At 50.0% G+C, this 143,196-nt stretch overlaps 2 protein-coding genes and 2 pseudogenes across 7 annotated transcripts in view; all 4 read right to left on the reverse strand.

Moving 5' to 3' along the window:
- Positions 1 to 5,490: 5,490 nt before the first annotated feature.
- On the reverse strand, positions 5,491 to 6,104 carry LOC134389152 (ras-related protein Rab-2A-like; annotated as a pseudogene).
- A 5,223-nt stretch (positions 6,105 to 11,327) lies between these two features.
- Positions 11,328 to 85,335, reverse strand: ARHGAP23 (Rho GTPase activating protein 23). Of its 5 annotated transcripts, XM_063110832.1 has the most exons (25): positions 85,273 to 85,335; positions 61,220 to 61,327; positions 58,482 to 58,509; positions 57,177 to 57,272; positions 56,901 to 56,979; positions 56,692 to 56,746; positions 52,585 to 53,749; positions 50,787 to 50,942; positions 50,451 to 50,562; positions 50,204 to 50,261; positions 48,816 to 48,959; positions 43,852 to 44,169; positions 42,522 to 42,583; positions 42,121 to 42,251; positions 41,266 to 41,387; positions 40,730 to 40,885; positions 36,896 to 36,974; positions 34,184 to 34,257; positions 33,811 to 33,900; positions 32,995 to 33,120; positions 23,741 to 23,782; positions 23,124 to 23,220; positions 22,696 to 22,718; positions 21,015 to 21,046; positions 13,766 to 13,819 (listed from the first exon to the last, which is right to left on the reverse strand). In XM_063110832.1, exons 1-23 carry the CDS (start codon positions 85,333 to 85,335, stop codon positions 22,699 to 22,701), a joined length of 3,381 nt encoding a protein of 1,126 aa, XP_062966902.1. In that variant the 3' UTR covers positions 13,766 to 13,819; positions 21,015 to 21,046; positions 22,696 to 22,698. The 5 variants fall into 5 exon arrangements, with proteins under 5 accessions (XP_062966899.1, XP_062966904.1, XP_062966900.1 ...); XM_063110829.1 differs by lacking the exon at positions 22,696 to 22,718 and having other exon boundaries at positions 11,328 to 13,819; XM_063110834.1 differs by lacking the exon at positions 22,696 to 22,718 and having other exon boundaries at positions 11,328 to 13,819; positions 61,220 to 61,381.
- Positions 85,336 to 100,373: 15,038 nt separating this feature from the next.
- On the reverse strand, positions 100,374 to 100,863 carry LOC134387077 (ATP synthase F(0) complex subunit C1, mitochondrial-like; annotated as a pseudogene).
- A 743-nt stretch (positions 100,864 to 101,606) lies between these two features.
- Positions 101,607 to 143,196, reverse strand: part of SOCS7 (suppressor of cytokine signaling 7) — a 45,149-nt gene continuing 3,559 nt past the window's right edge. The window contains exons 2-10 of one of the 2 annotated variants that reach the window (XM_063109332.1): positions 138,948 to 139,012; positions 136,258 to 136,362; positions 135,710 to 135,811; positions 134,704 to 134,834; positions 134,018 to 134,186; positions 131,223 to 131,351; positions 111,862 to 111,997; positions 111,143 to 111,292; positions 101,607 to 108,222 (exon numbers count right to left, since the gene is read on the reverse strand). In XM_063109332.1, the coding sequence (XP_062965402.1) occupies positions 111,172 to 111,292; positions 111,862 to 111,997; positions 131,223 to 131,351; positions 134,018 to 134,186; positions 134,704 to 134,834; positions 135,710 to 135,811; positions 136,258 to 136,362; positions 138,948 to 139,012 (958 nt within the window). In that variant the 3' untranslated portion in view covers positions 101,607 to 108,222; positions 111,143 to 111,171. The remainder of the gene's footprint in view (positions 108,223 to 111,142; positions 111,293 to 111,861; positions 111,998 to 131,222; positions 131,352 to 134,017; positions 134,187 to 134,703; positions 134,835 to 135,709; positions 135,812 to 136,257; positions 136,363 to 138,947; positions 139,013 to 143,196) is intronic. The other variant, XM_063109333.1, reaches the window with a different exon arrangement.

Below are 143,196 nucleotides of genomic sequence, written 5' to 3' on the forward strand. Positions count from 1 at the left end.
CTTCCTGCACCCTACCCCCTTCCCGCCTTCCCCCTCACTTCCCAAGAGTACTCCAAACAAACTTTGAGCCACGGAGTCTTGGAGCGGCGGGAGACCCCTCTCCCCTCCCTCGGTACCTTCCTGGAGGAATACGTGGACATTGGACCAACCCCAATATCAGGCTGGAAAATGGGACACAGGGAGACTTTGCCCTGGAGACGCCCCACTCCCTGTTGGACCTCGGTCAAGACTGTGAAGTCTGCTGCTACCTGCTCTCCCTCTTACGCCCCGGTGGGCCTGGTGTCAAGATGGATGGGCTGGAGATGGAGGCCGGAGTTTGAAAGGCCTTGGGTCGGGTGTGAGGCTGAGGAATCGTGTCCCTGGGGAGGAGCTGGCTGACCGGGACTCTGCCCTGTGGTGAGGAGTTGCCTGGCCTGTGTTGAGCAGAGGAAGGAAGGCCTGTGGCCCGTCAGCTGTGGAGGGCGGGCTGTGCAGACAGCCTGACACTGAGGACACTGCCTTGGGAGAGGGTGGCCCCAGGGAGGGGTATTTGGTACTTTTAGTTTCCTAATTTAGCACTTTAAATGATATTAACTTATTTAATAGGGGTGGGGTGAGTAAGAATGAGGGGCCTAGAAAATTAGGTTCTGAGGCCTGGAGGGTGGGAAGGGTCTGGTTGTGAAGAAATGGGGAGAAGGGGAGAGAGGGGGGTGATGGGAGGCAGTGGGGACAGGTCTGACCCCACAGGCGGGAGTGACTTGACCTTGAGCCATCCTTTTTTGCCATTTGAGGGTTTTCTGGGAAGAGGTGAGATGTGACTTTTCAATGGGGATCTGGTGACCCTGGTGGGATGTTTGAGGGTCCCCAAGGCCTGACCGGCCAGCCAGTGTCCCCATCCTGTGGACATCCTGCCTTGCAGAGGCTGTTGGCAGTGGGCACTGGCTTTTGGCTGGGTCCTGGAGAGGGTGAGGGAGACACCAATTTGGGTTCTCAGTCTTGGCCCCCCAGAGGGCACAGTGGGGGCCAGGAGGGAGAGGAGGAGGGGGATGGAGTGGGGGATCCTGGGGAGCAGGATTCCGATTTGGAGCACAGAGTAGAGTAAGCACAGGGGAGGGGGAGCTGGGATTAGTCCCCCATAGTAAGCACAGAAAGAAGGAGCTATCGAAGGAGGCAGAACCCCCAAGACCCTGGGGCCTGGCCGGGGAGAGCCGGAGGGAGCTGTTGAGGGTTTGGGGAGGGAGGGGAAACTGGGTTGTGTTTATTTCTTTTCTGTTTTGTTTTTGTTGGTTCATCCTTGTTTTTTAGCTTTGGATCATTTTTGTACCAAGGCAAGCAAGCCTTTTTGAAAAATAACAAAGAGGAAAAAAAAATCCCTCCTGGAAAAAAAAGAAACCCTGGAAAATAGGAAAAAAAAAAAAGGACCTCATAAATGATGCAATTACTTTTAATTGCAGGCAACTCTTTACATTTAAGTGAAGTGTCTTAACATTTTATATTGTTTTAAAAATATATTTACATATTATATATATATAATATACGTAATATAAATATATATAAATATTTAAAAAAGAAAAAAAAAAAGAAAGCCACGGCACTCTCTCCCTGGCCACTGTCTTGGCAGGGGAGGGGGGCTGGGGACGGGCACACGGCCTGGCTTCTGTGGTCCAGTGAAATGGATTGGTTTGATTTGGCTGTACAGAGACCCCCTGACTTGGGAGGGGAGGGGGGAGTGGTGCCCCCTCCTCCCTCCACTCCATTACTCTTCGCTTGCTACTCTTCACTTGCCGCCACCTCCCACCCTCAGCCCTGTGACCTGAATGTGTGCCCCAACATCATTGTCCTGAGTTGAATGTCCACTGCAGGGAGGAGAGAGCTGGGGGAAGGAGTTCAGCCATGAAGTGGTAGATGGAGGGAGCCATGTGCCCCTCTCCACCTGCTCACATAGAATCCAATGGGATTTGCATCTTTTACTTTGGTTCCTGCACATTTATGGGCTGGGAGGCATTCGCGTGGAATTGTGTACACCCTGTGTGTGTGTGTGTGTGTGTGTGCGCGTGTGCATGCTGGCACAAGCCTACTTACTCGTGGGCAGATGCATGGGAGGTGTGCACAGGCATGGCCTATCACATGTGTGGGAGGAGGCATATGCATGTAGGTGCATGTAACCTGCTTGGGCATCGGCACATGCCTACCTGAATGTTAGTATGAGAGGAGCTTTGCATGTGAGAACACGTGTAATGTGTGAAGACATGCCTAGCTGCGAGAGACTCGTCTGTGTGGGGGCCACGTATGTGTGGACAGAGGCGTGTACATGCAGGTGCATGTGAGCTGTGTCTGTGGGTGTGTGTGCACATGTGTGTGCTGCTGGAGACCCAGTGGTGTGGGGGTGCATGTGTGTGTTTACTCCATCATCCATGCACCACTGCTCCGGCTCCCTTCCAAGCTCCCATCCCCCTGGCTCTCTCAAAGCCCGCAGCACGTCAATACCCCCCCAGCTGCATGCACCTCGCTGCTCTGTCCATCAGTATGTGCTTGACCAAGAGAAAACTAAAACATCTGGGGGGACCCCTGTACCTGGCGCCCCCAGACCCCGCCCACTGTGCTGTGTTACTCGCGTGGGGGGGTTCTCTCCCTCCCCTTCCACAATATGCTGTTTCCCCAGGAGCCTCTGATCCGAGGCTCTGAGCAGGGTCCCTGATGGGGTTCCCCAGGGTGACCCCAGGCTCCACACTCCACCCCGTCCACCCTGTAGGGCCTGTGTTGGTGTAGCAGTGATGGCTTCTGTGGATATTCTGTGACCTCTGTCAGTGTAACTTGACAATTTCTAAATGGAAAAGGGTTGCTGTGTTTTCTCTGTCTTTCTCTTTTTTAATGTCCTTTTTTCTTCTCCCCATCCCCTGCTCTCTTTCCTTTTCGGCTTTTCTAGCCGAGTGTTTGGGGCTTTAATAAAACATGTTTTTTTTTCTCCTCTCCTGGATCTCCTTCCTCCCCTTGGCTGCTGTCTCGTTATTTCTCATCTTTACCCCAGAGTGCCTGGAAAGTGCTGGGGTGGATGGGGCAGAGGGCAGGGAATCCCTGACAGCCAACTGCCCCCACAGTTGAGCAGGCAGGGCATGAAGCAGGAGGGGTAGCTTAGGCTGGGGCTGCTCCAAAGGGCCCATGAGGACCAACACCATCCAGGACGCTGAAGAGGAACACCAAATCTATGCCGCCAGCTCTCGGCGTGGCACTCCGAGATGTCCTGTTTAATTCTCACGACCATCAGTGAGGTAGCTATGGGCACTGCCTGCACCTGCGAGTGACAAAGCCAGGGCTCAGAGATGTTGGGCATCTTGCCCAAAGTCATACAACTAGGATGTTGTAGACTCGGGATCTGAATCCAGCTCTGCCTGACCCCAAAGTCAATGCTTTCCCCGCAAAACCAAGTAGGGTCTGATGATTTCCAGCAATCCCCTGGGTTGGGTCTCAGCCTCCTGCCCTTTGGGTGGGATGACGCTTTATGGTGTCCATCCATCCTTTCTAGAGCAGCAGCTGTTAAGCTTTTAAAACTGTAAGAAATATATTTTACATGTCAACACTTTAGATATGTGCTCGTGCATAAACACGCACCCATAATGAAATGAAATGGCACCTACTACATACAATGCGCCACTGAGTGGGCCAGATGTCTTGATTGGGTCTTCTAGGATTTCCTGGAATTCTGAAGGCTGTGCCACTGTTCCAGCATGTTCTCAGGGTCCTTAGGGCTGCCCTTCCAGGTGGTCTGCTTGGCTAAGGTCTAGAGTGTTATTGGATCTCTTCTACCCCCCCCCACACACACACACCATCACTCTATCCCATAAGGTGAGGACAGTATCCTGGAGCCACAATCTTCCAGCCATCACTGGAGCCCTAACTGCACTTTTGTCTCCTAATGGCCTCTTTGGAGACAAAGGCTGGGAATCTGCTCACTGCAGGGAATGCTCACTCCATGAGTCATACCCCTGCCAGGGCCCCCAGCAGCCCTTCAGATTGGCAGACAGCCAGACCTCATCCTACCATAGACTATCCCATATGTCCTTTTTAGAGTATCAGCAGATCTTGCCTTCTCTCTCCCATCCTATTCCCAGGAAACTGGGAGAGTAGCCAAAAACCCCTCACCTCCCAGAATCACCCCATTCACTGACAGTTTGAGATCAAGTAACAAATGTAACCATCAGCTGCACGCCAGGAATTACACTGGGCACTTCATTCATCCTTCAGGTACCCACCAAGTGTCCACTCCTTGCTGGGTTCTGCTCATCTACTCCCCAGGACTGTGGCTCAACAGTGAGCCACATGCCCACACTCGTGGCCATGAGCACACTCGTGGCAGGCAGTAAGCAGTGGCACAAGGAAACAGGCCTGCGGTAGTTGTGGCAGTGAGTGATGTGGACCACCCAGAGAAGATGGCCAGACCATGAGGTCACATCAGAGTGGAGACCTTAAGAATGAGGCTTTGTGGGAGCTGGCTGTTGAGCGTCCCAAGCAGGGGGCTCTGGGGTCAGAAGTAATCCACAGGTTCTGGAAAATGAGCAAAACCTAAGTAGAGTGAGAAAGGGAAAGGTCAGAATGGTGGGCAGAAGCCCCATCATCTGAGGTCTTACGCGCTGCGGTAAGGAAGGTGGATTTCTTCTCAGGGTCATGGAAAACAATTGGAGGATTTTAAGTAAGAAAGCATCATGATCTGATGCATTGTTTCAGAAGTTATCTTGGTGGATGGAGAAGAGATGGTGGGAGCAGGGGTGGTGGGCTGCAGTGAGTATGGAGCCATCATTTAGGGCCAGTTATGGATGACAGCTGCCTGGATTCAAACCTAACAGCCCAATGGCTGAGGGAAGGGGAAACAGTCTCAGAGACTTTCAAGCTGTGAAGTGATGGAGACAGAAATGAAACCCAGGACTTATCCTTCCCAATAGCCATGCTTTATTGATGTTTTTATAATACTAATTGCTACCATTTATGGAGTGTTCATTTAATCTTCTAATGACCTGGGTGGTAGATATTATTACCTCCATTTTACCAGCGGGGAAGGCTGACGCCAGCAACCTGAGCAAAGCAAAGATTTGAGCATGATCAGGCTGGCTTCAGAGCTCGGCACCTGAAGGTGGACTAGAGGCAAAACACCCACCACACTGAGAAGGTATCTTTGTTGATTTTCGTTTGTTTTGTTTGGTGGCTGGCTGGTGCAGAAATCTGGAGAAGGTATCTGGAGAAGTAGGCAATTCCATGCAGTAAAGCAAAGAATTTTATTAGGGTAACTTACATACAAGATGATGGATCAGTTGGGTGACTACCCAGATGCACAGACAAGGTTTCTCTTTTTTAAGTGAACATTAACCATTTATTCAAAGTTATACAAGAATTTGAAGGATTGAAGTCTTCTGTGACATAAAGCCATTTCAAACAGTTTCATGTCTCAGCTGAGCAGGAGGAGAAGGGGGAAAGAATAAATGAGTAGCCCCGTGTGGGCACTAGACAGTAAAAACAGACTCAGCAGCAGCCACCCCCGGGCCTCTCTGATTGCCTGCGTGTGTAGCATTGGTAGCAGCATGCTGAGGGCCAATTTTAATGCCATTTGCCTCATTATTAATGTCAAAGACTCCTTCCTGGATTTTTTCATAAATTTCTTTTGCTGTATTAATAAATGCCTCTTCTACACTGGAAGCAGTCTTAGCAGAAGTTTCCATGAAGATAATAAGTCCATGTTCTCGTGCAAAAGCTTCACAGCTTCACCTTCTTTTTTACTTCTAGATTCTAAATCGCTTTTATTTCCAATAAGCAGAATGACCATGTTGGAATTAGAACGTTGGCGGGCATCTTCTAACCAGGTTGTCAAGTGTTGAATGTGTCTCTCCTTGCAATATCATACACTAGTAAAGCTCCTGCTGCACCTCTGTCATGGGACCTCGGGAGGGAACGAAAGGACTCTTGCCCTGCTGAAGTTTTACCTGTTTCCCATCAATAGTTATCATGCGAGCACCGAACTCTCCACCAATAGTAAGGCCACTGGCTGAAACCTCTTGTCTGCACTGCAGCAATAAGCATGATTTACCAACGCCTGTGTCGCCGATGGCGATGCACCTGAAGAGACAGGCGAACGCCATGGCCGCGGCCGCTCGGTGCCAGGGCGCACGGCTCCTGCGGCTGCTGCTGCTGCTCCGCGCCCCTCACCGCGGCGCCGCTCAGCCTCCAAACGCCACGCCCTGCCCGCCGCCGCCGTCAGCCACCGGGAGTGAGGGCAGAGAGGAAGCCGGACAAACCGACACTCGCGCGGCTGAGGGAGACGGCGCCCCGCCCAGCCCAACCGAACAGTAACGGAACAATAACGGCCGCGCCGCGCCGCGCCCCGCCCCGCCCCGGAAGTAAGTGCCGCAGCCCCGGGGCCGCCGGAGGAAAGGGCCGTTTCTACCTATTGTTTGAACTACCTTAGCCCCAGTCGCTGTATAATCTTTGTGGGCAGGTTTCACACAAAGGACTTAGCAAGTGGTAAGGGCTTCAAGATGGAGGAAGCTTTGCTCACAGTCACAAGGGTTCCTAATGGACAGGAGAAAAGAGGCTGCTTGGCAAACAGTAACCTGGGGAAGCCCTCACCGTTTCTCCCTTGCTGTCTGCACTTCTGCTCTGGGTCCCCCTGGGCATTTTCTTCCTCTTTTATCTTTGAGAGGCTAAGCCACAGGGTTGGAGCCTTGGGCCAGTGGCCTCTACGTCCCTTAACTGCTGCCAGGCTCTTTTGAAGCTCGCTGATGCTGACCGATACCGCTCATGGTGATGCTCCTGGTAGGAGGCTCCATCCCCTACGGTCACTGTCCCAGAAATCTTCACTCAAAATCCTCAGGCTCTCTGCTTTAGCTTAGGTTGACAACCATGGCTCCTCTCCATGCCTGTGCCAGCGTGGCAGGAAAAAATCCCTATTTCTTTTGCTTTAACCCTAATAGGTTTAGAGTTTTCCAAAAGAAATATTTCCTATGAAACAGCAGACGGGCAGAGCGAATTTTAGAGTACGGAGCTTGTTTCTGTTTTTATGGCTTTCTTGAGATATATTTCACATACCATAAAATTCACCCATTTAGAACCACAGTTCAGTGAACGTTAGCATATTCACAGATAGGTGCAACCGTCACCACAATCTAATTTTAGAACATTTTCAACATCACACAAAGAAACTGTGACCTACTAAAAGTCATTTCCCACTCCTGCTCCCTCCTCACTGCCACCTCCTCACCCCTACCTCCAGCCCTAGGTAATTACTAATATACTTTCTGTGTGTACGGATGTGCCCATTCTGGACATTTCATATGAAGGGAATTATACAACATGTGGTCTTTTGTGAAACTGGCTTCTTTGTAGCATAATGTTTTCAACGTTCGACTATATTGTACCAGCACTTCCTTCCTTTTTGTGGCTGAATAAATTTCCACTGTATGGATATACCACATTATACTTATCCATTCATCGGTTGATGGACATTTAGGTTGTTAGTACTTGAACATTCACCTACAAGTTTTTCGTGTGTGAACATAAGTTTTAATTCTCCTGGGTATACACCTAGGAGTAGAATTGCTAGATTTTGTGGTAACTCTATGTTTACCATTTTGAGGAACTGCCAAACTGTTTTCTAAAGCTGCCCCATTTTACATTCCCACTGGCCATGTATGAAGGTTCCAATTTCTCCACATCCTTGCCAACACTTGTTATTGTCTGTCTTTTTTACCTTAGCTATCTTCATGTGTGTGTTTGCTTATAGTGTTACTTCTTCCTTTCTAATGTGGATGGCTTTTATTTCTTTTTCTTGCCTGATTACCTGGGCTAGAGCCTGCAGTGCAATGTTCAATAGAAGTGGTGAGAGTGGACATTTTATCTTGTTTCCGATCTTAGAAGGAAAGCTCTTAGTCCACTAATTCATACCTTCACATATGATGCCAGCAATGGGGCTTTGTAGAGGGTTATCAGGTTGTGGAAGTTCCCGCTATTTCTAGTTTGTTTGCCTTTTAATCTTGAAAGTGTGTTGGATTGTGTCAGCTTCTCTTTCAGCATCTATTGATATGACCATGTAATTTTTATCCTTTATTCTCTTAATATGATGTGTTACATTGATTTTCAAATGTTAAACCAACCTTACATTCCTGGGATAAATCCCACTTGGTCATGGCATATACTCCTTTTTATATGTTTCTGGATTTGGGTTGCTAGTATCTTGTTAAGGGTGTCCGCATCTATATTTATAAGGGATGTTGGTCTACAGATTTCTTTTTTTGTGATGTCTTTGTCTAGTTTTGGTATCAGGGTAATATTGGCCTGATAGAATGAGTTGGGAAGTGTTCCCTCCTCTTCTATTTTTTTTGAAAGATTTTGTGAATGCTTGGTATTAATTTTTCTTTAATGTTTGGTAGAAATCACTAGTGAAGCCATCTGGACCCAGGCCTTTCTTTGTTGAAAGTTTTAAATTGCCAGTTAAATCACGTTGCTTATTGTAGGTCTGTTCAGATTATCTATCAGTTCTCCTTGAGTCAGTTTTGGTAATTTGTGTCTTTCTAGGAATTTGTCCATTTCATCTAATTAGCTAACTCTGGCAAGAAGTTGTTCATAGTATTCTCTATTACCTCCTTTATTTTTGTAAGATCAGTAGTAATGTCTCCTGTTCCATACCTGATTTAGTAGTTTGAATCTTTTCTCTTTTTTTCTTGGTCAATCTAGCTAAATATTTGTCAATTCATTGATCTTTTCCAGGAACCAACTTTTCGTTTTAGTAATTTTCTCTATTTTTTCCTATTTTCTATTTCATTTATTTTCACTGTTATCCTTATTATTTCCTTCCTTGGGCTTGCTTTGGGTTTAGTTTGCTCTTCTTTTTCTAGTTTCTTAAGGTGGAAGTTTAGTCTATTGATTTTAAATCTTTCTTCTTTTCCAATACAAACATTTACGTCTACAAATTTCTCTCCAAGCACTGCTTTCGTTGCAACCCATAAGTTTTGGTATGTTGTGTTTCAGTTTTCATCCCAAGGTATTTTCTAATTTTCCCTGTGGTTCCTTCTTTGACCCAGTGGTTATTTAGAAGTGTGTGTTTTTAAATTTCTGCATATTTGTGAATTTCCCAAAATGTCTTCTGTTGTTAATTTCTAATTTAATTACATTGTTGGAGAACAAATTTTGTATTATTTGAATCTTTTGAAATGTATTGAGGCTTGTTTTATGACCTAGCATATGTTCTACCCTGGAGAATATTCCATGTGCACATTACAAGAATGTGCATTCTGCTGTTGTTGGGTGGAGTGTTCTTTAGATATATGTTAGGTCTAGTTGGCTTATAGTGTTGTTGAAGTTTTCTGCTTCCTTGTTGATCTTTTGCACACTTGTTCCATCTGTTATTGAAAGCAGGGTATTGGAATCTCCTGCTATTATACTGAACTGTCTAGTGTCCCTTCAATTGTTAGTTTTGGGCTCTGTTGTTAGGAGTATACATGTTTGTAATCATCTTAATCTTCCTGATATATTGACTCTTTTATCATGATAACACGTTCTTCTGGTCTCTAGTAACAAATTTTGTCTTAAAGTCTATTTTCTCTCATACGTGTATAGCCACCCTAGCTCTCTTTTAGTAACTGCTCACATGGTTTCTTTTTTCATCCTTCTACTTTCAACTCTTTCGCGTTTTTGAATCTAAAGTAAATCTCTTGTAAACAGCTTAGAGTCAGATCGTGTCTTTTAAATCCACTCTGCCAATTTCTGTCTTTTCATTGGGGTATTGAATCCATTTATATTTAATGTAATTATTGATACGGTAGGATTTATGTCTGCCATTTTGCATTCTTTCATGTGTCTTATGTCTTTTTTGTTCCTCTATTCCTTGATTCCTGCCTTCTTTTGTGTAAAGTATTTTCTAATGTATCTTTTCAATATCCTTTTTGTATCATTTACAATATTTTTTTAGTTATTTTCTTAGTGGTTGCCCTGGAGAATACAATTAGCATCTTAACTGAAAACAATTTAATTCAGATTAATATTAACTTAATTTTAATAGTGTATAAAAACCTTGTTCCAACATAGCTTCACTCCTTCTCCACTCCTTCATGCTATTACTGTCATACAAATTACACCTTTATACATCAACACAGTTTTGTGTTTATTGCTTTATGCAGTTGTATTTTAAAGACAGAGTTAAAAACAAAAAAGAAAAGAATTACAACAAAAATGTTTATACTGTCTTTCATTATGCCCAGATAGTTACCTTTACTGATGTTCTTTATTTCTTCATGTGAATTCAATTTACCATCTATCATACTTTCATTTCAGCTTGAAGGCTCCCTTTGGTATTTATTATATGGCAGATCTGCTAGAGATGAATTCTCAGTTTTTCTTTATTCAGGGATGTCTTCCTTTCTCTTTTATTTTTGAAAGTGAGCACAGGGTTTTGATCCATTCTCATCGAAAGTCTACTATAGTCAAAAGAAGGTAGCCCAGTCGACAGGTAACCTCATCCCTGTGTCCTTTCTTGGAACTTAGACTTGTCCTGGCTCCACCACTTAGTAGCTATGCGACCTTGAGCAAGTTATGTCACTGCTCTGTACCTCAGTTTCCTCATACATAAAGTGGAGACAACAATGGTACTGTGCCCAAAGGAGTGTTGGAGGATGGATTTAAGTCATGTAAAGCCCTTGGGGCTGGTGCTGGGCCCACACTAATACTAGCTCTTAGCTCATTTACCGAACCAAAACCACCTGGGGTGAAGACAGTGGGGATTCAGTGAGCAGTGGAGCTCTTCTCAGTTCCAGGGCTCCTCCCTAGATTCTTTGATGAATGTCACCTGCCTTTCCTACAGATGCATACTAGGCTCGTCAGAGGCAGCCTGGAAGCTGGCAGGGGCATCTGCAGAGCCACAACATAGAAGGAAGCCCACCCCATGTTGTAAGCTTCCACATGCTAATAAGACAATGGGCAAAATGCTTACTGTTCGTTTGCCAATTTATCTGGGCCTGGAGTGCCTATGATGACAGCTGGCCCAAGCCTCCTGTCTGCTGGACAGCACCTCTGGGACCATTCTGAAGATCCTGGTAGGACTGAGAAGGAAGGTGCCTGGGCTCTGCAAGAACACAGACAGCAGGTGCCTAGAAACCCCCTGTAGCAATGAGGGTAACCCACCCTTCCAACCTGCATGTCATGCCCATGCCAGTCTTCAGGATACTTACAAAAAGGGAATAAGTTTGCCTCCACCCTACCACCACCTGGTCCATCCCCTGTGGCCCTCCTTCCCTGGGCGAAGTACCTCATCTGTCTCCCATCCCAGACCCACTCTGGCCCCCTCCTCCCTCCAAATCAAGCGAGACAGCTGATTCATGCCTCGAGGAAGGCCATTTATTTCCAAGATATAGACTGTACTTTTAAGACAGGACTTTTCAGAAGCAGGAAATCTTAGTTGTTGCCAGAGAGGTGTGTCAAGGACACAGTGAAGGGAGCCATGCGGATGTGGAGCAGGGAGGTTTTATCCAACACTGTGACAACACGTTTTTAAATGAGCAAAACAGCTTTAAAAATCCTTATAAATTCTTTATAATATGTTACACATTTAGAGACAATATTTACAATAAGAGGATGGGGGAGGGAGAAGAGAGAAATCTACTTTACAGCAAACCTTTGCATAAAACCAGAGGACTGACAGATGTGGCAGTGGGCTTCACATCTCCACCTGGGCTTCCCTGGAATGAGTGAGTGTCAGGGGTCCTGGTGATCTGAGGTCTATTTACAAGGTGTGGGGAGAAGGGGCTGGGTCCTGCCCATCCTGCAGGAACAGCCCAGCTCTGACCCCAGAAATCAGTGTGTGTGTGCGCGAGAGACAGACACACCGGGGGTGTTTTTCACTATCCCCCTTCTAAGGGGAAGAGGTGGGGGTCCGTGTGCCTGAGTTGTGGAAGGGGCAGGCACGGCTGGAAGAACAAAAAGAGGGGTGAGGGAAATACCAGCAGGGGGAACCCTGGACCCCCACAAAACTGGGCAACAGGCAGCTTCCCATGGTCGGAGCTTGGGGAGGGGAGTGATTCAGAGGTTGGCAAAAGGATGGGGGGACATAACCCTGGTGAGGGTTTCAGTCCTGCCTCGGTGGAGTGGCCCAACCCCATTCTCTGGCTCTTCTCTGACAAGGGGGGTGGGCAGGATCCCTGTGTGCACCAAAGGCAGGGAGCCCTGGGAGTTGGGGAGTGGGTGAAGAATGGGGCAGGGGTGGCAGATGCTACTGGAAACACCTTTGGACAGCAACTACACATACTCGCACACATAAGCCCCCCTCCTCCATGGACACAACCACCTTACACCTCCTCTCCCTAGACATACATACACCTTCCCCCACATAGCTAGTTGCGAGGAGCTAATGGGGGGGCGGGCAGAGGAAAGAAACAAAAACCCAGCCTTGCCCAGTATCTTTCCTTTCGTTCGAAACTTGGGGGTTCCCTATCCACACCCCATGGTCAGCAAGGGTCCCTAAGTTCATCCACAGGAAGGTCCTGAAGGGCACACTCGGACACATATCCAGGGGCCACAGACCCCAGAAGCTCATCCCCTCTCCTCCCCGTTACCTCCAGAACCTCCCTTTCCATTCGCACCCTCTTTGTCCAGCTCCAGTCTTCTCCTCTGCCCACCCCTACCAATTCCAGCAGGCGAACTAGAGAACGACGGGCACCCTCTTGCCCCCGCCTGATGTGCCCAGGGGCAACAGAAGATGTGGTGCAAGCCAGAGGAGACTCCTGTTTCCCAAGGGGCGGGGGGGGGCAGGTCACAGACACTGATGGAGGCGGGAGGTGGCCGAGCGGCGTGGGGGCTGGCTCTGCAGGGACCCCGGGTCCCCTGGCGCAGGTGGCAGCGAGGCCGCGGTCGACGGGGCCCGCGCTTTGGTGGACTCCAGGCTGCTGAGGCCGGAGTCCTTGTTGTCACTGTGTGCCTGCGAGTGGGCGGGCTCCATGGGGCCCCCTCCGCCCAGCTCCTTCCACTCGTTGAAGTTGAGGTCGGTCAGCGGACTCTGCACCACCACCGTGTGGCGACGCCAGCTGCTCCGGCGCCGCCGCGTCTCGGGCGACAGCGGCCGCCGCAGCCGCACGGCCAGCATGTCGTCGGCGGTGCCGCGAAGGCGCAGCCGCAGCGCCTCGATGCGCGAGGGCCGCGAGCCCAGCGCCGCCACCGCCGCCGCCGCCGCGGGGGCTCGCAGAGACTCCTGGCTGCTGGACGAGGCCGAGCCCGGCAGCTCCGGGGCGCGCGGGCTCCCCCGGGCCGCGCCCGCGCCCTCGCCGTCCGGGCGGCCTCGGGACAGGCGGCGCCGCGCCAGGGTGTCGCAGGGTATGAGGTGGTGCGAGCTGAAGGAGGGCCGGCGCGCCAGGCGTCCCCCCGGCCCCGCGCCCGCCGCGCCGCCCTCGGTGTCCGTCTCCACGTGGCTCAGCTCGCTGCGCTCGTCGTCCGCCTCGTCCCCCGCGCCCGCCCGCCGGCCCCCGGCCCCCGAGCACACGCTGCGGTCCATGGTGGACAGGGTGGAGTAGCCCGAGACGATGGAGCGCGTGTCCGCGGCCGGCTGCTCCTCGGGCGTCGCCGGGGGGCTGAGGTGCCCGGGGGGCTGGGGGACAGCGGCACCCGGCAGCTGCCCCTCCGGCCGCTCCTGGGCCCCCGGCGCCGGCGCCTCCGCCCCGGGCTTGTGCGCCTCCTGCTCCGAGTCGTCGTCGGTGCTGCTGCCCAGCCCCCGCGCCTCCCGCCGCTTCTTCCGCTTGCGGTTGACGGCCGAGATGAAGGAGATCGCCAGCATCTCCCGGGCGTACGGCTCCTTCTTGGGGGCCCACGAGCCCGAGCCCTGTGCGGGGATGAGGTCAGGATGCAGGAGGCGCCCAGACTTGCGCCAGCGCCGCCCTCTCCCCGGCCCTCCACATTCCCACCCGAACACCCCCACACCGCGGCCCCCAATCGCAACAGGTCCGAACCGAGCCCAGCACCCACGTCAGCATCGTAACATCCTCCTCCACCGTGTGCCAGCCGGAGTGTCACCCTGTGCCTAGAGACTACCCCAGCCCCCCTCCCAGCACCCACGCTGAAGCCTGCTCAGCACCCCTCTGCCCTAATCCAGGCTCAGCTCTTTCCTGTGAGCTGGGGCTGGTCTCCTCCCCAATCCCTCCCCTTGCATTCCATTATCAATATCCAGCACTAGATAAATCCTCTTAGACACAGCTCTGGTATCAATAGTCTCTCAACGGTGAATAGCACTTGACAGTTTGAACCCATTTCACATATACCACCTGGGGTTGTGATCTCTAGAGCCCTGGCAGGGACCTTTCTCTGGCCACAAGCTCCTACCCTCCTCCCTTTCCACCCTGCACTCCCTGCCACCTGGGAAACCTGCCTTTCCACCTACTCAGTATGTACAGGCCTCTCCAGGGCAACCAGCCCAGGTTCACTTCCTCCCCTTTCCCACCGCACCCCACCAGCACCCCACCCCACCAATCCCCAACCTCAAATCAATCTAACCACTTGCTCTGCTGCCAAAAGTGGCTGAAGAATCCCATCCTATCTGATGGTTTGGTTTGGAGTCACTCCCAAGTTGTGATTTCCAACTCCAAGCTGGGCAACTTCCTGCCAATGTTCTCATCTGAACCAGCTCTCACTGCGACACCCTGTGGGTGTTTTTTGGTCTTGGCCTTTTATGATCTCCCAGCAGAAGCTACACTGCCCTTCCTGGCCTCCACCCTCCCTTTCTGGCCTCTCCCTGCCTCTTGAGGAGCTCTTCTTTTCCCTCGTACCCCTTAAGAATCAGTGTTTCCAGGACTGTCTTCTTGGCCCCTTTCTCTTCTCTGTTCACGTTCCCTGGAAAATACCATCCCCAACAACACTGCTACCCAGGCCTCCCTGTCCAACACCAGACTCTCTTTTAAGCTCCAGAACTCTTCTTCCAACTGCAAATACAACTCTACCTGGGTGTCTGCAGGCAACTAAGACTCACCTATCTAGAACCATATTATCCTATGTACCCCTGTCCCAAACTACCCCCATTCATGTCCCTACCTTAAGGTGATCCTGTGACTCATCCATCTCCCTTTCACCCACAGCCAAGTCCTCTCCATTCCTCTGAAATGGCTCCCCAAACCAGCTCGTCCTCATCATCTTCTGGCAGGCTCTCACTCTGCCTTTTCTGGGCCTTTCTGCCCCCTCCTAATAGGGCTCCCTGGCTCCACCTTGCTGTGCCCTGGTACCTCCTCTTCCAGAGCAGTCATTCTAAAGCAGGCACCTGATCATTTCCTAATACTGCTCCAAAACTCGCATGACCCCTCGCCGACCAGAATAAAGCACAAGTCCCCAGCACAGCACACAGGACCCTTCACAACCTGGCCCCAGTGTTCCCAGCCAAGTGCCCTGCCCTGACCAACCCCAACACAGCCTTCATTCTGGAGATACTGCCCTACCAACCCTTCCTTTGACTTACACTTTTACACTTCTGGCACCCTGTTTGGTGGACAAGCTCCCACTCACCCTACAAAGTCCAATTCAAACATGGCCTCCCTTATAAACTGCTTTGGCTGAGCTGGGAGATCCCTTCTCTATGTTCCTATAGTCCTTTGAAAATACAGCTACACCAGCTCTTCTCGCATCATCTACATCACTCTGAGTTCCTTGAGAGCAAGGTCTGTGGCTTATTCGTTTCTGCCTCCATGACATAACAGGTGCTCAGTAAATGTTAAATGAAGGAACAAACAGGTGAATGCGATCCCCTCAACACAGGGAGCCTTACAGAAGCAGATACTGGGACAGGTTCCCCTCCTGGGCTGGAATGGCCTGTCAGAGGCCACGCTGCCCTCTGACGCCTCCTCATAGGCCACTTCGTGTCTCAGCCACAGTGCAATAAAAATGGAGATGCCTCCATGGCCACTACAGCCACAACACTCCTTCTCACACTAGTTCTGAGAAAGCCAGAGCATGTCAGGGATTCAGAATTCATAGGCATGTGGCTCTTGGCCATGGCTGCCCACACCACAATTCCAGAAGGTGCCCTCTGGAGTTGTGCAACGTGGCAGCACTGCTAGGGTCAGCCCAGCATAACGGGCATATGGTGGCCAGTACTGCTTTCTTTTCCAGTCAGGGCTCTCTGAGAGACTTTAGAGGCCACTAGGATCATCTGTCTGATCAAACTATCCTCTCATCCTAGCTGGTTCTAGAAGCAATGAGGTCAGAGTGGTTCCTTCCAGGGAATGCAGAAGTCAGAAGATTCACATAAAAATCAAGGAGTCAATCCACAAGAGGCTACAGGGAACCAGGGGCCAGCAGGAGCAACTAGATTCAAAGCACTATAAAGAAGTTTCTCCCAGCTACAGCGATCTTCTGATGGAGTGAGCTCCCTGTCACCAGAGGCGTGCAGACAGAGAGGCTACATAGAGAGGTTATAGGGGACCCTTGTGCCTTTTTTCTAGAGCAGCCTTTTTTCTTTGGTCCACTGCAATCATCTGACACACACTGAGTGCCTGCTAGGAGTCAGGCACAAGTGTTTGGAGGAGGTTACTGGATCCTGGCCAGTGCTTCTAAGCCAGACATAAGTGAACCTGGTTCCACCAGCCAGCAATTATCGGGTTCCACCCACTGCTGTGAACTGAATTGTGTCCCTTCAAAACACATACATTGAAGCCCTAACTCCCAATGTGATGGTATTCAGAGATGGAGTCTTTCTTTGGCAGACAATTAGGCGTAGATGAGGTCATGAGGGAGGGGCCCTCATGATGGGGTTAGTACCCTTATAAGAAGAGACACCAGATATCTCTCTCTCTTGCTTGCTCGCTTGCTCTCTCTCCCTCTTTCCCTCTGCCTAGAAGGTGGCCATCAACAAGGCAGGAAGGGAGCCCTCACCAGAAACTGACCATGCTGGCACCTTGATCTTGGACTTCAAGCCCTTAGAACTGTGAGAAATAAATATCTGTTGTTTAAGCTACCATCTATGGTATTTTGTTATAGCAGCCTGAGCTGACTAATACACCCATCCTGGCTATCAAGTTCTAATCTAACAGTTGGGCAGGGTCACCCAGGGCAGGGGTCACCTCATAATAGACTGTCTCAGAGGGCAGGCTCTGGTGCAGGCAACTAACTGGCTGGGAGACCCGGGGCCAGTTACAGAAGCTCTTCCAGTCTCTGTTTCCTCAACTGCAAAATAAGGACAATGCTATCTCTAGCTCATAGGCATTTGTGAAGATTAACAATTCTGAGTACAGTAACATTGCAAATGATCAATACATGGTAGCAATTAATATTGTTGGATATTTTAAACTCAGAAATCAGTGATGACCAAAGCATTATTGATGATGACTGAAATGACACCTCCCACTAAACAAGCTAATTTTCAGCCTCAATCCCTCTGGAGAAGGGGCTCTTAACTGGAGTCCTTGGGGGGTTTTGTGGGTCCACAAACTCCTTGAATTTGCTACAGGATTTTTGTATGTAGGTGTCTTTCTGAAGTGAGGGTGCATAGCTCTCCTCTAATTCTCGAAGGGACCTAAGACCCAAAGTAGATGGGGAATCTCCGCTTCCAGTGTCTGTGGTCAATGAACATATTTTCATGTGGCCAGCTAGTTCTCCTTCAGGGTCAGAGTCATGGAGAGGTTACTTCTGGGGCTAGGGATGGGGTGAGAGAATGTGAGGAACTTGTAAAATGGAATAAGGCAGGGCTGGGGAAATCAGAGCCCAGCCAGAAGCCGGGCCTCTCCCTGCAGGCAGTACAGAAGACTGAGCAGGGGTGAGGGACCACCAGAAAAGAGCAAAGGGGACCCTTCCCCAAGAACTCGGGATTAATATGATAAAGGAGCCTTCTGAGCATTAAGCTGGTGCACTCCACCCACAGCGGGGCTAGGAGATGTATGTGATGTGCGCCTGCCCACGCTCCCATCAGGAACAGCCAAAACCATCCTCACAAGGAGGCAGGATTGGAATATGACTGTGATTTAGGGTGCTGACATCATCTAGGTATCCTGCAGAAAGACTGCAGATAGGAGGTTATGTCTAGAACGATGGTTTTTGATCAGCCTGCGAACCCTTTGTTCAAATAGAATCCTCTGGAGAAACCCAGTGGTGTGAGAAAGAACAAAGAGTGGCTCGGACTAACAGGTGAGGGTATGGAGCCTGCCCCTTTGGTCCCCACATGCCCTTGTTGGTGGTCATGACCCCAAGGAAGCTCCAAGGAACAAAGTTTGACGATCATTAGCCTGGATTTTAGAATCAGGCAACAGCCAGGGGCTGGCAGCGACGAGTTTCCAGCACTGGGCAAGATTCGTCCCCACCCTCGAAAGCTCACAGCCTGGGGAGGGGCCAGGCCCTGGTGGCCAAGGCAGCCCCTTTCCTATAGCCAAGGTGGGATGCCACGGGCTCTCAGACGCCTCGAGCCCCCTCCCCTGGCTCTGACTCCCGGCATCCCCAGTGGATCAGACCACCAAGGCCACCTGCTGCACACACGACTCACTGTCCCAGTCCCTATGACAGTTATTCATTCCTCTCTATGGCTTAATGAGCTGGCAGCCTGGTCTATACCTCAATTTCTCAGAGGCTTGGCTGGCTGGTTTAGGTTCATGCTGAGGACAGATCCAGTCCTTGTGCCAGTAAATCAAAAAACACTCCGAGCCTGAAAGTGGAGGTTCAGAACTGAGACCCCAGAGCATTCACCAAAGAAGGAGGCCACCTAACCAGCTCCCCACCCCTTGGTGCCAGAGAACACACCTAGTCAAAGTCAAACTTCTACTTACTTAAATCTTTGAGCCTTGATCTGTAAAATGGGAATGGTACAAAACTCAAGGGTCTTTTGTAAGGATGAAATGAAATAGATGTTTGTGCGAAGTTCTCTGCATAGTTGCTGGCATCTAGCAGGTGCTCAATAAGTGTTAATTCATTTCTCTTTTGTCTCTCGCTAGTGATTCTGAGTAACTCACTGGGGTCACGGTAAAGTCTCTGAGTCTGTCTGCAGTACAGACGGACTTAATGAAAAAGCCTATTCCAGGTTCAAGGTCCTTTGCCTAAGAAGAGAGTCGGGCTAATGCGGGAGTCAGGCAGGCCCAGACTGGGAAGCAGAGCCCGCAGTGCCCCGGGAGGAAGGAATTAATTCCACCACCAGCAGGCTTCGGGGAGGCGGCCTGGGGGCTGTGCGAGGTCGGGGCCGAGTCCACGCAGACAGGGCGAAGTCACAGGAGGCAACTGCGGAGGACTCCCGGCCAGTGGGGTCTCTCCTGGGAGTGTGGCGGTGCCAGACCCAACGGGGCAGCGCGGCCTGGCAAACAGCCGGCTCCCAAGCCGGGCACCCAGGCTTCAGAGGCCTCCACCCTGCCAACAACGCTCCCCGGCTCTTCTTCCTGCGCCCCGTTTCAGACGTCCCTGCTCAAACTCTCCTGCCTCCTTCTCTGGCAGCTGAGGCCTCTCCTGCTTCACTGAGGGAAGAGCCCTCAGCTCTGTGTCCTGCCCCCAGGAAGGGTCTCCTGCCTCGTGGGCTCGGGTCCCAGCTCCTCCCCCCACTTTCTCTCTCTCTCCTGGTCATTCCTGTCGGCAAGTAAATAGGTGCCAGACGAGCCCTCCTTGAACGGAAGCTCCCCGGCCGCACACTCCTCCTCACAGTCAGGCTGCTTCTGCGCATGCTCGCCCCTCCCCCCAGGCGCCGCGCGGCTCCTTCCGGCGTCCGCCTCCAGCGCGCCCCAGACCCGCCCACGGGTGCTCCGGCTCGTCACCAGCTTCCCGCCAGTCTCCCGTTAGAAGCTAAGCTTCCAGAGGGCAGGGCCCTACTGATCGGCTCATTACGATGCCTTCAGTGCCCAGCACAGCACTGATAGACAGTGGGTGTCCGGTAAGTACCTGTGGCACGACCGAACGAATGAACCCTAACTCTTCCGGAGACACTGCCAGGTTCATTTTATGAGGCCAGGTAACGCTGGCCTCATAGAATGAGTTGGAAAGTGTTCCTTCCTCTTCTGTTTTCTGGGAGAGACTGTGGAAAATTGGTATCACTTCTTAATAATTATTTAAAAGATATTTAAATAATTTAAGATAAATATATTAACATGTAAAAAATGAATTAAAATGTAAATTACATTAACATGTACAAATTAAATAAAAATGAATTAAAATGTATTTTTACATTTTTAAAATGTAAGTTATTTAAAATAAAAGATATCCCTTAAATATTTGATAGAATTCATCAGTGAAACCATCTGGACTTAGAAATTTCTTCGTTGGAAGGTTTCGAGTTACAAATTCAATTTCTTTAGTAGGTATAGGACTATTAAGGAAACCTATTTCTTAAGTGAGTTTTGGTAGTTTGAATTTTTCAAAGAATTGATCTCTTTCATCTAAGGTATTGAATTTATGGGCATAGGGTTGCTCATAGTATTGTCTGATTATCCTTTTAATGCCTGTGGAGTCCGTAGTGATGTTCCTATTTCATCCCCGACACTGGTAATTTGCGTCGTCTCTCTTTTTATTCTGTCAGTCTGGCTAGAGGTTTATTGACTTTATTGATTTTTTTTCAAAGAATCAGATTTTGGTTTCACTGACCATCTCAATTGTTTTTAGTTTCATTGATTTCTGCTCTTATCTTTATTATTTCCTTTCTTTTGCTTCCTTTGGGCTCTCCAAAAGCCTAAAAAAATATTTACTATATCAGTTATATTTCTTGTTATCTTATTTTAACAGATAAGGAAGCTACGGAACAGAAAGAGGTTAAATAATTTGCCCAGTGTCCCAAAACTACTAAGTGGTGGAGCCAAACCTACGCCTGTCTGACTCCAGAGCCTGTGCTTCTAACCACTGAGAAACACCTGATTCCCAGGCCATATCCTTCTAGCACATCAGACGCCTCGCCAAGCACTGCCAAGGTGAGCAAACTTCTCAGTTTACTTTGGACACTCAGTATTTCCCACTTTCCTTCCCAGGGACCATCAACTTTCCTCATGGTCCAGTTGTCATTCTCCCATTTCCCTTGACCAAAAAACAAAGTGGGCTGGCTCGTATAGGGATAAAACCTTCAGAATTGCTTTGGTACTTACCTTGGACTTGGCTGAACTACAAGTGGTGGAATCTGTTAGTGAGAGACAGAAAGAAAAATGTAAGTTAAATCGGGGCAAGGGAAGGCTGAGTCTTGTGAACACAATTCCCTCTCCTGAAAGGCTTCAGAAACCAGGGAGTTCAGAAACCTGAGATGTCCCCATGCCCTAGGAGTATGATGGACTTCTGATGTCATTTTCTATGGGATAAGGATAGAGCAGAAAATGATGTCAATCACCACTCCCTCTAGAGGCAGGAAGTGACATCAGGCTGCCAGTGACACGGGACCCCCATTTGCCCAGTATTAAGGTCAAGGGGGGGCTTTTCTTTGAGCCTGGTTCTCAACCCTCCCGTCCCTGTTACTCTGAAGCACTAGAGAGAAAATGTCAAATATCAGATGCAGTCCACAGAAACCACAACAGTGAAACACAGCAAATCACAGATGCTCTGGAGAAACGGAGAGAACGCAGTGCATAGAGAGGTGGGTGCCCTGCATCCACCCTTACTCACACCCCCTCCCAGTGCCCTAGAACATGAGAAGGAAGAGGGACAATGTGAATGGCCTAGTAAAGGGGCAGAAATGAAGTGGGGGGACACAGGAGGGAGAGTAGGCTGGTGATTAGAGCCTTGATAGGGTCCACCTCCAGACCTAGGTCAACAGCCCTTATGGGGCAAGCTCCCCATTTATAACCAAAGTTATGAAGAAGTATAAAATCATTACATCCATGGGACTTGCATCCCACTCCCTTAATATCACTGGGGTGCAGAAATAAACAAGTCCTGGCAGTGTCCTCTCCAGCTGAGGTGGGAGCAGGTTGATCCAAGGACTTCCCAGGGCCCGATGGGGTAGTGGGCAGGTGCGGTTAATCCACACTCTCTGGCAGGCAAGTTAGATGCCCCCCCAGCCCCAACCCCCGCACATGGTGAGAAGAGCAAGATGGGCTGACCACGCACAACACACACGGGGCAAGGGGGCAGCAGGTGATTAGAAGAGACAGGGGGCTCCTCTCTGCCATCCCATCCCCCGTGTCCTCTGGCCCCCTCCCCCAGCCTGCCTCTTGCAACTAGAGGTGTTGTGATGTACCTCACCAGAGACAGGAAGGTGGAAACACTAAAGGGCAGGACTGAGCGGCTGGAGCCAAGAAGAAAGTAGCCATTCATCTGTCTCTGCGCATGTAAATCATCTTTTCTCCACCATGAGAGGGCCAAAGGCCCCTGAAACAGCACTTAGGGGCTGAGTGACTAGAGACCCTAGTTTCTAAAGCAGGAAGAGCTAGCCCTTTGGGGCTTCTGAGGCAGAAACCACAGATATAGAGAGGCTTCTGGGGTGGCATCACGGGTGTCCAAGTCCCCCACCCCCAGCCTAGATAACCAGAAATTATTGGCACAGAGAGAAGGCCACAGAGCTTAGGGCACAGTGGGAGGGCAGCCGCCCAATGCCCAGACTTCCAGGCAAAGGAGAAAAGCTCAGGCTCCAGCGAGTGTCTCCTTCCTCCTGGAAGGGGCTCTAGGATGGGAGGGGGTTGGGGGTGGAGGGGTAAGTTGCTAACAAGCATGGGTAACTAGTACACCAGGGTGGGGTCCTCACAGCCCAGGACATCTCTGCCTGCCCCTCATGCCTGCCCAGCCTTCTTATAATCACCCGCCACTGTTAGTGACCGAGGCCGCGACACCACACTGTACCCTTTAAATCTCCAACAGGTCCGCTGGAGGAGCGAGGTGGGGAGGAGAAGAGAGGAGGCAGGACGGAGGGGACGGAAGGAGAGCACAGGGACACGAGGAGGGAAGGGTAGGGGTGCGAGGAGAAAAGGAAGAAAAATTAAAAAGAGGAACGTGACCCGAAGCACACAGCCAGCCCACAGGAAATTAAAGGCTCAGGAGAGAAACCGGTGGAGGAGGGTGAGCAAAAGCTCCCACCCAGCCCGGGGCAGGGCAGCCGCACAGAGAGGAGGCTGGCACCCAGGGCAAGCTGAACTGCCCAGGGAGGGAGAAGGCCCCGCCACAGCCCGGTCTCGGCGGGTGGCAGGAGCAGGGAAACTGGGCATCAGCCAGGCTTCTGGGACCCTCAGGAATGCAGAGTCCACCCCCACCCTCCCAGGCCCTGCACTTACCTGAACCTGGGTCGCTAGGGGGCACTGTCCTGCCGATGTTGGGCAGGAGGTACTCAATGTTGGGCACTGACTGAGGCTCCTTGTCATCCACAGGGGTCTGCAAACAGGAGGAGGGGTCAGCCAGCACGCCCTCAGATGGCTGGGCTGCAGACCCCTCAGAATGGGGGGCCCTGATGACAGAGCCCATGTCTCCTCCATCAGACCGTGGCTCGCCAGAGCAGGGACTGTCTCCTTCATCAGCCAGGCACTCTCCAGGGCAGGTCCTACATGTCCCCCATTAGACTGTCTTGTGTCTTCCCCAACACCCTGACGGAACGCTGGAGGCAGAGCTGCTCCCTGAGCCAAGGGCGTCAGCTGTGTCTCCCCGATCAGACCGGAGCTTCCTGAGACTGGAGGGCAGGGACCGCCTTTGCTACTGGACTGGGTCTCCTCAGAGCAAGGCCTGTATCTCCCCCATCAGACTGGAGGCTCCTGAGGAGAAGGTCTGTGTTTCCTCCATCAGACAGAGGTTGCCCAAGGGCAGGGACCTTGCCCTGCTTGAGTCTTGCTGTTCACCCCCAGACTAGAGCCCACCTCAGAGCAGACCCCAGCCCACCCCAGGCCTCTGCGTCACTTACTCTCTCTCCCTTGTCCTCATCGTCACTGAAGAACCAGTCTGACTGCAGAGGAGACAAAAGGAAAGGCTGAAATCAGCTGAGAAGAGGCCAAGGGAAGACAGGAGCCTTGGCTCCTCTACCTGCTCTCTCCAGAGCACCTGCCCAGGTGCATGGGGGTCCCCTCCTGTCAACAAATGCCAGCTGGCCAGGTTCCTTGAGAGGGCCCAGAATGGGGGCGATGGATCCTGGAGCCCAGTGCCACAAAGGCAAGAAATCCTTGGGGACAGAAAAGTTCCCAGTGTGAGAGGGAAACGCAGCCTGGAGTGGGAGTGGCCTGCCACAAGGGGTGACAGGCTCAGGGAGAGTGTCTCTTACTGCCTGTTTTCATTGACACGCCCTGCACACATCACTGGGACACACTCCCTACAGCCGGGGGCAGCAGCGCCCTCTGGTGCTGGGAGAGTGCCAGACATGGCTGGAGCAGGGTGTACCCAACTCCACGCGCCACCACATGCTCCATGCTGACAACTTGGGTGGCACACCCCCAGCCCAGAAAAGGAAAATTTGGAGGGAGTTGTTAGGAGGCTTCCTGAGGGGCAGGCAGGCAAAAGCTTTCTCATAAATGCCAAACACGATAGAAAAGAAAGTAAAAAGCCCTTACTTCAATATATTTTGTGAAATTTGAGAATCTTGAAAATAAGATTCTGAAAGTTTTCTGAAAGAAAAACCCAGATTGCTTGCAAATGAACACGTATGACATGTAATTAGAACTTTCAGCAGGAACAGACACAAGAAGCCAAGGAAGTAATATTTTCAAGGTGTTGAAGGAATACCATTTCGAACCTCGGGTTTTACACCTTGCTAAACTCTCATTTAAATTTGAGTGTGAAAGAAAGCTATTCTAAGACATCAGAAAGTTTACAACACAAAGATTCTCTTAACTGAATACTTGAGCAAGTAAAGAAATGAATCCAGGATGCAGCAACAAGTTCTGAGAAGTAAGGGTAAATAAATAGTGTAGAAAAGGCCATTGTTATCAAAATAAGCAATGATACACACATATATAAACACACAGAATATAACCATGACAATCTGGAATTCATATTCAGAGGGGAAACCAGTGGTAGGTGAAAGTAACTAAGGTACTTGGCTTTTAGACGTGGTGGAAGAAAGACATAGACTGATGAGACTTAAAAATTGACAGTGACAAATGTGAGCATGGGTTTTTATAAGTGGACGGTAACTTCCAGGAAAATAAAAATAGAATGTATAATTTTCATATCAGGAAAATAAAAATTAATCTATCCAAAGCAAGGTATGGCAGACAATAAAAGGAAATAAAATGAAAATATGATAAACAAAAAATTTAAGATGGCAGAAATAAGTCCTAACAGTACAGAAATTACAGTAAAATAAATGAGCTAAACTCACTGCTGTGGACTGGATGTCCCCCCAAGCTCATTGAGACTTAACCCCCACTATGATAGTGCTAAGAGGGTGGGAAATCCTATTATGGTAATTGAAAGGTGGGGCCTTGAAAAGGTGATTAGATTGTGAGGACCATGCCCCAGTAAATGGATTAATCCATTGACGATTTAATAGAGATCATTGGCGTGGTTCTGATGGCTTTAAAAGGAGAGCATGTGAAGAGTGCCTCCCTTTCTCTCTCTCTCTGCTTCTGCCATTTTGCCACGTGGCACCCTTCATTGCTGTCACCACCCACCAACAAGGTCCTCACCAGATGTGTTCCCTGGACTTTGGACTTCCTGGCCTCTAAAGCTGCAAGCAATAAATATTGTTCCTTTATAAATTGCCCAGTTTCGGGTATTTCTGTTATAAGCAACAGAAATGGATTGATGATCCACTGATCAAAAGTTAGAGACTCAGATTACATTTTTTACGTTAAAAAATATGTGGTCCACAAGAGGCATTTAAACAAAACAACATAGAAAGTATGAAAAGTCATAAGTCGAAGAGGGATATTGTATACTAGTAAAAGGACACAGATCAAGAAGTATAATAAATCATAGCATGCGTGCATCAAACACATCGTAAAATATATTAAGCAACAATTGATACAACTACAGAGAGACTAGAAAAATTAAATATTTTAGCTAATCAAGCAGAAAAATAAGCAAAGATACAGACACTCTGAGTGACACAACTGACAAGTTTGTTTTAATGCATATACCTAGAACCATGCGCTCAATCATTAGAGAAAATATGTTCTTTTAGAACATGCATAAATCATTCAGAAACCAACCATAACCTAGACCGTAGAGAAACTCTCAATAGATCTGCAGGAGTTAGCATCATACGGACTATGTTCTCTGCTGATAATGGAATAAAATTGGAAATAACAAAATGACGAAAGAGCTTAAAACCCCCCAAATCTTCACATGTCTGGAAACATATCAATGATACTGCTAAATAACCTTTGTATTAAAGAGGAAATCATAAAGTACTTACTAAATACCTAGAGCTAAATTACAATAAAAGCACTACATGTAAAAATCTGTGAAGGAGAAAATCTAGGTGACCTTGGGTGTGAAATGACTGTTTAGATACAACACCAAAGGCACAATCCATGAAAGAAATAATTGATAAGCTGGACTTCATTAAAATTAAAAATTTCTGCTCTGTGAAAGACAATGTCAAGAGAATGAGAAGACAAGTCACAGATTAGGAGAAAATATTTGCAAAAGACATATTTGATAAAGGACTGTTATCCCAAATATGCAAAGAACTCTTAAAACTCCACAATAAGAAAATAAGCAACCCAATTAAAAATTAGGCCAAAGACACCTCACCAAACAAGATATACAGATGGCAAATAAACATATGAAAGGATGTTCCACATCATATGTCATCAGGGAAATGCTAATTAAAACAACAATGACATACCACAGCACACCAATTAGAATGGCCAAAATCCAGAACACTGACACCACGCGATGCTGATGAGGACGTGGAGCAAAGGGAACTTTCATTCATTGCTGGTGAGAATGCAAAACGGTGCGGCCACCCCAGAAGGCAATCTGGCAGTTTCTTACAAAACTAAGCATACCCTGACCATACAATTCAGCAATCATGACCCCCGGTATTTACCCAAAGGAGTTGAAAACTTAAGTCCACACAACCTGTACGTGGATATTTACAGCAGCTTTATTCATAATTGCCACAACTTAGAAGTCACCAAGATGTCCTTCAGTAGGTGAATGGACAAATAAACTGTGGTATATCAAGACAATGGAATATTATTTCATGCCAAAAATAAATGAGCTATCAAGCCATGAAAAGACATTGAGGAAACTTAGATGTATATTACTAATTGAAAGAAGCCAATCTGAAAAGGTTACGTACTGTACGATTCCAACAATGTGACATTCTGGAAAAGACAAAATTATGGAGACAGGAAATGGATCAGTGGTTGTCAAGGGTTGTATGTTGGGGGAGGGATGAATAGGCAGATCACAGAGGATTTTCAGGCAGAGGAAATACTCTGTATGATACTACAGTGATGGATATATGTCATTATACATTTGTCCAAACCCACAGAGCGTACACAACCAAGAGCAAACCCTAATGTAAACTGTGGACTTTGGATGATGATGTGTCAGTGCAGGTTCATCAGTTGTACAAAGGTACTGCTCTGGTGGGGAATGTTGGTAATGGGGCAGGCTGTTGGTATGTGTCAGGACAGAAGATATAAGGGAAATCTCTGTTCCTTCTGCTCAATTTTGCTGTAAACCTAAAACTCCTCTAAGAAAATTGTCTTAAAAAATTGTAAGATAAAGGTAAAGTGAACTTAAAGAAAAATTTGTAGCTTAGGATAAATTTATTAGAAAACAAGAGCAACTGAAAACAAATAATTAAGCATTCTACTTATAAAGCTAAGGGACTAAAAGCAACAGAAAAAAACCCAAAGAAACAAAAAGACAGAAAAATCTTAAAGGGGGCAAAAACCAATAAGGGAGAAAGTAAAAAGACATTTCAAATGATCAAAAATTAAAAATACTTGTGCTTTGAAAAAAATAAGAGACAAATCTCTGACAAATCTGATTAAGAAAAATAAAGAGAAGACAGAAATAAAACACAGAAGGAAAAAAGGAGAAATAACTATAGAAAAAAGACATTTAAGATATAATAAAAATATTAAAATATCAATAAATGTGAACATTCATATAAAGTATATATATTTCTAGAAAGATGCCAAAATCAACATAAGGAAAAACAAAAAAATAGGCTAATAGCCATTAAATTAATTGAAATAACCCTTGAAACTCTTACCCCCAAAGCATCTGTCTTTACAAGTTGCTTTAAAATGTGGAGAAAGAGAGAAAGTTGCCAAACTCAATTTTTGAGTCTAGCAATCAAAACCAGGTAAAGACAAATAAGTATAAGAAAATAAAATTAGAGGTCAGTTTTCTACTTAACATAAAATGCTAAAATCTTTAAAAAATAAAATAGCTGGCTAAATCTTAAAGCATATTAAAAATAATAACTACATCACAATTAAGCCAGTTTTATTTCAGTAAAACAAGGAGTGTTCAAACTGAAAACCCATAAATGGAAACAAATGTGAAAAATTATATGATCATCTCATTAGGTGCAGGAAAAACATTTAATGTTCAGCACCTGAATATGATTAGAAAAAAACTTTTAAAAACTAGGAATAAATAGGAACTTCTTTAACTTTATAAACAGTACACTTAAAGGAGAAATTTTAGACACAGTCTCTGAAATCAGTAATAACTATTACTATGCAAAACAGGACTAGAAGTTCTGGCCAACATAATAAGACAAGAAAAAGAAAATAAATAATAAGAGGAACAAAAATTAGAAGAAACAAAATTGAAGTCATTTAAAACTATAATGTAATTATTTGCAGATGACATCTACATAATAAACTCAAGAGAATCAATACAGCTAATGAGAGAGTTCAGCAAGGTTGTCAAATAAAAGATGAACACACAAAAGTCAGTGTGCCTCACAATTCTGTGAATTTACTAAAAACCACTGAATCATACAACTTAAATGGGTGAATTTTATGGTATGTGAATTATATCTCAAAAAAGCTGTTATGTAAAAAAGAGTCTGTGTGCCTCTATGCCAAGCATAACCAAGTAGCAGATGTAAGTAACAGAAAATAAGACACCATTCATAACAGCAACAAAACACATAATGCATCTAGAAATTAATCTTGTAAAGAATTTACAAAATACAAATAACAAAAATATAAAATATGTGGGTGTAGAAAAACAAACTAATGGATTATAGACTAAATATGGGGGAGAAAAAGCTAAAGCTAATATAGGAAAATATCTTTGTGACCCTTAGGGGTGAATTATTCTCCAAGGCCCTAAAGCACAAGTCCTGTGGGGGGAAGTGAATGGAAGGATGGGAACCCAAGAATTCACAAGAGGAGAAGGTGGCCCAAAGCTCCCTGGAAGAATTCACGGGGAACAACGTTCTAGACGCAGGTAACAGACAGGTGGCAGACTGGAGAAACATATCCGGAACCAATAAGAGGTTATTAAACAGTAGTCTATATAAGCAGAACTCTAAAAAACAGCATTCAAATTAAGAAAATCATCCCTCCTCACCCCCACTCCTTGCAAAAAAATAGGAATAAGCAATTCACAATCCCATTTATGTAGATTTAAAACACAGAGAATATTATATACATTTAAGGATATCCAATACTTAAAATAAGCAGAATGTGGATTGGAAGGACACACATTGACTCATTAGAGTGGGGACTTAGGGGAGGAGGAGGGCAGAGTGGGGTCAGGAACAAAAGGAGAACACAGGGGACTTACATGACCACGCACCATGAACCTCAGTTGCTATTAATCAGAAACAGGCGTATGATTAACTCAAGTAAGCGGCACAGGAAGTCCAGAAGAGAAACAAGAAAGAGACAGAAGAGAAGAGAGCAAGACAGGACGAGAAAGAAATGCAAGATCTGGAGGCAGCTGTCTCGGTCCAAGTTCACCTTGGGCAAGTTACTTTACCTCTCTGAGTCTATTTACTTATCTGTAAAATGGGCAGAATATGAGTTCCTACTTCTAGAATTGTAGTGAGGGTTAAAATGAAATACTCTGTGTACAAGTAAAGAATTGAGTACAACACACCGTCAGTGTGTAATAAACGTGAGCTGTCGTTATTCAAAGATGTGGTCCTCAGAGACAAGGCTGACCAAAGGGAGCCTGAGGATTGGCCCAAAGAAGCCAGCCTCTAACTCAGGTTGGAGGGTCCCCCAAAGTGCTCTGGGAACCAGGGAGTCTACAGGAAGGTTGCGGGTGGCACGGGCTCTCTGGAGGATCTCACAGTAGTTCAGGCCGCCCTGCCTCTGCACACGCCCTTTCCTCTGCCTGCGGTGGTCTTCCTCCCTTCTCTGCCTGGCTCAGTTCCTCACCGTCTTCTAAGACAGCTCAAGAACCCCTTGACTACAGCCCCCGCCCTGTACCCAGGGCTGCAGTAGATCCTTCTAGGGGGCTCCCCTGGGCATAGCCCAGAGCAGGAATAAATGGGGGCCGGGTTCCATTCATTGCTGTTTCTAGCACCTGGATCTGTCTCTGGAGTGGAATAATGGCAACGATGACAATGATGATGACAGCTAACTCTTTCACAACAACTACTAACTGCCAGGCACCACTGTGAGTGCCTTACAGATTTTGACTCATGTAGCTCTCACAATAACCCTGTGAGGTAAGTACTGTTACTATCTCCACTTTACAGATGAGGAAACTGAGGCACACAGAGGGTAAGTAACTTGTCCAAGGCCACACAGTACATAAGGAGCAGGCTGGCTCCAGAGCCAGTGCCCAAAACCTCTACACCAGGGCATGAAGGGCATTTGGCAATGTATGGAGACACTTTCAGTTGTCACAACTGGAAGGATATTCCTGGCATCTAGTGGATAGAAGCCAGGGGTGCTGCTAAACATCCTATAATATACAACACAGCCCACCACAGTAAAGAATTATCTGGCCCCAGAGGTCACTAGTGCCAAGGTGGAGAGACACCTGATCCTGGGCATCACCAGGATCTTGAGTGAGTAACTGAACAAATGCCTTGGGGTGGTCTCTGTTTGGGTCCCAATTAACCTAGCAAACATAGGTGTGAGCTGGCTGGTGACACCTGGGTTTGTGTTCATCCCTGCTCTGTCATTATCTTGCTGTGTGACCCTAGGCAAGTCACTCTTCCTCTTTACACCTCGCTTTCCACCCTCTTTACATGAGGTATGGTCTAAATGCCTGAAGGACCCTTCCAGCTCTGCTGCCCAAGGGTTCCAGGGATGACAGGAGCCCCAGGCAGAAGCCACGTGATGGCTGCAGCTGAAACTCCAGCAGGAGTTCCTGTTACCCACTAACTCCAACAGCCCACCGACTGGCCAAGAGCTCAGAGGCAGAGCCCAAGCAGCCTTGGCCACAAGTGCGATCCCTCCCTTGGTCATGACAACACTGTTCTACCCAGGCCACAGACAGACAGGGCACACTTGGCGGGCTCAAGGGTCCTGGGAGGGTGTGGCTCATTCCCTCAACAATCAGCAAGGCTGATTATGTTCAGATGCCAAGGAGTTGGAGAATGAAAGGTCATACACTCAGTTCTCAGGAATGAATGCCTAAGTGGAAAAGCCCAGCCTGACATAACCTCAATTAGCAATTCACTCATTCATTCATTCACTCCACAAACACTGAGTGTTCACTATGTGCCAGGCGTCAGGCTTGGTGCTAAATGAGACAGATGTGTTCCACCTCCCCAACTCTGCCCAGAGAAAGGACTCCTTTCTCTCCTTCCTCCTTTCTGCTATTATTGACATCTCAGCTGACCACAGGCTTCCAGTGGCTTCTCCAGGAGCCACAGTGCCAGATGCCCTCTCTTCCCACTGCTGCCCCCCAAAGCACACACTCATGGGAGGCTCCAGGGGCTCCCTGTTGTGCCGGGCAGCTAAACTTTCCCAAGGCCTCATCAGGATCCTCGACACTGTCCGGTGGCCCTGGCCTCCCCGACAGCTCTGAAATGGGTGTCCAGCCTGGTGGTCCCAGCACTGGAATAAGAATAGGCCGCGATGCTCCCTCCTGTGGCTCAGAGCCCTGGCCATGCAGCGAAGGAAGGAAACAAGCAGACAAGGCCAGTCAGAGGGACCAAAGTCTACCCACTGCCCCCCTTCCCTGACCCTGGCCAGCCTCTCTCCCTCCCGAACCAACTCTAGGAAGGACCCAGATGTTTGCCCCCTCGATGGGGGGTGGGGGGAAGAAAGCACAGGCTGTGGTCAGACAAACCTAGGTTAAAATCCTGGGGCTGCCACTCATTAGCTGTGTGACCTCACACAGCTAATAAGTCACTTTGCCTGTCTGAGCCCTGGTTTTCTCATCTGTATATTAACCTGGTTTTCCTTCCCTTAAGTGTCTGTGAGGTGCGGTTGGGCTGAGGCCCCCCTTACTCTGGCCAGCTGCCAATCTCATTTCTCTTGACAGGAGAGGGTTTGGTTCCATCCTTGGTGGGCCATGACAAGATTTGGAAATGGAAATCATAAAAACATCTCTGAGCACCCCCAGAAGGGGGCAGTGCTGCCTTTGGGTTTGGCTCTGGACGACTGAGACCTCCTGCGCCCTCTGCTGGCCACTCTGGGTACTCTTCCCGTCGTGTATAACAAGATTCCGCAGGAACACAGGGCTGTTGGAGTCTCCAAGCAGTTCTGAGAAGGGAGGTGACCAGCCCAAGCCACACCCAGCACCAGTGCAGGATCCCACCACAGAACTATGCACTGTGCCCCACCCCATCAGTCTCCACCTTACTCCAGGCATCACTGTTACCTCCCCTAACCCTCGGTGGGGCTGGCAGGGAAAGTGTCCAGAGTCCAGGCCACCTGATTCCCAGGCCAGAGCTCTGCGCCTGCCTCTGCTTGTGTCTGCAGGATGCCTCTCCTGGGGCCACGCTCTGAAGGCACTCCTGCATTCACCCTTTCTGCCTTCCAACCCAACAGCTCCTTCCCTGCCCTTCCTCCTCCCTCTGACTCTTACAACGCATCTTGGAAGCTCAGGGGCCTCCTGATTCTCCTGCTGGAGACCTGACATCCCAGAAGAACAGGGATTCTAGGATCCATTCCTATTTTGCCTTGAAATGCAGCCTACTGCTTCTGGAAGGCATTCACCCTTAAACAGCATTTCCTTAAGCTGCCATGTCCTTCTCCAAGCACACCCAGGCTGAGCAGAAGCGTGGGGCCCAGGGGCTGGCAGGGTACACCCACAGAACAGGCTGCTTACGTGCTGGATCAGCGTCTCCACGATCTTGTAGCGGTCGGGCATGTGGGTCACCATATCCGTCATGTTGTCCTCAGATGTCCTCACCAGTGTCGGCCCGAAGACCAGCGCCAGGTTCCGGGGCTCCATCTAGGCATGGCAGGGAAGTTAGTCAGGGATAACACTCTGAGCTCTGACCTCTAGCTCCTCCGAGTCTTCCCTCACTCCAGGCCCCCGAGGCCTCAGTCCCTGATGACATCCTGAGCTGTCTTCAGCTTAGGGGCTAAACACCCCCTTGCATGGGCATGGAGGTGCTTGGCAAGTAGAGCACAAGCCAGATTTCAGCCCCACTCATCCCCAGGCCCAACAGCCATGAGCAGTGCCCAACCTGCACACCCAAACAGGGCAGCCCTAAGCTGTCAGTGCTAGCACTGGGAGATCCTGGAATGGGAGACATGTTGGCAGTCCCAAGGGTTTTTAGACCTGGGAAAAATTCTATCATTCCCTTCATTTTCCCCACTGCAGAACCAGAAGACATAAGGGTTTGACTGGGAAAATGCAATACAAGAGATCTGAGCTACATCAGAGGATAGATTTCCATCAGACACAGGAAGACAGTGGCTCTCTTTCTCTGGAAGACCCTCAGACATTCAGGAGACAGCTCTCTGGGGGAAGAGCATTGGCCAGCATGTGGTGGGAGGGGACAGAATGGCATTAAGGAGGGCACACCTAGAGGGACATGAGCTACCTGCCCTGGAGGAGCTTGGAACATGCTGAGACCCCCACCCCCGTAAATCCTATGCTTCCCTCCCCCACACTCCATGCTAGGGCCCCACCCACCTTGTTTTTCTCCGAGTGGTCAGCAATGGTTTTGAGATGGCCCACAAGGAATTTGAGCGTTTCATAGTAGTGTCCTGGGAGGTCCCGGATCTGGTGGGAGAGAGGAGGAGCATGGGACCAGGCTGTCATGGTTACCCCCACCCCCTGCTTCCACCGTGCCCCAAAGGGGCTCCCGTTCTCATACCTCAGAGAGTCTGGAATCCACCCTCTAACCTCCCCCCTTCACTTGTATAGATGGAGAAACTGAGGCCCTGTGTGGGGAAGGGCTTCTCCAAGGTCACAGGGGGAATTGGTGGCACCGGACTCTGGGCCTCTGGGGACAGGGGTGCTCTGCCGTCCACTCCACACTTTGCCTGACAGCATCTCTCCTCACCAACTTCCTCAGCGTCTTCATCCGCTCCCTCGAGTCCTCGATGCGATTGGCCTCGATGAAGTCGTTGTATTTGTCTAGAACACAGTGAAGACTCTTTAGAGGGGTGGGAGGCAGCCCCTTCTCCCACTCCTGGGGAGGCCCTGCTGGGAGGTCAGTGTTTTGTGCTCATGCTGTTCTGGTTTTGGAAAAGAGGGAGGGGGGTCTGTGGCCTTGTATTTATGCGACCAAACCCACCACCTGCACTCAGGTGTGTACCCAACCTGAGATAGCCCAGGTGTGTTCATTTGGGAAGAAATTGGACTTAAGCTGCATGTTGATCCTAGAAAAGAGGCCCCTGCCCCAGTCTCCTGGACAAGGACACCAAGGTTCAGTAGGTCAGAAGAGAAGGTACCTACAAAGTGGGGGGGGCTGAGACTACTTCCTCCTTGTTAGGGTTCCCCCAGCTCCCTTCAGAAGAAGTCCACTGGGAACTTTAAAAAATGGAACGCGATAAGCCTGTTCTAAAATTCATCTGGAGGAGTAAATGCACAAGGATAGCCAAGAATATTTTTTAGAGGAGGAATGACAAGGGAGGATTCGTCCTACCAGATACCAAAATATACTAAAAAGATAGCACAGCTAAAGCAGTCTGTTGTTGGCAGAGGAAGCAGAGCAATGACAAGGACAGAGAGGAGGGGAAGGGGCCGTGTAGATGTTTCTGCTATGATAAAGGCAGCACTTCCGATCGGTGGGGAAAGATGGATGTGTCAATAAATATCCCTCGGACAAATGGCTGTCATGGGGGGGGATCCATTTCTATCTCACATGATACACAAACAAATTTAATTGCATGAGAGCAAAGTATAGAAATTATAGAAATTATAAAGCATTGGGGAAAAAAAATATATATATTTTTACAGTCAGAAGGCCTTCCTAAATATGGGATGCAGAATCCACTAAAGAAAGATGAACAGTTTTGACTACATTTAAAAAAATTGTTTTCAGTTTCTATACTGAAAAATTAAAGGGCAAATGGCAAAGCAGAGCAAATATTTGCAAAATCTAACAAAGAATTAATATCTGTGATGTACAAAGAGCTTGTCTCCTACAAATCAATACGAAAAGATAAGCAACCCAACAGAAAAATGTGCACATAGTTTGAACAAGCAATGACAGAGGAAATAGAAAAATAAAATAAATGAATGAAAAGAGATTTAATCTACCTAGTAATGAGGGAAATGAGAATGAAAATAATGAGATACTATTTCCCCTATCTGATTAACAAAAGTTTAAAACATTAATAACATCCAGTGCTGATGGGGATGTAGGGAGACAGATTCTCTCTTATGCTGTTAGTGGGAGTGTGAACTAGCATCTCCTTATCAGAGTGCAGTTTTTTGCGGTATTTTTTGTGGATTGCTGGTACGGGGCATCTGAACCTTTGACCTTGGTGTCATAACACGGTGCTCTAACTCACTGAACACCAGCCAGCCTCAGACTGCAATTTGACATTAGCTTTCAAAAATGTTTCCTGGGACTCTGACCTAGCAATTCTACATCTAAGAATCTAATCTATGCAGACAGCACAGATCCAGACCTGCAAGGACATATTTAAGGAAAGTCATTGCAACGGGTTTTGTAATAGCAAATATTTGAAGGCGACCTGAATATCCATCAATCGAGGAGTGAGTAAAGAAATTATAGTCTATTCAGACTATGAAATATGATGTGGTTGGTTTAAAAGAATGAGATAAAGCTCTCTGTACTGACGCAAATGAATCTCAGAATTACAATCCTGCTTTTGTGAAGAACAGCTCAGCCAGCAGTAGGCTGGGGCCCGTCATGCTGGCTCCCGAGGGCAGATTGTGTGCATCTCTTCCCAATACCAGGTTGGTGACATCATGTCAGTGATGAAATAAACCATGGTGGGAGTATTTACACCATGGAAATTGGAAAACTACAGATCAGGGCTTTTACCCCCTTGAGAGCGTGATGTTAAACATTTACCAGCATACCACTAAACTCACCCACCTCCAAACCCTATGCATGCATATGTGTGTCTTTGTCATATGTATAAGAGGGTGGAGAAGGAAACATAATCAATTGTTAATAAGCAGCTCAACCGATGGCCAAGAGCTGAACTCTGGAGCCAGATGCCTGGGGCGGAATCCTGGCTCTGCAACTTACAACCTGCATGATCTTGGGCAAGTCACTGAAACTCTCTGAGCTTCAGTTTCTCATCTGTAAAGGGGAGATTATAGGACCTACCTCATGGAGGTGTTGTGGGAAGTAGTGCTTGGTGACAGTAAATGCTCCGAAAGTGTCAACTGTAACCTCTGGGGAAAGGGATGGGAGGATGACAGGGCTTCTGCTGTATGCTTTTTTTTTTTTTTTCCTTTTTCTTTTTAAAAGATGACCAGTAAGGGGATCTCAAACCTTGACCTGGTGTCAGCACCATGCTCAGCCAGTGAGCTAACCAGCCATCCCTATATAGGATCCGAACCCGTGGCCTTGGTGTTATCAGCACCGCTCTCTCCCGAGTGAGACACAGGCTGGCCCCTGCTGTTTGTTTTATTCACACCTGTACCATCCTACTGTTTTACCAGCACATTTCTTTTGTGTTTAAAAGAAAACCCAAAAAGTAAAACCAATAAACCAAATAAAAAAGTGGTCAAGGTGTAGCCTAGACTGCTGTCCCTCCCTACCCAGCCCCTACTCCCTGCTCCTACTCACCATCAGTGAAAAGAGGCTCAGGCAGCTTTCGAAAGAAGGACTTGAGAAGGCTGCTGATGACATTGAGGTCTTGCCAGCGCTGGAGAGGAGGCAAAAACATTAGGACACAGGCTGGCCCAGCCCAGGTGCCCAGACCCCCATGCCCCCAGGTCCAGAACTGGACAGCCCTGGCCTGGGTGCCCATGTCTCCACACCAGTCCATCCCAGAGTCTAATCTAGCCTAGCACAGGGCCTCCCTGGGATCCACTCACACCAAGCTCTGCCCAGACCAGGGATCCCAGACCAGGGATCTCTAGGCTAAGAAGACCCCACTCATCAGGGCTGTGGCAGCAGAACAGAGTTTCCAGCTAGGTCCTGCCCGGCCCCCCACACACACACCTGGCCCCAGCCCGTCCCACTCCAGCCCAGTGGACTCCAACACTTGCCCATCCACAGAAAGTACCTGGCACTTTCTTTGTGCCAGGCACCTTGGGGGACAGAAGTAAGTGAGAGCCACCCCCACGTGAACGTGCTCACTGTACCTCCAGTGGCCCTACAAGTGCCAGGCTCAGCTCCTGCCTCTCATGCCCCCATTCAGTGGAGAATCATCTTCAGACACCCTCTCCTTACCCCCCAAAGTCTAAGTATCCACGACAGTCATTCAGCCCGGCTCCTTCCTGCCTCAGGCCCTTTGCACTTGCTGGTTGCCTCAACTAGAACTCTCCTCCCCCTGCCCTGTGCGAGATTGGCTGCTCACCCTGCTGAGTGTTATGGCTAAAGCAGCCACCATCACTAGCATCCTGTCATCTGCATCAGGGCCCTGATGTTGTTTTTTCCATGGTGCTCACCCCAAAATGTCATTATGTTATGCTTTAGTTTCATGCCTATCTCCCCATCGGAATGTAAGCTCCACGAGGAGCAAGGGTCCTGTCTGTCTTATTCCCCACTGTATTCTTATCACCTAGCTGGGATAGTCAGCCCGGCACTTAAACGGTCTAAATCAGTAGTTCTCAACAGGGGGTGATTTTGCCCCCCAGAGGATATTTGGCAATATCTAGAGCCATTTTGGTTGTCACAACTCGGGGGTGCCACTCGCATCTACTGGATAAGGGCCAGAGATGCTGCTAAATTTCCTCCAATGCACAGGACAACCTCCCATAACAAATAATTACCCTGCCCCAAACGTCAATTGTGCCAGGGTTGAGAAACTCTGGTCTAAATAAATGGTCATCAAATAAAAGAATTGGAATGAACAGCCAGGTCGTTGTCCCTTCTGTCCACCAGGGGGTACCATCCCTCTGCACTGCAGCAAAGTCAGGCACGACCACCTTGCTGAGAACCTTTCAGAATAACTCAAGCCCAGAAAGCAACATAATACCCTCAACAACGAGATACAACTTGGCAATATACTTACTCATTCCAATGAATGTACAGCTTAAGGCAGACAATTCCACAAACAATACACTCCACAGGCTCAACACACAACACTTACTTCCAGCTCTCCCCACAACAAATGACACTATTGATGCCTAAGACAAAACGACACTCCCAATACACTCGGCAAGCCCCCATCTTGCCCTGGCTGAGCCTGCTGCCCCTCCAGCTCGGGTTCCTCTGCTCCCCCAGCTGAGGCTGAGCTGATGGGCTTCGTTGCATACCAGCCCCCTACCCAGTGCAGTCCCAGTCCACCTCACTCCACACGTCCTGGCCCTGCTGGGGGGCTCTTCTCATCTCCCAGCAGCCAAACCCAAGACCTCAACCAAACCCTCTGGATTCCTCCCTCAGCCGCACCTGAGTGTCCCTCCTCCTGTCCCACTCTGAGCTTGCCCTTGCTTTCCTGTGCCCACCCTTTCTGCAGACAACAGCTCCCTCCCTCATCCCCCCTAAGCCCCAGCTTGACGCAGGCCACTGTCTAGTCCACTCAGTTCAGTGCCTGATTATGCTGTCACTCCATGCAGTGACCTACCATCATCTCAAACCCAAGGAAGCTACCACCTGACTCGTCCCCTCTCTTCAGACTCTCCAGTGGTCCTACTCCCCAGTTTCTCCCAAGGACAGCTGTCAACCACCCCCAGCTCAAACTTTTGGCTCTTCCCTGCCTCCCCTTCCTCCCTCTGATGCAGCTCACTCCTGGAGACGCTCCCACCCGCCTCATTCCCCTGGGACCACCGAGTCCTCCTGACCCTCAGTGCTTCCGATGTATCAGTAACTTCCCCAGACCCCCTGCTCCAGGCCTCCCTGGTGCATATGCATTAGGCATAAGCTGCAGCCTTCCTCTTTCTCAAACCCTACTCTCATTTATGCCTCTCCAGCTTTAGAACCATCAGAAGCTCCCTATTGTCCATTAGATCAGGTCAAAGACTGCAGTAAAGCCATCAAAAAAGCCCACTGTCCCCTGGGCTCCTCCTCCCCACTGCCAAGCCCAGGAGGTGGGTCCACTCTCTGTCCCAGCCCTCAAAACCTTCTCTAGGATTTTAGAAAATGCCATCACCCCCCACCCGGACTGCCTTCCTGACCACCTGCCCCCTTCTGTTCCTCCTTCAAAGACAAACACTCAAGCCCACCACCGGCTCCAGCCCCCAGCACCCTTTCCTCCCTCATGCACAACGTGGTCCTTGATGAGAGACCATCCTTCTCTGTCACCCACAGTCTCACACGTACTTGTCCTGTCTTCCCAGTTCCCACGGACAGGGAGACTCTTATGTATCCCATGAGGCTTCACGGCGTGTGACTCACGGGACTTCACAGCCCACATTCGTGGTTTTCCAAAAATCTTTATCATCAGAGCCCCTTTTGTCAAATACAATTGTACATGAAAACCCAATATGACAGACAGAACAAAGCAGGGTTGCTGTAGTGCAAGCAAGGACGGGGGTCCTGACCTGCCCTTGGCCTCCCACGCCCCTCTAGGGAACTCTGGGACTCTGGGGAATACAGTTTGAGAACCACCGGCCCTGCTGCAAACTCTTAAGTGTGGTTGCAGATCCCTTCACAAGCTGGTCTCATCTCATCTGATCAGCCTCTTCTCTTTCCAGGTTGCAGCCACCCAAACTGCTGGCTCTTCTAGAACACATCATATATTCCCCTTCTTCTAAACCAGGGGTCCACAAACCACAGTCCGAAGGTGAAATCCAGCCAGCAGCCTGTTTCTATACAGCCCATGAGCTAAGTATGGCTTTTACATTGTTAAAGGGTTGTGAAGAAGCAAAGGAGGAGCAGGAGGAGCAAGAGGATGAGGAGGAGGAGGAGGAACAGGAGGAGGAGCAAGAGGAGGAGGAGGAGGAGCAAGAGGAGGAGGAGGAACAGGAGGAGGAGGAAGAGGAGGAGGAGGAGGAGGAGGAGGAGCAAGAGGAGCAGGAGGAGGAGGAGGAGTAGGAGGCAGAGGAGCAGGAGGAGGAGGAGAAGCAGGAGGAGGAGGAGGAAGAGGAGGAGGAACAGGAGGAGGAGGAGGGAAGGAGGAGGAGGAGGAGATGGGTGTGCAGCAGAGCACACCGAAGCCTGTTTCGCAGGCCACCCCTCTGCCTGGCATGCCCTTACCTGGCTTCCACTGGGTTTTAGTGAACTCTACGCATCCTAAAAGCTCAGACAAAACCACCGTCCGTGAGCCCCTGCCTCAGAGCTCCCCAGGCCATGACTGTATTTATCCCTTAAGCTTCAGCCTTGGGGTGACACCATCCCCAGGCCTGGCCTGCAAGTATAGGTCCCATCTTGCCCATCTTGGTGCTCTGGCCCAAAGCTGGGCACATCCCAGGATACAATGAACACGACACAATGGACCACGGAACTCTCCCAGCACAGCATCCCACACTCCACCCCATACTTGGCCCTTGTTCCGCACACCCACCCTGCACCCACCTCATCCTGCAGGTTGATGTCACCGGGCCCGCGGTTGAGCTGCTCCTGCAGGCTGGACACAACTGCGTTGTTGCCAGGCACTCGGTAAATGCCCGTGGACTCCAGCCCCCGTGCCTCCACAATGCGACAGCATGCAGCCACGATCAGGGGGACACGCTGGGGACACAGGCAGGGCGGGGGTGTTAGGGGGCACGGAAGTCAGAGGAGGCGGGGGAGGCCATAATGGGGGCAGTGCAAAGCCCAGAGCTACTGCCAGAAACCCCATGGGGGACAAAAGGCCCTCGCTGCCTCCAGTCTGGGAGCTAGAAATGACACCAGTGCCTCATCGTGGTCTGTGAAGGAGCAGGCTGAACCTCAGCTCTGCTGCTCCCTCCCTGGGACAGCGGGGCAGCGTGGGGGGCCTTCCCCTCTCTGAGCTGTTTCCCCAGCTGTCTGTACAATGAGGTAGAGAGCAGGTTCCATGTCCCTGGCAGCTCAGACCCTCAGTTCCTCAGTCTCCCCCTGGCCTGCCTGTATGGAGCATGGTGGGGACCCACCTGGTTCTCTGTGGCTGGCTGGCACTCCTCCAGCCGGACCCCAAATGCCCTCGGGGCTGCCTTCTTGTTCTTCTTGATGATGTTGATGCCCCAGGGGGTTCTGGGGGCAGCAGCACTGTCATCTGGGGTGGGAGAGGCAAAGACAGCCAGGGTGAGCTGGGGGAGCCCAGGAGGGTCAAGACACTCACTGCCACATTCACATGTGTTTGGACACATGGGGACTCTAACAGAGAAGCAGCCAGGATGCTGAGACTCCCAAGAGAAGGCCACAGGGATGAGGGCGTGTACCCTGGAGGAGAGAGGCCCCTGAGTGATGTAAGAGTTTCTGTGTGGCCTCAAGGGCTAAAACTATCGGGTGGGAGTCATAGATTCTGGTACAGCCAAAAGAAGAGCTTTCTTTTTTGGGTTTGCTTGTTGCTTTTCACAGCTGGCCAGTACGGGGATCACGAACCCTTGACCTTGGGGTTATCAGAACCACGCTCTAACCTAGTGAGCTAACTGGCCAGCCCCCACCAAAGGAAGAACTTTCTAACAGCCAAGTGTGCAAAGATGGAAAAGACTGCCTCCAGAGCAGAGACTGGAAGACCATGCAGCAGGGATGGCATGGAGGGAGTCAGGCCCCACACCCTTCCAGCCCTGAGACCCTGAGACCCTGAGAGCCCTCAGACCCTCACAGTCACACACACTAGGTAACACTGGCACACACTCACAGGCAGACATAGGCAGACACACAGTCCAATGCACATATGCACGCACATGCTCTCCCCTCTCTGTGCAGACCCATAGGGCTGACCCCAGCCCCCAATTCACACACAGACAACACACCACACCCCATCTCAGCAGCCACCTTCCTACCCTTGCTTCCGGCAGGCTGGTCCTGAGTCCTGAGGCCACGTGCCGTGCTCTGCTTGAGGAACTCAGACTTGAGACCCCCCAGGCCGCGAGAGCCTTTTGGGGAGGAATCAGCTTTGAGACCAGAGCTATGGCTGTATAGGAAAAGGGGGAAAGGAGGGGTCTTCATTTGAGGTGGCCCAGCATGCTACCTGCCCTGGCTTCCTGCCACTGGTACCTCCCCTCCATCTGGAGGCAATTCCTCCATGCCTGTGGGGGACTGGCGACCCTTGATACCCCTGCCCCCAGAAGTCAGTGACCTGGGGGATTGTCTCAGGCCTGGAGGTGGGTGGAGGACAACCTCTGCCTGGAGTCTCCCCACCACCCCCAACGGTGAGGACTGCTCCATGAGGACTAGGCCTCACCTCACTTTGCGGTAATCATTAAGCTTCTTGCTGATCAGAGCTTGGTTGGCACAGCCGGGGTCCTGGAGCAGGAGGGAAGAGAGAGCAGCCCACATCAGTGCCCACAGCCAGCACGCCCCAGGGTGCATCCCTGGCCCCTGCCCCAACTCCCCTCCCTAGTCCATCTGTACAGACCCTGGAGTGAGAATGACCAGGGCTGGACTCCCAGGCACTGGCTCACCAGCTGTGTGACCTGAGGTAAGCCACCGAGCCTCTCTGAGCCTCACTCGCCTCAGCCATAAACATGGGGAGCTAATAAGGCAACCTCAGGGCTGGGGTGCAGAACTGTGAACGCAGCACTCATCACAGTCCTGGCAAGACTGTGTGTCTCCTTGTGTCTGCCTGTTAGTGTGCACCAGGGTTACCTAGTATAGGGGAGATGCCGCAATAATGAAAGTGACTCAGGACCCTCTGACCATGCCCTATTGGGGACAGCCCAGCCAGGCCCCCAGAGCAAGGGGCCCAGACTCCAGGTACTTTCCTTCCTGCAGTGAGGACAGATGATGTCCCAGGAAGGGCAGAGCTGGTCAGTGAGAGGATGTGTTGTCCTGGGCTATGGCCCAGGAGCTGTGCACTAGCTCCTCTCCCATGGCCAGAGGGACCAGGTCCCAGGCCCACAACTGCCCCCGTCACAGACCGGCGCCCCCGTCACAGGACTCCCACATGACTTTGTGCAGGTGTGGCAAGGCACCTTTGTGCAGGCACCTGGCTGAAGGGACAAGCGGGGGCGGAAACCCAGCCCAGGTCCCCTTCGAGTGCAGCTAGTTACAGCTGCCCAGGAGGGGGCGCCTTTTTTTTTAATTCTCCCAAAACTCCTGCCCAAGCCTTTGGCTCAGCCCTTGCCTGCCCACTGCCAAAGGCCAAGCCTTTTGGCCTCCTCCTGAGGTCAATGTATTCATCCCCCTGCAGCAGCCAGAGGCACCTGGTTCTGTAAGGCTCCATAGGAGATTCCCCATCCCTCACCTCTGCGAGAAGTTGAGATTGGCCTGGAGCTGGCCCCTCTGTGCCAGAGCCTGCCCAAAGCAGTCCTAACAATAACAATAATCACTATCATTACTATGGTTATGGCTGTCACAGCCAGGCCAGTGGCTGAGCCTTGAGGATGCCAGCACTAGGTGAGCCACTATCCCTGCATCTCCCTCATACACGCCCTGGGTGGACACAGCCGCAAGGTGTGCTCTTGCTAGCCCCGTTCTCTAGCAGAGGGAGTGAAGCCCAGAGCGGTCATCCAGGTGCACAGTAGGTGCCAGGCAGCTCCCGCCCTGGCCGGGGGGCTGGACCCAGCCCTCACCTCGCCCTCGGCCCTGCTGTTCTCTCGGATCGCTCTGATCCAGCCCAGCATGTCATCCCGGTCCTCAGCCTGAAAGAGATATTCACAGAAGTCAGCGGTGGTCAGCCGGAACACGTGCCTCCTCTTGGTCTCGCTGTAGGAGATGTCCACCAGGCAGGAGCCGATGCAGACGGGCGCCGCCTCGTCCTCACCTGCGCCGGCCGCCGCAGCCCCCGCCGCCGCCGGCCCGGGCTCCCGCCGCTCCTTGCTCAGCGAGAGCGAGCGCGCCCGCAGCACGGCGTACACCCGCTTCCACTGGCGCAGGCCGCTGCCCGCTTTCTGCAGGGAGACACGGGGGAGGGGGAGACAGGTGAGCGGTGAGAGGGCAGGCCTGCCCACCTGCCCCCAGAGCTGGAGGGGGCCTGAGAAGCAGTGCACAGCAGTGGGGTCAGATCCCCACCCACTGCCCACCAGGAGCCCCCTGCTCCACAGTCCACCAGCTCTCAGCCCCTCACGTGCCTGGACCCCCCTACCCATCTTTGTCAATCACCCCAGAGGACCCCGACCTTCTCCCACTCTAAATACCAGCATCTTGGGCTGGATGGTTAGCTCAGTTGGATAAACTTTGGTGCTGATAACAACAAGGTCCAGGGTTCAATCCCTGTACCAGCCAGCTGCCCAAAATAAATAAGTAAATAACCACCAGCATCAGCACCCATCGGGTGTTGCCAATGCCCCTACCCAGCATGACCCACCTTAAATAAAACTTGTGTAAAGGCATTCCTAGTCCACACCCCCTCCACACACTGCCCCTCCTCACAACAAGAGGGTCAGGAGCTGTCCCAACTCACGGGGGGGTTGCCTCCCACTCAAGACTCCATTCAGAGTCCCCTGCCCAGAATCTGCTCTCAGGGCCACCCAGGGCCACCATGTTGTCAAAGCCAGTGGCTGCATCCCCACCCTTGTCTTAACCTCCTGGCATCACTGACACAGCCAGCCTCCTTCTCTTTCCAAACCCACTCTTGGCATCTGAGACCCCCTCATTCCCTGGTTTTCTTCCTAATTCCACTGGGTCCTTCTTAGTCTCCTCCACTGTCCCTCCCCATCCTCTACACCTGTAGTTGTCAAGTGGGGCGAATTGCCCCCAGGGGACATTTGTCTGGAGATACCTGGAGGGGTGCTATGGCATTTAGCAGGCAGAGGCTGGGGGTGCTGCTAAACATCGCACAATGTGCTGGACAGCCCCCTCACAACAAAAAATCATCTGGCCCAAAATGTCGACAGAGCTGAGGATAAGAGGCCCTGCCCTAAAGGAGGCGGAGCACCAGAACGTGGTCCTGGGCTCTCCTCTCCCTGCCTGCTCGCCTCAGGGATGTCATCTATGCCCGCAGCTTTAGACCTGGTCCATCTGCTAATGACTATCCCCAAATGTATATCCCTGGCCCCGGCCCCCCATCACCCAGCCAGTCCTGGACCCCCATGGGCTGCTCAGCATCTCCACCCGCCTGCCCCACAGACACGTGACATGCCACTCACTCGCTCCAGGGCACACGGTTTCTCGCCATCAAACCCATTCTCCCTGCCACCCCATCTTTCCCAGCACAGTCCATCCACCCACTGCTCAGAAGCGTGGGAGCTGCCCTTGACTCCTCCCTTTTCCTCACCCTTGACATCCAACCCATCTGGAAGTCACAACTGCTCTGCTTCCAAAGCATCACCTGCCTCCAATGTTTCTGCTACCGCCCTCTCCAGGCCATTACCACCTCTTGCCTGGACAATGGCACAGACCACCCCAGTCTCCATTCTCGCCTCCTGCAACCCATTCTCCAGCCAGCAGCTGCAGCCACCATTCTAGAGTGAAGGAGATCACGTCTGTCCCCCGCTCAGCATCCTCTCACAGAATCCCATCGCCCTTGGAGTCAAGCCTAAGGTCTTCTGTGGTCTGGCCACTGCCTCTGTCCAAACTTCCTTCTCCCTCCCTCTTTCTCATGATGTCAAGCCACAGGGCCTTTGCCAGCGAACAGCTGAGCCCCGTCCCAGGGGCTGTGCACTTGCTCTTCCTTCTTCTCCCTGGAGCCCCTCCCCCCACTTCTTTATATGGCTGCCTCCTCTCCAGGTCTGAGTGCCAACATCACCTCCTCAGTGAGGCATTCTCTGGCCAGGGCAGGTGCTCACAAACAGGTACTGAAGAAATAAAGTTATGGTCCCTGGGGCACTCTGAGGGCAGGGGCTCCATCTCCCCATCAGACAGAGGGTTCCTTCCTGCTGGCTGGTGGCCCACCTACTACACACCCAGCACAAACTTCTGCCCTCAGAGCAAACCAGACCAGACAGGATGAGTACAACCCGCGTGTGGCCTCCCACCAAGCCGATCGAGCTGAGAGCCCTGCCCACTGCCACAGAACCACTGGACCCGGACAAAGCAGGGGACAGCAGGGCTCTCCAGGGAGAATTTTAGTGCTACAGTGAGGTGGTGACAAGGGCACCTTTCTGAGCCTAAACCAGCTGGATGACCTGGGATAAGCCAAGCCCTCTCCTGGCATCAGTGTCCCCCGCTGATAAAAAGAGAGGTAAACTAGCCAGTCTCCAAGGTCACGTCCAGCTCAAATGCTGGGTCTGCAGCTGCAGACAGGGATGTGTCACACACACTCTCTCCCCTGCTCTGCCTGATAATAGTGAGTGGTCTCTGAAAGAGGCTGGGGGCTGGGAGGGGACAAGGAGAGGCTTGAACTGCTGTCTGGCTGGCAGTCAGGACCCTGGACAGACTAAGGGCCTGAAGCTGAGTCAAGGACCCCTCCTCTACCGCGCAGACCACGGCACCAAGGGGATGAATGACATCGGGCTTTAGCAGCAAGGGAGTGGAAGCCCCTGTCCTCCAGAACCCATCAGTAAGCAGCAAGGGGCCAGCTCCTATCCCTGCCCAGCACGGAGGCCGGGCTGCCAGGGGCCACCCAGAGCTGGGGGTCAGGCTACCCAGCAGGAGGAGCCAGCAGCTGTCACGAGAACCCTCCAAGTAGCTCAGCACAGACAGAGTGTGCCGTCTTGCCGGCTCTTTTCTGGTCTCCATGGCAGCCTCACCTCCCCCAGCCCCCACTTCCTCTCCAGCTCAGCTGGGTGCTCTGCCTTCTCCCTTCCTGCTCCTACACCCCAGGCCGCAGGTGCCAGGAACACACTGAGTGCCACACTCTCAGAGCCGCTGTCCCCAGGATACCTCCACCGGGCCCTCAGATGTCACACAGCCCCAACAGAACCCCTCGGCTTCCTCTCCCCAAACCTGCTCCTCGAGTGCCCTGGACCCAGGGAGGGTACCACCACCCACCCCCCTTCCCACAGCCCTAGCCAGGAACCCAGGAAGCATGTCACCTCCTCCTCCTTCCTGCTGCACCACCCAGCCATCAGCAGCCCAGCCATCCCTCCTCTAGAACCTCTCCCTAAATGGTCCCCCCCCCCCACGACAGCAATGGCGTTGTCTCCTCCTGCCACAGACACAACACCTGTCTGCTGACGTCACACACACACCCCTCCGCCTTTCCCCCAGACCCTCCATGAGGGCATCTCCCATGTCAGACCACTCCCCTCCCTCTCTGCTTTGTGCATTCTCACACTCTCCAGGTCTCAGCCTTCTGGACACCTCCCCACCCCACTGAGGCCCCCTGAGCTCCTCCATCACAGTGTGAGGATCAATCGTGAGGATCTGTGCATGCACAATGACCGTGCAACATGCACTTTCTCTGCTTGTCTTAGACCCCAGGAGGGCAGGACCTGCCTGGCCCCCTCACCTCTGAATCCCCAGAACCTCAACAGAGTCTCCTGAGCAGGGGGGCCTTAGTATCACCAGCAGATGAGTGCCGGTCCCACCTAGATACTTGTCTTACTTCATCCACAACGCGTGGAGAAGAATAAGTGTCCCCATCTTACAGATCAGGAAAACGAGGCTTGGGGAAGTTAAGAGATGTCGAAAGCCATATGCTGGATGTGTGGCTGGGCAGGAACTCAAAGCTTATGTTCTTTCCAGGTAGCACAAGACCCCCAGAAGGCAGGGTGGAAAATTCAAATAGTCACAGTAAGCCAAAGAGCAGTGACTGCCAAGTGCCAGGCACATTACTTAGATCATCTCATTTAATCCCCAGCAATAGACTTAGGAGCAAGGGATTATTGTTAACTCCATTTTCAGACAGGGACACTGAGTCATAGGTAGGGGAGTGGCCCAAGCTCTCAGCAACGCGTGGTGCTGTCAAGAGTCAGACCCAGACTATTCGTGGCCACTCCGCTCGTTCTGTGCAGGCTGCAGAGGGCTGCTGTCTCCCTCTTCCCCAGACAAGGCACCATGGAGCCAGGGCCCCGCCATTCCTCTCTTCAGGATCTTGCCTGTCTTCCCTCCCCTTTCCCATCCACTCCCCCAGGCCCCGGGCCAGGCCCCCTTCAGCTCTCACCTGGATCTCTGTGGTCTTCTTGCCTTCAGTCTGGCCCCTCTCATTTGCTCCCAGCATGCCAAAAGGGTAATTTAAAGCTCTAACTCTCTCCTGGAAGAGCTCCCAGGGACTTTCAGTTGCCCTTAGGATGAAGACCAAACCCTTTGCTGGCCCTGCAAGGCCCTGACCAGGCTGGCCTCTGCTTTCTTCTTGGGCTTCAGCTCCCTGAAGAGAATTACCCTGGCCTTGCTCCCTCATTTTCCATGAGTCCCAGTAGCCATTTTTGCAGTGATCTGCCAACCAAGGATCACCGTGGAATGGTTTTGTCAGAATTCCAAACACAACTTGATCATCCCTAGCACAGCAAAGACTACCTCTCTTGTTAACCTCCTTTTCTTGAGTTAAGTGCCCCCCAACCAGAAGTTCTTCCTAGCATCTAACCTCTATCCCTCATGCTACAGCCTAAGTGGATTATCTGTCTCCATAGGCCACGGGGTCGGTGCAGGAGAAGCTGGAGAGTTCTGCCGGAGCCAGCTTCCATCCACCCCCACCTCATTCCTCTGCCCATCTTACCTTCCCCTTCTTGGTGAGGATCTGTTTATAATACAACCAGCCTTCTCTCCTGATATCACTGAAGGTCGCATCAGAGAGGTCAGAGGTTGAGTGTCGCTTAGAAGGAGCATCAGCATCTTCAGAGGTGCCCCAGCTATCTAAGGACTGCAGGGAGACAAAAGAGGGCAATTTAGGGTGGCTTCTGCAGTGCCAGCATCTCAGAAATCCATGGCCCATTCGCTGCCGCACAGGCCTGGTGTGTGCGTGCTATGCCCTGACTTGCACAAGACCTCCTGGGCTGTGCTTGCCCTCTGTTGACCACTTGTGTTGGGGTCATGAGACATACATAATGGAGAAGCCGGAAAGGAGGAAGGGCCATGATCTGCCAGCAGATCACATGCCTCACCACGCAAGAAAAGCCAATCTGGAGCCCCCTTTAACTTTATAGACTTGAAGGAATTAAGGAAACAGAGGAAGCAATTATGTCAACAAAGAGTTGAATAAACAGGGGAAGTGGGAACATCAACAAAGACTGAGTTGGTGGAACAGGTAGTCATGTTCACAAGGAGTTAAACAGAGGAAGCGATAGTGTCAACAAGACTCCACAACAGAGGTGACACGTCAAGGGAGAGTTAAGGAAGCTCAGGAAGTGATAAGGAAAAAACCAGGTGACAAATACTGTCAGGTGTTAAGCAAAGATCTGGAGGGCTGGAAATCAAGATGGCTTTTACAGTCCGTCCATCCCAGGCCTGAGCCTGTCTCCCATGTCTTGAGGCCAGAAACGCCAGCCTCTATCAGTCTCAAGGCTGTGTCCCCGCCTTCCTTCCAGTGTGCCCCCCTCCCAGTGCCCTGAAGACACCATGAAAATACTGATGGTGCAGGCACACTTGTAGGTACTAGGGATCCGGCCGTGAACAAGGAAACCCTTGCCCTCAGGGAGCTTATATTGTAGCTGGGAGGCAGGCAAGAGGGAAGACAAACACACAAGATGTGTAACAGGAGAAGTGCGAAAGAGCAGAACAAAGTAGCGAAGGGAGACATGAAATGTCAAGAGTGGAGATGAAAAGCTCAGTGAAAGCCTAAAAAAAAGCCTGAAAAAAGTGAAGTGAGTCATGTGGCTATGGAGGTGGGGAGGCCGCCAGAGAGGGACATTCCAGACAGGGGTGATGACAAGTGCAGAGTCTCTGGGTGGAAGGCCATGGTGTTTTTAAGTGACAACAGAGCCACACAAGAGGAGTGGGTCATGTGACTGACATGAGGGTGTGTGGGCACAGGGAGGAAGGAGGAGACAGTACCCAGAGTAGCTCATTTCGGGTCACAGGAGTCATGGGCTGGAACCCCACGCCGAGGCTGAGCTCCCCAGCCCTCCCGGCCACCCTCGCCCTTGCACGCACACGCTGGCCGCTCACCCCATCAGTGAAGAAGCTTCGAAGCATCCGCAGGCTGGGTACTCGGTTTGGCAAGCGCCTGTGGAGCAAGGACCAAGGGTGAAGGATGTGGGAGGCATGGCTGGGACCTCACTCTCTTGTCACCCACCACTCCCAGGGCCCAGAGGCCTTTTAGGGAGGCAGCACACTCCCCAGTGTGCCAAGAGCCCCACCTCAGGCCAGCCAAGGTGGCTGTGGCCACCCACCCCATGTCCAGACAAGGCCTCACCGCAGAGCCCGGCCCTCGTCCCGGAAGGTGTTAAGCCCATCATCGCAGGACTTGGAGCGCTCCGTGGTGATGGCCAGCAGGTAGGAGGAGCGGCGGCCAGGCTTGATGCTGCCTGCAAAGCCGCCCATGTGGGCCTCAGGGTCAGTGGCGCCAGGTCAGGGGCTTCCCTGGAGACCTCCCTTGAGGGCAGGGCCAGGAGGTGACTCTCCCCATGGGGCCCCAGGAGGAGCAGAAACCAGGGGGAAAAGAACAGACATCAGGCAGCAGGCCCAACAGGGACCCCTGGGGACCAGGCGACCAGGGAGAGGCCAGGGCTGGGGCGTGGGGAGCACTCACTGCAGTCCTGCGAATAATGGCGGCTGAGGGCAAAGGTGAAGGTTGGGGAGGACGGGCTGGTGCCCAGGACGGGGGCCGAGTTCATGGCACTGGAGACCACAGCGGAGGCAGGGACGTGCTTGGCTTGGAGGTCAATGCTGGGGCTGGTGGGCTCGTCTGTGTGAGCGGAGGGAGTGAGGCTTGAGGGCAGCAGGAAGCTGAACCTGCCCGACCCCCAGCCTTGCAGCCCCACTGCCCCGCACCCCCAGCCTCAGACCACAACCTGCAGGCTCCTCACGCCCTCCAGGCCCTGCTCATGACACACCACTGCCAAGCGTGACCAGCGCACCAGACTCTGCTCATGGAATCTCGCCCATCAGCGGGGACTGAGCCTCCCCCACACCAAGGGCACCAGAAGTGGGGCCATCCTCCTTAGACCAGGTCCTGAGAGCAGAGCCAACATCCCCCTCATCAGACTGAGAGCTTCCTGAGGGCAGGGACTGTGTCTTCCCATAAGACTGGGAGCTCCCTGAGGGGAAAGACTGTCTCCCCCACCAGTTGGGGGTTCCTTGAGGGCAGGGATGACATCTCCCCCGAGAATGAAAGCACTCTGCAGGTAGGGACTTTACGTCCCACTTAGTCTGGGGCTTAGGAAAGGAAGGGGCTGTGTCACCTCTCCAGCTGAAGGCTGGCCAGGCTGGGTCTCCCGCTGCCCCGGCCTCTTCCCCTCCCTACCTAGGCTGCCCTGGGTGAGCTCACCTCTCAGCTCCAGTTACCGTCTCTCGGGCCCTGGCTGCCAGCTTCGTTATCCTGTATTCTGGTCTTTCTTCAGAGCCCCTAGGCTCAGCCCAGCCCACCCCGCTCCCTCATGGGCGCTTCATATTCAACAAGCCCTAAACCTTTTCCTGCTCTTCCTGCCCCCTGTCATTCCCAATATGGGGGTGAGACACCACCCTCTAGGAAGGGCAGAAACCTGGGAATCACCCCAGCCTCCTACTCCTTGCCTCTACCTTATCCAACAGCTAAAGGCCAGCCTTCGAAAGTTCCCCTGCTCTCAGGATAAAGTCCAAACCCCTCGCGACTCCTGCCCTGGAAGGACATCCTGCCTCTCTCACTTCAGTGTCTTTGCGTATTCTATTCTCTCTCGCTGAACATTCCCCCCAAGTCAGCAGAAGGTCCTTTCTCCAAGATTCTCTCCATGGCCACCATGCCCCATCTAGGTCACACAGCCTTTCTCTGTCCTCCTAGAGCTCCGTGTATTATCACACACTCATCCCACTGGACTGTTCCTGTCTGGCTGTCTGTCCCCTCTGCTGGACCATACATTCCAGGAGAGCACAGAGCCAAGCACAATGCCTGACGCAAATACTTGTTGGATGGAGGGTGGGTGGAAGGAACAAAGAGTGAAAGATATAAAGGAAGAATGGAAGAAAGAAAGAATGGAAGGATAGAAGGAGGGTCAAAGAAAAGAATGATGGATGGGTGGACGGAAGGAAGGAACAAAGGAATGAATGAAGAAAGGAAGGAGGGAGGGAGGAAGGGGATGAATGGATGGATGGATGGAAGAAAAAGTAGATGGGAAGATGGCTGGAAGGATAAATGAATGGGAGCTAGGACGGAAGAAGGATGACAGAAGATGAAAAGAAAAATGGAAGGATGGGTGGATAAATGGATGGATGATGGATGGACAGATGAGTAGATGGATAGAGAAACAAGATCAACAGCCAGCCCAGAGTTTGGCCCATGGTAGACAGGTGGGTGGGGTACAATGGGAGCAGACAACCAAGTTTCCCAAGACAGCCACCTGCACATCACTCACCGATGAAGGGAATGGAAGCCAGAGAGTCTTCGGTAGCAGCCAAAGGGGCCACCTTCCTGCCCAGGCGTTCCCCTCGCCCACTGGCCTCTGGCTCTGGGGACTCATCACCAAATCCAAGGTTCATCTGCCTTGCAGGGGTCAGCTGGGCCTTGCGACCTGTCGGAGGCTTCTGCCTCAGGACCACCTCATCACGGCGATCCTCAGCTGGAGGATCCAGGGACCGGGTGCTGGGTTCCAGCCGGGCAACCCTGGGTGGTTCGGAGGCCTCTGGTGGGAATGGTGCAGGGGACTGGGCCAAGTTGAAGGTGGGCAGCCCCCCAAAGGGTGAGTCCCGGAAGGAGAGTGCATGCAAGAGGCCAGTCCGGCGCTGGAATGATGGACTGTAGCTCCGGTACCCAATGTACCCACTGTCATCCAGACCCTGCAGGCCAGGTGGGGGTGGGGCCTGGGGGCCCAGCAGGTCCCGAGGAGGGCAGGCAGGGGTGCGGGTGGATGGACGCTGGGGAGCCCAGCCACAGCGTTCAAAGTGGGGCGACACCAGTGTCCCTGGCCCCAGTGCCTCAGCTGAGCGGGTGGCCCGGCTCAGGTAGTTGTCTGAGCGAGCTCGGTGCCAGCCCTCCTGGCCCAGCGGACTCAAGGCATCCTGGGAAGTGGAGCAGGGCCACGGGCGATGGGCAGTCATGTCTTCCAACCGGTCCTGGGAGGCGCTGCGGGCCCGAGGAGGCATGGCTGGGCACCGTCTCTCCCCTGCCCTGCGGGGTACCTGGTTTGACAGCCAGTGTGACAAAGCCTGCTGGCACTCCAGTCTGCTGGGGGGCACCCTGCTGCCAGGCTCCGGGAAGGCACGGGGAGTCCGGGGCTCCGACGGGAGGTGGGGGAAGGCACCAGGGCTGGGGCGGGGCTGGCTCATTCCCAAGGAAGAGTTGTTCGGATGGGCACGGGTGGTAGACGGGATGCGGGGCCCTGGGTCACTCCAGGCAGCAGGACTCCGAGGGTTACTAGGTAGTGCTGAGATGGGCTCAGGCACCATAGTGGCCCAGGTGGAGACCCGGGCTGGCGGGGCGTAGGTCTTGCGTGGGTAGCAGATCGGCGGCGGCTCTGGGATGCTGCGGGCCTCTCCAGAATACGGCTCGTTCCCCTTCAGGTAGGCGTCCTGGGAGTAGGCCTGGCCAGAGACACAGAGGCAGGTGAGCAGGGCTGACAGGTCCTGTGGGGAAGGGCTAGGGGAGCCCTAGGAGGCCAAGGCCCCCAGAAGGGGACTGAAGGGACAGGGCCAAGCAGGGGGAGTCTTGAGTGGGTGGGAGTTGACGAGCATGCTCCAGGGGGAGAACAAAGAAGAAGTAAGAGGCCTTTGAGACACACACACACACACACACACACACACACTCTCACTCACTCACTCCAGAAAGAGCTGGGATTTCTTTCAGACTTATGACAAGGACTGCCTTTAGCCACAAACATTCCAACATCTGTTTTCTGAGGTCCTCCCCCCATCCTGGCCTCCACTGCCTGCTGCCTTATGTCCAGCGATGCCCACAGCCCCTCGGGTGGGGCTGGGAAACCCCAAAGGACACCAGTCAAGGGACTACAGAGAAGAAAGCCAGTGAAGGGGTGTGTCCGGGGCGGGCTGGGGGTGAGTGGGGACTGGGAGAGCCCAGCTGTCCCTCCATCCCCTGGCTGGGGAGCTGGGGTGAGGAGGAATTGCCCACCTCCTGCTCCCTCGGGGTCAGGCTTGGAGGAGGGGCCAGACTGGCTGAGGGTCCTTAGGCCACCTTCTGCCACTTCTCAGCCTGGAATTTGGCACTGAGAGCTGAGGCTGACACTGCATTGCTGAGGAGTGACAGGGCCAGCGCCCAGGCCCAGCCAAAAAAGGAGGCGCCCCCAGAGACAGTGGCCTGTGGCCCTGGCCCAGCCTGGCCCTTGACGAGCTGCCTGGGGGCCCAGCTCAGGACGAAATGTCGAAGGGTGGGAGGGTGCAACTAAACACACACCCCACACCACAAGGAGACACAGGAAGATACACACCCAGAGACACACACACACACAGCGAAACACAATGAGAAACACACAAATACCTACGCCTCCAGTCCCAGGCCCAAACATCATGTGATGAGAATGACCTAAACCACACCCCACACACTCGGCCCCCTCCAGACCGGCACACAGGCCGGGGACAGACATACCTCTCCCTCCTGCCATCCTGCCGGCTCCCCGGGCTCCCTGCATCATGTTGGTGGCGGTAGCATCCCGGCCCGCCTCCGCCCTCCCCCCACCCCTGGCTAACACCCCACTGACCACTGTGGCCGGCCCTGGCCAGAACCTTCGGGCCCCCTCAGTCTGCCCTCCCTGCAGCTCCCCCTCGGCCCCCACCCGGTTCTCTCTCGGCTGGCTGGCTGGCGGGAGAAGGGAGGGGAGGATGGGTGTGGAGGGGCCTCGCCGCGTCGGTGGTGGCGTCAGCAGCTGCCGCCGCCCGATTGGCCTCCAGCCTTGGCTCCCAACCACAGGAATGCCTGAGCCCCACCCTCTGGTCTGCTGGAGATGGGGGGGCCAGTGGAGGCCCCCAGATGCTGACATCTGGGGCTGCCAGTCCACCCGAGCCTGGGGAGCAGAGCTCCAGGATGCTGCCCTTCTCACCCTTTGCCCCTGCTGGCTGGGGAGAGTGGGGGACACCCTGGCTTCCCCCACTCCAGTCACCACCCTCTTAGCTGGCCTTGCCTCAGCCTGGGGGGAGCTACACGGCAGGGCCTTTGAGACTCAGGGTGAGCCACCCACTGGGCCCCCATTCTTTCTTCCCCCTCCCCGGGAAAAGCAAAGGGACAATTGAGGTCAGGGGGTGGAGGTTCCCAGAGGGGCATTGTGCCAAGCATGGCACTGTGATTACAGTGATTACAAGAGCGTGTCCAGGGCAGAAGCCAGCATGGCGGCTTCCAGGGCCTCCTGGGCTTGGCCCTCAGCCCTTACTGGAGGGCAGCAACCTCAGGGCCAAGCAAGCTGGCGTCTGGCTGGGACCCATGAGACCAGGGAACTGGGCACTGGGCAGAGAGGACTGCCCTGGGCTCTGGGCAGAGAGAGAGAGAGAGAGAGACAGAGCGTGAGTGTGTGTGTGCATGTGTAAATGGTCACACTTGTGAGTTCGGGTATGTCTGTGTGATGTCTATGGACACCCTTTGTGTGGTGGGCTATGTGTTGTATCCTAGGTGTGCTGCAGTGTCCAGAGGGGAGACGGTTCAGAACACACATCACAACTGTGCAAATTTTGGATCCTGGGGTATTGGCAGGCACAGGCCCTGAGGTGGACTGCAGCGTGCTGTGATGTTGTGGGCATACGTGCTGCAATGACACATCAGTGGGTGTTTATGTCATAGTAGTGAGAAGTCCAAGCATATGCATGGTGATATACTGTGGCATTTGTGCTGTGGGAGTGGAGACGAAGAGTGTATTGTGATGTTCTTGGTGTTTGTGGGCACATGTGGTGTTGCGGTGTCCTGTCGTGTTAGGGAGAATTGTGGTAGTGGGTGCCTGTGTGTAGAACTGGGGCTTGTCTGGTGCGCTGTGTGTGTATTACAGCATACTATGCCACATGGTATACTATATGAAGGCTGGTGCCATGGGGTTGTGTCGTATGTTTGTGTATCTGGTGTGTCCCGCGCGTGTACTGAGTGGTGCATGTGACAGTGGGGGGGGGTGAGATGTGCCGGGGGGTATCTGGTGTGTGCTCTGTACGTGTGTGTGCGCATACCTACCAGAGATACACTCACTCAGAGCCAGGCAGGGAGGGGGTGTGGGGAATAGGCATCTCTTACAGGAGCTGACAAGAACGTGCCAGTCTGGCAGGGCCTGCCAGGCCACCCTCTTTCCAGATACCCTGGCAGGAATCCTGCCTGCCTACCAAGGCCAGCGCCTCCCCTCTTCCCTTCACAGAGTAGCCCAGAATGAAGCAACAACCAGCCTCAGCCCAGGGATGGGCCTGGCACCCCAGATTGGGCAATGCCAGGCTGTGCTGCCCCCTACACTGCCTCCTCTGCCTCTCAGAGGGGCCACCACAGGAGGAGGGCCCAAGGAGAAAAGCTCAGGGGTCCTCCACTCAGACAGTAGGGCAGGACTCACCAGCTGGAGGATGTCCTCATCCTTGGGCATGATGGAGAGCTCCAGAGTGTCATCACTATGGAGACAGGACAGAGGGTCAGGTGGGCTGAGGCTGGGGCCTGGGAGAACAGGGATCCTACTCGCCACGGCATCCCCAGGGCCAAGTGCGGGGTGTGCACAGAGGCAGTGGGCTGGGAGCTACCACAGGAGAGGCAGGCAGGGGGGCTCACCTGTTTTGGATCAGAGCTATGACCTGGGAGTAGGTCTTCCCAATGACGCTCTCTCCATTCACCTTCACCAGCCGGTCTCCTGGGGACAAGGGCAGGGCCACGTGTGAGCAAGCCAAGGGGTGTCAATGGCCACACCTGAGAATCCCTGTATCAGGTATGGATGACAGTGGGGGGACAGGAGCCTCCCCCACACCTGGATCCAAGAATCCTGTCCTAACCAGAAGGAGGGAGCCGAGCCCCAGGGGGTGCAGCGAGCCAGCAACTGGGACAGCTCACCTGTGCGAAGCCCCGCTCTGTGGGCAGGGCCATCATCCTTCACATTCTTGACGAAGATGGTGTCCATGGGCTCCAGGCGGTGCCGGGGGGAGGGTCCTGGTGGGCATCAACCAGGTTAGCGGGGGGGTGACCGCTGAAGTCACACCATGCACAGCTACACAGGGGACACACGCTCAGAATGATCACACTCACCCAGACACAGACATGCACAGACCCACACATCCACAGGGACACTATGCAGAACCAGACAAGAGGACACATATCTGGGACAATAAAAACCCACATGGACACACACAGAGTTGCTCCATAATGCCTATTGTGTTCCCACTGTGGGCTGGAAACTAGACTACAAAGGACAAATAGATGTAGTCCTTGCCCTTCCAGGGCTCACCTTCTAGTGGGGGAGATGGATTCACGCACACACATACACACCCAAGTCACAGGACAAAGGAAAGGGTGCCGTAAGAGGCCCGCATCAAGTCCTGAAGATACACGACAGGGAGAGACACACCCCACACAGAGATGTCCACACCACAGACCCAGGGAGACATCCAGCACTCATATCTCCAACCCATTCCCTTCTCTAGGGTCCAGGGGCTTCAAGTAGAGGCCTGAGAACCCCAAGATAGGCACAAATTACATTCCACCCAACAATACTCCTCTACTCTTAGCTGTGTCCATTAGGGAAATGGGCCTATTTTAGGTCAGCTGGCTCCTACCCAACCACGGCCTCTGGGATGGGGACTCAGGATGACAGTGTTCCCAAGTCCGCCCAGCAGAAGCCCAGTGGCACGGCAGGAGGCTGCCTGTTTAAGGAGTTTTGCCTTGAATGCCCCAGGCAGCCTGGGTGCCAGCAAGGGGAGGTAGGCTCCCCTTCTTGAGAGAGAAAGCCCTTGGGGCCCCACCAGGCCCCCACTGTCTCTATCCCCAAGGCGAACCCTTGCTTAGTGCACCCCACCAGCAGCCCCCTGCACCCCTGCCTGTGCCTTGGTCTAGGCCTGGAGAAGTTGAGGGCAGGGGCCCCCAGAGTGCCGCCTGGAGTATGCTGTGCCCAGCAAATGACTGTGGTATGGACAGCCCCAGGGGGAGACAAACTTAGGAAAGAAAGAGGGAGGACAAAGAGACAGGGAGGAAGAGATGCCCAGAGGGGGCTGAGCCAGGAACACAGAGAAGAACAACGATAAGCACAGGAGTCAAGGGTGGAGGGCACAGGAAAACACAGGCAGACTTGGGGAGGGGAAAGGAGCAGGCTGGAGGGTGAGTCCCAGCTCCCGCCAGTGCCCACCACCGCCCATCACTCCTTACCTCCTCCTCGGCCTCCATTCTCTTCCTCCTGCAGGGAACAGAGCGGGTGTGGACCCTCAGTCCAGTGCTCAGCAGCTAGGTGGGCCCCTTCAAGCTCCCCCATCCCTTATCTCCTCCCAACTAGCCCCGGGCAGCAGCAGAGGGGGTGGAGGGGTCAGCTGGGGCAACAAGTCCCAGGCAAAGTTCCCCAGTCACATGCACTCCCTCTGTCACACCTGCGAATCCCACCAGCCCAGCGCCCGTCCAGCTGGAAATCCCCAGTCCAACGGGGACCCACGACCCCTTCCCCTGGGGAGCTCCCAGCCCGATGCCAATGCAGAGGCACCACACACACACACAGGGAAGACTCAGGCAGACACAGATAAGCAAGACAAGCGCAGGCAAGGCTATCAGCTCTCAGAGAACAGCAGGGCAGGCCTGATTAGCAGGCCTCTGGGGTGCAGGCGGTTGGTGGTTGGGGGCCGGAATAAGGGAGCAGGAGCAGGGATCAGCTGAGTTAATGGAGAAAGTCCACACCAGCAAGTGACAGAAGTCAAATATCCAGTCTTGAAAGAAGAGAAAGAGGGAGCCAAAGAAGGTTCTTTCGTGGGAGAGAGTGGATGTGAAAACACCAGTTAGGGGAGAGGATTCTGGCAGTGAGGTGCACGGGTCAAGGAGACCCACTGGCAGGCTCTGGGATCATCCTGGTGTGGGGGGAAGGGCACTGGATTTGGGGAAGAACTAGGAATGAGGGAAAGGAGAAGTTTGGAGAGACAGGCCCAGCCAGCAGCATGTGGCATTTTATGGCTGGACCGGACTTTTGGCACCGTTTTGTCTAACCCTCTCCACAGATACACCCGTTTCCCAGATGACAGGGCACGACGAATCCAAGGCCACTTGGTTGCTCAGTGGCAGAGCCAGGGCTGGAACCTACGACTCTGTGGCACTCCAGCCAGGAGAAGGTGGACCACAGGAAGGCCGTTGGGCACTGCTGGAGAGCGGCCCTCTGCCCCCACTGATGCAAGCTGACAGCGCGGGGAGCAGGTGGCAGAGGCGGATGGATGCATTTAGATGGCTGAGCTCCCTGTGGGCTCCCAGGCTGGCATGGAAGGAGGGAAGAATGCAGCCTCCTCCCGCCTTTAAGCCAAGGGCCCCTTCCAGCCTTGGGCAGGTTCTGGAAAGGGGATGGAGCTTGTCCCTGGCTTGCCCTGCTCCAGGGTCTTCCAGCACCCCCTGTGAGCTAAGGCTCACCACCCAGCCTAGATCACTGCATGCTGCTTCTGTGCCCATCACCTCTCAGCAGGGTTCCCCGAGAGAAGGTGACAGGAGCCAGGAAGAGGAACATTCTGGGGAAGGACGGAAGGAGGAACTGGGGGTTTCAGGGAACTAGGGGGCTGGTGTCCTTGGGCATCAAGGTGTGGGGCAGTGCCCCTCCAACATGCCATCAGCCCCCACTTAGATTCTTAAGGATAGCTGCAGCCAATGAGAATGGTTGTGCAGGTACCCTCATTTTCAGACATGTATGTGAGAGCTGCACAGTTACAGGTACACACAACATACATGTATTTAGACACTCTGTGCACACATATATTATAACACCCTGGCCAAGGGGTCAGATACCCTCACTGGCCAGCCGCCAAAACCAAAACCAAACCAAACAAAACAAAAAGAGACGTACACTTGCATGTCCATGCCCAACATACTGTGCATACACTTGTGCTCACAGGGACCCTGACATGCAAGCACACAGACACAGACAGTGAAATCCAATGTCTTGGTGCTCTGGCAGGTGGGACCAAGGTCCCCAAGGGATAGTCCCCCAACAGCTGTGCTGGCTGATCATAACTCTGGAGGAAAGGGAGTGTGGGGTTCATTGACTCCAAAATAAATCTGTCACCTCCCTGCTGGAAGAGAGGTGGGGAAAGAGAGCAGGGCCCTGATGGGGAGCTCCAGTTGCTGCCTGGGCCCCTACTGTCTCCTTCTGCACTCCTGCTTCACTGTCAGAGACCCTTCCCCTTAGCCCACAGCCTTCAGCTGGGCTCAGGACCCTTGGTTCCTGGCCTCAGAGAATCTGACATTTATATTAGGACTGGAAGGGCTCTTAGGGATCAAGTCAGTAAATGCCCTCAGGTTACAACAGGAGAATTGGAGCCCAGAGAGGGTAAGATGACCCCAAATCCACAGTGAATTATTTGTTCCAGCACCCAGTGCTCCTCGTCCCAGCCCAGGGCTCTTGCCAGCACACAGAGCTGTGGCCAGCACGGGCCTGGGGCACTCTGGAAGGGGCCCCAGAGGTGTGTTAGGATAGGTTCCTTAGAGCTCAGGCTGGGGAGGGGGACAGCAGACCCAGTTCAAAACAGCCAGGGGACAAGGGGGTCCCAGGAACTCCATCTTTTCCAAGATGGCTGTTCACCTTCCAGAGACCAAGCGTCAGGGGCGTGAGGTGATCATCCTGGCTCCCCACCTCTAGGCCCCATGCCCTGGACCAGCCACCCCTCCCCTTCTCCTGAGAAGGCCCAGTCCAGGTGGTTAGGGGGGTTGTCCATGGTCATGCAGCACAGCAACCCAGCCAGGGCTGGCCCTGCCTCCCTGTAGCCCTCCTCCCCAGGCCACAGCAGAAGGGAGTCAGGCAGGACCCCAGAAAGGACTGCTTCCCTGAGAAGGTCAAAGGACCATGGAGGGGACGATCACAAAAGAGTCTTCCTGCCCCGCACCAAAGCTTGGAGGGGCAGGCCAGCGCAGAGGCGAGTTGGACATACCTTCAGGCTGCAGTGCACGGCTGACTCGGGTGGGTACACGATGAAGTGGCGCAGAGTGAAGCCAAAGCCATCCTGCAGACTTTTGTGCAGCAGCAGCGTCCTCGGCCCCTGCCAGGGGAGGGGGTGCACAGGAGAACACCCATCTTGTGGGCCCAGCAGCAGCTGTGTTAGCACAGGGACACAGGAGGATTGACTGCCCATGTGGTCGGCACTCCCAGCTCCACACCTGCCTCTTGCAGCCCAGAGGACTGGAGGGGCACTGGAGGGGATCCAGGCACCCTACCTGCCCCTACCCTCATCCTCACCCCTTCCTTCCTCTCCCATCCTCAACAGCCCAACAGCTTCTTCCCTCTTTCTTTGCCCCTCAGTCCTCTCATGACACTTCTGCCTCCAGGGAAATAACTCACTGCAGCAAGTTTATTCAGTTCAGTTCAGCAAATGTTCACTGAGCACCTATTATTTGCTGGACACTGGACACAAAGGCTTCCTGCTTGGGAAGTGCCTGTTGCTGTCTCAGCTCATGCACAATCTCACACACACACATATACACACGCACAAACCCACAGACACACAGACATGCATGCACTCACACAGATACACACACACACTTATACAGACACAGACACATCTACATGCACCCATGCAGACAACACACCACAGACAACACACCACAGACAAGCACACGTGCAAATGTGCACAGACACACAGATGCACACACACAAATGAGTACACACATGCACACTTATAGACACAGGCATATGCACATGCAGTTATACAGATGCACATACAGACATGCGCACACACACACATCACAGACCTACAAACACATACAGCCTTCAGGAGCAGCAGCAGAAAGACATGAGGGACCAAGAGTCTTGAGGGAGCGGACTGGACATCAGACAGCTGAAGGGGCTTCCCGAGGCTCTGGAGCCCAGCCCAGAGGTCTGGCTGGTTGACCGGAAAGGGCGGGGATGGGGGGGACACTCCACCCTCGGTCTGACCTGTCAGAATACTTGGGATTCCCCAAGATGACATGGCGGAGGGTATGTGAAGACAAAGGTTTGGGAGGGCACACAGGTTTTTTTTCTGGGGCAAGAGGGAGAAAAAGACAGACAGGCCTGAGATGGCTCCCTTCAGGTCTCCTTCTCAGACACAGAGAGGGAACATGGGTAACAGGAAGGTGTCAGGTAGATTGTGCCCAGGGAGGCCAACTGGAGAAGATGGGAGCCAAGGGGAAGCTGCCAAGTTTTGAAAAGCCAGGAGGCCTCCCTCAGGGCCTCTTTAACCCCTAACATTGTTGCCCCTAATCCAAACCGCTCAGAGGGCAAGGAGCTCCCCATCCACACCCTCAACAGTCTCAGCCCCCTCACTCCTCTTTGGTACCAGGCAGGAGTCTTCGGCTGAGGGCTGGGGGCAGAGGGAAGAAGCCCACCCACTTGGGTGAGGAGCTCCCACCTCGCTATTAAATCCCCCTTTTCATTTCTACTAGCTGGAGAAAGCTCAAAAGCACTTGCCACTCAAATGTACTGATGCTACGATATTCTCCCACGTGTCAATCTGCCCTCCTGCTCACACACTCGGCAGAGGGCAGCTGGCACGTGTGCCTAGCCCTACGCTAGGGATTTCTGCAGGGGGTGGGAGCCTGGGCTGAGGTCGATATCATAAGATGAAAGAAAAATGTGATACAGGAAATAGGCTTCATACAGTCCCAGAAGACAGAGCCAGGTAGAATATATAGGAGGCTGAGGGACGCTCCAGGCAAAGGAGACCATTCTAATCCTATACAGTCTGGAAAACTACCCAGATAAAGGGCGCAAGCAAAAGCTGGACAGCCCCAGTTAGGGAAGCCTTAGCAGGGATTCTGGCATCAGGGGAGGCCAGTGATTTCCCCTCAGCTCCTTCCACTTGTAGCTACAGCCTGGCCTCTCCCACTGAGCCCTATACCACCGTGGGGGTCTGAGAGCCCAGAGGAGAAAATTCTCTGGGAATTCTGCTGAGGTCTGAAATCCCCTGGATTTTCTATCTCTGATGACCTGGCAAGGAACTAATCAGGGAGAGAAGAGGGTCTGGGAGATCCCCCAACACTCTCTCCTATCAGAAGCCCCTGCTCCTCTCTAGTGTGGGCTGCCCCCCAGCACACCCCCCACCCAGGCTCAAGCTGAGGCTGTTCGAAGGGCCCATTGTTTTGCTGGTGTCCTGGATTAAGATTTAAGCCACCAGCTGCCCCAGTGATGAGAAGTGGTTGGGACAGGTCCCTGCACGCCCCCCTCCTCCCCCTGTACACATCCTGCCTAGAGCTGCCAGCTGCCTGGGGGTATCACTCCCTGGGGGGCCCTGCATGTAATCCAGGGCAGTAGGCATGCCTTCCTCTCACAGGTCCCCTCCTTACCCAAGCACTACTGAGGCCCCTTCCTTATCTCTGCCTCTGCCTTTCCTCTGTTCCTTCCTTCCAGTCCCCCTTCCCCCACCCCTTCCAACCAGGATCCTGAGAATGTCAGCAACCCCCCTGCTGCAGCTACCACAACCCTGCTTAAAAAGGAGATACCAAAGCCCCCATCAACAGCCAGAGCTGGCATCTCCGCTGTGGTAAGTCCTTCTTGAGGTTTAACATGAATCTTTCATGCTATTATACATGCATGCTTCCTCTCCTCCCCTCTGACTTGGGACAACACTGGGTCTTGCTCTCATCTTGATGGGGAAGGAGGTGATAGGTGCAGAAACAGAGAAGGAGCCATCAGTAAGAACTAGAAAGGTGATGAGAATGGGAAGGGGTACAGCTCCCCCTCCCAGCTCTGCCTCTCTGACATAGGTACAGAGACAAGGGGATGGAGAGGGTGATGCTCAGGGGACACAGGGACGTTACTGACTAAACTCTCCTGGCCCAGATCTATTTCCAAACACTCCCACCCTCATGTCAGGAAAGAAGAAAACATCCAGAAATACCAGCTGATGGTGGGTGGAGGGCAGAGGGCCCCAGGCCACCAATTAAGCAGAAGTGGACACGTGGTGGGTTGGCAACACCAGGAACTAGAACCTAGGAGTGCTGCTCCTCCCCCCCGGGAGCATAAAAAGGTCATCGCAGGGAGCACAGCATTCAGGCCGGGCATGGCGCCCACTCTGACTCACACCCTACCAGCCTGGTAGATCCCGGACATCAGAAACACTGCAACCCCCCCACCCCCGGCCCCCAGCTCTGTCGGTCCTCACCCTGAGATCACTCACTACCTGCTGGGGGCCCATTCTGCCACCTCAGCCTCCTAGAAAACCCTCATGTGCCCCTGTGTCCAGGTCCCCTACCCGGGGTAAGGTGGGGTGGTGCCCACCGCTCCATTTAGTGGTACCCCGCCTGGCTCTGACTCAGGTCCCTGCCAGCCCAAACTCTCCAGAACTCCTATATGCCCGGCAGAGTCTCTTTAATTTGGTCCCTTCCCTCCTTCCACCTCCTGTAAAGCAACAGAGCTGAGCCCAGTGGAAGACACAACCCAGACTGGGGGCTGTCATCCAGCACCCCTGGAACAGCTCCAAGGCCCAAATCCCGTCGCCCTCACCCCACCTCTCAAACTCCTCACGCACTCCGTACTCCAGAGACGGCGGTCCCGGAATGCAGGGCGAACACGGCTCAACGGTCGCGAGGAGTTGGTGACCCCATTCCACCCAGCCCCGGACAAGGCCTGCCCCGGCCCGGCCCGGCCCCGCGGCGCTCACCCTGGCCCGGCGCGGCCCGGACGCGCGGCGGTCGCTGTGGCCGAGGTAGGGCAGCCAGAGGCAGCGCGGCTCCGGGGCGCTGCAGTCCACGCCGACGGCGCGCTCCCAGCGCCAGCCCCCGGCCCCCGCGCGCTCCACGCGCCACACGGCGCTGCCCACGAGCGCCGCGGCCGGCGGGGGCCCCGGGGTTCGGCCGCCGCCCCGGCCCCGGCGCGCCCCGGGCCCGGCTTCCGGAGCGGGGCGCGCCGCTCGGGGGCCCGCGGCCGCTGCTCGGCGCCCGGCGGGCGGCGTCCTCGGCCCCCCAGGCGGCAGGCGGGCTCCGGGGGTCCCCGCCCGCCCCCCAGAGCCGCGGGCCCGGGGCCCGGGGACCCCGAGGGGACGGACGGCCCGCGCGGACGGCGGCAGGACGGCTGGAGCGGCAACGCGCCTCCCGCGCCTCCCGGCTGAAGGCGCCAGAGCCGGGACACGCCGGCGAGTCGCGCAGGGCAGACGCCTCCCCCTCCGGGGCGGCCCCTGTCCGCGGCCGCCCAGATCCCACGCTCGCACACACCCCACACACCAAAGGCACCGTACAGCCCCCCGGCAGCCACACATTCACACCTGTACAGGCGCACACATACACACACAGACCACCCTCCACTCACACAAAAACTTACACACTGCACCCCTTCCAGGGCGCACACACACATCAGCTCCACACACTCCAGAGAAACAGGTCTCCACACGTGCGCTTCATGTCCCTCACATGGCTGCACACACATATGCACACACCCTACCCACACTGTACAGACACACCACACACACACATTATACATCACACACCCTCTGTCCACATACCCCACAGAAACACACTATCCTCACATGCACACACATTGTGTGTGCACATCCTTCTGTGTTCTGCATGCACTGTGTCCCTGAAAGCACCCCAGACCCCCATATTGCCACTCATACACTCCACACACACCCCCAAAGACAAACCCCACTCAGGCAGATAGATGACATGCACACACCACACAGCCCACACACTCCATGCATTGATGCCACGCCCCCTCAGATCTCACACACACACACACACACACACACACACACACACACACACACTTCCCAGCACAGAGAACACCAGAGTGACAACCACACACCCTAAGGCTGCAGGTGGAGCTCCACCCCCTCCCACCTCCCTTGGGGAAGTGAGCCCTACCCTTTTCCCCAGGACCCCCTGCCCATTAGCTCTACCTAGAGGGGCCACTACCAAGCAGACAATGGACTCCAAGCTGGCCCCTATCCCAGCCCCAGCATGCAAGTCAGATCGGAAGCCCCGTGTAGATGTCAGACCCTGCCCTCCTCCCCTTCCAGGGTCTCTCTCTTCCCAGGCTCCTTCCCAGGTGGGGCTGGCAGAGGCCTTGGCTAATAGATGTGTAATCACCATCACCGTTTTTATCCCAGATGACCACTTGACAGTTCACAAACAATGTGCTTGTCACTCCAGCCACTCACTGTGACTTGGGGGCCATTACTATGGCCCAATTTGTAGAGAAGGGAAGTCAGGCCCAAGAACACCCAGCTTGTTATGGCAGCACCAGGACACCAACTCCAGAGCCCTTTCTTCCAACTTTTTGGATCTTATGCCCAAATGCTAGCCAGCAGCCACAGAAGGGGGGTGGGGGTGGGGCAGTGTGGACATCTCCAGTCCAACACTGCTCCCAAATCTAGGAGGAGTCCAAGAGCTAAGAGTCATAAAGACTGGGCCTTTGCAGGACAGCCACCAGAAGGGAGAATCAAGTGTAAGAAACAGCTCCCCTTCCCTCCCCCATCCCATCATCCACTGTCCCCAGCAAGGATCTGCCAGGAGGGTGGCCCATGTGGGAGGAACTTGATCCAGAAAGGGGAGGTGGAGATGGAGGGTCAGAGAGAGGGGAGGAGGCCTGGGGACAAAGGGCGGGGAAGGGAGCAGATGAACTAGGTGTGGGGAGGTGGCGGGGCAAAGGGTGGGAAAGGAGGCTGGGGGACAGAGGGAGGGGAGGGGAGGCCAAGGGGCAGAGGGAAGAAAAAGAGAGGACCATGAGGGGTGGGCAGGATCTAGGGAGGGAGAAAGAGAGGAGGAAGGGTGAGGGTGGGGCGTGTGGGGGCGGCCACCTGTGTCAGTCAGGGAGCGATTTTGTTCTCCTGTTTCCTGTTTGCCGCTTGCTGGGCCCCCCGTACAAGAGCTGGACCCCCGCCCCCGCCCTTGCGGAAGCCAGACGGGAAGAGCCAGGCTGCCGGGAGCTGAGTCAGGAGGGCTCAGGGGGAGCGCAGGAAAAGACCCGGAGCATGGCATCTCCACCAGCACCGCTGGCCTTGCCGGGCGCCTCTCTGTCATACTCTTAAGGGCCAGCCCCTCCCAGACCAGCTAGAAACACCATCGAGATGTCTTCAGCCACATCAGACTCTGTGGCTCCAAGCGCCACAAAGATGTCCTTTGCTCTGAATCTGGCCTGCTTTCCCAGCAAGCAGCAAGTCCTTCCAGCTGCCTAACTTGCTTTCCTCTTGCTGCAAGCCCAGTCCCTGGTTCTGAGGAAACGGAACGACTCTCCCCTGTTGTGCCCCATGGCCAACAGGTGCTGCTGTGTGTCCAGATCAAGAATCCACTTTCCTCAAAACTGCTGAACACTCGGGGCTACAGGGAAGCAGGGAGGGGGAGACACAGCTCGAGGTGTCTGTGTCCAGGGCTACCAAGACCTTGGAAAGGATCAGCCATACACTATGTCCATTTCCTACTCTCTAACCTGGCAGGGGCAGCAAGGCCCAGCAAGTGGGTAACAGATTCCTCCAAAACAAACCCACACCTTCCTCACCCCCACCACCTGCCTCTACAGGGACTTCAGGAGTTGGGTGCACACAAGAGTGCCTTAAAGTTGTACATAGTTTGAATAAATGATCCTGCAAGCCTGGGGAGCCTCCCAACTCCCTCCCCCATTTCCTCTGGGAAAGGAATGTGGGGTGGGCCCCAGAGGACAGTGGGGGAGGGGGCCAAGGGTTGGGAAATACCAGGCGTTGCTGAGATTCTATTCCAAGCCTTCCTGCCTAGTGTGAGTCCTCCCCCACCCCCACCCGCAACACCCTGCCTAGCTTAGCTTCCTCCCCCCAATCAGGAATTACCCTGCTGAGCAGCCCCTCCCATCCCCCTCTAGCTTGACCAGCTTGCAAAATCCATTCAACGTTGTGTTCCTGAGGGTCCCTGGGGAGGAGCTTGGAGGCTACCCCCCCAGGGGAGGGCATTCAGTCTTCTCTCTCTCCTAAAGAGATAATCATCCTTTACTGTTTGAAAGCATCCACTTCTCCTTTGACCATTACTCTAAGAATTGGATATCCAGGGACTGTTTTAATACCCATTTTTCAGTTGCAGAAACTGAGGGTCAAAGAGAACAAGTGACTGGTTCAAGATCTCACTTTTACTAAGCTGAGATCAGATCCCAGGGTTCTAACCCTTAACCCAGATTTCTTTCCATTACCCTCTCCTTTATCCATTCAACACCCACTTCTTGAGAACCTGCTGTGGGCCAGGGGCTGTGACAAGAGCTGGGACACCTCAGAAATAAGACAAGCGCAATCCCTGCCTTCAATGTGATTGCAATTCTTAAAAGAGTGGTGTCCCAGCTCCTGAAACCTTTAGGGGTCCCCAAGTTCAGACTCAAGCCCAAGCCAGCTGCCTTCACCCCCACCAAGGGAGACCCCCAGATACCAAGGGAGCCCCAACGATCCGGCAATGTCAGGTATGTGGGGCTTCTTCTCTCTGGGAGGGAACAGTATTTGAAGATGGGGCCAGACACCTCCCAGGTTAGCCCTCACAGGAGAGGAGAGGGTGGGCTGGAGGAGCGGAAGTCTGCAGTGGCCAGAGCCTGGCAACCAGGAACTGGGGAAGAGGAAGAGAGCGTCCTGGAGCCCAAGGGTCAGGGGATATGAGAAAGAGGGAAACTGATACACTGCAAGGGCTTGTGGTTCAGGAAGTGAGAGAAAGGGGCTCAGGGTCAATTCCGCCTGCTTTTCCTTCCTCTGGCCTGCTCAGCGCCTCCTCCCAGAATGTAGGCCCCAAAACACAAGGTGACAAACAATGCCTGGGAGAATCATCCAGCATTTATGAAACTCTGTCTGGTTCCAACTTGGACCCATACCCACCCTACCACCTCGCATACAGACAGGGCCCGTCCCACCACCAGTCCTGTTCATCTCAGGCATGCAGGCAATGCGATACCCGACACATGCCTGCCCACGCCTGGGCCTCTGACCCCTGCCCCAGTCTCCTCGCTCAAGGGTGGCCGCCCCCACCCTTTTGCCCATTCAGAGGACTGGTTCCCAGCACTGCCTGGGTAGAGGCTCTTGCCTGACATGCCTGGACAGGCCAAGTTGACGAGCCGGCCAAGCAAGCCTGTATTTCTGCAGCACCTTCCATGTGCAGCACCTTCAATGTGCACACAACCCCACACGTCACTGGGAACCTGGGGACCTCGCACTCAGTCTGGCCTACGGGCAGGGGGTGGCTCAAAGGATCTCCCCAGATCCTGCACTCTCCCCTTCATGGGCCACTCCTGCCCCAGGTTGGGATGGATTGTGACCCTCTACTCCCTCTCCCTCAAACTGGGCCAGAGCCAAGGAAGGCTGGGGGCAGGTGGAGCCCTGAGGTAGGGGGCAGCAGCACTTGCCACGCCAGAAATCCCACCACCATCTGGGGAGGGGCAGAGATCATCCCAAACAGCACAAAATCCCCAAATTCCGTCAGTGGCAGCACAGCTCAGAGGTTAGCATGTGGGCTCTGGAGTCCAGCACTCCTAGGTCTGAGTCCTATCTCTACCACTTTCTAGTTGTTTCTAGCTTGCCAGAGTTACCTAACCTCTTTGAGCCTTGGTCCCTCACCAATAAAATGGTAATGACACTAATTTCTACCTCAAAGGTTGTTGGGAGGACTAAAAATCAAAGAAATCCTTAGCGCAGGCCCAGAGCACAGTAGAGGTTTAATAAATGCAAGCTGTTTGATTCCCTTTTGGGTAGTCACACTCACATATTCAGACATGCAAACACTTGGCCACAAAGACCCAGTGACACATGCAGACACTCACAGACCCAGGCAAACCCATTCACATAGGCATCACCACCACCTCCCACTGGCAGCCCCAGACTCCTGCAGGCACCTGATGGCCCCAGATCCTCCCAAGCAGGGAGGAATCATCAGGAGCTCCCCTTCAATAGCAGAATTTCCACAAGCCCAGACCACTGGCCTGTAGGCCCTGTGGGAGTGGGACAGAGGTGGGCAACATGAGACCCCAGATGGAGCCTGATCCCAACAGGCAAGGCACATGGCTAAGGTGCCAGGCTGGCAGGGCCTCCGCCCAGCAGAAGAGCCAGCTCTCTCTTCAGGGACACCAGATGGAGGAGAGACTAAAGATGACCATCTTTCCTCATGGTGGGAAATGAGCACTTGCAGAAAAGGGTGAGTCTGGAGCCAGCCACAAAGTAAACACCAGGGTCATTGCCCAGGCTGGTGTGGGACAGGGCCCACCCAGGACCCTTTCTACCCCTTGATTTACCCCTCTCAGCTGCCTCTTGGCCGTCTCAGTGTATGCCTCCATGTATCCCTTCTGGTCTCTAGGCCTGTCTGGGGACTCCCCAATGGGAAGAAGAGGCTGTGCCTCCCCCATCAGACTGAGAGCTCCGTGAGAGCAAGGGCTTTTTGCCCTACTTCAGTCTAGGGTCTCCCAGAGGGCATGGCCTATGTCTTTCCCCTCAGATTGGAGACTCTTCAAGAGCAGGGCGTTAGACTGAGAGCTCCCTAAGGACAACGGCTGTGGAATTTTTAGAAATGGATTTGCCCTACTAGAGTGCTTTGTTGATGGTGAGTATGTGAAGTTGGACTCCTGGTGCACAGCTGGTGGGAATGTCAAATGGTGCAGCTGCTGTGGGAAACAGTATGGCAGCTCCTCGAAAGAATTAAACATAGAATTCCATATGATCCAATAATTCCACTTCTGGTATATATGCAAAAGAAGTGAAAGTAGGAACTAGGGCAGATATGTGTATACCCAGGTTCACAGCAGCATCATTCACAATGGCCAGAAGGTGGAAGCAGCCCAAGTGTCCATCTACAGGTGAATAAACGAACAAGATGTGGTCTATCCATACAATGGAATATTATTCAGCCTTAAAAAGGAATGAAATTCTGACACATGCTTCGACATGGATGAGCCTCAAAGACATTATGCTAAGTGAAATAGAACTGACACAAAAAGACAAAGTTTGCGTGATTCTACTAATATAAGGCACCTAGAACAATAAAGACAGAAAAGTAGAATGGTGGTTGCCAGGGGAACAGGGAGTTCGTGTTTAATGGGTACAGAGTTTCAGTTTGGGAAGGTGAAAAAGTTCTGGAGCTGGCTGGTGGTGATGGCACAGAACAATGTGAATATACTTAATGCCACTGAACTGTACACTTAAAATGGTAAGTTTTATTTTATATATATATCTTACAACAATAAAAAAAAGGCAAAGTCAGAATTCAAATGCAAAAAAAGAAAAAGAAAAAGAAAAAAATGTTGAAAGAAGATGGAACAAATGAACAGAAACAAATGAACAAGGGGAGCCTTAGTGCCCAGGAGCAGGCCCTGCCTGCAGAGGTTGCCCAGGACAGCTGGGCATCCCCTACCTGGAGGACCTCCCACCCCTCTCCACCGCACTTTCTCAGAGCCCCTATTGTCCTCTTTGGGGCCCTAGAGGTCCCTGCACAGGGGGTGGTCCCGAGCTGCTAGGAGAGTCTGAACCTTGCACACGGTAGGTCCTTGGCATTGATGGGGACCTACCATCCATCAGAAGTTGAACTGATGGCTGCACAGACTCTTTCAAGGTCCTGCCACATGCCAAGGGTTGGAAGAGTTTCCTTGACAGAAGCCTGGCTCAGTGTGAGGTTCCTGAGACCCGAGCCCACTAAGCACACACATGTCTGTTCCAACCCCACATTTACACACCACCTGTAACATACACAACAGGGTGTGCACACAGAGACATGCCACTGTCCTTGCAAGCACTCCAGGGAAAATGTGCCTACACACTGAAGGGTGCACAGTCTGGTCTGAGGCAGCCGGGCTGGGCTGGCAGGTCCCAAGGGCAGCAGAGCCCCCTGCTGGCTGAGCCCTGGCACGCCTGATTTCCCTTACAGACCAGAGGGGCAGGCGTCATGCCCTCAACCCAGTTTCTTCCCTCCATTGCAGTCTCCAGGCCCCAATTACTCCCCAGAATCACCTTCTCCCCAACTCCTACAGAGGAGAAGGGCCCCCTGCAGAAGAACAGAGCAATTGTGGAAACTTGAGGGTCTCTCTTTGGTCAAGGAGTACTGGAGAGAGCCCAGAGCCCCTTTTCAGACTAGACATGTTGGGGCAGTCATTTCTGGAGACAGGAGAATGCCTGCTAGGACTCTTCTCCAGAATCATCATATCCAGTCCCCAACCCCACAGTGAACAGCTCATTTCAGAGGAGACTGGGGAGAACTCGGGATGTGAATAGCCCTATGCACCCACTCCGGAAGTTCTTCCTGTTGTCTGACCACCTGGGCAGAGCGAACAGGTGCACCCGCTGGTTTCTTTCAGGGGAGAGCTCAGTCCTAGTCAAGCTGAGGCCACATCCCCTCCCTGAGCAGGTCTCAGCAGATTCCGAAAGTCTCCCCCAGGGCACATGGGACTACCTGCAGGGAGAGGCTCTCAGCCCCACCCCTGAAACCACCCACCCCCTCACCCCAGTCCTGCCTAACACGCCCAGGTTACCCCTACCTTCCCTACACATGTGGCCCTGCCTATGAACTGAACCTCTCCCTAATCCAGCCTGTGATGCCCAGAAGCAGCTGGAGGGGCGGAGGGGATGGTGGCTCTGCAGGGACAAATGGCTTCCCCTGGGCTTCTGCCCGTGAGGGAACAGGAACAGTTTCTAAGCTGGGCTCTGTGGTCAGAAGAGGACGGGTGGCATCATCTTCAGCCCCAGATCCTCCCCCCTCTCCAGTTTGCCTGACCCCACATTCGGGTACATAATAGCCACAAGAGTGATTAATACTTGTTGCATGCTCACTATATGCCAGGCACACTCCATAAGCACTATCTCATTTAACAGCAGAACAGCCTCTTGAAATGAAGGTGACACACACCACCCACCACCTTGACCTCTTGTCCCCCACCCAGTTGGTGCTAGCTATGCAATGTTGGGCAAACCGGCAGGGGCACCCAGGGGTGGGAGATAGGAGGCGGGTGAGAGAGGGACCACTGTCTCAGCATCAAGAAGGCCGATATGGAGAAAAGGGCCAGACTTGCCATTGGTGCTGGACCTGGCCCTTTCCGGCTGTGACCTCAAGGTCATCACTCAGGTTTTCTTACTCTTTCTTTTTTTTTTTTAAGCATATTCATTATTACAGATCATAATTATTCAAGGTTTTCTTATTTCTTCAGCTGCAAAATAAAGATAGGGATAGCAGCCTGACAAAGCTGCTGGGAACACACTCTAGGAACCAATAAATGGGAGGTATTATGACCAGCCTACACGCACCACCAGAGACTCCGCTTCCCAAGTGTCTTCTGAGTCCACCCACTTTATCACCTCCACCACCCTGTTCCCTCTGGCTCTGACAGTCTAGATTAATATTATGACGACTCGGCCCTGTGGGACATGCCTTGGGCCTCCACACCCACCACACCCCCTTCCTCTGTGCTCTAGCCATCCTGGCCTCCTTCCAATTCCTGTGAGGACCAGGCACCCTTCCAGCCTCAGGTCCTTTGCACATGCTGTTTCTGGAATGCTGTTCTCTCTTCCCAGCTCTCTCCCTGCCTCTCCAACCCACACCCTAATTAACTCCTGCCCAACCTGTAGCTCTCAGCAAAAATATTACTTCCACCGACATGTCTCCTCTGGCCCCCAGACCAGGTCAGGGCCCTGTGCACCCTCTCATTGGTGTCTGTTTACTTATGAGCTGACATTTCCCCCCTTGGCTATGAGTCCTGGAAGACCAGGACCATGTCTGCTCTGCTGTTGGCCGAGTCCCCAGCTCCTGACACAGCACCTGGCACAGGGTGGGTGCTCAGCACAGTTTCTGAATGCTGAGGAATGCATGAGCCTCTCTTCAGAGTTTTGAGGGTGGCCAGGAGGGGTCTCCCTGGGGGAGGGCCTGCTCCAGATCTTTGTCTTTTTGCATCTCCACCCCTTCCCAGGAACTGGATCCAGAGAATGGGGATGCTGGAATAGGGGAATAAGGAATGGGGGGAAAGGAAAGCTGCTGAATCCTTTTTGCAGCTCTGTGACTTTGCCCCAGCTGGCCACGCTCCAGCCACCAGCCCTCCTCTTGGGTTCTCAAACATGCCAAGCCCTTGTCCTGACACTCAGAGATTGATTGCCCACCACATCCACAGCCATCTCTCGCATACCTGATTCATACCTGACTCTCCCCTCCCCCATCCTTCCTTGCCTGACCCATATCCTCCAGGTCTCGCTTGACTGTTTCTGAAAAGCTTTCCTAGCTGGCAGCTAAGGAGTTTGCCAGGGTCCCCCAGCTACTGTCAGCTCCGAATTCAAGCTCAGGTTGGTCTGCAGGCAGAGCACAGGCTCTCAGCCACCTCATTACATGCCTCATTACTACCAGTTTCTCCCTCTAAGTCCAGCAGAAAGGTACGCCCTCTCTCTGGGCCTCAGTTTCCTTATGTGGGCTCCGCCATCCACGACGAGGCAGCTCGGACATCCTGAAAATTGGCTGAGAGGACGAAGGTGGGGATGGGGGGCAGGGAGCAGAGAGGAGGGGAGGGAGGAGAGGACAGTGGAGGGGCAGCCAGACGTGAGAAACGCCAAGTATGCGAAGTACGCCAGCCTGAGCTATGAATAGTGCGGCCAGGCTGGCAGCCCAGGTCTGCCCTGCCCGCCCGGTCAGCTCCCACCCCACCCCACCCCTCCCACGCGAGCTCCGTTCAGGGGGCCCGAAGTGGGGTGGGGGCCAAGGAGGTAAGCTTCTGGGGCCAGAGGCTGAGCGGTAGGGACAAAGGGGCGTGGTCATGCAAATAATATGCAAAGAAATGGCTGCGGACATCTCTGATTGGTGGGTGCCATCCGGTCTGGGAACACCGGCTGAATGGGCACTCAACAAGAGGTAGTGCCCGTCCCTCAGCCACCATGCAGCGTCTCTGCCCACACGTGCTGCCGCCTTCTGTGGCTGCATTTAACAAGCCAGGAGGTCCCTGCCCCTCACCCCGTGGCCGAAAACCCAGATGCTGTGCAGCTTCTGGAGGTCTGTCACCATCTTCTGTCAAGGTCCTGGTAAGGCCAGCCTCGCCTCCTTGGAGCTCAGAGGTCTGACAGACAGCTGGGCACTTGAGAAATTACAGCATCCCCAGTCGCTGCCTCTAGACCCCCTTTCCTCACCAGTGTCTGCAGTGGGATTCACACTGGGTTTGGGGTAGGAGACCAAGTCCAAGGCCCCGTCCTGCCCCTTGTGTGCCCCCAAACAAGTCAGTCAACTTCAAAGCCCATCTCTTCTTTCTTTCATTCTGGGACTATTGACCGGGTGTCACCAAGGGCCTGGCACTGGGCTGGGGGGCCCAGTGACACTGGGGAAAGATAAGTCAAAGAGACTAGGGCTTAGGTCCCAACTGTGTGACCCTGGTCAAGTCCTTTCCCTATCCAAGCCTCAGTCTCCCCAGCTGTAAATGGGATCCTTGAGAGGACTCAATGTTGAGTGCCTGGCACATAGGGATTGCTCAACAAAACTTAATTCAGTAGTCCACAAAGAATTTTCAAAAATTAATAAAAGCAGTCCCTGCTTTTATAAAGATCAAAGCAACAGACATGCAGCAAATAAAGGAGCTGTAGATGACAGTGTTTAAAAGTTTCTAAACATCAAGGTCATGGGTTCAGATCCCCTTACTAGGAACCAGCCAGCCGCCATTAAAAAAAAGAAAAGTTCCTAAACAGTATTCAGAGGAACCTAGGTTTGAATCCCAACTTTTTCCCACTCCCTAGCTGTGTGTCTCTGGACAAGTTACTAACCTTTCTGAGCTTGTTTCTACATTGATAAAATAGAGATAATCCATTCCTCTTGGGGTTGTTGTGCAGATTAAAGAGATAGTGTGTGTAAAGTGCTCAGCAGAGCAGGGCCTGGCACTGAAGTGCTCAATAAATGTTGGCTGTAACCAATATTCCTATTGTTTCCATTATTGTGGTTCTCACAATACAGTGCCAAGTACTATGGAGACACTTAGTTCATCAGTCAACAATATTCAGTCAACAGATCCTGGTCTAGAAGCTGGGGACAGAGCAGTGAACAAGGCAAAGCCCCTACCCTCATAGGCAAGTCTAGTGCCCAGAGGAGGAAGTCCCCAAATATTGGAGGAAGTTTGATGGAAAAAGGCTTTATAGAGAAGGATATTTGAACTTGGCATTGAAGAATGAATAGGAGTTTGAGAAATGGAAAAGGCAGAGAAGGCCATTCCAGACGAGGGAAAGCAATGGTACGGCCAGTTTCTGGGAAGGGGAGAGGGTGAGGTGTCCACTCCTATCCTGTCCTCTCCATCTCCACCTCCGGTCTCAGCCCTCATCTCTCACCTGCTCTGCTGCCCCCACTGCCAGACACGCTTACATGGCTCCATAGTAGCTATGAGAACAAGGCAAGCTCCTTAGTATGACGGGGGGCTATGCTAGCGTGGAGGAGGGATGGGCACGATCTGGCCCTCTCTGGCCTGATGGCCTCCTCTCTCTTGAGCCTCACTCTTGCACTCATCCATCCCTTAAGAGGCCAGGCTGTTTCACAGCTCCTTGCCTGTGTTCATGCTGGTCCTTCTGCCTGGAATGTCCTTCTCTCCCTTCTCGTCCCTCCCTCTCTCATCTCAGCAGGCATCTTTCAAGCCTTGGCAAGCCTCACCTCCTCGGTGAAGCCTTCTTCCCCCGAGAGCTGGAGCATCTTTAGAGGAGGCAGGGGCTCAGCCCATGTTTATGGATAGAGCCCTGGGGTCCCCCACGCCACTCAGGAGCAAACCCAGACTCCACACTGACTCACAGCGGAGTCACAGAGAAGAAGAACATAATCACATAATCACACTCTTGACATCCGCCGCCGATGACGTCTGCCCTCCCCCATCCTTCATCATTGCCAACTCTGACTTGGATTTCAGGGCTCAGCTGTGGGGAGGAGGGTTCACCTTTCCAGGGTGGGGGGTGTCCTCCCAGGCTCTTCCTTGCCAGGGAATATAGAAGTGACCGCAAGGACAGGCTAGGATTCAGAAAGACCCAGCTTTAAATGCAACGCTGAGTGACCTTGGGTGAAGTTTATTTACCCGCTTAGGGTCTCAGTTGTTGCATCTGTAAATATACAACGACAAACTGATCAAAAGGTAATTCACTAAAGAATTCTCAAAAGAAAAAAAAAAAAGAATTCTCAACTTCATGATAGGTTCGGAAAGAGGAGATGAAAGAAAGGAAGTTACTTGTATCACCAACTGGTTTTTATCAATTTTCTGTTTTTTACTTCACTATTTTATGCATTTATATTTACTCTTCTGCTTTTTTTTTTTTTTTTTTTTTGCAGCTGGCTGGTACAGGGCTTGAACCCTAGACCCTCAGATGATATCATAGTGAAGATGCTAGCTTATGTCTACTTCAGGTCTGTCTCCCCAGTCAGACTGGGCCATTTTTACATTGATATTTTTGGCAGGGGGCAGCGAGGGGGGTTCTGAACAGGCCGATAGTGTAGATGCAAATCTCAGAACCTGTGCTGATAAAATCTTAGTGGAGCCTTTTTGTCTGGCTTTTGGGCTAGGAAAAGCAGACAAGAAACCCCTTGAGGGCAGGGCTGTGTCTTATTCATCCAAGTCCTGAGAGCCACAGAGAGAGCCTAGAGCACAAGCGGCCTGCAGGAAATGACCACCCACCAAATGAATGAAAGCCGGTTTGCATTAAGGCCTGGCCTGATTTTCCCAAGCATGGAGCCTCCCATGCTGGTGTCAGGTCCTGCTCCTGCCCCAGGCTGAAATTAGGGAGCAGGTAGGAGGGACACTCTATGCAAGCCAGGCCTGGGAATGTCCTCAGTGCCCCCAGGACACACCTGGTCCCTTAGATAAGGTTTTCCTTAGCACTGGGGGGACCTAGACCTCTGGGAGCCACTGGAGAAGGAAAAGGTCCCAGTGGGGGAGGAGTGGGGGCCGTTGCTCCTTCCCACCAGCAGCCCCGCCTTGTTGGGAGGGGCATTTCCCGCCTTCCACTTCCCCTCTTGGAGACATTCCCCTTCTTCTGGGCTCTGGCCCAACCTCAGCTGCCCCTCTCATCTCCCACCGCCCCCAGGTGCTGCAGGGTGGAGGGGGGGGCACAGTGCCAAGGCTTCATTAGAGCTAATGAGGGCTCAGCTCTGCAGATGCCAGTACAAGATACAGGAGAGACCAGAGTCCCTGTAGCTCCCCCATCACCGCCTGGGGTTCTCAGTCCCTCCCCCCTTCTCACATGGGTCACACCTCCTGAAGAGGAAAGGGAGATTTAGAAGACTCTTCCCAAGTACAGACAGTGTCGTGATTCCAAGGAGAGACTGCAGCGTGGGAGCATGAAAGGGAAAACAGCATTGGGGTGGGGCAGGGTTCCCACTCGGGCTACCAAAGGTTCCCCTGTCCACTGCTCAGTCCAAACCCTGGAGTCCCTCTTCCTACTTGGACCTTGGGAACCCTCCAATAGAAACCCGCTCCTTCCTCTCCCTCTTTTCATGGAATCATGGCAGGTAAGGGCTGAAAGGACTCTGGGCACTAATCTAATACCCTCCTATCATAACTCAGCAACCAAGGCCCCTTCCTCTTCTCACCTGGCTTCCAGCCTCTCTCTCTTCCTTCTGCTCCTGCTGTCCCTTCTCCTCAGCCTCTATCCCCGTGGCCTGTCCTTTCTCTAGGCCTCAGTTTCCCCATGAGTCAAACGGGGAGACAGGGAAGGGGTGGCCTCTAACACCTCTCCAGCTGAAACACAAAGATGTTCCCTTTCTGGCGGGCTTCTCTCCTCCCTCCCTCACTTTTCAGGAACAAGACAAAGTTTCTCCACCTTTAGAATGAGGGAAAGTCTGTGGTGGCGAGTGGGGGTCTCTACTTTAGCCTGCCCTTTCAGCCTTCTGGGGGCTCTCAGGAGCAGGAAAAGCTCTGGATAGCCCAGATCCTACCTCTCCTCCCAAGGGCTCTAAGTTTTACATCCACACTCGATTCTTTCCAAGGAGCTCTCACACTTTTCTAGGAAATTCACAAGGAAGAAGAAGCTGCTGATTTAGAAGCTCAGAGTCAGACAGGAATCTAACTGGAGACTGATAGAAACCAGGCACAGGGGCCCAAATGAATTCTGTGCTTCATTATACTGACCTCCACTTGGGGCAAGACCACTTGCGTGGCTGTCCTCTCACGTGGCCCACCACATTCCTCCAGCCCACACACCTCCTGCCAGCCTCCTCATCGGAGAGGCCAGCACTGGGTCTGTTTCCATCCCTCGGGCCTGGCCTTGTGGGTCTCAGTCATCCCCATGCCCCACCCTGAGCTGTCTCTCCTCCCTGGGATTCAGGCTGAGTTTTGAAAGGGTCACTTCAAAGAGGACCTGCCTGCCGAGAGCCCAGCCAGACCCAGGGCTGGCTCCTCAGCCCGATTCCCGGCGACTGGGGACAAAGGCCCCACTGTTCCCCCGACCCCTGGACGCCCCCAAATACACTGGGCATAAGAAGTCTTTCTTTCCCCAGTTCCGCTCCTTATAGGCCCAGGCTCCTTGCCATGGGGAGTAGCCCTGGCCCCTCCTCCAGTAGCAGATGGGAAGTGGGGGCACAGAGAAATACTCTTTCCCCACCACAACCGTCACACACCTACACCCCTTGGGCACCTGGGATGATGAGACAGCCTTGGGACTTGACTTTAGGACTGGAGGCCCAGGCTCCTCCCTGTCCCTCAGTCACCAGGCCCTTCCCCAGACTGCAATGGCCTCCCACCTTCGCCCAGCCATCAGATCCATTCCCATCCTTCAGCCCTCCTCCAGGCAACCTCTCAGGACTACTTCTCCAAGGAGCCTCACACCCCCAACTACAGCAGCCAACCTCTGATGTTCCCAGGAGGCCGGGGGTTCTGCCTCCTCTCCCCAGTCCCTGACAGCAGAAACCGGGTCTCCTGCTGCTCTAACTTCCTATCACACGGTGCTGATCCAAAGCAGGGCCCTTAAGGTTTTCTGGTCAACCCCTCAGCCAATGCCTGAATTCCCTCTAGTTCATGTCGTTGCCCGGCCTGTGCTTGCTCACCTCCAGTGACAGGGGCCTCATTACTTCTAGAGGCAGCTCATTTCCTCTTCAGATTACTCTGACCACAAAGGATTCTTTTTATTGAGCCAAAAATGTGTAGTTCTCAATTCCCCTCCGTTGATTATTGTTTAACAGTAATGGCTACCAATAGTTGAGATTACCAAATGTCAGCCACTTTAGCTGTATGACCTCATTTAGTCCTCTCAATAATTTTGAGGGATTATTTCAGGGAAGAAAACTGAGACTAAAACAATTAAGTATTTCGTCAAGGTCACGTGGTGAATTAGGGGTATTGCTGAACTTCAGACCTCTGCAGGCTAAAGGCAGGGCCCATATACTCAACCACAGGGTGCTACTGCCCCCCCAGCGTCCTGAGGGCCAGGCCAGGCCCAGGCGTCTCCTTTCCCATGGTTGGCCCGTCTATATGAGAAAGCAGACTGTATCTCCCACAAAGTCCTCTTTTTTCCCAGCCAGCTCCCCACCAGCCTTCACTGCAGATGAAGTGTGGCCTAAGGATAATGACAGACCAATGTTAATTCAAACCAGCTAGTGGAGAGCAAAAGGGGTTAGAGGGGGAAATGACACCTGCCCAGGTATGTAAGGGTTTGAGGAAGTTGGAGGGGATGTCCCTGGGCCTCAGGTTTAGGATTGGAGGTGGTTGGAAATCCAACACCCCTTCTCGTAAGAAATGGAGAACTGATAGTCATAGCAGGCCCTGCCCCAAAACAGACTCCCTGCACCCTCCAACTAGAAAGGGAGGGAATGTTCCATGAGAAGGTGATGCACTGAGATGAACATCTCTGGGCGAGAAAGATGGAAAAGGAACAGGCCTCTTTAACACAACCTGTAGTCCTTTCCCAGGTGCCCAGGCCTCAGCGCTGTCCCCTGGGAACTCTGGGGAATGAAGGAAGAGAGGGAGAGCAGGATAGAAGCGGGAAGACTGGGGGGGACCCCGGAGGCCCCATCCAGTCTGGGAGCTGCCCTTCTTTCCCAGGTTTGTCTCAGGCACTCTTGGCGCAGGTCACACAGCGATGGGCCTCCAGGCTGCCTTCCCAAGACCCCAACCCCACCTACTTCCAAAGGGTTGGGTTACAGGATTCTGTGGCTGTTCCATACTCTGTCCCACCATTCATGAATTCAGTCATTCAGTCAGTCAAGAAACATTCTCTGCGTACTGGCTGTGTGCCAGGCCCTGTGGATACCAGGACAAACATGACACCTCTGGGGCCACTTGGAATGAAATTAAAAGAATGGTCAACTCCTCAGCTCTGCCACCTACTTGCTGCATGACCTTAGGAAGCGTCATAAACTCTGTGTGCCAGTTTCTTCCTCGGTCAAATGGAATGATGATAACGTACCTGCCTCATGGTGAGTACTGTGGACCTAATTGCTCTCATTTTTCTTGCCCTCAAAATAACTCCAGTCGGGTGGGGGAGACTGACTTCTAAATCAACCATCATGATGCCAGGGATAGAGCTGGGCCCAGGGCACCCTGGAGGCCAGGGGAGGGGCTGCTGCCTGGCTTGCTCGTCACTAACATTTATGGGGAGCTGCTCTGTGCCAGGAGCTGTGCTGCTCACTGGGGACAGAGATGAACAGGACACATTGTCCACTCATCCCTGCTCCTCCTTGCCCTCCCTTCTCCCTCCACACTGAGGGGGGCCACCAAGGACAGAACCAACCATGGAGGGAAAGACATGGCCTGGGAACCTGGGAGTTAGATGACCTGGGCTCTCGTCGGCCACTCACAGGCTAAAGGACCTTGGGTGCTCTCTGGCATCAGTTTCCCCATGGTAGCATGAGGGAGTTGGACAAGATGACCCCTTTGGTCCTGACTCACTCTGACAGGTGAAGAATACACTCCACCCCAACAGGGCTTTAAACTTGCCTCACAGTCCAGACCCAAGGCCATCCCAGCCTGATGTCCCACTGAGGCAGTGGGGGAGAAGATGCCTTGCCTGGTACACACTGGCACTGCCCTGCTGACAAGCTGGCTCAATTTCACAAGAAACAGGGGGGCCCAGCTCTAAAGGCGGGTTGTTTGAAGGGGGTGGGGAGCTCGGGGAAAGGCAGCGCCGGCTCCCACGGGCCCTATTCATGGCTCTCTCTGGGGAGGATGAGAGAGCAGGATCATTAAAACCAGGCTTTGTCCAAATCCCTGACCAAGCCAATATCTCACCTTTGAACCCCTGCAGCCAACAGAGTAGGGCTGATGCCCCAGTGGAAGGAAAACACCAACGAACTGAGCCACAGCCCAAGTGCTGTGGGCTGGCATGTTGGGGGAGTCAGTTACAGGGGGAAGTTGAAGGAGTAAATGAGCTGATTCCTCACCCCCACTCCAAAGAGGGACCCCTGAGGCTTCACCGCCCCTGGGACTTCTGGTCCCCAGCCCTGTCCCAGCAAAAAAGACAACCAATCACACTCCAATCCAACAAGAAGTTGACCTTATTCTTGGGCTGTGTCCAAGACGGACCCAGATTCAGGGTGGGAATAACAGCGGGACAAGGCAGGTTCTGAGACGCGGGATAGTGAGGGTGAGAGCGTGACACTGGAGCCAGATTGCTGGGTTCCTACCCTGGCTCTGCCACTTACTAGCAATGTGATTTTGGCCAAGCTATTAGCTGTCTGTGCCACAATGTCCTCAACTGTAAAATGGGGATAAGAAGGGTACCCACCTCATGGTGGTACTGTGAGGATTAAAGGAGGTAATTTATGTAAATCCTGGCTCAGAGTAATTGCTATCTATGTCTTGGCTATCAGATATACTATTAAAGCAACTTCCCTTCCTTAATATCACATCTTTTCCAGGCACCAATGTGTATGCTTATTTTAATATATTTGCATGCCCTATGAATCTCTCTGGATTTCTACATTGGAATCCAACAGCACAGGAATCCCATCTTACTGGAGGAAACTCCCCTGCATGAGCTCCAGGCTAGCCTGTGATGCTGCAGCTCGCAAGCCTCTCTCTGGAAGTTCCCCCGTATATCTGATTGCCATTCCTCACACTGTAACTCAGGCCATTCTCCTGCTTTGTAGACTCTCCTTTAACCTTGCACATCAAGAAGTCCTTCTAATATCCCTGCAATGAAGGATGAAGCAATCCACTGGCCACTCCTGCACTGCCCTGTTCCATAAACGGCACCCTCCCTCATCCCCACTCCCATCCATGCCCAGAATGCTGCACCCCTTCCCCATGAGTTCAGGGTTGGCCTGAGGAAGGAGACACAGTAGGCCCCCATCCAGGCTGCCCAAGCACAGGGCCTATTTACCAGATCCAGTCCCTCTCTGCTTGGGCTGGGATCTATGCAAGCCTGCCCCATTCCCCAGGGTGTCACAAAGCCGCCTTCCTAGTAATATTCCTCCCCAAACTTCATCTTGTACTCTGACTATCATCAGGAGATCTGGTTCTAGCCTGGGGACTGTCACTGTGTAGGCTCAGACCCTCTCTGTAAAATGGCACGCTAAATCCTATCCTACCCACTCACAGGGGGTTTTGAGACCCTTGAATCCAGCATCGAATGTAGGGATTTACTGCTCTCATCATTCCCAAAGATAAGGCAGGGCCTCGGATGTAGGACCTCGGAGTTCCCAGCCACCTTGGTATGGACCCAACCACACTGTGCCAGTGGAAGAAGCAGCTGGGCTGGGGGCCTTCGAGCCGTGTTTGCAGGCAAAATGACTGGTTATATAATCCAGATTCAAATCGCATGCCAATGAGCACATCTCAGTGAGAGCCGGCCACTTTTGGCAATAGGGCTGTTGCTCTGGCAAAGGCGGGGAACCGTGTGGGATCAAAAGCCATCCACCCCTAGCTGGGCCACGGTGGAGGTGGAGACCGAAAGGGGATAGAGATGAAGTATGTGTTGGTGGTGGGGGGAGAATCCAAAGGACTCAGGCTTAATGACCTCCACCCCCTCCCCCTGTCCATCCTGAATTTCAAGTTTATAATTAGGAAACACACTTTGGCTGAAGGGAAGTGGGGAGAGAGATGCAGACTGAGGAAGAACTGAACACATTCAGCACCCGAGAAACACACTTGTCTCAGCAGGAGTTTGCAAAGCACCAGATCCCACCCGCAACACTGGGGGAGGGCTGGAGTGAAGGGTCCCTAATCCTTCAGCCCTGTCAAAAGAGGAAGAGGCCTCAGCCCCGGCCTTGACCCCAACCTGATCCCTAGGGAACTTCTTTTCCAAGCTCAGGAAAACTATTGGCCTGACAGTGTTCAACCCTCCAATTTGGGATGCAAGGAGTGTGTGCTGGGGTGCTTCAGCAGGACTGGGCAGCCAGGCTCAGATGTAGGGAACTGTCCCTGATGGGGGGTAGGGGTGGAAGGCCCTGCTGGCCCTCCCCAGCCTCGGCAGCTGGCAGATGAAAGAACCCAAGCAAAGCAGCCCAGCGCTGAGTAATGCCCCTGGCACCCCGCGCCCAGACCCACCCACAGCCAGCCGGAGGGGGCAGAGGATAGGGCTGCCGCGCCTGCAAGGCCAGGGGTCCTGGGCCTCCTTCTTTTCTCCAGGACCCAGGGGGCCAGCGGACCCGTGCCTGGCATTCCGTCGCGCGGTCCGACCGGGCAGGCGGCATGTGTGGCGCGGGGAGGGGGTGTCCGGCCGCAGTGACCGAGGACGTCCCGCTCCGGGAACCCCCTCCCCCACTCCCCTCCCTCCAGCTGTGCCGGGGCCTCGCCAACGGAAAACGAAAACTCGGGCAGAGGAAACGGCGGCAGGCGCCCCGCCTGAAAAACCCGGACAAAAGGCGCGGGCCTCCCGCCCCCGCTGCCCGGCCGCCGGGGGCCCGGCACCGCCACCCCGGCCGGTGCCTCCTGCCCTGACAGCCCCGTGCCCGTCCAGACCCCCTGCCCACCTCCCTCCTTCCCGCCCCGCTGCCCGGGGCAGCTCTCGCTCCGGCTCCTCCCCGGCCTGCCACCAGCCGAAGTTCCCCGCAGCGGTGCCCGCGGTGCCCGCGCCGTGCGCCCCAGGCTGTGCCCGCCGAGCGGGGGCGCAGCGACCCCGGCCCGGCCGCCCGCTCCCCGGCAGCACCTGGCCGCGCCCCCTCCCCGGCCCGGCGCCCTCACCTGGGGGGGCCGGGGCTCCGGGCGGGGCGGGATCCCGACCAGGCAGAAGGCGACTCCATTCATCGGGCGGCAGCGGCGGCTCTGCGGCCGGGGCTCGGCTGGGGGCGCCGGCAGGGACCCGGGAGGGGCGGGGCCGGGGGGCGGGGCCGAGCGCGGGTGGTCCCCGGGGCCGCCCCTTTTCTCCTCCCTCACCCCCACCCCCGCGCTCCCGACGGGGCGCCCCGGCGGCCTCTCCTAAGGGCGGCAGACTAGTAAAGGGGGCGGAGGCAGGGGTTGGCGCCGGCAGCGGAGCTAGAGGTCAGAACAGCCTGGGGAAAAGAGGTGGCCCCAGGATGGCAGCTGTGCCTGCCTGCAGAGGACCGGCCCAGGTAGACGGTGATCTGGGCCCAGGAAAGGGGACAAGGGTACCTAACCCACAGCTAGCACAGGGAGAGGACGGGAGGGAAGAAGGAAGGGAGAGGAAAGCAAAGAGAAACACAGGCAGACGGAGATGGTCAGAGACAGAGAAGAGCCCCAGACACCCAGGCAGCGGGAGAGAGGCAGAGACACGGTAGAGACAGGAGAGAGAGGCAGAGAACGTAAGAAACAACGATGGGGAAAGCCAGGCTGGAAGAAAGGGGAAGACAGAAAATGACTTAGGGAGCCTTCCCTCTAGAAACTCATGGAAGTCGAGACACAGGGGCAGGTATGGTATGTGGAATGGGGGATGCCCCTCAGTCTAGGGAAGGCCCCCTCCTCCCAGGCAGAGTCTTAGGCCAGGACCCCACGGAGGCAGAGGAATCAAGGCTGGAAGAGAGAGTCCGGCGGCAGGTGCCCCAGCCCTTTGGAACCCCCCCTCGCTGCCCCCCAGCCAGTGTGCTCAGGCCTCTGGAGCAGCCCACAGACTTGCTCTGCAGTGGGCGGCAATGGGAGCAGAGACCCCCAGTCACCATCACCCCACAGCCACCCTTCCTGGCTTCACTCTGAGCTGGACCCAAAGCAACACCGGGGTCCTAAGCAGCTTCTCATTTCCCTGGCCCCCAGCAGCAGCCCTCCAGCCCATCCCGTGACAGTCCAGGGAGGGACAGTCCCTCTGTCCTTCATTTTTGCTGGAAAGTTCTTTCCGCTAACTTCCACTCTTCCTACTTCTTATTTCCTACAGCCTCTGCTTACCTCTTTCCCATGCCTTCTTGCATTTTTTAAGTGCTCCTCTCTTCCTTTCCCAGGATTAGGAAGAAAAGAAGGCAGAGGCCACAGAGAGCTAGGACTAGGACCTGGAGAAGGGAGGCAATGGAAGTGGGAAGATCCAACTCTCTCTACTGGAGTCACCCACCGCCCTCATAAACCTGTTTGCTTCACCACCACCCCGACTCCGGAGAGCCAATCAGCCCCAAGCCCCCCACCTCTTCATCCTTGATCAGGGTCAGAAACTTAGGTCCTAGCAGGGTGGGGTGACCCAGACCCCAGTTAGGCCATCCCTACTCCTGTGAGCCTAAGGAAGGAGATGATGACTGACTTTTAAATCATATGCTTTATTTACTTTATTTTAACCTCCTGTTAGTCAATAGAAAGAGATTCTCTTTTACAATGATTGAGAGGCAGTTAATCACTCTTCTTCCTTTCCTATCCCCTTTCATCAAGATCATGTGCGGGTCAGAATTATCCCCCACTTCTGGAAAGTCCTTCCTGCTGTCTACCTGTAATCCATCAGACTGCCTGGATGTTTTTGCTTAATCTCTAACCAGGTCCCTGTTCTTGCCTCTTTCTGCCCTGTAGCTCCAGTGGTGGTGCAAAGCTTGCTGCTGCCCTGGCTCAGGGGTCCTTTCCTCCCAGAACAAAGGGTAAGGGGGAAGGGTTCACATCTGAAATCCAAACTGAACTGAGGCTGTGGGGGAGAGGAGGAGGGTGGTGGCTGCTGGGGTGCCCCTGGCTCACTTTTTCCAGAGCCTGATGCCCTCAGACCCTGCAGGAGGTGGTGAGAGGAAATGAGCTCACACTGACCGGCAGGCTCGTTCCTCCCCCCACAATACACTGCACACACCTCCCCCACCCTCTCCGACTTCCCAGAAAGTACGGCTCTTCCCCACCCTGCTGCCCTTCCCACGTCTTCCTGCACCTTGACCCGCACCCCCATCCTATCCTGGCCCTCCCCGTCCATCTTCTCCAGCCCCTTCCGCCCGTCCTTCCTCTCCATCCTGGCCCCCTATTCCCTCTGACTCTCACTCCCTACATCCTGCCATCCACTCCCAAATCCACTGTACTCCTGGGACACTCTTTCTCTGAGATTTGGGGCAATAGAGGCCAACATGGGTAAAGAGTGTCCTTCACTGAAGACCCTCTTTATACTCCCCTCTTCCTAAACTCCTCCCCCAGCCCCATCACCTTCTTTTTTTTTTTTTTTTTTTTTTTTTTTTTTTTTTTTTTTTTTTTTTTTTTTTTTTTTTGTCTTTTTTCGTGACCGGCACTCAGCCAGTGAGTGCACCGGTCAGTCCTATATAGGATCCGAACCCGCGGCGGGAGCGTCGCCGCACTCCTAGTGCAGCACTCTACCAAGTGCGCCACGGGCTCGGCCCCCCATCACCTTCCTTTATTGACAAATGCTTATGGGTGACCTAAATGTGAGAAGGTGGGGGGGGGGCAGATAGGTTGCTCCTGGGGATATAGAGATGAGACCTAGATCCTTCCCGGAGGGGTCCTGGTCTTCCCAATTGTGATTCTATAGTGAGATCCCAGAAAAGGAGCAATGGAAGGCTTCCAGTGGGAGGTGTTTGAGCTTGTTGGGCTTCATGGATGGGGCAGGGGTGGGGTGGGGAATGGGGAAAAAGACACTCCAGGGAGAAGGATTGTCATAGAGCAAGGCAGGGAGGCAAGAGAGAGCAGGCACCAGCACCGTGGCTGGAGCCAAGCAGAGGGTATGTGGGCAGGAAGTGTGGAGGGATGAGGAAGGAAACACAGGCCGGAGGGTGACAGTGGAGTGACCAGATCTGAGGCACTTGGATTCTAGTCTGGCTTGGGCCTGGGAGTTTAAGCAGAGATGTGCTGTGCCCACTCTGGCACATGATGGGGAAAAGAACGAGGCAGCAAGCAAGGAGATCTGGGGGGAATGGACCGGGGCAAGGGGCAGAGGGGCAGCGAACATCAGAGGCTTCTGGGACTTGGTGACCTACTAGGAGTAGGAGCAAGGAGATGGAAGATTCTAGAACAACTCTGAGGCTTGGAATATCAGGTAGACTAGCTGCCTAGCGTATTCACAGGGAGAAGGGACAGGCCACGTGCTGAGATAGTCCTTTGTATGCCTTATTCCAATTAAGCCTTACAAAGATATTATAATTCTTATTTCATGGAAAGGAAACTGAGGCCCAGAGAACTCAAGTATCTTATCCAAAGCCACACAGGATTTGAACCCAGGCATTTGGGCCTAAGCCGCAGGCTATGTTGCTGGTGGAATAGTGACTGGCCCCTTAAATCCTGAGCTAGAGACTCGGCTTTGGCTTTGGAAGTCTGTGGGTCCCTGAGACCAGGGGTGTGGTTCAGATTTCCCAGAGAAAGCGAAGAGCAAGATGAAAGCAGACCAGACGTGGGACCATGCTGAGAGGAGCAGCGGCCTTCAGGGGCAGGCAGAGGAGGAGGAGGCAGCGAGGAGGACTGGGAGGAAGCAGGCACTGCGTGGGGCAGCGGGGGCACCTGCGGGAGGCCTGGGATCAGGGCTGGGGGGACTCTGCAGTCAAGAAGACACACAGGGGGCCGAGCCCGTGGCGCACTTGGTAGAGTGCTGCGCTGGCAGCGCGGCGACGCTCCCGCCGCGGGTTCGGATCCTATATAGGACTGACCGGTGCACTCACTGGCTGAGTGCTGGTCACGAAAAAAAAAAAAAAAAAAAAAAAGAAGACACACAGGGGTGAGGAGTGGAAATTGGCCTACTGAGAGTTAGCAGGAAGGGACAGTCAGCCAGCACAGGTGCCCGGGCAAGGCATGTTTCCCTTTGGGTGGGGAAGACTTGAGCAGGCTGTTGGATTGAGGGGCAGGTGCCAAGGGAGAGAGAGCCTGAGGGGACACGAGGTGGGGGTGATGAGTGGAGTGGAGGAAAAATCATCCCGGGTCGGGGGCACCACGGCTGGACAGAGACCAGGAGCGGGGCCTGGGTGGAGGTCAGGGAGTCCCCAGGCCAGAGCCATCCAGGGTCAGGGTCAGGATCTGGCTTGGCCCAGGAGCCAGCAAGGGGTTTAGAGTGTCATCAAAGGAGCACAGAAATATGAGTCTAAAGACCTGGGTTCAGGTTCCCATCCTGTCCACCTCGTAGCTCACTTTGAACTTCAGTTTCACCCTCTGTAAGATGAAAACAATAAGGCCTCCTGGGCCTGCCTCCGATCTGAGGCTCACATTTGATAATGGATCCAAAGCGCTCTGTGAGCTGAAAAGGAAAAACAATGTGTGGAAAGCGGCTATAGGGCACAGGCCGTCATATCCTGGCTGCAGGGCAGGCCCTTCCACCGAAGGGGAAAGAGCACCCCCTGGTGGAGACGGGCAGGAGAGTGGGACTAGAGGTGAGAGCTGTTCTTGCACCGTTCAGCCCTGGGGTCCTCTACTAGTCCCCCAAAGGTAACAGTATCCCCATCTTAATTTGCATCTCCAAAGCAGGTGAGGCCCAGTCCAACTGAGTCAAAAGACATTTACTGAACACCTACTACATGCAAAGTGCCGTGTGGGGTGGTGGGGACAGTTGGATGAACCAGGTAACGTGCCTGCCCTTGATGAGCTCATATTCTGGGGAGGGCAACAAGCACAGCAAAGGATGACGGGATGACGGGGATGGTGCTGTAATGGTGCAAGCACCACACTGAGCAAAACAACAGGGAGTCTCCAGTAATGAGGGAGAAAGCGGGGCGCCAAGAGAGGTAGGCAGTGTTTGGCCTAGACCTTGAAGGCCCTCTAGCAAATAGCAGAGAAATGAGGGAGGGGGTAGGGCACAGGCTCTGGCAAAAGCCCCTGACATCTCATAGAGTGGACCTCATTAAGCATCATTAATGGTGTAGGGCGGGGCGACAATCCACTCAAGATGATGCCAGTCCCCACTCATCCCTGCTACCAGCTCCCGGAGGAATCCTATAAGAGGAATCCCATCTGCACACCCCTCGGGGAGGAAAACTAAAGACCCCTGGCCAGGCTGGGGCCAATGGCATTGGTAATCTGCCAAACAGCTGGGGCGCTTAGCCCAGCAACCTCTGACAGCTGGCTGGGGGTGGGAGCAAGAGGCTGCTGCTTCTCTGGGCTGAGAGCAGGGTAAGCCAGCCACACCCAGCGAGGCCCTTGTGTCCAAGCAGGAGGTGAGTGAAGGATGCCCCACCCCTGTCACTCCGAACTGGCCATCCCTCAGGAACTATGTTTGGGAAATCCATGTCATGGTGCGGGGAGATATGGGTCTCAGCCCTGCAGGCTCTTAACTGTGTCACACCCAGCCAGTGAAGCCCCAGTGGCATGCACTGTGTGTATGAGTGGACCATGACGTCACCTAGTAGGGGCTTGAGAATATCAAGATGGAGAGGAAAGGAACTAAAATGTGCTGAGCACCTATGTGTTCAGCTCTTTACAAACATTACCTCATTTAATCCCCAGGACAACACTGCAAGGTGGGTATCATCAGCCCCACTATGTAAATGAGGAAACAGGCTCAGAGACATTAAGTAACTTGTGCAAGATCTCTCAGCTAGGATTCAAGATTCAAGCCAGAGTCTGATGCTCAGTCCTTGCTCTTTCTACCTATGCACCATCTTTCTGGGAGGGGTCAGGCCAGGTAGTCCCTTCCAGCTCCAGGATGCTAAATTCTCTGGTTCTGTGTGAGGGCTCTTTAATTCTTCCTGCTTGTGCCACAGGTCCCCCAGACCTGCCACGCCCCACCTAGCCCCTGCACATCACTGCACACAGAAGAGGCTTGATCCACTCCCCTCCCTGTCTCAATTTTGCCCTGCTGGCAGGGTGGAGGGAGAGGAGAAAAGAAGAGAGGAGGGGAACATAGAGGAAGAGTAGACAGAGGAAGAGAAGGGGAGGGGAGGGGAGGAAGGAGGATCGGAGGGTGGTTCTCACCTCCCCCTGGAAGCTCTGGAAATCCCTAGCAGCTGCTCCCCTCTTCTATCTGGCCCTGTGCCAGCCCTGGGTGGGAGTGAGGGGAGTCAGATGGGAAGAAGAGTGAGGCGGGGCTGACCACCAGGGGGCAAGCCCCTCAGTCTGGAAACCCACCCCACCCGGCAATTCCAGCCCCCGTGAGAGATTCCAGGCATGCTCCTCTTTAAGAAAGCCCTACATGCCAAAATCCACACATACCAAACAGACACATAGGGGCGGTTCTTGCACTATGAAAGGATTCTTTGCTTCACAAGAGGGCTCAGCACATGGGAAACTTAAAATAGGAGCTTCCCCTGGTGCCATGAAAAGAAGCTCTGATTTCAGAAGCAGTCCATACACACCATGCTTCCGGCACATCCAGAAAGCTGGTGACACCAGTGGGCTAGTGGGGCTGCAGCTGTCCTGAGGCACTGACCAGATTAGCCTGGGCACCTCCACAATTACGCTGGTCATCAGAGTCCACATTTATGGGGGGACCTCAGCTGGTCCAGGGGACCAGCTTAGTGTCTGTGCTCCTGGGTAGAGGTGTCCTAGGACATCTAGAGGGGACCTAGAAAGCCACCACTTGGCATAGCTGGCAGACAATTCACAGCAGCCCAGAGAGAGGACGGATGTTCAAGGCCTCCCAGCGACTGATGGAGCCAGGGCAGGAGCCCAACGTCCTGACCCTCCTCCCAGGGAAGGGGACAGGGGAACAGGCTCTGGTCTGTCCTCTAGGAAAGAGGAAGTAGCCCACCCCCAGAACAGGTGCAGAGGACTGATGAAGGCTGAGGATGGGACAGTTGGACTGCTTTGAGGAGCAGCTCAGGTTGAGCTGCAGGCCCAGTGGGATACGTTCCTCTAGACAGGAAGTAGTGGTGGCCCCTCGCCCTGTCCCTCCCTTTTTAAAAAAATTGAGGTGAAATTCACATAACATAAAATTAACCATTTTTACAATAAGCAATTCAATGACATTTAGTATTCCCCCCATTCCACTGCTTATTTTGTGCTCAGAGTCAGTAATGACAACAAGCAGATAATGACAAATTGAGTCCCCTTCCCCCTGCCAGGCCTAGTGCTCCAGGGAGCTGCCACTGGCCATTTAAATTAATGACAAAGATGCCAAACAGGCCTGGAGAATAGACCATCCCACAACCCCACCCCAAACATCACGCCCAGCCCAGAGAAGATGCCCAGAACACTTCATGCCTCCCCAGAGCCCTTCTCCAGCCCCCCTAGAATTTAGGAACACCCCATCCCCGTCTCCACCTCCTCCTGACTCCTCACCCACCACCCCTTCTCACCCTGCTCCTCACCACGATCACAGGCAACCCATGAACCCCTCTGCCACCATGGTAGGGGGCCTGAGCTCAGTCTGGAGCGAAGGGGTCTCAGAGCCCAGGGCCCTAGGCCACTACTTTACACAGAGCAACCCCAAGGAACTGGGGCAGGGAGAAGAGGGGAGTGTGGACAAGTCAGCAGGTAAAGGTGTGCCCAGTAAGAGAAAAACCCACCCTGCTGCTCCAGACCCCACCCCAAAACCTCACCCCAAGTGGGGGTTGGGAAGGGAACAAGGCAACCCCAGGCACAACCCCAACCCCTCGCTCTGCCCCCCATCAGGCCACTGCCCCTCTTAGATCATGGGGCTGCAAGTCAGGATAGAGCCGCCCTCGCTCACCGAAGGGGACCGGCCCGCTTGTCTGGGATTTGCTGAGCTCTGTGCAGGGGGTGAGGGTTCTGACTGGGGGGAGCCTTCACCCCTGCCTGCTATGCCCAGCCCACACCCTCAGTGCATTCTGATGGAGCCTGTGTGAAAGGAAGGCAGTCGCCCGACCTGGCTGGGGCTGCAGTTCTGTACTTGGGGCACGTTTGGAGAGCGCCTCCCAGCCCACCCCATCTTTTCACTGCCATGAAATGGTGGCAGCAGCTGCTGCAGCTGCTGTAACTGAGAGGAGGGGAGTCTGGTTGGGAGAAGCCCCTTGATGTGTAGGGGGAGGGGCCCGTTGTATCCTGAGGTCCCACCAAGAGGGCCTGGGAGTCAGCAGTGGTTGTATGGCTCAAGCCACCCCCCACACACATTGTGTCACCCCTTCATTCTGCAGAGCCTGCAGCCCCCTGAGGCCTAGGTTCAGACAGCAGGGGCTGGGACCTTACTGAGTGGGCATGGGGCTTCTAAATGCGGTCCTCTCCTTCTGGAAGGAGGGTGAGGAGAGAGGCAGTGTACGCCGGCTGCGCTGCGCCTCCCTGGGTGTCAGTGATGGGGGGACAGCGTGTGTGTGTGCGTGTACGCCAGCTCTGTGTCACACCAGCCCCATCCCTCCCCGCAGCCCCGGCCCCGCCCGCCAGGAGCTCCAGTGCCCCAACCCCTCCCGCGGTGGCGGGGGCCCCCTCGCTCTCGGCGCGCCCACCCTTACCCGTCAGAAGCCCCCAGCCCTCCGCCCTCGGACACGCACCCGCGCCCGCTCACCTGCTCCATGCTGCGCCCAGCTACGCGGTCCGCGCCGCGCCGGCCCCGGGGGGCGCAGGGGGCGACCGCCCCTCCATGGGCCCTGTCCCGGCAGCTGCACCCGGCGGCCGCCGAGCGCCCGGAGCTCCCCTCCCCGCGGCGCCCCGCCGGCCCCGCCCCTCGCCCGCCCCCTCCCCTCCGCACCCCGCCCGGCCCGGGAGGCACGTGCACCGGCGGGCACACCACTCACACGCGGTCGCACGCCGCGCGCGCCCTCACTCGCACCTCAGGCACGCACGCCCCGCGCACTTCCAGGGCTCATCCCCGTCTCCACCCGCTCTTCGGCCTGTCCCGGGGCACAGAGTCGCAAGGGCCCCACCCCTCATTCTACAGGGGCCAGAGCGGGGCTTGCCCGAGGTCACACGGCGGCTTGATGACAGAGCTGACCCCATTGCCCAGACTGACTGCTTCGCAGGCTGATGCCCCTCTTTAAGGGTTGTCTGAGAGCAGGCCAGAGATACCCACAGACTGGAACACAGAGAGACACTGTGCCCCCCCACACCCCCACGCACCCGGGAGATCATGAGGACGGGGAGCTGGCTGGGAGGGGCTACTCCCTGCTGCCAGGGTCCAGCCTGTATTCAAATGTGTTGGAAGCCCTCGCCTGGGGGTGGGGAACAGAGATGGAGATTCCTGTCTCCCACCCAGTGTGCCATGCCCCAGGCATGTGCCAAGCAGGGGGTGGGGTTGACCTCCTTGTCCACTACCGGAGAAGGGGCATCTGACCCCCAGATACCACCCAGGATCCTGATTCGTGGGCAGTGGGACCACTCACTCTGAAGACCAAGGTGGTGGCAAAAAGACTCCTTCCCCCACTGATACCACTCATCAGGGTTGCTGACTGCCCACTGCCCCCTGACAGGGCAGGGCCAAACTGAGAGGGGCATCACATGAACAGGCATGTGAGAGGCGGGCATGCTGCCCAAGGCAGGGGCGTGGAGTCCTCAGTGGACAGGTGGAAATGAACCTGCCCTGAGGCGGGCAGTAAGGTGGGGACATCAAGGTACAGGGGCTGACTGCCCAAACCCCCAGGCCACTTCTTGCTGAGTCCTGCCTCTTTGTTAGGCATCAGAGGGTGAGGGAGAAGGGGGCAGGGAAGCTGAGTTGGGAAGAGTTAAGATCCTCAGTGGGCCAAACAAAGGGGGCTTTATAGGCTGGGTGTAGGGGGCATGCTGGGGGCAGGGAGGCAAGAATGCGGGCTGGGAAGGCCCTGAACTCCTAGACAGCTTGTTTTGGGGCTGAAGTTGGACTCCCCTGGCCCTCCCATGCTTTGGCCCTGTGGGGTATTTGCTGCTTTGCTCCTCGGACTGCTGCCAGGACTCTCTGGAGCCCCTCACCTTTGGCTGCCCCTGGTGGGGATCTGGTGGGCATTGCCCATGTGCTCCCAGTCTTCTCCACCCAGCTAACTGCAGCCCCTCTCTGCCATGCTTTCTCTGTGGCCTCATGGCCCCTGTCGGCTACCCAAGGGCTCTGCTGGCTGCCTGGGGAGGGAGAGACAGACTTGGGTGGGGTCACAAGACCATGGGGTCAATGGGGCCCTTTGTCCCTTCAGACGGAGGGATCCTGTCCAGGGCTAAAGAGACAGGAGATGTAGAAGAGTGCCAGCCAGCAAGTGCGTCCTCCTGACCCTGCACCGGCCTCTCCCAGGCCATGGTGGAGCTGGCCTTGGCTTTGGAAGCCAGGCTCCATTCTTTTCAGTTGGTTTCCCTCTGGTCCTCTTTCAGTGCTGATGAAGTGAAAACAAGGAGGTGGCAGCAGCAGCAGCCCATACTGGGCCTCTAAAACAGCTGCTGGTTGGCCAGACTTAAGGTCTGGTGTTGGGCTTGCAAGGTAAGGGACTGTGTCCCCAGAGATGCTGATCTGGCTCTGAGGAGTAACTCCTACTAGCCAAATTCATGGTGGCTAGATTGCTAAACTGCAGTGCTATTTTATCAACACACTCTGAGCACCACAGGAAGCTTTGCAAGTAGAGTCCCTGTAAAGGGAAGGGATGGTACCACCCACTGTCTCTGCCCCAGCCTGCAGGGTTCGTATGTTCAGACCCCCAGTCCTCCCTCTTTCCTGACACTCCTGCCCTCCTACAAACCTTCAGCAACAGCATTGTCCCAGAGATACAGCAGTGGGGAGTGGGGGCAGGGCCCAGCCCAGGTCACTTGATATGTATCTTATTTGATCTCCTTGATAAAATTAAAAGACACTCTTGCCTCTTGATAAGGAGTTGATAAAATAGCATTTCAGTTTAGCAATCTAGCCACCACGACTTTGGCTAGTAGGAGTCTATTCCTCAGGGCCAGATCAGCATCTCTGGGGACAGACAGTCCCTTACTTTGCAAACCTCCTTTTAGAGGGTAAAGAAAAAAAAATGTCCAAGTCTGTTTAGCATCATATTTTTCAAACCTCTCTTTGAGAGGCTTCAAGTCACACTACAGACAGACCAAGATTCCAGTCCCAGGTCTGCCATTTAGGAGCTGAGCGGTCTTGGGCAAGCATTCCCACCAGCTCTCCTCATCTGTAAACCAGGAATGATAATAGTACCACCTCACAGAGCTGTCCAAAAACTAACTGAGAATGTGAGTATGAAATGCTTGGTCACTAGCAGGCACATAAACGATTAGTAAAAGTTAAGTACCTTCTGGGCCGGCCCCGTGGCTCACTCGGTAGAGTGCGGTGCTGATAACACCAAGGCCCCGGGTTCGGATCCCATATACGGATGGCCGGTTCGCTCACTGGCTGAGTGTGGTGCTGACAACACCAAGTCAAGGGTTAAGATCCCCTTACCGGTCATCTTTAAAAAAAAAAAAAAAAAAAAAAAAAAAAAGTTAAGTACCTTCTACAAAGGGCTGAATACATTCATCTTATATTGATTGTTATTAGCTTTAGTTTAGCAAGTGACAACTTCTGACCTCGTCCCCAAATTCCGGGAGGCCATACCCTGGCTACAACCAGGTGTTCCTTTTGGGGTGGTACCTGCTTTCAGCCAGGTGGGGGACAGAAGCAATGAAAGAAGGCAGCTTCCAGGCTGCTGCTGCTCCTGTCCCCCATCCCCCACCTCATTCCCTTTGCCCCCATAGCTTCCAGGGCTCCCGGGGGATCAGGAAAAAGGTGGAAAGGGAGGGAGAGCCACGGGCAGGGCAGGCAACTCCTGGGGTGCCATGGGCCTAGGAAGGGAGGAAGGAGGATTACCCAGGAGGGAGTGGAAGTTGATGAGCGGGAAGGGGGGTGGCGGGCAGCGGGCCCCACTCCTGCACCTGCTGCTCTGAGAACAAAGCCAGGAATGATGCAATCCGGGCTGGTGCAGCTGAGGCTGCAAGGCCCTGAGAGAGGGAAAGGGTGTAGAGGCTGGGGAGGGCAGTGGGCAGCAGGGAGGACACAAGGGGCCTGTGACACCTGACCCTGATTTGCAGCCAATATGTGTCTCCTTCATGTGGCTCCTGGTCTCCTGAAACCCCTCACCCAGGGTCAGACCCTTCCCCAAGAAGTAACAGCCACCTTAGAATCAGCAGTTAGACATGATGCAACTAGGACATCATTCTAGGCAGCCTCCTCAGAGGGGAGGGCACCTCCCCACGGGGGAATGTGATGAGAGACTCAGACACCAAGTTGTCTCCAAGGCCCCCACCGGGCTCTTCGCCAGCAGGCCCTGGGCTGCAGGTCTCTGTCCTCCTCCCTTCTCATCCTGGAGACAAAAAGGGCAAAATCCTCCAGAGGAGGTGGGCTGGGAAGGCTCAGGAGAACCCTAACCCAGGGTCTGCACAAAATAGTACATATTTCTAGAATTAAATAGAACCCAAGGCAGACACTGCTGGGGTCTGGAGCCCCAGAATCTCCCATTAGCCGTCATCAAGTCAGCGGGGTCACCCCCCTCTTCATGAGGGACATGAGGTGGCATCTTCTGGGGTGTCTGCCTCGGCTCCCCACTCTGCCTGGGAGCCAAGAGAACAAAGGCTTCCCACTCTCCCCCACCTAGAGAGAGGGGTCTTGTCTCTCTCACATGCCAGGGCCAGGTGGAGGATGTCTCAGGGGTCAGGGTCTCTGAGGGGACAAGGCATTAAATGGAGGCAGCAGGGGAGGACTGGAGATACTGCGTTTGGGAATAACGAAGCCCAGCCTTGCCCCACCACTGCCCAGACCTGAGGGACAGCCAGGTGGCCTAGCCCAGAGGAGCCACTAGATGGCAGGAGAAGCCCGGCAAGTCACCCGGCAAGTCACCAGGCTTCACCCACTTCCACCACCAGCACCAGAGCCCTACCCTACCTGGAAGCAACTTCCTCTCCCTCCTCCTCCTCCCTACAGCCCCGCCCTCTCTGCAGCCTCCAGCTAGGGGGCTCCTGAGGTCTTTTCCTTCTTCCTTCTGCCTTTGGAAAGGCCAGAAGCTCTCAGTCCTTCTCTTCAACAAACCACTAGTAATAATGATCATAATCAGTGCCCAGGGCTATTTACTGAGTGCTCGAAATGTACCAGGCATTTTACATGCATGATCTCATTTAATCACACATGAGGTGAGTAATAATACTCTCCCCCTTTTAAAAGAGGAGGAAACAACCGAGAGAGCATAAATAAACTGCCCAAGATCTCACAAACCAGTAGGAAGCAGAGCCGGAAACGCAAACTCGGGCCTGCAAATCCTGGGCCAGGTCCAGGTCCCCAGGAGTGTGAACAAGGAGGCGCAGGCATGGGAACGAAGCAAAGAATCCACAAGATGCATCCGAGAAGCTTGTCTGCTACCTTTACCACTGCTCTCCCCCCTTGAGCTTCAAGGAGGGTGTCTTAGTCTGGGGTGTGAAAAGGCGCCCAGGTGATTCGAGTTCACCACACCCCTGCTGAGCAGCACTGTGCCGCACACTGCTGTCTCTCCTCCAGCCTCCACGGTACATTCTGGGTTCTGCCCTCACCAGCATTGCTGAAAATTGTTCCCATGTAAATTCCCATTCCAGTATGGTTGCCCCCCCATTCAGGCCCAAAGGTGATTCCAGCCCAGACGACCTTTCCCCACTGCCACCTCCCCTCCTGGCCTGCCTCTGTCTCTGACCTACTCCATGGTTTTCACCAACACTCATGGTGGCATCTCTTGGTGTGGTAGGCACAGGGCTGAGCTGTGGGGGTAGGGCCATCGTGGAAGATGAGCAAGACACGAAGCCCGCTCTCCATGTGCAAGAGAAATTGAACATTTCTGAAGCCAGGCCTACAGTCACATCTACATACGATGTCGCATTCCAAGAAGGATTGGACCTGTATCCAGAAAAACAATGTCTACCTCTATTGCACTTTTTTCAACAATACCAGGGCGTGGGAAGAGGATGGCAGCTGCAGAGAAGGGGTGCCAGGAGATGACACCCAGTGCACAGTGAAACTTCTTACTGTAACTGTCAGTCTCTCACACAGGATAGCTATTGCCAAAGGCTCTCTCGTCCCATTCCAGACCTTCCCAGCTCCCCCAAGCTCAGCCATTACTATCCCACACTTATTTTTCTCTCCCAGTATAAACCTAGCTAGTTTCTCCTATTCCCCCATCTGGCCCATCACCCCTCAATCTTCAGAATAAAGGCGCAGAAATAAAACAAAGTTTCTCAGAAGCGGGGCAGGAGCAAAGCCAGGCCTTGACCCCCCTAGGATGAGATGAGAAGCCCACGATGTGAAGAAGGGTGCCTGAGCTGAGCTCCTATTTTTTCTTTAGAGTTATTGTTTTGTTTTTAGCTCTGTGTAAAGCAGGGTGTCTGTTACGTGAGAACTCAGCAGGGGTTGGCAAGGAGTTTGGTGCAACCTCTGGTCACTAGACAAAGCTTGCTGACCCTAGATCGGCAACATTTTCCATCCAGAGGGCAGTGACAACTCTGTCATCCTTGAGTTACAGCTGTATCACATCATTCATACTCCATTCCAACCACCACCATTTCAATCCCTTGAGAAAATTCTGTAGAAGACTGACATTTAGTGACTAAAAAACTCCACCTCTACACAGTCAGGTTGTCCTGTGTGAAGCACAAAGACCCAGGTTCAAGGACTGGCTGACTAGAGACTGAGGAAAATAAGCACTATTCCTGGGAGGGGGCTGATCCTGTTCCCTAGCTCACCACCACCTTGGCACATCTATTCAACGGCGCAGGCCCTGCGGGTAGGGAGAGAGATGACCAGGACACAGGCTCTGACCCTCACAGAGGTCACAGTCAAGCAAGCGGACAGAGATCTATGAACAAATGTCTTCACAGAGGACAGAGGTATTTGTTTGGCCAGCAGAGGCTACTAAAAATTCCACAGTGAACCTGGAGCACGGCCTTGAAGGATGAGCAGGAGTTTAGCGGATGGAGAGGGTGACAGGTAAGGGTCATCCAGGCAGAGGGAACAGCATGAGGAAAGGTAGAGTGGCAGGAGAGGGGATGCTATTGTCTGGGGACTTCAGGTCAGACAGTGCAACCAGAGTGCCACTTGCGAGGGGTCTTCAAAAAGTTCATGGAAAATTCATATTATCTTTTAATTCTTTTTATTTTTTTGTTTGTTTTAGAGAAATGTTGTGTTTAATGGTAAAGCTTAGCACACTGCAGCACCAGGAATGGCATGGAGTTGAAGCAGCAGGGACAGGTAGGTGACACCCACAGAGCCTCACATGGCGAAGAGGATGAGGAAGGCGACCATCAAACAGAAAAGCCCCGTGTCCTCAGAAAGGGCAAAGCCCAGAATGGCGTAGGAGAAGAGATGCTGCTTGAGAAACGGGTTCCTGGCATAGCCAGTGATCAAGCTGCCAAACACCACTCCAATGCCAGCCCCTGAATCAGCCACACCAACTGCAGCAGCTCCAGCACCAATAAACTTTGCTGCTGTGTCGATGTCTGGGTGACAGTACTGGTCTGGAACTCCCGTCTGGCCACCTGAAGTGGGGAGCTGCTGTTGGAAGGCTGTTTAGATGAGTTCTCTGGCCTACTTACGAAGGAGGCAAACATAGGTCTGATTAGACCCCTGGTACAACAGTGGATCAGAGCCGGAGAAATGAGTAGTGCCCTGGTGGTCTGCATTTTTTCAGTATCCCAGCTTTAGCCCTTCAACTTTAATCAGGAGTTAATGATATCAAAGTATGGCTATCAGAATGGATATGATACTGTTTCATCATAACATTGACCCATGATTTGTGAATGGACTGACTGGGGCTAGCAGGGATCTCAAGATTCCTTCCTTCTTATCAGGCCTATGCAAATGAAACCCCTGAGAATTAGAGTTCCATTTCACTCAGCATGCTTCCCTCTAAGGATGCAGGGAAATTGCAGACAATTCCCAAAAATGCATCAGGGTGGTACATTGGTCTTCTAAGTAGGGGACTTGAAGGGAGACTGGGTGGGAAAGTGAAGAGGGGACACAGTTGCCAACCAGAGGAAGATATCTGGTCCTTTTTTCTCCAAAGAGCACAGCTCAAGATGGAATGGGCTAGGGATATCGCAGGAGGGATGCAGGTGAAACATGAAAATATTAGCAATGACTACTGCGGTAAAATAGGAACTCTCCCTAGGTAGAGCCCAACACCACTGCTCACCAAAACAGAGAGGCCACAGGCACTTGGCTCCAGAAAGCTCTCTGGAATTCTCCCACACTCCTAGGGAAGAAGGTAGCTTTGAGCAACAGAATTTTCCAACATCTCTAATTCTGACAAGATCACATCACAGTGATCCCCTGTTCCCAGGGGGTGGGTCATCTGACCCTACGGGGTGGGTGAGGAGCCATGAGAAGGGAGAGAGATTGGAAAACAAACTCAAATAACATAAAATAATTTCTAAACATTTTTATTTCAAATCTCATTTCACCCCTCCCCAAAAAGACATGGGTTGGTACAGCAATCATAAAAAGGAGATACAAACACAAGAGTCAAATGTCTCCCGCACTGACACTTACAAAAAACTGGGAATTGTACATGGGGTTTCCAAACAGGACCTGCAGCAGCTACTACTGTCCCTTTACGAGAGTCAAACATGCCTATTATTACAATATATACAGACACCCCATTCTGGAACTAATCTATAGGGACATCCCAACACCCATCCCCTCTAGCCCCAGAAAAATACCGAAACACAGCCAAAGTGCATTTGTTTTGTTTATATCAAAACATCTTTCCCGTTCCCCATCCCACCCTCAGACCCTCCCACCCCATTTAAGATTGGCCTGCAAGTCTATTTTAAACATTTAGTAATTTTTTATAGTTTATGAAAATAAATTATACAGCAATTATTTTAATAAATTAAGCACAAAACGGGAGAGTAAAGGAGGAAAACTAAATGGGAAGACAAAAGCCAGGCCACGCTTTGGCTTGGAGGAGGGCAGGACTGGCTAGAGGACAGAAGTGGTTGCAGGTGTATGTGGCTCCACTCCTCATAAAGAACTGGCAACCACCCTGAGCCCAGAATGGCACCCCTCTTCACTGAGTTTCTTAAAAACCAGCAAAAATGTACAGCAGAGGCTGTGCCACTGCCAGCACCAGTCTGGGCATTGCAACGACCAGCCAACCACAGAGCAGTGCCTGGATCCTGCTTGTCCCTTGGACAAGGTTCTGGGCCTAACAGTGAGGGGCAGACTCCTGTTCAAGCAAGCACCAGAGATGGAGTGGTCAGACGAACCCTCCCTCCACCTGAGCTGGTGAGGGTGCCAAGGACACAGCTTGAGCAGGGCTGTGTGGTTTGTAATTATCCTGAATTCTGATGAAGAGTGTCCTAAGTTTTCCTTACACTCCATCTTCAGGAACAACCATGATCGCAGTCCAGCTGCTACCAAACATTCACACTCCCCACCACGGCTGGCTGCTCTTTGCCTGCCCCTTGATGTCTCTTGGCACTGCCAAGGAGGGTGGGGGTAGGAGAGGGGAAGGGAGCAGTTCCAGGTACCCTCTAAGATGTAACAGGAGTGAAGGCATGTCACAAACTCAGCATGCAGGACTGGCTTCCCCAGAGGTAGGTGGAAGTGGGAAGGGATGGGAGAAGGTGCAGAAAAGACAGGAAGGGAAACAGGAAGAAACTGGGTAACACCTACCAGGAGGGTCAAAAAGCAATGGAAAGGACAAAGACAACATGAAATCTGCATGTAAAGAAAGGTCTTTCTCTGGCAGATTAGGGAATCAATATTTTAAATACAACTCCTTACTCTTTTTTATAACTGTAGTACTTGAGTACCCAGTGCCTGTCTCTATGATCTAACCCCCATCTCACTCCTCCCAAGACTTTGCTCTCAAATTTCTCAAGGCCTCCTGTCACTTTGTGCTGAGGACGAAGGCTCCAATGTCAAACAGGATATGGAATCTACCATGGGGACTTGCAGACTTGACCTCTGTGGTCCAATAATCCTATAGCTATCATAGTGGGGGGCGGGGGGAGCACACATTTCTTTTTTTTCTTTTTCTTTTTTTAATAAAAAAGGTTTTACTCCCCAGGAGCAAATAAATCATTTTGAACTACTGATAAACACTGCTGCAGTGAAAAGAAAGATGGCTACATGTATGCAATAGCACAAATTCAGTGTAAGAACAGCTGCGTTGACAATTAGAGATAAAAATCACTTATCCATTCCCCCCATTCCCACAAACCAAACAGAGGATTCCCATAGGGAAAATGTCTAATTCAAAAGCTCCTCCCTTACGGACAGGGGGCATGTCATTCTCTAAAAAGTAGAAAACAAACGCTGGGTCTACCCCTAATAGAGATGCCCTCAACACCCCAACTGGTGGCAAGACTTCTGCAAATGAAGACACACACACACACACAGACACACACACAAGACTTCTGCAAATGAAGACACACACACACACACACACACACAAGACTTCTGCAAATGAAGACACACACACACACACACACACGACTTCTGCAAATGAAGACACACACACACACACACACAGACAAGCACACACACTTCTGCAAATGAAGACACACACACACACACACGACTTCTGCAAATGAAGACACACACACACACACACGACTTCTGCAAATGAAGACACACACACACACACAGACAAGCACACACACGACTTCTGCAAATGAAGGAAGACACACACACACACACAGACAAGCACACACACAAGACTTCTGCAAATGGACACACACACACAGACAAGCACACACACGACTTCTGCAAATGAAGACACACACACACAGACACAGACAAGCACACACACGACTTCTGCAAATGAAGGAAGACACACACACACACAGACAAGCACACACACGACTTCTGCAAATGAAGGAAGACACACACACACACACAGACAAGCACACACACGACTTCTGCAAATGAAGGAAGACACACACACACACACACACAGACAAGCACACACAAGACTTCTGCAAATGAAGACACACACACACACACACACAGACAAGCACACACAAGACTTCTGCAAATGAAGACACACACACACACACACAGACAAGCACACACACTTCTGCAAATGAAGACACACACACACACACGACTTCTGCAAATGAAGACACACACACACACACAGACAAGCACACACACGACTTCTGCAAATGAAGGAAGACACACACACACACACACACACACACACACACACACACACTCTCTCTCTCTCTCTCTCTCTTCAGACCTCCTTTCAGCAGCCATAAAGCTACATCCCAATGCCTAGTCCTCTAACTTCAGGGCTCAAAAGCTAAGATAAAGGCAGTGGGGAAGGGAAGGATCTAACCTAAGGAAAAAATTCTTCCCATCTCCACTTCCTGCTGGGACCAGAGGGCTTCAAGCAGGCCATGCTCTTCTGGGGGCCCAGGGATAAGGGCTGACAAGGCTGGTACCCCAGGGCACTTTTGATGCTACTCCAGTCTCTCACACCTGGATCTGGGAACCATAACCACCCCCCTCTCCCCAGTTCTTCCTGAATGTACATTGTAGGGACATTTGCAGCTATCTCCGTGTCATTCCTAACCTCAAGAAGGGGCTTACATAGTCAGCCTAAGTGAAAAGTAGGAAAGAAGAAAGGAGTACAAACTGTGGAGTTGAGCTCCCTGCCAAACCTTCCTTCTCAGGAGGCTGGTGCTGCTGTCCACGGCTCAGGTTCCAGGGTACTACATTTGCTTTAACTAGGCATGGGCAGGTGACCAGGCCAAGATCATCACCAATGGTCTCAAACTGCTAAGAGCCAGTTGTCACCCACTTACTAGTCCCCCACACCAAAGCCCCTACTCCTGTGCTCCCAACATAGCACATGTGTTCAAGTGACAGCAAGCTGTAGCAGTAGTTGTCACTAGCTCACGTTGGTTCACACCCGTCCTGAGCAAGGTTACGGTAGATCAGTCATGAATTAGTGAAGGTTACAAACGCAGGGCCTGAGGGTACTGACATCACCAGACCACAGCTTAGAAATCAACGGCAGGGCCCTAGAAGTGAGAACCATTTCCAGTTTGCGGCTTCAAAATACAACCACCAGAAAGGAATAGGTTCCCTCTGTAGACTGCCTTTCAATGAGCACTGCACAGCACTGGCAAAGTGGGGGGGGCTGGCCGAGAGGTGAAGGGTGAGTGCTGCCCACTGCTCGCTGCCCCTGCTCTGCTCATGCTCGCCAGGTGCGTGCCACAACTGCGCTGCCCACTCCTCCTCACCCTTGCCCACTGTGCTCTCCCCAAGGCCGCCCACGCAGGCACAAACACCAAGCCCACAGAGGCTGCCTCCTCCTGCACTGCCCTGTTTTGCAGCCCACTCTATTGAGTAAGGATGAGGCTCCGTGACTAAAGCACAGACACAGTTGAACACTGCCCTCCCCAGGAAGAGAAAGGTGGGGCGTGCAGTTGGCTCACTCACGCCTCCTCAGTTGGTTTGGTTTTTGTACCTGAGAATATGAATTCTCCAGTAGAAACCCCAGTACCACTGGGGGTGCAGGGGCTCTGCCCCCTCACACGGCCTGAGCTGACAACAGTGAGGTCCAATGCAATGGCCAGGAGCCCTACTGACTTCTGGCTCTGGCTCCACCTCACCATCATAACCCCTCAGCATTCACAACTGCCTGATGATTGGGAAGTTACAGTCTAGAAAAAGAAGTTATGGTCTGAAAAAGAAGTCTTTAAAAAAGAATCCTTTATTTGAACGGGGCTGTGCACTGTTGAGTACACACCATGCAGATTTCTGCTTCCTCACTTCTGTTCACTTGTTTTCTCATCTCACTGTCCTGCTTACAACTCAAAGCCTCATCGCCACAGAGCTTTCCCAGACCAGCTGGTGTACCCTGATCTTACCCACTCTAAACATCTTTAAAGACAGTCCTTGACTCTCTGCCACAGTGAGTCATTTTCCAACTGCTTCATGTGTGGCAGTCACCTAAAAGCTCCCTGAGGCCAGAGATGTCTTCTACCTCTCATATTTTCCACAGTATCCAGAACCAGGGAAACACACAACTAAAAAATAACTCAAAAATTATGGGTGGCTGAAATGGAAAAAAGAAGAGATCCCAAGTAGCTGCATATCAGACACTGGAGGATATCAATGGATTCCAGACTTCAGGCTCTACAGTGGGGCAGCACTTTTCCATAAGATGGCAAGTTACTTGCACCCTCAAGAGGCAAGACTCACAGGTTAAACCAATTTCTGGGATCATAATCCTACCTAGTTGGTAATACTGCCATGGAAACCAAAGAGAGAAGAGGCACCACATGACAAATCAGAGGTGGGTTGCACATAAGCTGCAAAGCTCATTGTGTGAGCTACCTCTTTACAGCTAGGTAATGATGCACGGTTCCTCCCTGATCAGCTACAAGGAAGAAGACTCTTCATTCCATGCAGGACATCAGGCAGATGACCAATACTTCCAATGAGGCAATCCTATAAACTACCAAGACACTGGGACCTCACCCCATACCATCAGGAAACCACAAACCTGACAATATTATTTATCTTGTGAGATGAGGCAGACAGGACACCAAAAAACAGTCTCATGGAACACTTACTATAGAAGAGTAATAAAGACCCAGCAGCTCAATGGTCACATCTCAGTAGCAAACATCTTCCCAAAGAAACTCTACAGGAAAGCAAACTCATAACATCATAAGACTTGGCAATGGCCAGCTGCAGAAATAGACCGTTGAAAGCACTGGCATTTTTCTCTCCCCTTTTCCACATCCACCTGGAAGACAGGCAGCTCTCAAATCAGCATCTGACAGACTTCCCAATTAATGGAGGGCAAACAGGATCTGACTCAGGAAATGTGTGGGTTGCTAGAATAACACTGGAAAATAAAAAGGCCCTTGCTACCTCCTGACCCAATGATAAACCTAAAAACATGAGCTGTGGTGCTATCCCCCTCTGATTTAAGGAAATCCCATTAGGGCTGAGTTACTAGGGAGCTTTCTCTGGGAAGAGTGCAACTACAATCAATGGTTTCATTTCTCACCTTCCTCCACACTTCCTCTCACTAGCTGACAGACATACGGAGGTAACACTAACTCCTAAGTCATGGGTATGGTTTGCCATTAAGAATCTGGAAGCGTGCTCCATTAACCTCAGTAGCCTGTGACTAGAGCTCTGAACTGCTCAGGTGATGAGAAATACTACTGCCTTGACAGCTGGCGGAAGCAACAGGAATAATGTTACCATGACCAGAGTGAAATGTACAGTTATCTCAAGGGGGACCCAGTTGAGGGTGGTAGAAGAACGGGGTTAACTTCAGGTCAGAGAGCTTAAGGAATTTAGTAAAACAAAACTAATACAGCTTCCATGAGAGGTGATTCTGAAGTCAGGTTTCTAAACCTTAAAAGGAAAGAATTTGAGGAGTCACTACTTCCCCCAGCAAAAGCCATTTGCCAGTTTTTACCCAGTAATCTTCTCTTTGAGACCACCCACCCTCCTTTCCCTCCTGCTCCTACTGAAACTAACCCACGGCAATGGGAAGCAGACTCTCCTTCCCTTGGACACTTCTGATCCTGTTTTGTGCTTCTCTGGCTCCTCCTCCCTTCTTCGAAGTCCACGGTGAAGACTAACTCTGCCTTTGGCACCAGCTGAGCCACTGTCTCCTCTCCTCCCACTCCTTTGGACCTGCTCACCCTTTGCACCACTTCCAATCCAACAGGCACAAACCCCAGCTGCCTTCGAGGTTGAGTTTTCAAGAAATGCAATACCAAAAACAAAACTTCTAAAAAGAAACAGTGTTGAGACTTTTTCCAGTTTTTCAAGGAGCTTATCCAGTTCCAGGATACCACAGGGGTGGACGTGGACAGTGGAACCCCCACCCAGGAGTATGGCTGTGGGCTTCTTCTAAGCCCCAGGGCTGCATAGGGATACCAAAGTCTGCGCAGAGAATCCCAGCCCTTCCTCTTCAGTCTTGTTTTTTCTCACTCTTCTTTTCATGGTAGCTTCATTTGGTTCTTCAAAACTGGAGCTTGGCAACCAAATGCCTAGGCAAAAAAGAAAAAAAAAATTAGAACAGTTCAACAGAGTAGAACCAAAATGGAGTGAAAGAACAGCCCAGCCACTGGAGGTAAAGCAGAATAGCTCAAAAGGAGAGTGGAACCTGGACAGCCAGCTGCTTCCACAAATACTGCAGCTGGCTGGAGATGTAGGAATGGCCTTTGTCGTGGGGGGGGGGGGGGGTTCTGAGTAGCCTGTGACTTGGACACCAAAATAAGATCCTGAAACAACTAATAAATATATCCCACCACTTTACCTAAATTCTCTTTCTTTTTTTCTTACCCCTTAATTTCCCACACACCTTTTCCTCCACTTTTTCCCTGAGCCCACCTGCTCCAGGGACTAAAAAGGGAACCGAGCCCCTGGAGTAACCCCTTGTGAGCCTGACTAGAAACAGAGCTAGGTCTTTGCAGCTTCAGGCTACTGAAAAGTGTTGACATGGAATCACAAAGGCCAGTGCAACTTCTACCTTCTGACTTGAGATAGGCACTGGTGTGGCTATTACTCTGTACCCTGATTCCAAGCACCTGGCATGAAATTCCCCAGGTAACAGCATACACAGACAAAGTGGGTCATTCAGAACTAAATTACAATCACCCTGACCAACAAGAACAAGGGCCAAATTTCACTACTTAAAGAACTTTCCTTTGGGAAGTGTTACTTCCCCTTTTTCAAGAGGTTTCAGAGTCTAAATCAGGAGCATACTTAACATTATACTTATTTTTTGCTACAGGTAACAATCTTAATGGCACAGCAGAAAGGGACCCTGGAGTCCAGTTCAAACCTCTGTCAGTATATGACTGCCCCAACACTCATGACAAATGGTTACCTTCTGGCCTATACCTGATCATATCATGCTCCTTCCCATCTTAGGTGGAGCCTTTACACTTACAGGTCCCCTTGTCCAGAATGCTGTGCTCCCAGATCCTCCCATGGCTGACTCCTTGATATTCAGATCTCAGCTGAAATGTCACCTCCTCATGAGGCCTTTCCTGATCATCCAAACTTGAGCAGTACTCCATCACTAATCACTAAACTTCAGTTTTATCTTCCTAACATGTATAATCACCTGAAATTAGCCTATTCGTTTATTTACATGTTTGCTGCCTGTCTTTCCCTGTAAGGGAAGCTCAGTGAGAAAGGGCCTTTGACTGTCTTGTTGGCCCTATATTCCCAATTCACAAAGCATACTTAACAAATATGCAGGTATCTGCTGAATGAAAACTCTTGAGGAAAACCATCCCATTTTTGGACTCTCTCTGTTAAAAATGTTCTTCTAAAGTTGGACTGAAACCTAACTCCTTGCAACTTATATCACTTTAGACTTTGTCCTGCCCTAGAACCACACAGAATAAGCTTAACCACTCTTCTCTAGGCAAACCCACCAAATACTTTTTAGCTATCCCACCCTAAAACTTCTCTGCTCCAGGTAAATCATATTTCTTGTCCATTCACTTATTCTCCATATGATGAAGTGTGGAGCCCCCACCACCCTGAGGCCTTTCTCTGTGTTCGTGTTTAAATGGTTCTTCCTCGGGCACAGCACCCACAGAAGTGGTGCTCTAACTGAGGGTCCTGATTACTCAATGGTGCGGTCAGATAGATGAACCTCCCTAGTTCCCCTCTACCTTCCCACCCTCATCTCAACTGCAAAGCCAGCATGCGGTGAAATCCCCTAGACATAAGAGCACTTAGACGTTGTAGGAGTCACTTCCAAGGCACACAATTTGCAGAAGGGATTGTATACCTATTCCAGGATCCTTTAAGTTTAAAACTCCACAGACTCCCAGAGTTACCATTTCTTGGTCTTTCTTTTTCATTCCTTCTCCTCTTGCTAATCTTTATTAGTCCAGCTTACATGTTTTCCCACAATAGCTCAGGATAATGGACCACTGGAGCCAAGAGAAGACATGCAGCTAGGTTCACCTTAGCCATGGCTAAAGAAAACCCATGGGACACAAACACCAGTTGTCACTCTCTCTCACTATGAAGACAGCAGAGAGGGTGGAGAGCTGAAAGCGTCCTTTGCACTCTAAGAATGTTGCTCCTGTGGGTTTTTTTCCCGTAGTTTGTTTTGTGTGGGGGTCGGGACTGAGGAATAGAAGACATATTCAGTGCTTAGAAAGACAGGGGTCATTGAACATCGCAATAGATACTAGAATGTGAAATCTTGCTCATCCTAACACCACCGAAGTCACAACTCTGGCAGCTGTGCTCCATACTTGCCTCTACCTTGTAATGTTCACTTTAACACAGCTTAAAAGGCTAATTAGAATTCATCTGCACAAACCAGTATTCTAAGGTATTTTATGGAAAAACAAATGAGTACAACTCAGTGTAGCAGCGGGAGAACAGTCCACTGCTTAGTTAATTCATTTATTTTCTTGAATGATTTACTCTGCAATGGCCCAAATGGAACTCCAAATAGACAGCAGACTATTTTTCCTCATCCCCTTATTCCAAGCTGTGGGACATGGAGGAGATCTCACTGAAGTGCAATGCCTACTGCAATTAAAGGCATGTTTGCATTCCTTTTGATGGTTTTCTTCCCCTTTGGTTTTCCACTTTATCTATCATTTGTGCAATATCAGGGAGATCAGCCAAAGTAAGTTTGAGAGAAGGTTGCACACTTAGCTACAGTGGTGTGCCCTCCTCCTTATTTATATTCGGTAATTAGCTGGCATGTTGCTTGGCAAATATTCTTTAAGCCTTTTGTGTCTGTCTGCTTTTCTCCCAATGGGGTATATGCCCCTTGGGGACTCCATTATCAGATGTGGTAACAATATGGGCAGATGCCTAGATCAGGGATATACACAGGGAGTGGGGAGGAGTGGGGGACAAGGCTCAATGCATGATAACTGCCCTAGAAGACGTGTGGCTGGAGAGCAAGGCAGAGAGAGCTCATACCCTTGGTGGCCACCAGCAGGAGCCCCTCGCTACGTGGAGGGTTCCACCTCTTGCTTCTGTCTGGAAATGAGCTGTGCTTCCTTTAGAGACAGATATACCTCTTCCTGAGGATCATAGTAGTAGAACTTCCGGATATAAGAGATCAGAGGTCTGTGGAAAAACAAACAAGAGGGATACACACACAGTGCTATTTATATAGAATATTAAAAAAATACCACCTTTGTTCAACTCTTCATTCCCTATATGGTTGAGACTACATGGAAAACTCTCTATGTAATGAAATTCTCATTTTCTCACTTATTATAGTTCTGTCTCCCTCACTCTTTTTTTTTTTTTTTTTTTTTCGTGACCGGCGCTCAGCCAGGGAGTGCACCGGTCATTCCTATATAGGATCCGAACCCGCGGCGGGAGCGTCGCCGCGCTGCTAGCGCAGCACGCTACTGAGTGCGCCACCGGCTCAGCCCTGTCTCCCTCACTCTTACCACTTCCACTTCACTCTTCATGGAGACTGCAGAAGGGAGGCTGACACACACACCTTCCTCCCTTCTGGCTGCAACGTGACAGTTCTCGAGGTGGGTGCTAAGACACAGGAGAAGTGAAAGGATGGTGCCTGTGAATACTGTATGCCAGGCTCTGCCTGTATAAGCAGCTTTGCAGTCTTCACTGACATCTGTAACTCACCCTCCCTCCCTGCACCAACCCTAATGACCCCATCGTACTTAGGCAGTGGGAGATCCGGGATGTGATCTATCCGGACAAGCTGTCGGATCCGGAATCTGCAAAGGTGCTGGAGGGATTTGACATTGCTGAATCGGGACACTGGATAGAGCAGCTGGACTGGAGTTGGTGGCAGTCCTTCAGGAATGAAAACAAAGGGAAATATTCAGAGGGAACAATGCAGCTAACTGCAACTTCTCTTATAAAGGGAATCCAGGGAGGGGAAACAGGGCTTCTTTATCATTCATGCATGTATTCTATGGAAAAGCCCTTCCATGAAGGACTGCTGATTTCCACTTGCAGGAGAACCACTACCACGTTCTCCTTATCCGAAGCCCTCCCTAGCATCCTCTTAACAGCCAAGAGTCCTACTTCCCCAGAACAGACCAATGAATAACACCAGGCTAGAGACTCTGCTTAGAGCCAAGTGGCCAATCCCAGGCCTGAGGCTCTCAGGGAAGGGCAAGAATCAAAAGCATCCCTATTGGGAATGGGAGACATTTGTTTGGCAGTATCCTAAAGGTGAGGACTCGGGAAGGCTGTTCAGAGGGGTCCCACCAAATTCTAACTGGGAAGTAGAGAGGCTGGTAAATAGAAAACAATAGCTAGGATCAAAGCTGATAAATCGATCACTCCTGCTATTTACTTCAAGCCAGGATAATCAGGTTCAGCCACCTCTTATCCATCCACCCCCCACCCCACCTCCCACCCCCACTACTGAAATTTTAAGCTGGGGTACAGGAACAGAAGAAAAGAAGATGATGCTTTTAAAAGAACTGTTACAGTAGCTTGGAAAAGCTTGGATTAGTACTATTTGGCACAAAAGTGCCTGGTGACTGCTGCCAGCCAGGCTCAGCGGGAGTGCCACACCCTACGTATCAGTGGGCTTAATGCCGGGAAATCCTGACCTCCAAAGAGTCCACATCACAGAATGGAGACACCCAGAATGGGAAGGGCACTGAAACAGGTTCACGCCACAGAATGGAGACACAGAATGGCAGGGAGGACACTGAAACAGGTTCAAGGGAGCTAAGAAAATTCTGTCTCAATAAACAAAGGGGATATGGAAGGTAAATAAGCAAACTGCTTTGAGAAATAATCGAAGTTGCAAAATCTTAGAAAGAATTCTTTTCTCAGCCATTGTCACATCAAAAGAAATTCTGCAGACATAGCAGGTCAAAAAATAAAATAGCTACTATTATTGGGGTTTAATTTCAAACAGCTTTTAAATCTTGTTTGAAGGCATGAGAAGAAAGAAATTAAAGCCTGCAAGATTGCTTCCCAAAGCTTTTTCATGGTCACTGACAACTGGCTTTCTCAAAAAAAAAAAAAAAAAAAAAAAGTACCATACATATTGTACTGTTACTAAACAAATAAGCTTATATTAAAAAACATTTAACACTTTTAGCCTTCAAAACTATTCTTTGCGACAGATACCACCACCCTCATTCCAAATATAAAGAAACTGAGGCCCAGTGAACTTAGAGAATTTGTTCATGGCACAGAACCAATAAAGCTAGCCTGCACTGAACACTTGCTGTCTAAAGAAGAGTTATCAGTGGCTCTGCCGTAGCCCAGTGAACCTCTGAGGGAGGTTCTCCAGGCGTGTCGCCAGAGTGCCTGCTCCTCTGACTGTCTGACAGCGGGAAAGTCCAGGACAGTCACACTACCTTGATTTATGACCAGCCTCCCCCAGTCCCTTTCTCCACTCTCCCCTGCTTCAAGCCTAAGGCTTATATTTTGAATCACTACAGTCTTCCTCCTCCACCCAGGTGGTTGGTTCTCTCCATTAAAAAAAATTCACATACAAATTTCTCTCTTGAATATATTTAATTTAAGTGGTTTTATAAAATGATTTTGGGCTCAAGGGCCTCTTTGAATTTGTCCTTTCCCTCACAGGTATTTATATATTGTTTAGTAAATTAAACTATGGCAAAAAGAAAGCTTTTGGGGTTTGTTTGTAATATTGGTAAATTCAACATGATGTTTCAGAGATAAAAGTAATTTATGTATCTAATAATTTATTCCCATAGATACAATGCTATAGGGCTTATGCTTAAAGAGATCAAGATAATATGTAACACACAATTATCTGACTGTTTGCCTACTTGCATTTTTTAGGGGTGGAGTGGCAGGCTGGTAAGGGGATCTGAACCCTTGACCTCGGTGTTATAACACTGTGCTCTAACCAACTGCGCTAACTGGCCAGCCCCGACTTGGATTTTAATGACCACGTATATTTGCCTATTTATTTGTGTTACTTTTAGCCTTGAGGTTCACTAATAGCTATTTGAAATCTGTTAATTCTCTGATATTACCTGGTGTCAACCTGATCATTTACTGTTTGTCCCAAAATATAGCAAACGATTTGAGCTCTCACATTCAGAGCATGTTAACAGAAAAGATTAGAAATGAAAAGAAATCCACGATAAATACCAGTGCAGCTGAAAGGGTAAGGGTGAAATGGAACAGTGATCATTAATAACTCTCCTCTGGTGCTCATGCCAGGGGTCCTGGGCACAAATCCAGTTCCCAGCCACATCACTATTTTTTTCTTCTCCCAACAAGGACCAGTTGGGGAAAGAAATCTCTTCCAGATATGAGCAGCCCAACACCCGGGTCTTTCTGCCACACCAAAAGTCTTTTTGCTCCCTGAAGACCAGAATCAGATCAGGAATCATACCTACTTCATAATCAGGATCTCATTTTCTTAGAAATGTAAGTATATGGCTGGCTGGTTAGCTCAATTGGTTAGAGCATGGTGTTATAAGAACAAGGACAAGGATTTGGATCCCTGAACCGGTCAGCTGCCAAAAAATTTTTTTAAAAAAGGAAAGAAACATAAGTATTATAAATATAGAGGGAATAAACTAGGGAGCTTGGATGACCTTATATGTAATCATTCAAGAGGAAAAAATAAACATAAGGTCAAGGGTCAAAAGTTTTCAGCTAACAGGGAAGTACTGTTTAATACCCCATTCTATTCTTCAGCTTTAAAGAGTTTATAAAAAGAAAAACTATACAACATAACAAATTCTTAACAATGCATTTTTCTGGGGAGTGGGAGTAAGAGTCGGAGGGCAGAAGATTCACTTTTCCTTATATAGTCTTGTGTGCTATTTGACTTTTTTACCACATACATGTTATTTTAACAATTTAATAATTAAAATTAAGAAAACAATTCTATTTACAATAGCATCAAAAGCAATCAAATACTTAGGAATAAACTTAATAAAAGAAGTGTAAAACATATAAAAAATTACAAAACATTGTTCAAAGAGTTTAAAGAAGACCTTAACAAGAAGGAAGATACCCTGTGTCCGTGGATCAGAAGACTTAATACTGCCAATACAGCAATACAACCCAAACTGGTGTACAACTCAATCCCTACCAAAATCTCAGTGAGCTTGTTTGAAGAAATTGACAAGCTGATCTTAAAATTCATATGGAAATGCAAGGGACCCAAAATAGCCAAAACGATCTTGAAAGAGCAGAACAAACTTGGAAGACTCACTCTTCTCAATTTCAAAACTTACTACAAAGCTATATAGTAATCAAGACAGTGTGGCATAAGGATGAACATACAGCTCAGTGGAAGAGAACTGAGAGTCCACAAATAAACCCTCACATTTACAATGAACTGATTTCAACAAAAATGCCAAAACAATTCAGTGGGGAAAGAAATATCTTTTCAAAAAATGGTGCAAGGACAACTGGATATTCACATGAAAAAGAATGAAGATAAACCCCTTCCTCACACCACACACAAAAATTAACTCAAAATGGATCACAGACCTAACTTAACAGCTAAAACTATGTTTCTTAAAAGAAAACATACGGCCCTTCCACTAAGGGCGCCAGAGCAGGACAGCGACTACCCAGGCCCAGAGCCAGCAACACCGGAGCCGCGGCGGCGGGGGCAGCAGCAGCAGTGGCAGCGGCGGCCCCTCCTCACCCGAACATCAGGGCCCTCCAGACCCAGGCGCCCCAACATATTGAGCCGAGCTGGAGCCGACGAGCGGCGGCCGCACTCGGACCAGGGACTCCACGCACTGCCCCCGAATCTCCTCTGAGTCTGCCTGCTGTGTTCATCAGACTGCCCAGTGGAACAGAAGATACTCTGCTCATTTCATCTGATCTGTGGACTGTGAAACCCCCTGCCACAATGAATAAACATCAAAGAAAAGATACCAGAAATACGAAAAATCAAGAAAGTACACCACCAAAAGATAATAAATCTCAAGCTCTAGATCCTATAGAACAAGAAGCCCTTGAAATGACTGACAAGGAATTTCGAGTGATAATTCTAAGGAAACTGAATGAGATACAAGAAAACTCAGCTAGACATCATGATGAAACGAGGAAAAGTATACAGGACCTGAAAGAGGAAATGTACAAGGAAATCAATGTCCTGAAAACAAATGTAGCAGAACTAGCTGAACTGAAGAAGTTATTCAGCGAAATAAAAAACACAATGGAGAGTTCAACCACCAGGCTTGTCGAAGTTGAAGAGAGAACCTCTGAACTTGAAGATGGGCTGTTTGAAATAACACAAGCAGACAAAAAGAAAGAAAAAAGAATCAAAGACATTGAAGAAAATCTGAGAGAGATATCAGACCTTAAGCGCTCAGATATCCAAGTCATGGGTATTCCAGAAGGGGAGGAAAACGGAGATTGCATTGAAAACATATTCAACAAAATAGTGGCAGAAAACTTCCCAGGTATAGGAAAAATCACAGATCTTCAGTTCCAGGAAGCTCAATGATCTCCAAATGTATTCAACCCAAAAAGGCCTTCTCCAAGACATGTTATAGTCAAATTGGCAAAACTCAGAGACAAAGAGAGAATCTTAAAAGCTGCAAGAGAGAAGCATCAAATCACCTATAAGGGAGCCCCAATCAGGCTAACATAAGACTTTTCATCACAAACCCTAAAAGCTAGAAAAGAATGGGATGATATATTCAAAATACTAAAAGACAAAGATTGCCAGCCAAGAATACTCTACCCTGCAAGGCTATCCATCCGAAATGAAGGGAAAATAGTATATTTCTCAGACAAACAAAAACTGCAGGAGTTCACTACCACACGACCACCTTTACAAGAAATCCTCAAGGGAGTACTGGGTTTGGTTCCTGAAAAATAGCTACCACTGCCATAAAAACCCAAGAAAAATCTAAACCCACTAGTATAATAAAAATGGCATTCATGAAGAGAAAACAAATAAACAAAAACGCTATCTACGGGCCGAGCTCGTGGCGCACTAGGGAGAGTGCTGCGCTGGGAGCGCGGCGACGCTCCCGCCGCGGGTTCGGATCCTATATAGGAATGGCCGGTGCACTCACTGGCTGAGTGCCGGCCACAAAAAAGACAAAAAAAAAAAAAACAACAACAAAAAAAAAACGCTATCTACAACCTAAAGAACCAACAAACACAGAAACCAAACAGTAAATCAGAAAGCAAGGAACAAAAGACACCTAAGACAACCAAACAACCAATAAAATGCTAGGAATAAATCAACACCTTTCAATAACAACTCTAAATGTAAAAGGCTTAAATCCCCCAATCAAAAGACACAGACTGGCTGACTGGATCAAAAAGGAGAACCCAACTATATGCTGCTTACAAGAGACCCACCTCACCCATAAAGATTCACATAGACTAAGAGTGAAAGGATGGAAAAAGATTTACCAGGCAAACAGAAAAGAAAAACGAGCTGGAGTAGCTATTCTTATATCTGACAAAATAGACTTTAAACTAAAAACCATAAAAAGAGACGATGAGAGACACTACTTAATGATAAAAGGACTGATCCATCAAGAAGACATAACAATCATAAATATGTACGCACCCAATGTTGGAGCAGCCAGATTTATAAAACAAACTCTATTAGACCTAAGGAAGGAAATAGACACTAATACCATAATAGCAGGGGACCTGAACACCCCACTGTCAATATTAGACAGATCATCTAGGCAAAGAATCATCAGAGAAACACAAGATCTAAACAATACTCTAGACCAATTGGAATTGGCAGATATCTACAGAACATTCCATCCAACAACCTCAGAATATTCATTCTTCTCATCAGCACATGGATCATTCTCCAGGATAGATCACATATTAGGTCACAAATCAAGTCTCAATAAATTCAAAAAAATTGGAATTATCCCATGTATTTTCTCAGACCACAATGGATTAAAACTAGAAATTAATAACAAATGAAACCCCGGAAACTATACAAACACATGGAAATTAAACAGCATTCTACTTAATGACATATGGGTCCACGAAGAAATCAAGCAGGAAATCAAAAAATTTATTGAAACTAATGAAAATAATGATACATCATACCAAAACCTGTGGGATACTGCAAAAGCAGTATTAAGGGGGAAATTTGTTGCATTAAATGCTCACCTCAGAAGAATGGAAAGATGGCAAGTGAACAACCTAACACTTCACCTTAAAGAACTAGAAAAACAAGAACAATCCAAACCTAAAGTTAGCAAATGGAAAGAAATCATTAAGATCAGAGCAGAACTTAATGAAATTGAAACCCAAAAAACAATACAAAAGATCAATGAATCAAAAAGTTGGTTTTTTGAAAAGATAAATAAAGGCCGGCCCGTGGCTCACTCGGTAGAGTGCGGTGCTGATAACACCAAGGCTACGGGTTCGGATCCTATATAGGGATGGCCAGTTTGCTCACTGGCTGAGTGCGGTGCTGACAACACCAAGCCAAGGGTTGAGATCCCCTTACCGGTCATCTTTTAAAAAAAAAAAAAAAATGAAAAGATAAATAAAATTGACAAACCATTAGCATGGCTAAGAAAAAAAAGAAGAGAGAAGATGCAAATAACAAAACTTAGAAATGAAAAAGGTGATATTACAACTGATTCATCTGAAATACAAGGAATCAATCAATACGCCAACAAGTCTGAAAATCTGGAGGAAATGGATAAATTTCTGGACAAACACAAGCTCCCAAAACTGAGCCATGAAGATGTAGAAAATCTGAACAGACCAATAACAATAAAGGAGATTGAAGCTGTTATCAGAAAGCTCCCAACAAAGAAAAGCCCAGGACCAGATGGATTCACAGCAGAATTCTACCAAACATTCAAAGAGGAATTGACACCGATTCTTTACAAACTATTCCAAAAGATTGAAATAGACGCAAATCTCCCAAACTCATTCTATGAAGCAAACATCATCCTGATACCAAAACCAGGTAAAGATAAAACCAAAAAAGAAAATTACAGGCCGATATCCTTGATGAATATAGATGCAAAAATCCTCACTAAAATACTAGCAAACAGAATACAGCAACACATACGTAAAATTATTCACCACGATCAAGTGGTATTCATTCCAGGGATGCAAGGTTGGTTCAACATACAGAAATCAATAAATGTGATACACCATATTAATAAAATCAAACACGAGGGCCATATGATCATCTCTATAGATGCTGAAAAAGCATTTGATAAAATTCAACACTCATTCATGACAAAGACCCTCTATAAGTTAGGTATAGACGGAAAGTATCTCAACATAATTAAAGCCATATATGATAAACCCACTGCCAATATCATCCTCAATGGGGAAAAGCTAAAAGCTTTTCCTTTAAGAACAGGAACTAGACAAGGATGCCCACTCTCACCACTCCTATTCAACATAGTGTTGGAAGTACTAGCCAGAGCAATCAGAGAAGAGAAGGAAATAAAGGGCATCCAGATAGGAAAAGATGAAGTCAAACTGTCCCTGTTTGCAGATGACATGATCCTATATATTGAACAGCCTAAAGCCTCTACAAAAAAACTCTTGGAGGTGATAAAAGATTTCAGCACAGTAGCAGGATACAAAATCAACACACAAAAATCAGTTGCATTTCTATTCTCCAATAGTGAACATGCAGAAAGAGAAATCAAGAAAGCCTGCCCATTTACAATAGTCACCAAAAAAATAAAATACTTAGGAATTGAGTTAACCAAGGATGTGAAAAATCTCTATAATGAGAACTACAAACCACTGCTGAGAGAAATTAGAGAGGATACAAGAAGATGGAAAGATATCCCATGCTCTTGGATTGGAAGAATCAACATAGTGAAAATGTCCATACTACCCAAAGTGATATACAAATTTAATGCAACCCCCATCAAAATTCCAATGACATTTTTCTCAGAAATGGAAAGAACTATCCAGACATTTATATGGAATAGCAAAAGACCACGCATAGCCAAAGCAATGCTGAGCAAAAAGAATAAAGCTGGAGGCATAACAATACCTGAATTTAAACTATACTACAAAGCTATAATAACCAAAACAGTTTGGTACTGGCATAAAAACAGACACACTGATCAATGGAATAGAATAGAGAATCCAGAAATCAATCCACACACCTACCGCCATCTGATCTTTGACAAAGGCACCAAGCCTATACACTGGGGAAGAGACTGCCTCTTTAGCAAATGGTGCTGGGAGAACTGGATATCAATATGCAGGAGAATGAAACTAGACCCATACCTTTCACCATACACTAAAGTCAACTCAAAATGGATTAAAGAATTAAACATACACCCTGAAACAATAAAACTTCTTAAAGAAAACATAGGAGAAACACTTCAGGAAAAAGGACTGGACACAGACTTCATGAATACGACTCCAAAAGCACGGGCAACCAAAGGAAAAATAAACAAATGGGATTATATCAAACTAAAGAGCTTCTGCACAGCAAAAGAAACAATTAACAGAGTTAAAAGACAACCAACAGAGTGGGAGAAAATATTTGCAAAATATATATCCGACAAAGGATTAATATCCAGAATATACAAGGAACTCAAACAACTTTACAAGAAAAAAACAAGCAACCCAATTAAAAAATGGGCAAAAGAGCTAAGTAGGCATTTCTCTAAGGAAGATAGAGAAAATGGCCAACAGACATATGAAAAAATGCTCAACATCACTCAGCATCCGGGAAATGCAAATCAAAACCACACTGAGGGCCGAGCCCGTGGCGCACTCGGGAGAGTGTGGCCTTGGGAGCGCAGCGACGCTCCCGCTGCGGGTTCAGATCCTATATAGGACTGGCCGGTGCGCTCACTGGCTGAGTGCCGGTCACGAAAAAGAAAACAAACAAACAAACAAAAAAAAAACCACATTGAGATACCATCTAACCCCAGTTAGGATGGCTAAAATCCAAAAGACTCTGAACGATAAATGCTGGCGAGGGTGCGGAAAAAAAGGAACTCTCATACACTGTTGGTGGGACTGCAAAATGGTGCAGCCTCTATGGAAAATGGTATGGAGGTTCCTCAAACAATTGCAGATAGATCTACCATATGACCCAGCTATCCCACTGTTGGGAATATACCCAGAGGAATGGAAATCATCAAATCGAAGGTATACCTGTTCCCCAATGTTCATCGCAGCACTCTTTACAATAGCCAAGAGTTGGAACCAGCCCAAATGTCCATCATCAGATGAGTGGATACGGAAAATGTGGTACATCTACACAATGGAATACTACTCAGCTATAAAAACGAATGAAATACTGCTATTTGCAACAACATGGATGGACCTTGAGAGAATTATATTAAGTGAAACAAGTCAGGCACAGAAAGAGAAATACCACATGTTCTCACTTATTGGTGGGAGCTAAAAATAAATAAATAAATTCACACACAAAAAAAAAAACCGGGGGGGGGAGAGGGGACATAACAACTATAATTCCTTGAAGTTGATATGACAAGTGATCAGAAAGGACATTGTTGGGTGGGAGGGGGAGAGGGAGGAGGGAGGGAGGTTTCGGTAATGGGCCACAATAATCAACCACATTGTATATCGACAAAATAAAATTAAGATAAAATAATAATAATAATAAAAAAATAAATTAAAAAAAAATTCATATGAAAAAAAAGAAAACATAGGTATTAATTTCCATTACTGTGAGTTATCTTCTAAATATAACAAGTAAAAAAAAAAATAGAAAAATAGATAAATGGAAGCTCATCAAAATCAAAACCGTTTGTGCTTCAAAGGATATCACTAACAAAGTAAAAGAACAACCCACAAAATGGGATAAAATATTTGCAAATCATATATATCTGACAAGAAACTTGTATCTAGAATACATAAAGAACTCTTATAACTCAATAATAAAAAGACAACCCAATTTAAAAAATGGGCAAAGAATTTGAATAGATATGCAAATAGTCAATAAACACATGAAAAGATGTCAATATCATCAGTCATTAGGGAAATGCAAATCAAAACTACAATGAGATACCACTTCACACCCACTAGGATGGCTACATTAAAAAAGATGGACAATAACAAGCCTTGGTGAGGACATGGAAAAACTGGAATCCTTATGCATTGTTGGTGGGAATGCAAAATTGTGCAGTAGTTGTGCAAGTTTGGCGGGTTTTCAAAAAGTTAAACATAGGGATGGCATATGAGACAGCAATTCCATTCCTAGGTATATCCAAGATAATTGAAAACATATATTCACTCAAAATTTTGTGCATGAATGTTCATAGAAGCATTATTTCATAATAGCCAAAAACTGGAAACAACCCAAATATCATCAACTGATAAACAAAATGTGTTATCTCCACACAATGAAACATTATTCAATCATAAAAAGGAACAACGTGTTGGTACATGCTACAACACACAGGAACCTTGAAAACATTATGCTAAGTGAAAAGAATCAAACACAAAAGGCCAATTATTGTATGATTCCATTTATGTGAAGTATCCTGAATAGTCAAATCCATAGAGACAGAAAACAGATCAGTGGTTGCCAGGAGCTAGAAGGTGAGGGGAACAGGGAGTAACTGCTAACGGTATGGGGTTTTCAATCTGGCGTGATGAAAATGCTCTAAAACTGATTTTGGTGATTGTTGTGCAACTCTGTGAATATACTAAAAACCACCGAATTGTTCACTTTAAATGGGTGAATTTTATGTTATATGAATTACATCTCAATAAAGTTGTTATATGAGGGAGGGAGAAACAGTGGGAAGAGACTTCCACTGGCCAAAGATGGTACAATATGAACTTCAATAACCATAACTGTAATGGATTAAACCCACCAAGTACAATTAATTCAATTAATTAATAATACTATTTTTTAAAAATGGTCATCTTCAAAGGATGATAGGGAACCAACTCATTATCTTGAAAATTGGTAAATAAAAGAAAAGAATGAAGCATTTATCCTGATTTTCCTACATGAATTTGATAAACAAACAATAGATAAGGGAAAATGTTTCTATAAAATTATTCCATCTAATAAATAAAAAGGAAGTGATAAAATCAGAATATCACCATTTTGCAACTTCCAATGAATGGCTGCTAAGATCACAAAGAGACACACCAGCCATTATGTGTTTCCCTACAGACATGCCAAATACTACCTATACAGTCTTGCCAAAAAGATCAAGCCTGAGATTGGATCAGACTCCTGCTAATTTGTAAGAAATATAGAGCACAGAACAGCATGCCTGAAATACACCAACCAGTAAAATCCAGGGAGATTCTTTTTTTTTTTTTTTGTCTTTTTCGTGACCGGCACTCAGCCAGTGAGTGCACCGGTCATTCCTATATAGGATCCGAACCCGCCGCGGGAGCGTCGCCGTGCTCCCAGCGCAGCACTCTACCGAGTGCGCCACGGGCTCGGCCCAAAATCCAGGGAGATTCTCCAGGTCAAACAACCCAATTCTTCAATAGATAAATTATAAGGAAATAAAAAAGAAACCTACAGATTAAGAGACTTAAAAGACATCGAATTTTTTCAAAGTGAACAACTCTAAAGCATAGTGTTCAGGAAAGCACATTTGGAAGATAAAAGTATTAACAGAAAAACAAAAGGAAGTTATTCCTATAAAGGGAGGGGTAGAGATTGTGACAGGGCACATGGAAGGATTTCTTGTGTGGCTGGCAAAGTTCTAGTTCTTCTGATTGAGTGGTGTTCACCTTATAATAAAATTAAACCATGCATTTGATTTGTATGGTTTCCTATATAGTTCATAATAAAAAAAGAAAAGAAAAGAAATACAGATACTATATTACCTTTATTTTTTATTTTTTATTTTTATTTTTTTTGTCTTTTTCGTGACCGGCACTCAGCCAGTGAGTGCACCGGCCATTCCTATATAGGACCCGAACCCGCGGCCGCTGGGAGCGTCGCTGCGCTCCCAGCGCAGCACCCTCCCGAGTGCGCCACAGGCTCGGCCCCTATATTACCTTTAAAGTAGTGCTGTCACCTGCTCACAAAAACAAACCCAAACCAGGTATCAAGCCTTTGGATCCAATTACCATTTTATAGGAAATTTAGGGGACAGAAGAAACTATCAGGTTACACCATAGGGATGCTCCAGGTAAATTCCAGACAGGACAATATTTTAAATATACAAATTGCAAGGAAAAGAGGGAAAAAAAAGAAAAAAGAAGAGATGAAAAGGAAAACTATAAATTAAAAGAGATTTAAGACACATTAACCAATAGCCATATGCAGATTTAATTGAAACCCAATTCAAAAAACTGTTTTTTTGGTTAAGATACTGACTTGGTTACAAAGGGATCAAGGTTTAATGTCACTAGTAATAAGCCACTGACATGTACATCCTGATACAATGCACTGAGAATGACATATCACTTTGTCGGTATTATTCCCCCAATAATGTGTACCCAAATTGAGGAACATCCTACAAAACAACTGATCAAAACTCTTCAAAACTCTCATTATCATGAAAGACCAATAAAGACTGAAGAATTATCACCAATTGGAAGAGATTAAGGAGACATGACATCTAAAGAAATGTAAGATCTTGGAACAAATTCCTAGAATTAAAAAAAAGACATATGGCTGGCCAGTTAGCACAGGTGGTTAGAACATGGTGCTGATACCACCAAAGGTCCAGGGTTCGATGCCTATATGGGCCAGCTGCCCCCCCCCCCAAAAAAAATTGTCTTAGCTGAGAGAAATAATAATCAGCAGAGACATAACAATAAATAAATAAATAGATAGATAGATAGATAGATAGATAAATAAATGATAAATTAATTAATTAATTTTTAAAAAAGACATTAGTAGAAAAACTAGTGAAATCTCAATAAGGTCTGTAGTTTAGTTAATAGTAATGTACCAGTGTTAATTTCTTAGTTTTAATAATTTTACCAACGTAATATAAGATGGGTATACAGGAATATGGTACTATTTTTGCAACTCTCTATAAGTCCAACATTATCTCAAAATAAAAAGCTAAAATAAAAACTATAACAAGTGCTGGCCAGTTAGCTCAGTTGGTCAGAGTATGGTGTTGTAACACTAAGGTCAAGGGCTTGGATCCCAGTACCAGCCAACACCAAAACAAAACGAAAAAAACTATGACATTTATGAGACAATTGGAAGTGTGAATGTTGACCAGATATTTGATATTAAGGAATCACTATTAAATTTTATTTAGGTGTGAAATTATACCATAAATACATTTTTAAAAAGTTGTTAGCTAATTGTCACATCCAAGAGAAGTCTAAGGAGACATGATAACTAAATATAATGTGGTAGCCTGGATATTCTGGAACAGAAAAAGGACATCAGGTAAAAAGGAAATCTGAATAAAGTATGTATATTAGTTAACAATAATGTATTAAGAATAGTTCATTAAGTGTGACAAATGTACCACACTAACATAAGATGTTAATAACAGGAATCTGGGCATGGGGTGTATGAGAACTCTGTGTGATATCTATGTAATTTCTTTATAAAACTAAATGTATTATTATTATTAATTTATTTTTTTTAAGATGACTGGTAAAGGGATCTTAATCCTTGACTTGGGGTGTTGTCAGCACCATGCTCACCCAGTGAGCTAACCGGCCATCCCTATATGGGATCCGAACCCATGGCCTTGGTGTTATCAGCACCACACTCTCCTGAGTGAGCCATAGGCCGGCCCAAACTAAATGTATTCTAAAATAAGTTTTTTGGGTTTTTTTTTTCTGTAAATTCATTATCGTTTAGAGAAACATACTGAAAATTCACAGACGATAAGATATCTGAGATCTGCTCCAGTATAACAAGGGCTGTACATAAAAACTGACTTCTGCATTTTAATGTATGTTACATTTCTTTTTTTTTTAAAGATGACCGGTAAGGCGGTAAGAAGATCTTAACCCTTGACTTGGTGTTGTCAGCACCACGCTCTCCCAAGTGAGCCAACCGGCCATTCCTATATAGGGATCCGAACCCGTGGCCTTGGTATTATCAGCACCACTCTCTCCCAAGTGAGCCATGGGCCGGCCCAACATATGTTACATTTCAATAAAGTATACTTAAACAAAAAATACGAGTATGCAACAAGGGAGTGGATAGGTATGTGGACAGGGCAGGTGTTACCATGGGCTCCATGGGCTGATGATGGTTGTTGGGGTTGGGTGATTTATTATACTATTCTGTGTACCTAGGATTTACTGTTCTATTCTGCATATGAAACAAATGAACATAAAGAAGAAAATAAGCCAGAAGTAAGTCTGGTTTGCAAACATACATGAGGGAGTCTTACTGAGTTGCTAGAGGGGCCATTTAGCCAGAGCAAGGAGGGGAGCCCAGTCAATGGCAAGACTGTGCCTATAAAACAAGGTCAACTTTTCACCTGAGAAAAGCCCAGAGAATATGGTCACAAATTTCCATGAAAGGAGTCCTGACTTCTTCACAAGCATCCACGAAATAATCTCTTCTGAGAATGCCTAATATCTCATCAGCAAATATGTGAGTGTTCTAATATGCGAAATAATACAGAGCAAAGGAAAGATAATTCTTACCTTGGAGGACCTGGCAATCAGACAGGGAAGATAAATAACAACAAAGGATATCCCAGGGACCACCCAGAGTGTCATTCAACAAATACATCCTGAGTACCTCCTTTATAGGGTTAGGAGTCCACTACAGACACCACTTTAAAAACATCCTGTGCTCCTATATCTTAGAGACCATGAGGAAAAAGTAACATTTGTTGAGTGCTTACTCTGTGCCAGGCATTATCTTAAATATTTTACATGAATAATCTCTTGCATTTCTCAAAACCCTATAAGGAAGGTAATATCATCATTCCCGTTTTACTGATGAGGAAACTGAGGCAGGAGAGGTTTAGTAACATGATTAAAATCACACAGCTAAGTAAGTAGCAGGGCCGAAGGTGACACTCAGGTGTTCTGGCTCCAGAATGCATACTTTCTCACTCCTATGGTATATAGCAGTGGTTCCCAACTGGGGAGGATTTTGGCCTCCAAGACATATGGAGACATAATTTTGGTTACCACAACTGGGGCGGGGGACTGGGTGCTACTGGCATCTAGTGAGTAGAAGCCAGGAATGCTGGTAAACTTCCTCCAATGCACAGGAATTCTCCAGCCTAAAATGTCAATAGAGCTGAGTTGAGAAACCCTGGTATACAGGGAAGACATGTCACTGAACAAGTAATTATAGGCTTAAAGATGGTTACAAAAGAGGGCTGGCCAGTTACCTGAGATAAGGTTAGAGTGTAGTGTTATAACACCAAGGGCAAGGGTTCAGATACCCTTACAGGACAGCCACCAAAAAAAAAAGTTACAGAAGAGGAAGTAACTGATTTCCTTAATGTGTTGTCCAATTCAAAGTGTGAATTTTTTTTAAATGCATTTTTTTCTTCATGCATGACACAGTTGAAGATTCTCCAACTAGAAAGGACATGTTCACTTTGAGTCTGGCTCTAATAGCATCAGAGGTTTTATGCTAAACCAGTCACATTCTCTTTTTTGACACTGATGTCTGGTATTAGAGGTTTAGTTTATAACTGTGAAATGGAAGGGGCCAGCTCGAGATGTAATCAATGACCTAAGATTTGTTGGGACCATGCTCCAAAATTATGATGAGAAGGGATAAGGGGAAAACCAAGCTCAGGTGCCATCTTTTTTACCAACAGTCCCTCCCTTAAATGCTAGTTATTCAATGTATTCTAATTAATTTCCTTCTGCTTCTCATTGCCACCATCCAGAACTTTTCCATTAGTCCTAGTTACGCAATTCCTGTGATCCAGGGCATCCCTTTGACACTTGTCTTGATGCCCTCCTAGTACATCCAGCTCTAGGATTAGAGCCAGAAAAACCTGAGTTTGCATCCTGGCTCTGCAATTCACCTGTTCATCAGTTTCTTAATCTGTGTTTGTTTTTTTTTAAAAAAAGACTGTAATATCCCCTCAAAGGGTTTTGTAAGGATTAATGAAATAACATCTGGCCCCTTGTATGCGTTCAGTTATGTCATTCCAAAATCTGAACAAACAGGCTCCTTTCTAGAATCTATTGAGTTAAAATCCCTAATGCAGACTGACAGAGGTCAACCGAAATGCTAATGACTGACTACCTCTTCCTCACTCTAATCTTCTCCCCTAATAAAGTCAAGCTCATATAACGCCTAGACCTTTATGATAAGCAAAAGAGGGCAGCAAACACGGCTTTGCCTTCTTTGTGCCAGTCCTTCAAAGAGAGATCACTTATGCTCAGGGGCAAATACTAACTCTGCTTTACCCTTTCAACTTGATTATAAAAAAAAGTAATAATAAATGCAAACAGATATTCTACCTGTAGCATTTATCATAGGTCCTAGAAAGATACCCCCTACTAATAAACATGGTTCTACCTTCTTCATGTAGTTCATAAATACCAGCGCCCAATTTTCAATTGATTACTGCTACCTTACTCCATAACAGAGTGGTGGTAAGTAATGCATAGGATTTGTAGTTAGTTGGGCCCAGAATTGGATCCTGGCCTTCCGCACTGATCAGCTACGTTACCTTTAGAGTAAGCAATTAACGCCCAGCCACCAAAAACAAAACAAAACAAAACAAAAATAGAGTAATTAACTTTTGAGTCTCAGCCTTAATTTCCTCATGAGCAAAATTAAAATAGTCTTATCTTTTTTTATTTGATTTTATTTTTTTAAGATGACCGATAAGGGGATCTTAACCTTTGATATGGTGGTGTCAGCATCACACTCTCTCAAGTGAGCTAACTGGCCATCCCTATATAGGGATCCAAACCCGTGGCCTTGGTGTTATCAGCACCACACTCTCCCAAGTGAGCCACAGGCCAGCCATTATCTTCTTTTAAAATAGACTCACCTATTATTTAACTTTAAGGTTGTTTTAAGAAGTTAGAGATATTTAAATAAAGAACCTGACCAAGTACTTGGCACATGATAGGCCCTCAATAAATACTGTAGTAGCAAACATTAGAAGCTCTAGCTCTTAATGCAACATTAAGAACCTTAGTTAAAATTTCTGCAAGCAGGGCACATTTGTGGAATGGAATGAGCTGTACCTGAGGAGTCCAAGATTTCATGAAGTCTCTCAATACTCTACAAGTAGAGAGAAGCTGCAGAGCCCAGAACCCTCTCTACGATTTCCGTGGCTTGCCCACAAGCAGAGCTGATTACCCTGCCCATGTCAATCCCCACCATGCTGTGCACTGAATTGAACATGTGCTCTTGCCTTTGTCTTCCTCCCTGTCCCATTTTGAGGCTATGAGCCCTCTAAGGGCTGAGATCTGGCTTAGTTTTGATACTCAGTTGTAAAATGTTTGTTAAATACCAAAAAAAAAAAAAAAAAAAAAGCCACAAACTATGAAAATTACAGACCCAATTCCTACAAGGAAGGATTGTAACTTTCCCTTTTAACCAAGTCAACTGCACAAGACCTGACTATGTTGACAGCACTGAGGCAAATACTAAATGAAGTGAGAATTAATACAGTTCACACCCTGTCATGTCTTATTTAAAATCACCAAGATTATAAAAAACATTCCTGTCACCTGGCTCCATCCTGTTCCTGATGCTCTGCCCAAGGTTCCCCTACAACTCCTACTTTTTAGAGCAATTTCTTGGCATCCTGTTTAAGAATCTTAATCTGATTCAACGAGAAAGCACGAAGTTCTCATTTTAACTTCTGTTACATCTTACAATTTCCTCACATTAATGTACCTGTTACTTTGCTTTACCCAACAGTATAAAAGTAGATTCCTTCAAACCATCCCTTCTTCCCCTCCAATAGAGATTATACAGATACCTCCCTAACTTAGTGCGCAGGAAGACTATATAACTACACCATTGAAGATGGGAACTGTCCAGTGCTCCCAAATGGAGAGAAATCTTTGTATTCAACAATGGTAGGGACAACAAGTGTGGTGAACTGAATTATGTCCCCCCAAAACTCTCTGAAGCTTGAATTGTGTCCCCCAAGTTTTATGTATTAGAAACTTTGCCCCCACTGTGACTGTTAAGAGTGTGGGAAATCCTATTATTGTAATTGAAAGGTGGAGCCTTGAAGAGGTGATTAGATTGTAGGACTATGCCATAGTGAATGGATTAAAAATAGTGATCAGAAGTGTGGTTCTGAGGGCTTTAAAAGAGAGAGGAGAGTCTGTCTGTCTCTCTCTGCTCTACCATTTCACAAAGTGATTCTCTGCATCACTGAAATCATCACCAAGACCCTCACCAGATGTGTTTCCTGGATTTGGACTTCCAAGCCTCTGAAACCATAAGCAATAAATTTAATTTTCTTACAAAGTACCCAGTTCCATGTATTCTGTTATAACCAACAAAGATGCACTAATACAACGAGATACAATAAAAGTACCTACTCTCTGAGAGCAAGTCTAGTACAACATGGGCAAAACCGGCAGCAGATACTTCCTAACAGACTGCAATTGTATCCAGCCTCCTTAACACTAACCACGGCCTTTGGTGAACACTCTTAACTTCCCTTTCCTGTGGAAATGACCTGAGAGCTCTCACCTCTCTGCTTCTCAGGCCAGTGTTGAGATGCCTGGATCAGGGACAAGGAACACCTCCAAATGTCAAATGTTCACATGATGCCTGGACATCAGAGATGGGAGCAGTTTTCTCATTCATTTGGTCAGAGAATCAAAGACGCCTCCTCAGGTGTGGAGGGATTAATGTACAAAGACAGGGGTTTAACCACTGGACTCTGTAGGAAGAATGCTTGCTCTAACAGCCAGAAAAAGAGCTTCAAGAAAGTGGTGTGGGGCCGAGCCCGTGGCGCACTCGGTAGAGTGCTGCGCTGGGAGCGCGGCGACGCTCCCGCCGCGGGTTCGGATCCTATATAAGAATGACCAGTGCACTCACTGGCTGAGTGCCGGTCACGAAAAAAAAAAAACGACAAACAAAATAAAAAAAATAAAATAAAATTTATAAAAAAAAAAAAAAAAAAAAAGAAAGTGGTGTGGCCTTTGGGGGCAGGGGGGCCATTTGGATACTATACTGGATCATATCCAAGTTAAATAATTAATATAACTACAGCCTTACCTGGAACCCTGGATCTCAAGAAATAGAGAAACTTCCCATTCTTGGAGTGCATGATGGCTCTCTTAATGAACTCCACCACAGACTGACAGCGATCCTCAAACTTGGGGTGACACCAAAGGCTGAAGGTTCCTGCCATGGAAAATTAAGGAGAAGTAAAAATTTAAAAACTTACTTTAGAAAGATCTGAGAGACTGATTTGAACATTTTACTAATGATTCTTACTTTGGGGAGGGCAATTTTGTGGGCAAGCTGGATCAAAGGTCCCTGAAGCCATGTTTTCCTGCTTATTCCACAACTAATGGGAAGAAAGATGTTGTATTTCATAAGATGTAAATTAGGTCTTACAAGATTTTTGTTAAACAAATAAATAATAAATTCAAGTCAGAAAAAGGATATAAAAAGGTTTGAACATTAATCAAAGTATGAACATTAATCCTTAAATCATAGACTTTGCTTTTATATATGAGGGTACTTCAAAAAGTTCATGGAAAAATAGAATTAAAAGACAATATGAATCTGTCCGTGAACTTTTTTAAGACCTCTTGTACATATTTCCTATAAATACCATAAGAAAAGACTACCATACAGGCTAGCCAGTTAGCTTACTTGGTAGAGTGTGATGCCAATTACACCAAGGTCAAGGGTTCAGATCCTCTTAGTGTCCAGCCATCAAAAAAAAAAAAAAAAAAAATAGACTACCATAGCAAAAGGAAGTTTAAATGACATCCCCCTCAAGAAGATCTAAGTCTCCAAGTTTTCATAGAACAGTCGAAGACAAAAACAGCAGTATTGTGGATGTCACTCACTCATGTGTGTGTTAGGCACAGAAAAATCAAAATCTAAGTCTTCCCTTTTTTAACTTCTAAAATCTCATGCCCCAACACGTTGCAAAGATCCAACCTCAAACTTTAGAATCACAAAGGCAAATGGGAATCTGAACTCCCATGATTTAAAGAAACAAAACAACAACAAACTCCAAAAGCTAAAGCACTAGATTACAAAGGAATCACCCACAAAAAAGATACATAAAAGGGATACTAATCACTCAAGAGAACTGCAGATTTGAGTCTCTCAGGATATTCTTACAGTATCACTTAAAAAGATGACAACAAATGTTCCATTGCAAACTGGCAACTGAAAAGCCCACAAGGCTTCTATTTTTGAAAAATCCATTTATTCAAGGAAGAAAAGTCCCTTTGAACAAAAAGTAATTGGAGAACCATTTGAAAGAGCTCTCATTCCTGGCATCTTACCTATCAGGAACCTAAAGGTCAAGTATTTAGTCATTACTCCCATGGCCTAGTCATTTATCATTTTAATAGGTTTAACAAAATACTTCACTCTGAAATGCTTTATTTTGCCTTTTGTTTTTCTGAGTTTTTTTTAGGAACAGCAAGAAACAGTCTGCAGTCCTGACCCCACCTCCATCCCCCTACCCCCACTCCTGACCCAGTTATCTAATTCATTCTCAGTTCTTTGGACTAAAGTTCCTTTCTATTCATGCATCTCTAAGGTAGAGGTGGGGGCAGAGAAAACCAGGACAAAGCTACACTGACCTAAACACCTACTTCCTGCCTCATAAGAGAAATGGATGCAAATAAATCCAACAGAACATGGGCTGAGAGTGGAGAAAACACTGTGGTGCCTGAGAAGAGCATGACAGAGGTTCTTACTTGAAACGCAATGTCTAATACATCTCATTTAAGGTTGAACACATGTGGGAGAACTGAGGGACGGGAGGCACAAGTCCCTGCAACTCCTCACAGTTCTACACTTTTTTTATTTGTAGCATATGCAGGTATTTTGACAAAGGATGTATTACCTAGACCTACCAATGACTGTCACAAGTTTCTGGCCCAAGTCGGATACAGAATGTCTCAATACAAAGTCAATCCAGAGAGCTGTGTTTAACAGGTCATCTTCTAGGCATGACTGGAACATGAAGGACCACCTGACCACAGAGGAAGAGGTACCACCAGAGAACCAGCAGATAGTCTAAAGCACACTGATCCTACAAACTCTCAGCATTATGATGAATATTTATTTCCTAAGAGACTACAAACCTGACCAAAAGAGGAAATTACTATCACCACACTGTCTGGCAGGAAGTGACTACCAAGCAAAGACGTGACTATCAGGCAAAGAAATTCAGAACAGCACAGTCAGGATCAACACCAAATTCTTCCCTGTGTATATACGATTTAACAGAAAGTATCTCTAGATGGTAAGTTTAATTATAAACAAAGCTTGGGAGAACTTGTCTAATGGTCCTAGGTTGTTTCTTCCTTCTACCAAAAGAGTTTTACTGGCTCTGTTCTCAGAAGCCTCTTCAACAGTTTTGTTCAAGCCCTCCTATCTATAGCAGACAAGATACTTGTAAGACTTTTTACATGGAACCCTTACTCTCCCTTCCCTACCCCTTCCAATGTTTCTTCTAGTGACTGAAACCAGTGCCCACATCAACATTCAATTGAGTCCATGAGGTTTTCCTCCCTAGTCATAGTTCTACTCCTGTGAACTTTCCTACGAAAAAGTCAGCTAGCAAAGGTAGAGAAAGGTGAAGAGGGGGAAGAAGACTCTTCAAACACGAGCACCTCAGAGGCCGGCCCGTGGCTCACTCGGGAGAGTGCGGTGCTGATAACACCAAGGCCACGGGTTCGGATCCCTATATAGGGATGGCCGGTTAGCTCACTTGGGAGAGCGTGGTGCTGACAACACCAAGTCAAGGGTTAAGATCCCCTTACCGGTCATCTTTAAAACAAAACAAACAAAAAAACCCCACCAGCATCTCTTACCTCTGTAGTGCTCCATTCTAGTGTGGTGGGTGATACCCTGTGATCGGAAACTGAGGCTCAGGATGTAACGAGGATCAGAACTGTCTCGTACCAGGAAAGAACCATCTGGCTTCCCTTTCAGCTTCATCTCTGCATCTTCCCAATTCATTGGCCCCCAATACCAACCACACTTTGAAAGACAAGAAGCAGTCAAGAAGTTAAAACAGAAATGTAAAAGTTTTCAGCACAATTGATCTTACTAGGGGAGAACCGCCCCCCTCCATTCTCCAAAACATTTCAGTAAGTAAAAGCTGCTACAAGTGTCTCAACCACTAGCAATGAACATCAGGCTCATGATACTTTTAGTCCTCCAAAGTAAAGGAAGACTATTTCTACAATTCCATTACCAAGGACTCCACAAAGAAGGGAAGAGAGCACTGGGTCAGCTAATCTATCCATAAAATCAGGTTAGACTATGTGAACATTTCTCCACCACCTTTCTGAAAGTTCATGTTAAAAATTTTTCCCCTAAAATTCAATTTTATTATATCTCTTATAGAATTAATAAAAATAGCATACAGCTTTGTCGCTGTAAATATGGAGGCAGGGAAATGACTCTTCCTCTAAAAACAATAAAGGAGAGCTTGGGTACAGAAATCGACAAGTGGGAGGAGAGTGAGAGCTGCCAGTCCTCAGGCGCCACTTACCTTCTCCAGCTCTCGAAGGCTGGCTGCGAAGCTGCTCGAGTCAGGACGGTAGAGAGGACACTGGAGGTGCTGAGGGGGCTGGCTGTGCAGGGATTCAGCGGCTCGGATAGGAGCAATCCGGGGAAACGCATCTGCAGGGCAAGAGAACGGTGGTCACTTGTTTACCCTCATTGCTCCCAACCACAAGTACACCCTCCCCTCAAACAGAGCTGCTAACTGAAGAGGGGCAAGGCATTAGAAGCTAAGCTGGGAAAGGGTGAAAGCCAAAGCAGTGGAAAAGAGCTGGATGGACTGGAACAAAAAGCTGTGTGGGCTCGTGTAAGCTGTGAAGGATGGGCGGGGGCACTTAACCCCAGGAAACAGGTAAGGGAGCTGCTCACTAACCTGACTAAGGTGACTACTTCAGGGGCTTCGCCAGCCTAGAGCGATTCCAACTTCTCCCACCTTGAAGTGAAGTGCCGGTAAAGCAGCCTTGGAAATAGTGACTCACTGACTTGCCCAGAAGAGTAATGATTTTGCCAGGCAAGTAGAAAAGAATGCCGATTTCATTCATTTTATTCCTTGGGTACTGGGGGCTGGCAAAGCAGGTATGAGCTACTAATGCTTGGTACTTATTTACAAGGCTGCAGTAAATACTAAAAGCTCAGAAACACCAAAGAACTTTGAAAACCAGCAACATATTAAATTTCCTCTCTATCTGAAATGAAGGCAGTTTGTCAAGTGGTATCTACTCAAGAATTGCAAAACAGTCTCAGCAGCAAAGAGATGAAAAATTCAATAGTATTTTATCCCTAACAAAAATCAGATTCACCTCCATAAAGAAAATGGGTTAGAAAAACCAGTTCTTGGCCTCATTTCCAAGGAGTTCTGGTCCAGCCAGCGGGAAAAGATTTACGCTTTCTCAGAGTTGTTATTTCCATAAATAGATTTCTCCCATCCTTCAAACGTACAAAGTATTACTTTGTACTCCCAACTCTTACAAGTTTTGCCTCTAAACTAAGCTAACCTGGGGCATGGGGTGGAGGAGGCGGAGGTAGTGGGAAAGACTGCAAGGAAGACCCCATCGGAGCCACAAGGACAGATGTAGGCAGCGTCCCACTGATATCATCTAGAAGAGAGAACAAAAGCAAGAGGTTCAGAAATATGAATGAGCACAGAATGAGCAAGATGAAGGCAGAGGAGAGGGAGGATTATCAGGCTGCCCTCTGGGGCAATATGGCCTGACCTTCACCTTGTCTTTTTGCACACAGGGCAACAATCATCTTAATCTGGCTTGCCCTGCTTGGAAATCCAGAGAGTAAGGATATTCCTAAAGCAACCCGATTGCAGTACATTCAGGGCACGATAAATGTAAATCTAATTAATATATCATAACATGCAGGTAAGAGACCCATTTAACCACTTAGTGAGATGACAGGGGTGCTGAGAAAGGGATAGGAAATAAATTGAGTCATCATTAGGAACCCAAAAGCTTGTTGGCTCCTGGCAAAGAACAAGTCCCTAGAGCTCACCCTCCTGCTAGGGCAAGAAGGCAGAGAAGGGAAGAAACTATACCTAGGAGGCTGAGGCTTCTTCTCGGAGGAGGAGGGGGAGTTGGAGGGTGTGGAGAGGTCAGGCCCCGCTGAGAAATGTCCACGTCCACAAGCGACACTGTTTCACCTGAAGGATTCACGGAGCAAGCATGTTACAGAAGCACTTTGCCCAAAGCTGAGGCCAAAAGCAAAGGGAAGCAAAGGGCAAGCAAACGAGACAGAGGTTCATGGCTGCCAAAAAGCTCAACATCTAATGCTCCCAAGCTGGACTGACCCCTAAACACCAGTCAATTTAAAATTTTATCATTCCTTTGCCCTGTTAAGGGTCAAGGATTCTTTAGAACAAAAACATGGGACTGACAGTGAAAAAGCCATCTAATTCTGGTTCTGCCACTGACTTACTATCTAACCCTGATAAAAGGGGCTTCTTTATCAAATGGAACCTACATCATTTATCATTACAGATTTGTATACCAATTTCTGCCTTAGGGAATAAGGCAAGTGGCTTATTATAAGCCCAGACAGACAAAGTAAAAGCAAATGCCGGAAAAAATGTAAGAACTACATGTAAGCTGAATGCAGATAAAGGTCCCAACATTAGCCCCCACTTCTTCCTAGATGGCTTTCCACATCTAGATTTCCCACAGTATTCACCCGTAAGAGAATTTATCATTTAAGATATCAGTTAGTTCCTAATAACTGAGGCTACAAAGGCTAAGAGTACATTTACAACCCTAAAATTTGGGTTGGCCAAATTTTAGCTCTGCCAGTTAAAGCACAGTATAACACCAAGGTCGAGGTTTAGGATCCCCATACTGGCCAGCTGCCAAAAAAAAAAATTAACTACTTCCACAGTGTATTAGTCTGTTCCTGTTGCTTCAATCCACTACACACAGTCAGCCAAAAGTCGAGTAAGCTTAGAGGAAGCTTCTCAATAGGAGCTGGGGAAATGGAGGTGGGGAATATGGTTTCTCTTTACTTCCCAGCATGTCCTACAGTTCTGTCCTTGCCGTATACACTACTCCTTGCCACCCAACCCCATCTACCCCTCTCCACTTGAGTCACCAGAGGATGAAAAGATATTTTATTAACACAGATTAATGGCCAGGAATGGGTTTTGGTAGGTCTGATCCACAGGTCAGAACTCAGGATTTCTCTAATTTAGCTCCTAGAATGTTATTTCTAATACCTTTTTCTTATTCAGAGCTGAATTAGCCCCTCAGCTAGTATTTTAATGCTTCTCAGCTAAGAAAATAAGTTGACCAATATCTTAGAAAGGCCAGGAGTTGAGTTTTCAGAATCTAAATACACAATTTTTTACAAAGGTCTCAAACACTAATTCAGCAGAAAAGCTTTTCTAAAAGTCATCAGTGAGGATGGCTGGTTGGCTCAGCTGGTTAGAACATCGTGTTACAACACCAAGGTCAAGAGATCAGATACCCATACGGGCCAGCCATCAAAAAGTAAAAAAATAAAAATAAATAAAAGTCATCAGTGGAAGATGTAGGAAGCTGGACTCATTTACACAGCTTGGTAACTTAAAGCCTAGCTGCTCAGAGCAATGCGCCCAGACAGGTGTGTTTCCTGATAGGTCAGAGGTCCAGATTTCAGGTATAGCACTTAAATAAAGGTTGTAATTCAATAGAGCTAAGGCTATCCTGAACCTGAAGCTACGAATGCTGAAGTTCCTCACTTTAAGGAGGAAACAGTTATGAAGTAGAAAGACATGCTGCCACAGGATAAGATTCTCTAATACTGAGCTAGGGCTAAAAACAGAGACTTCCTTCTCCGCTACAGCAGATGTCTATACAGGTACCAACTCACTTTGACAGCTCAAGGCAGTCTACCCATTTGGGGTGTCATTGGCCTGCTTAATATCTTCCTGGAAATGTCCATTCCCAAATCATAATTCCTCTAATCATGTTTTTGAGGGACACAATATCCAAAGGAGTTTGAGAGGATTTTTTTTTAAAGGCTTCTCAGTCACAACCAATGAGGAGTCCTCAGTTTCTGAGACTTGAGGCAGTGTGGTAAAGACTTTCTTTTCTACAGCTTATTCAAGCAGGAGCTTCAAATATGACTGACATAACAGAAGGTCTCCTTCTCTGAAAAAGTTCCCCATAAAATGAGAAGGCAAAAGATAGTCAACAGCCTTCCTGCTTCAGCAACTGTGTTCCCTGCTCCAAGAGGAGACTTAAATTAGGTACAATGAAGAACTCTTAACAGCTGCAAGAACAGCCAGCCCCTAAAATGGGTAAGACAAGAACTCACGTAATCCCCTTTGCCCAAAGTCCTTAAAAATAGACAAGATGATCATGGGTCATTTTTATTAGATAATCCATGAACTCCCTTGGAAGCAGGAAAAATTGTATGACTTCTAGAGTCTTTTATGTACTGTGAGCCCATAAATTTGTAATTTCTACTTTTAATTTATATGTTATTACCCTGAACTAAGCCCTGCATAACTGCTAGGGCTGTCTAATTACCAACAAGCAGGCTTGACTCCCAACTATAAAGCATCCAAAGTCAAGAACACATTCCATACCATACAAATAGCATCACCCCAAACCCAGCGGGCATGCAATGAAGGAAATAACTACAGACACGACTGAAGCTCCCTCTGTGATGCATCTGCAAGTGTTTCCTGACAGGTCTCCCAACACTCCTGCTTTCAGATGTCAGAAGAAAGAGAAAGATATCAATCACCCTTACCTGTGAACAGGGGGCTGAAGGAGACTGGAGAAAAGGCACTTTGAGTTCTTGTCAACCTGGGTTTCCTAGAGGGTGAGAAAGCACACAGGGAGAATAAAGAGGAGAAATGAGCACACATGCATTTAAATCACACAACACTCAATTCCAGACACACTGAAAAACAAAGCAAACCCTAGTTATGGTCAGCAACCCTCTTGTAATAAAGCCTAAAATTTAAAGAGGAAGAATGAAATAATTAAGGCAATTCCTTAAATAGATTTGCCTACAGAATTCACCAGCCTACAACAAGCAATGAGAAATCCCTTTGGATCTCTCCATACCTAGCACATTAAAAGAGTAAATACCTTGAGTCAGATACAGAGTTGATTTTCATTTGGGAGCCAAAAAAACCCAGCTCTTGACCTGAACAGGTGCCAGCTCAGAGCACCAGTTTTCCCTGTGGGCCTGCCTCTAAGAGTAGGAGGTCCCAAAGGGAACCAGGGAACATATCCAACCCTGAGAACAACACTATGGGAGGCACATGCAATCTTCAGCCACAAAGACCTCCTATGTCTGCACAATTGCCCCAAGGTGTAGGTTAAAGCCATCAGCTAACAAGTGGGCCTCCTCAGGTTAGGGGTTTGGCAATCAGGAGGAAACTCCTTCCCCTCTCAGCTGCCAGTCACACAGCTCTCCCCATGACTTCTCCTTGATGCTGCTCCAGGGAACCAGCCTGAAAACCCAGATCTCCTTTTGGTTACACACCGAACATTTCCTCACTCTGTACCAATTCTAACTAGCTTTTCAGTGAGAAATGAAAGAAATCCAAAAGACTCCAACAAAGACTTTCTGGCTAGAAATGTGCTAAACTCAAAAAAATCGCCTCAGGATGACTGAATTGACTACAAGGGAAAGAACTTGTTGAGGTGATGGAAATATGCCATATGCTGATTGTAGTAGAGGTTATGATGGTTATTTAAGTTTGTCAAAATTAATAAAAACAGACACCTTAAAAAGGTGAATTTTGTGGTATATAAAGTATACCTCAATAAACTAGATTTTTAAAAAAAATCCCACCCCAGAATTGAGTACCTGACTCCAGGCATCATAGACGGCTCACCTTCCAATACTCTCACCCAAATGGCTAAACAGAACATAAACTCTTTTCAATCATCAACTGCACCAGCAGAGGGGAGGGAAAGCAAAGAAAATCCAAAATGAAATCCTATTTTAAATGATTTGAGTTCAGAAGATGTTTATGCATTTATGTTTTAACTTAGATGTCTGAGCTTCTCCGAATTTACTTCAAACAAAATTCCAAAACCATCCACAAAAACCTTATTCAGAGCTGAGACACTGGTCACTTCCTTCTCCTGCCCTAACTTCACACTCACTCTGCAGCCTCTTCCATGCTGAGACTTGAGGGCTCTAATGATGATGCACACTGTGAAGACCCCACCCATAGCACACACAGGAGAGGCAGCTACATTAAAAACAAGACACAACCACACACAGTCCCTCTATGAATAAAAGTTGCTCATTACTGTCTGCAGTTTAATTCCAACAATCCAGAGGGCTGGAATGGAAAGTTAATTCTACTGGACATGGACTTTAAGACTGCCGAAGAGCTTCCAAGCTGATTTTCATTTGATAACTTGTGGGTACAACATTAAACTCAGCAAGTAGAAACCTAAAGCACTGGCCTTTCAAAAGGTTCACACCTCAGCCATTTGGCCGTTTGCCTCTTTTCAAAGGAAGCTGCATTACTCTGCCATCTGCCCATGCTGGGGACGAGTCTCTTCCGTGCCAGGCACTGAAGAACAGCAGTACCCAAATGCACACATCTTGCGGAGGCCTTCTCACTTCAGCTCATCTTCTCCCCCACCCCTGGCATATTGAAGAAGAAAATCATAGTTTCTAGGATCTAGAAAAAGAAAAACATCTGAATCTAAACCCAGGCAGAGCCAGTTGAGAGCACCAAGATGGTTTTTCCTGGCAAACAAGGAGGCCTCGTGGCTGGAAGCTCAAGAGGTAAAAGGTCTAAGAGGCTGAAAGGCTATTAATAAATATATGTGCTTCTTGCCCTCTGAGGGTAGACACTGCCTAACTAAAAACCCGAAGCAATTTCTGCCTCAAGGATCCTGACAGCATCCTAATGGCAGTCATTCATGAAATACCAATCTAGATGACTATTAAAAAAAAAAAAAAAAAAGCAAGGGAATAATTAACATAAAATTGAGGATGGGGGTTACCTGGCATAGGGGCAAGATGTAATCAGGAAGCAACGAATCTTCAAAGGTACTGGTAACTTTCTATTTGCTAAGCTTAGTGATGGGTACCTAGATATGTACTGTAGTTCATTATTATTCAAGTCATACACTTTATACATCCCCTTTTGTATATATGAAATTTTGAGAATTATAAAAGCCATTATAAGCTGATGTGTTGTTTTACAGACTCCAGATAACACTTTAACTAACCCTATGCTATTTATTCCTCTCCAGCATTAGGGTGCAAAGTTATGCCACCATAATTTTGCCAGTGGGCCACTTGCATCTTAGCAGCAGAAAGACTTGAGGAGTAGGGTGGGGTAGGATTTGGTGGGCTATGCCTTGGGTGACAGAACAGGACAGGGACAGAAGGCCTCAAGCAAAGGTCTTCTTTGCTGCTTGCAGTCCTCCGTGTCAGCTATGTCACTGCCTGTGCTGTAGGTAACAAAGAGACAGAATGCCTCTGTCCATTTTCACACTGCAAATTACTAATTGTACTGCAACAGATTTATGGGATAAAAGGAGTTAAAAGCATTAGACCAGACAGGATGATAACACACAGATATAACCACTGGCCAGATTTCAAATTCCTTGAAACCTAAAATATATACAATGAAGCAGTAATGCCCTCCCTCTCTTATCCATAAGTCTCCTGTACTGATGCCCTAAGACTTACATATGTCCTTTTCTAAAGTAACTTCCAAACTAGGATGTCCAAATACCAGGTTTTATGGCCCCAATGTACCTCTGTCCCTGCTAAAACACAGTGCCAAGTCAGCCAGCCTGTGCCATTTCCAACACATCATAAGCCAGTGTCTGCTCATGAGCTGCAGGCACAAAAACCATGTGCTCATTTTTAGTTCCAATATACAGACATCTGTGCAGCAAGGTCAGATCCAAAACTTCATCATAAACCAACTAAAGAACCTATGGAGGGAACTTCCAGGGAAAAGCCAAGAGGCATAGTCCAAGGTCTAAAACCTTAGGCATGGGCCGGCCTGTTGCTCACTCAGGAGAGTGTGGTGCTGATAACACCAGGGCCATGGGTTCGGATCCCATATAGGGATGGCCGGTGAGCTCACTGGGTGAGCGTGGTGCTGACAAACCAAGTCAAGGGTTAAGATCCTCTTACTAGTCATCTTTTTAAAAAATAATAAATAAATAAATAAAACTTTAGGCATGATATTGGCAGGAAGAATGTTAAGGAGTGACAAGGCACAAGACTCAAATGGACAGATAGAGATTTCTAAAGCCAGAGAGCTCATTCTAAAAAAGAGCTGCCAACCACAACTGCTTCATGGAAAAATAGTTAAAAAGATCAACAAAGTGTGGACCCAAAACCCAAACATAAAATCAGAATCTGCTCACTACACCATAAAATTGTTTTGCTCTCAGCATGTCATGCTATAACTCAAAAAGACCCCTTAAGACCTGAAGACCCAAGGAAACAGTGAAAAAGGTTTCTCATAATTGCCAGCTCTGTCCATGGACAGCAGGGCCCCAAACTGATGCCAAGACAGCCTGCTTCTCTTTCCAGAATTGGATCTTTTTCCCAAAACAAATAGATTGAAAACCACTACAGAACTGTTCTCCATTTCTCAACCTTGCAACTATAAAGTTGCCTCAATTGTTAACTTGGTAAATGTGAATCTTGAAAAGTAAACAAGGTACCCATCTCCAACCAAGTGTGTATTATGTGATGACTCAAAAAGGTCAAATCAAATGCTATCTCTCACCAATTCAGAAGACAATCAGCTCAACATATGTGAAACAGACAAGGGAACTCCACTGGTTTTCCTGAAATAGCAATTCTATATTACACCGAGCCCCACAGGCATTGAGCCCAGATCTTTGAATTCCAACATATGTGTTAACTAAACCAGTTCCCCAGAACAGAAACCTGATTAGTATAGGGCCCCATTTCTTACATCACTTAAAGAAGAGTTCTATAAGCTAATTCACACTACACTTAAGACTCAGTATATCCAGGAAGGTCCAAT

Source organism: Cynocephalus volans, chromosome 10, assembly GCF_027409185.1.
Source record: "Cynocephalus volans isolate mCynVol1 chromosome 10, mCynVol1.pri, whole genome shotgun sequence".
Taxonomy (NCBI): domain Eukaryota; kingdom Metazoa; phylum Chordata; class Mammalia; order Dermoptera; family Cynocephalidae; genus Cynocephalus; species Cynocephalus volans.

What these genes read in the sequence shown, in the direction of transcription:
- ARHGAP23 (XM_063110834.1), bottom strand. Translation starts at nt 85,335, where the DNA reads ATGAATGGAGTCGCCTTCTGCCTGGTCGGGATCCCGCCCCGCCCGGAG. An exon ending in GGCTTCCATTCCCTTCATCG is followed by an intron (nt 50,943 to 52,584) that starts GTGAGTGATGTG and finishes CCGCTCACACAG; the next exon opens with ACGAGCCCACCAGCCCCAGC. An exon ending in GTAGTTCAGCCAAGTCCAAG is followed by an intron (nt 13,820 to 21,014) that starts GTAAGTACCAAA and finishes ATCCCCGCACAG; the next exon opens with GGCTCGGGCTCGTGGGCCCC.